The 105,762-nt window shown below is 33.4% G+C and overlaps 2 protein-coding genes across 5 annotated transcripts; one reads left to right on the top strand and one right to left on the bottom strand.

The window, feature by feature from the left end:
• Nucleotides 1-13,001: 13,001 nt before the first annotated feature.
• LOC124367974 (ribosome biogenesis protein BRX1 homolog) lies at nucleotides 13,002-39,379 on the bottom strand. Its single transcript, XM_046825217.1, has 7 exons — nucleotides 39,092-39,379; nucleotides 31,089-31,244; nucleotides 26,088-26,208; nucleotides 24,461-24,585; nucleotides 21,405-21,540; nucleotides 18,461-18,555; nucleotides 13,002-13,356 (listed from the first exon to the last, which is right to left on the bottom strand). Exons 1-7 carry the CDS (start codon nucleotides 39,203-39,205, stop codon nucleotides 13,003-13,005), a joined length of 1,101 nt encoding a protein of 366 aa, XP_046681173.1. The 5' UTR covers nucleotides 39,206-39,379; the 3' UTR covers nucleotide 13,002.
• Nucleotides 39,380-41,513: 2,134 nt separating this feature from the next.
• LOC124367950 (cell cycle control protein 50A) lies at nucleotides 41,514-96,623 on the top strand. Of its 4 annotated transcripts, none has more exons than XM_046825198.1 (9): nucleotides 41,514-41,532; nucleotides 53,857-53,990; nucleotides 56,922-57,062; nucleotides 61,382-61,571; nucleotides 70,306-70,437; nucleotides 70,821-71,042; nucleotides 73,965-74,130; nucleotides 76,411-76,458; nucleotides 94,748-96,623. In XM_046825198.1, exons 1-9 carry the CDS (start codon nucleotides 41,529-41,531, stop codon nucleotides 94,791-94,793), a joined length of 1,083 nt encoding a protein of 360 aa, XP_046681154.1. In that variant the 5' UTR covers nucleotides 41,514-41,528; the 3' UTR covers nucleotides 94,794-96,623. The 4 variants fall into 4 exon arrangements, with proteins under 4 accessions (XP_046681154.1, XP_046681139.1, XP_046681147.1 ...); XM_046825183.1 differs by lacking the exon at nucleotides 41,514-41,532 and adding an exon at nucleotides 48,477-48,856; XM_046825191.1 differs by lacking the exons at nucleotides 41,514-41,532; nucleotides 76,411-76,458 and adding exons at nucleotides 48,477-48,856; nucleotides 83,375-83,438 and having other exon boundaries at nucleotides 94,748-94,887.
• Nucleotides 96,624-105,762: the final 9,139 nt, after the last annotated feature.

Below are 105,762 nucleotides of genomic sequence, written 5' to 3'. Positions count from 1 at the left end.
TTTGCATCACCCTGACCTACTTTATGATAAAAGTGAATGTTCCAAAATAGGTTTAAAAATTCATTTTTAGAAAAACATCGCTGAAAAATGGGATTCTACTATCCCATTTTGTAGAAAAGTATGCCACAATTGAAGTCAGTGGCATCAAACCCATGTTTATAATAATGCCAATAAAAGCTTTGAAATCACAAGGATTTATATCTACCCATTTGTTTACTCGTGCATGAGGAGAGTGAGTGTTATCTTTTCGTTTGTTGGCATGAATATTGGTTTCATCACAAATAAATTGTACTATGTCATCATTCATAAATAATTCAAAATATTCTATGGGTTTGGTGTTGCTGTCAAAATGAGATGGTAAAACTGGACCATGATTCACATTATAAATTGGTATACTTTTAGATGACCCAGGATCATCATTTGTAACATTGATCCATACAGATGTAGGCGTAGGTTGAGCATTATTGTGCAAGGTAGGACTTCTTACCTGTTGCTGACATAGGTCTAGGCCTAATACTTGTGGTTGTTGAACATTCACATCATCATTATCGTCACTGTCAGTATAATTGTTTAAAAGAGTATCACTAATATCATCTTCATCCACATCATTGTAAGCACTAGAAAACGTAGCATTCAAAACGTTAGCAACAAAATCGTTATAATCAGAATCGTCAGGGTGATGAGCCATAATTACACAACAGACAAAACAATAAAAACTTGATTTTAACACAGAAAACACGGTAACAATAACTTTTTACAACTGTTTGTATAAGGAATGACAAAGAAAGAACACTTCCCAAAGGCACGATGCGTGCTCCACTGACCGTCGGTAATGGCGGATAGTATCGTCATCGGCGTACAGACGGGAGAGGGAGAACAGCTGCCAGCAACAAAAAAATGTATTGTTTAGCTACTGCGGCCAGCTGACAGCTGCAACTGGATTATTTGGTCAAGCCAGTACATTACTTAGTATTGTGGCTTATATACTGAGCTTATAAACTTCATAAACAGTAATAAAATATATTTATATCGATCGGCGGATTATTTCGTCTTCGGCGTTATAAGACCTAAAAACATCGCGGATTATTTCGTCTACGGCGTGCTAAGGGTTAAATGCAGGTGTTTCATTAGTTTCTTTTCTTTAACAATAGGAAACATACATGTACAAGATATCAAAAATTACTATTAATTTAAACTTTTTGTATAGAAATTTTCTGAAACTGTATATATATATATATATATATATATATATATATATATATATATATACAGTTCCAGCAAATGTCTATACAAAGAGTTTAAATTAATAGTAATTGTTGATATCTTGTACATGTATGTTTCCTATTGTTAAAGAAAAGAAACTAATGAAACACCTGCATTTAAGATCCTAAATAATATATCATGCATGATTAACTAAACAGGTAAATAATATTATAAAGCAGATTTTTTATCAACCTGTATTCACAGTATATACAAAATCACCACATCTCTACTATAAATCACTGCTGGACTTTAATGACTGCAATTTGCAATGAACATAGATAAAAAAATAAAAGTTAAGCCAATTTAAATGCTATCAGTTTGTAGATTTGTTCTTCCTTATGTGGAATTAAAATATGATTGGTGAATAGTTAACGTGTTTCCGAGTTCACACAAACAATTATGTCCATACAGACCAAATACCCGGCAATTGCCACTTTTAGAGTTAAAAACTTGTTTTAGTCTTTACTTTGCACAACAATTTCTCTTCCTAACTGATAGATAAGGGGGTAATGGATAATTATGTTTAAATGTTAAGTTAGGTTTAAAGGCAAAATATAGTCAATGAACGAAATTTTCACTCACAACCAAACACGGATATGTTTGTTTATACAAAACATGTTTTGGGCATTTCTATTGGCCACTGGCCATTATCAAAAATATAATACCCACAATGTGTTATGGAAAACTTCACTTGCTCAAAGGAAAATGTAAACTTTGTTTTGCTTTCTTTATGTTTTCATTGTTTACATTATTTAATTGCAGGGAAGTTTAACAATAAAAAAACTATAATCCAATGCACACTTGTACGAGAATAGAGGACAAATATAGTTTATTTTACTTATAAACATTAGTCTTACTATTTTGGGGTGTAACATGTTTTGAATGAAAAATAAACATTGTAACAACTAACCTAACCTAACCTAACAAAATTTGTTTTAATAAAACATGTTTTAAAAGTAAAAGTAAACTTCTTAATAATGGTTTAACTAATCTAAGGTAACCTAAACTATCAAATACTGTAGTTAGGTCTTTTTCAGTCTGAGCAAAACAAAAATACCTATGATGCACATTGTGGTTATTTTGTATTTGATCAAAGACCAAATTTGAGTTTTCCCACAATGCATTGTAGGCTTTACATTTCAGGGAATGTCCAAATATAAATGCTCTCGTGTTGTGAATAAATGAACATACTCATGTTTTTTTTTTTCAGTAAATAATTTGTTAATTGACCAGATTCAGTGTTCAAGCATGACAAATATACAGCAGAGTCTTTCTTAATTCAATTTGAAGGAACCGAGGTAATTCAGTAAAACAAAACTTTTGTTAATATGTAATAATATACAAAGTCAACTTTCTAATATCAAAAACTTGAGTTAACCATGTAGGGCATCTACAGATCTGTACTGCATTGTAAATACATTGATCTTTGTTTTATGCTGCATTTATCATACATTATTTATTTAAATAAGTGAAATATAAAACAAGTTTTTTGCCAGGAATCGATTCAGTTATACACTAAACTCCAATTTTGGCAGTCGTTTCATAACTTTATGGACAGTCTCACATTGTACTAATGTTTTCCTCAGAGTTAAAAACTAATTGGAAATTTTTACTTTACCCTAAGGTTTTTTTGACAGGTTGTTTGTTCCATTTCTATTTATTTTATATGAATCACTTATTAAAGTTCTTATTACTTTTAATTCTCAATAAAAACTTTTATTTATTTGACAGTTTTTATATAAAATTCCTTAAGCTATATAGAGTTAAAAATAACATAAAAGTTGTGCACAGTCAACCCAGAAATTTAAGTAATCAGCTTTGGTTAATTGAAACTCTAGTGTAATAAGAGTGGAATTAGTCTGTGGTTTTCACAGAGATAATATATTATATTTTATATTCATTGACAAAACCTAACATTTATATGGATTTATAAAAATTCTTCAAAATAGATACAGTTTACTGTATGTTATTGTAAGCCTAGAACTATTTTCCTTAATTATGTTTGGCAGCTTTTGTTGTAGTTATCAACTGGTGGTAGATTATTAAAGATTGAAGTCAAAATATTTCATGTTTGAAAAACAGTCAAACTTCGGACATAATTTCCAGAATAAAAGTTAAACAGATCTGAGAATTTTGGTCACACAGTTGGTTTAAAATTAAAAAATACAACATAATTTTGATTCTTGATTTATTACTTTACTACTTGATCAATATATATATATAATCATATAATATTATATGTATATGATTATATATGTATATAATCATATACATATAATCTTCAACCTTACATTAGTGATTATTTTGACAATAAATGAGTTTTTTATGTGTATTAAATGATCAATCAACAATATATAGTAAATTAGTCTTTTTAGACCAACAAAGTCATATTAAAAGGAAAGCTTTTTAAATAATTGTTTAATTAATACATTTACTACATTAAAACATACACTTATTTGAGAAAAAACACTAAAATAAGTTAATTTTTCAAGAAAAAGAACTAAAAATATATAAGTATATTATATACTTATATATGCTTATATATTTTTTTAGTTCTTTTTCTTGAAAAATTAACTTATTTTAGTGTTTTTTCTCAAATAAGTGTATGTTTTAATGTAGTAAAGGTATTAATTAAACAATTATTTAAAAAGCTTTCCTTTCAATATGACGTTGTTGGTCTAAAATGACTAATTGACTATATATTGTTGATTGATCATTTAATACACACACAAAAACTCATTTATTGTCAAAATAATCACTAATGTAAGGTTGAAGATTATATGTGTTTTTAAATAATAAATAAATACCACTTTTGATGTTTTACACAATGATATTGGAGGACCTGAAAATTTGCTAGCACAAAATTGCATGCACATTTGTTATTATGATGATGATACTTACATTATAACTGTAACAATATTTTTATATTTTTAGTAAAAAAATAGTAAATTGTATTGTCTTAAAATATTTTCTAATAATAAACTTTAAAATGAAAAAAAAATTAAATAAAGCATTAAGGTTATTTGTTGTAGAAATTGTATATAATTTTTTAAAGGCAATTAAAATTTCCATTTTACCTTAAAGCTTTGGTAATGTTTACCAAAGCAGTACCAATTACACAAAAAAACCATCAATACACATTATATTTAATAAATCATTAAAATTATTAATTTGGTAATATTTCTTGGAAATATTTGATTTTTCGTACTATTAAGAATACGCATTTATTAACCTACTATTTTTCAATATGAATATAATTAAACTATGTTTATTTCTGTACAAAAAAACTGTTCTTAATATTTTAGGTGAATTATTATTTATTAACTTTGTTATAAAAATAGACTAATGGCTCATCAAAATTTTTTTTGTGGTGATCCTGTTGGATAACGTATAAAACTGAAACACTACTACAACAAAACATACAGAAATGGTACTAGAGTGGTTAAAATTAGTATAAGTATGTTTTGCTTTGCTTCTTCTGCAAATGGTGATTTTTAATTCGTAAGACAAGTGCATATCCTTTTTATAGCCTCAAGCATTCCTACAATATTAATTGTTTTATTAAGTTTTAAGTGTTAATATTGCTTGTTTGAAAACCTGCAATTTCCAAGAATTAACATTAGCAATGTTTTAAAATGTTTTTATTGCAACTAGATATGAATGAATTTTATTCATAGTGTTTTGTGAACTGCTAACTTACTTTAGTAATTATGCCTTAAGTGCTTGGCAGTGAAAAGTGAAACTGCTTGCTATTTCAGTATCAAAAAATACAGTGCCTTAACTAAAGAAAGTATATTAATACATATTTAATGTTAACGTAGTGCACAAAATATTACATTGTAATGTGCAAGGTAACTAATTGTAAAGTACATTTTATTCCATCTCATTTAGTTTAAGACTAGAGAAAGGTTATTATGTAACTTTTAGATTTTACTTATAAAGACAGCTTAATTAGTTTGTATGAACTAAGTATTGTATTTCAGTTTATAGTATAAAAGTCAAAGAAGATAAAGAAAAAGTTAGAAGACTGTTAATGCCTTAATATTGTTGTATTTAAGTTTAATTTTAAGGCCAGTGTATTTGTAAGTTTCAATATAAATTTAGACTAATAAAATGTTTATAGCTTATAATATAAACTAGATTCTACATATTTGCTTTAAATTTAGCACATAAAATGATACTTTTTAGCATCTCATGTCCTTTCAGTTTTCTATTATTTAATAGTTAAATTCATGTTTTCAAATTGATGTTATTTTATTGATTAAAGAACTTTTACACTTTTTTAAAGAGCTTGATTTTGTATAAACCATTCATTTGTTACAGGCTTGGTAAACATAATTAATAGTTGTTGGATAATAAAACCCCTATTAATGCTCAAGATGTCTATACAAAAGCTGCATATTTTGGTGGAGTGGTACCTTAAAAAATTGTCCAGAAAAGATGTGTTCAATCCTCTTAAAATTATACCAATTTTGCCTTTGATTTGAAAGAAGAATAGGCCTTGTATGCAAAAATTTTGTTCAGTAAAGCTAGTTTTGTTGTTTGGTGACATGCAGATAGTGCTACCATACTAAATCTTTTGCTTTGAGTTCTAATCCACTGTAATTTTCTAGATTTTGAAGGATTAACTTTAAAATATTCGTTGTAGTTATTATTGTCCGAGTTTACTTATATAACATGTTTAATACTTGTCTATAATATATTTATAATCATAGTTTAATTTGTTCATCACAAGATAATATGCAACCACATTCTTTCAAGTGGCAATAGAGTTTAGCATTGAATGCAAGATCTCTTAGACTGTTACTTAATCAAAACTTTTACTAATAACGTCAGTTCTTACTTACTGTAATAAATCTGTATATCATGGAAGTTGTTACATTTCTATATCTGAAGTCATTAAGTACCATAAGAACTGCAGATTCATGACTAAAGTACGACATGCTGCTACTGCCTTCCCAATAGACCACCGCACAATGACTGAGCAGGAATTCAGCAATGCAGGTGCCAGAATGTGAAATGTCCTTCCTCTGGATCAGAACACAATGACAAGCACACAAAGGTTTTGTCACATTCTGAAGAACTGGCTTCTTGAACACCCATTTTACTCCTTAACTGAGTTTTACAGATGGAGTCAATTACAAGAATTTTAAACCTCTAGAAGAGACATTTTTCACAAATTTATTATAATTTTTGTTAATAGTGTAAGTTGTTTTTATTAATTAATGCTGCAAATTCTGTACTTTGCAAGTTCATGAATAAAGTACTCTGACTTCTGAGTATGTTGATATATTTTCACTTTTTAAAACTCAGAATTAAAAATATGGACATAGTAGTAATAGATCTGCATTTGTTACTTCTACATGATGTGAAATTGGAATGAAAACTCAGAATAGTTGTATTTAACAATCAGCATATTAATGATCAAGCATTATTGTTAAAATTTAGCCCAATTTATACACTTCCTATACTGTCTGAGATTGTCAAGACTGTTAAGAAAAATCAGTTGATTATCTATCTGGAAAACAACTTGGTAGTCAAAGCTCAACATGGCTTCCGAAAACACTTTACTGCATCACTAAGTCTGAATGTCTGACAGAATGAGCTGAGGGCTGAGCTGCATAAGAAAAATGTAATGTCTGGGATTGGCGCAGATCAGCGACACTGTGTGGTACCACCCTGCCACTTGTGTGTAGTGATCTGTGTCGAGCGTTCTCTCTATATACAGTTGCTCACCGCCCACCACTTACTGCTCGTATTGCACACAAGGCCTCGGTTTGGTCTATGAACGATTGCTTCTCACACATGTTCCGATTGGTCATCAGATTATGTAGGTTAAGACAAAGAAAGTGATATTGTGTTTTTTATATCTCGGTCACATTCAAACCTTGACTAAACTAGCTGCCTTTAAACTGGCAAAAAGTTGTACAAGTTTTGTATCTGATAGTAAAAATCGTTGATCTAACAGGCCCGAGTTCTCGCAAATGCTGTCGCAACAGTGTCAGAAAGTTGTTTACTACAACTGCAGAGCAGTGTCGGCTATTCAAATTTCAGTTGCCAAGACATCACTACCATGTGTGAATAGACTTTGTATTAACTCCCGCAACAACTAGTGATACAGCTGTAGCAAGTAATAGTGACAGTTTCACGAGTGCTTATGAAGATCACATTATGTGACAGTAGTTGCACAAATTTTCTCACAATTTTAATTGCTAATGTAAACTCAAGCATAATATTGTCGCCGGTCTGCAGACAGCCAGCCACAGCGACAATGGTTGGACAATGTCTCATGGAAATCCCATCAATTTTCCGATTAACTATTCATCTGAACGACTTCCCCACACAAGTGACGATCGGTCAGCCAATTCGAACTGTTCAAACCAAATAGGCCAACGTGTATGAGGAGCCTTATGTCATGTTGTCTTTTAGTCCATGACTATAATCTAAAGAACACGTGACTACAAGCAATGAAATGAACCACAGCATTTTGTGTGTTTATTTAGTTGTGTTGTTGTGATGGGATGATTCTATTCTCTAAAGGCAAAAACAAAATAATTAAGAGCCAATAATTAATAACTTTAATTTTGCTTGTATTCTGGGGACAACCATGGAAGACACCAACACTTGTTCTGTACTGGTGTCTACTTGTTCTGCAGATTGCGAACTAATCACACTTCAGTAACTTCCATAGTAAATAACTTTCTGATGCATTTTTCATATATTGGCTGGAAGTGGGGGAGTCATGCTAACTTTGCGATACTGTAACCAGAGCTGCCATCAGTAATGAGATAGAAAAGTATTGATTATGTATGAATTTTGGGGTCCAGGAAAACATACGTACATTATTCATGAATTTGTATAATGTCCTGGAAATTTGTTACTAGGGATGAATCGAGTCCGATACTCGATACCATGGCTCTTTTCACTCAATTCAGATACCAACAGAAGTGCTTAAAACACGTTTGGAAAATCACGGTTTCACAATATTACAACTAGTGATGTGGGGAAGCTGAATCTCTAGTGTAACGACAGTATGCAAATTATAAATTTCTAAAACGTGTATAAAAACTATTTAGAAATATACAGTAAGAAAATAAGATGATTTATAAATAATATTTTTATTGATGTTCGTATTTTCTATATTTGTCAACACCAGTTTTTCTGCTGGTTCTATGTATATGCGAACGTTAACTGCTCAGCGGTAAACAAATGACTGCTAATTTATACTTTATCTATTAGCTGTACTTTGTGTAGTTGTACATAAATAGATTCTCTATAAATATGTATTCATAGATTTGTACGTAAATGAATATATTCTGAAATCTTATTTTATAACCTACCATTTCTATGATTGAAAAGCAGAAGATATAATTTGTCTTGTAGTTTTAAAAATACTTATTTCCTCGAATCTGCAAATTCCTTGGAAAGGCTTGTTTTTTCAAAAAGTTAAAAGTAGAGTTCAGATGAAAGTATTTGATTTATCTCTTGGTTGCACTAAACCAACTTTGTATACCAACAAAATTATGGTCTCGTACCCAAGTTCGTGCACCGCAGACCTCTGACCCGAAATGCTGGACTGCAGTCTGCCTCCTGGTAGTGCTGTTTTGGCATTTATTTGTTCTCTTTATTTTTTGATTTTTCTGTATACATGGTGTCATGTCGGCACATTGAAATACACAGACATAAAAACTAAGGATCAAAATAGGTGATAGCAATGAATCATTATCGAATATCTCGCACATCGCTAGCGACAAAATTTGCTAGACCACCGCAGCTTCGTGGCATTTCCTGCAAAGACAGCTGGTGGTGATAGACCGTCATCATTGCATGCAGTGTAAGAGTTAAAAACAACATTGTTGTTTATTTGATTTAAATTAGGACTAGACAATCGGAGATATATTCGGCCGGGAAAAACCCAGAAATTCGTAAAGAGGTTTTGAGTGGCCACACTGGAACTCCTTTATTTAAAGTTTGTTATTGACAATGGAAGGTTTGAAAGGATAATATGATTTTGTATGCCATCTTTAAATTTGCAAAGGGTATAACATTAGGTTTTGATATATATCCTCTTCAGAAATGTAATGCATAAAAATGTACTTAAAACGTAAAACATGCAGCTATGAACTGTGACTAACAAATTATCATATCCAACAATAGCTTGACTTTGAGACAAGAGAAAATGAACCAGGCATTGTCACTGCACATAAGTCAAGAGCAAAAACATGTCACAACCGATAGTGGAACACTAACAAGAAAATCAATTTTTTTCATTTCGTGAGGTATTACTGCATGTCATTTGAAACAATGAGACAGGAAGGCAATGGTTTGGAGAGGGAAGGGTGGCTGCCTCCGGCCCTATGTTTTTGTCCTAGACTTCAATGTCATGGTGTATGTACAAAATGTGTTGGTTTGTTTGATTATTAAAATCTTTTTATTATATTTTTAGTTAATTATTTTTTTATTATATCCAAAGTGGCCTAACCTCAACTGATTTACTGTTTGCTCTGCTGATTTTATGTATGAAGCCTTAATAAGTTTGTGTTTGAAGAAATTCTCCTTGCAATGTATTATGTTTGGCTTCATCCCATTTTATGTAATTATTTTCATATGAGCAATATTGGGCAATTTTTAACTTTTTCACTAGCCTTTTTTTCATTTCTTTAATTCTCAAATGACTGTTCTTTTTGTCTTGCCTCTGTACTCTCTATTACAAGAATATCTTATGATGTAAACACAGTTTTTAACCCTTCCAGGGTCAACTTACTGTAGCCTTAGATTGCCTATTATTCATGTGTTAGGGTAAAAAAATGTTTTTTTGACCAAAACTGCTCAATTTGATTTTAAATTGCTTACCTGTCATGGAAAAATGAAAATCTATCCATAAATAATTTTTCCCAACTTTTTTTGTGTTATAGACCAGTATGCGTATATAAGAGTCATTGACCCTTCCACGAATTGATATGATTGATGTTTAGGTTTAGCGTAATAAAAACATTTTATGATTAAAAATAAGTATGTATTACATGATTAGGGTTAACATACAAAACAAATAAAGTAAAAACTAATCATATAACAAAGGAGATTGATCACTGTCCATTCACATAGTCCTCCATGTTATGATAAGCTTCGAAACAGCTATCTGGGTGAAGGAACGGTTTGTTGACACATGTTTTACAAAAATAGATCGTTTCTTTTCGCAGATATTTTTTGTAGCAGACATGGCATTGATGACCCTTTGCGTCTCTTTCCATGAGATGAAGTTTTCCGTCTAGCCGTGGTACGCGGGGTGCAGAGCAACTGAGAAAGAAAGGCAGGCAGCTGATAATGACCTTGACTTGCCGCTTAAACCCCTCCCCCCACCAAGCACCCCGAGCCATTCCGGTACACCCTTCCCTCACCTTACTGCCACCAAACTACTTCACTCAATAACTACAGAACTGATTGCAAATTTAGTTTTTAAAGTACAACTGGGTGGGATGTAGGAATAAAATATTCATGACTTATTCTAAGGCAACATACATTATAAATTTCATCTACATCAATTCAATAGGTATGATCGAGTATGAAACAACCTATCAACTTCAGTTCAGTACGCCGAGTGGAGAGTGACTCAGTAAACAAAGAGGCAACCGACAATGACCTTCATACAGCTGCCGCTAAAACCCCTCCCCCCCAAGCAGCTCAAGCCACTCCGGCACCCCCCCCCCCCACCATACTGCCGCCAAACTACTTATATTATGTTCCCGATTAGCTGGAATAGCTGACATCTGCAAACAATATGGATACTCATAAACATGATTATGCATATATACACGCATTTGATGCTTGGCCAAAATGAAGTGTATGCGTAAATATACGCATATGACCCCCGGGAAATGTTAAGTTAGGCGTATATAACCGTCATTGACCCGGGAAGGGTTAAGTCTGCATGCCCTTATTGGTTTGATTGTTATGTGGCTTTGTCTAAGAGTGTTTTGTGTTCTAAAAGTGCTCCTGATAATTTTCTGGCTACTCTATTAATTTTCTTGATAATCCCAACACATAAGGAATTGACATGTATATAAATTTTTCTTTGTTTCCTTTTTCTGACTCTAAAGGTGTTTTTTATTGTTTTTTTTTACACTTAAGACAGAATGTTGCTAGAAGATTGTATGACCTTACTAAAGCATTCGGCACTGTGTCTCATAGTATTTTACAAACCAAATCGTCCTTTTATGGAATTCTGAACCAAAGTTCTAAGCTTTTTGCATTTTATTTGAGTGATAAATACCAGGCTGTACTATTGGATGGTAACATGTCTAGGATTTAGTTAGTTGAGCACAGTGTTCCACAGGATTCTGTGCTAGGACCAATTTTTTTCCATCATTTATATAAATGATCTCCCCACTGTAGTGATGGATGGAGTGAGTCATAGAGTGATAACTTGGCCCTATCCATCACTGGTAAAAGTGATCACATCTTGAAACTGAAACTTACTGTTCTAATTCTATACAGGATTGGTGTAATGCTAATAGGCTTAGTCTGAATGATAAGAAAACCATTGAATTATGTTTACTTATAATACAAGAAAATATGTACATTATGAATCAATAAAATTCTTAGGTATTACGCTTCAACCTCACAGGCTGGGGAAGTCACATTGAGTCTATTGTGAGGAGTGTGTAAAAAGGGATCTTCATGTTAAGAGTACTTAGCATTTGTATCTCAAAATGCCCTTACTGTATACTACGGTCACATATTTAGCCACATATCTTATGGCATAATGCTATGGGGTAACCATCACCCTGTTAATAAAATATTAGTACTTCAGAAAAAGACAGTTTGATTGATATGTGGGGCCAAGCCTAGAGACCATTGTAAGCCTTTATTTATTAATTTAAGTATGTTCACTGTAACTTCTCTCTACATATTAAATTGTTTAATATAAGTTAAAAATCACATGAACAGTTTTATGCTTGAGGTCATGGCACTAAAATTTTACAATGTTCTTCCAGCAGGCAACTACCTGAGACCTGAGTTTAAACAGTCAGTGAAAGTCTTTCTGGTTTACAAACCTATTTATTCTGCTGCTGAGTACTTTTTATTAAATCTTAATAACTTATGTTTATTAAGCATGTATAAATTAGATCTTGATAATTCTTTGTGTGATTTTATTATTGTTTATTTATTACTCATTTAACTTGTTGTGTGACTTGCTATTTATTTACTTTACTTGTTTATTCTATGTAATTTTAACTATACTTATAATTTAACACTTTGAATGCAAATTTACTTAATCTAGTCTAATTATCTTAGCACCTTACAATAGTTTTTATTATTGTATCCTACATTTGACGAGACTCATTGCATGTATCTTGTATGGTCAATAAGTAATCTTGAATCTTAATAAGATGATTCTGTCAGCCATTACAGAATGTAAAGGATGAGAAACTTGACTCAGACTTAAGCCGTCAAACTTAAAAATTTACCCTTCAGTCCAGTACATAATTCACACTAAACTTATATGTTAGATGTTACCTGTAGTCTACTTTATTATTAATAGACAGTCTGAAGACTTAGAGGTTAATTGTCCTGTCTTATTTACCAAAAATAATAGACTGTACATAAACCAACATAGTATTAATACCTAAAAACTAGAATAATATTAGTATAAAAGTAAGTATTTTATACATCTTTAACAATAAATTAAGATACTATTGTTATACATAGAATGAAGAAGAGGGGTTTAAAAAACATTGTTTACGAGACAGAAAATTTATTTTGTATTTTTGACATTTTCAATTTTTTGTTTTTCTGTTTCTTTGTAAGGATATTCTTCGTGGGTTCAATGCCTGACTTCACCTTCACTCCAATACTTTTCTTAGTGTTCTTTTTGAAAGGCTTGGTCTTCGGAAGTGTCTGTTGGTTTAGCTCTTTTAATATCTTTACTTTTTCACTGATCTCTTTTGCCTTTTCCAGAGGGTTACCTTCGAATATGTCGTCATTTGGTTTGGACACATATGACTCCTTGGGCCTTGATGCAATAAAAGCAGCTTTCTGTTGTTTCCTGTCCACGTACTTATTACTTGCAGCTAGTTTCAGCTGCTGACGGTACTAGAAAACAATGCACATTTTAATTTTATTTTAAAATGTAACAGTTTATTGTTATTAGTTCAATAATTTAACCCTTTTAACCCTGACGTCCGTACTATACGGACGTCGTAAAAATGGCGTCAACTCCCGACGTCCGTATAGTACGGACGTGCACTTTTTATTACTTTACTGGCCACCTATTTCACCAAATGCTTTCAAATTTCACAGACTTGTGCACAAAGATATTTTGCATCGAAATATATTAGTTTGTAATGGTTTGACTTCGTATTTTGTCAGTCTGTGACTGAGCAATTGCAGTTCGTCCCGACTGACTGCTCACGCTTGTTGCAGACAGCTGTATATCACGTGGTTGTGAATATTCCGTTTTCTTCACACTTTTAGGTTAAAGCAGTGTAAATTACGGCAGTTAAAGTTGAGTTTATTATTTGTTTGATTTCAAAATGAGTAAAAGACATCGTTCAAAGTCTCCCGTAAGTGAAAATACACTAATTAGTAACCTAGTTGCAAATGGTGTGGATGTGATTAGTGACGACGATTTGAGTGATGGATATCTTGAAAACATTTCTTCTGAATCAGAAGGGGAATTAGCAGAGGAAAGTGATAGTGAATTATCTGTAACTTATTTAGATGATATAGTTGAAGACCCAACTTTTGAACCCTTTGAAAATTCATCAGATGAGGACGTTGCTCAACCAGGAACATCATCTGGTAGGCCTACTGTTGCAATGAGATCTACTCCTACAGGAAGACCTAGAGGTAGGCCTAGAACAAATATTTGTAACAATAATGTGCCTCAAAGTAGGCCTAGTACACCACCTGATCAAGACCCAAATTTGTTATGGAAAAAGGTTGATGAATCAAATGATCCTGGAAGCAGTACTCAGTTTCCCTATTTTGAAAACCCTGGGCCTAAGCATTGCCCTCCAGGTGATGCAAAGCCAGTTGAGTACTTCAATATTTTCTTTACTGTACATTTGTTGACGATTTTTGTTAACATGACAAATGAATATGCCAAAAAATATATTCAGTCTCACGCTGGCCTAAATAATACGCCTCAATCTAAAGTCCGTAAATGGACCAACATTACACATGGAGAAATGAAAGGCTTTATCGCTGTTTTACTAAACATGGGCCTAACTAAAAAGCCCACTATAAAAAGCTACTGGAATAGAAGTGACTCACAATTCATTCCATGGTTTGGAAAAATGCTTAGTCGCAATCGTTTCGAGGCTATTTTGCAATTTTTCCATATTGCGGACAACAACTCTTTGAGTAAACCAGGAGAACCAAACTACGATCCATGTGGTAAATTTGTACCAATAGTTGAACATGCTAACAGACTGTTTAGGTTACACTACACACCACACCGTGAACTCTCTATAGATGAAAGTTTATTAGCCACTCGATGTCGCTCTCAAATTTTACAATACCTTCCCAATAAACATCATAGTCGCTGGGGTATCAAATTATGGATGATTTGTGACAGTGTCACAAAATACTGCCTAGGTTTCTTTTGTTACAAAGGTAAAAATGAGTCTGCTAGGCCTACTAACAAAAGTGAGGACCAGGGATTGGCTTTTACTGTTATAAAAAAATTGCTGACACTTGGAAACTATCTTGGGAAAGGCTATCATCTTTTTGTTGATAATTTTTTCACGTCAATACCTATTGCTAGGTATTTATATAGTAAGGCCACTTACATCACAGGAACCCTGCGTAAAAATAGGAAAGGTATCCCTATGGAGATGAAGGAGAAATTCCAAGTGGGGCAAAAGTTATATATGCGCCAAAATGAATTGCTTTTGCTTGGGATGAAAGAAAAGAAGACACAAAAAAATCCAGTACTATTATTGTCAACAAAAAGCCATGCCCAATCTGTTGATAAAATAAAAAAGAGACATACTGGTAATTTGACAAGCAAAATACCTGAAGTAGTTGATAGCTACAATAAATATATGGGTGGCATAGATGTGAATGACCAGATGCTTTACAATTATTTAGACGAAAGGCGAACAGTGAAGTACTGGAAGAAAGCTACATTCAACATAATGGCTAGAATGGTTTTGAATACATATATTTTGTACAGAGAAAACTGCTCTGGACCACCAATGTCACGCTTCCAATATATGGTGTGTATAATAGAAGATTTGGGTAAAGAGTGGATGGACAGTAAGCAGCGACATGACGACCCATTAGCTGGTGGTGACAACATACAAAACTATGGACTGCAACACCTACCAGGAAGAATGGAAAGGAATTGTTGTGTGTGTAGCATTCAAAGTACTCAGTGTGGGGGTAAAAGAAAAAAAAGCAAGGTATTTTTGTGTACGTTGCCAGAAAGGAATTCACCCGAATTGTTTTGGTGACCACAAGTGCTAAAACACTTTGCAGTGATGTAAATATTGTTTTAAAAATTTTTTTTAATTTAGATTATGAACAATTTTAGTTATTTTGTCAGAAATAACTTTTGTTTTATGTTTATTTTAAATAATGTGAATTTCGAAAGTCTTGTTACATTGCCTTGCCCAGAAATGGCAAAAAAAACTTTACACGGCTTTACAAAAATTGATGTTACTCCACTTGTAAATAAGGTAGGCCTATAATTTTTGTTTCCTTTTATTAAGGATTAAATATATCATAAAGTAAATGGGTATTTTTGTGTCAAATATTTTTTTATCTATATGGTTTCCATGATCAAACTTTAATTTTTTTCATTTTTATTTATTTTTTATATATGTATATGTATGTAAAAAAAGTACTTGCAAAATAATAATTTTATTTGTATATTTCTGTAAGCTACATATATTAAGAAGTAAAACAAAAAAATAATTACCTAAATATATTAAAAAATAACCGAGTTATGAATTTTTTACAAATCCCTTACATTTTGTCTGAAAATGGCTTGGGATTTCTGGCACATCACTTGATTTAATGGCCGGGGTTAAAAGGGTTAAAAACATTTTTTTAAATATATATAATTTATTGTTTTTAGCCTTAATAATTTATAAAAGATGTTTTCAGTTTTATTTCCTTACCAAATTAGGTAAATTTACATTTTTATTATGCTATTTTTTACTTATATTATAGCTCTGCCCAGTGACTAAGTTCATAACACCAGTGGAGGTTATGAAATGAAAAACATCTGATTACTTATACTTTAACATTTACATACTTTAACATACTTCAATCCTGGGGGTTGATCCCACGAATTATGAATTTTGTTTTCTTTTGTTTTTGTATGTGTATGAATGTGTGCCTGCGTGCAACTGTATGGAAAGTCGAGTGAATGGATTTAGTTTTTAAGATAAATACTGTAAAAAATTGGTATTATTGACAATTGCAATACAATGTAATATATATATTGTCAACGCAATAAAATATATTCTATTCTATTATAAAACAAAAATTAATAAATATTGGAAAGAATTACAATAACATTTGTTGAAAAATAATTGTTTAAAACTTTATTATTTGGCCTATGTATTTTGATTCTGCACGTAGTTAATAATTAGGTATAGATCATATATAAAATATGGTTCCCCAGGTAATTTTTTTTTACCCCTAAAGTTTGAATAAACTCAAAATTAAAAACTAGTTGAAACACTTTTTCAGGTTTGTTGTAAATTTAGAAGCTGACCAATTATTTAATATGTTTTTATTACAAAATAGTATAGCACAGTTAATGTACTACAAGACAAAACAAATTATAAATTCTCAAGAAACAAATATACAATAAGCTTGTCACACAAAACAGGCTAATTGCACTGTGGCACTTCTCGGTAGACCATGGAATTAAGCAGGGGGCACTCAAAGGGTTAATTTGGTTCTTGACGAAAGATTTCATCATTTGCATCTTTAGAGAGGATGTTTTTTTGTCTGCTCAATGGGCAAAAAAAAGTAGGCGAAGCGTCAATTCAACACGTTTGACGAACAAAATATAGCTTCATATTATACCCTTGCCATAGTTCTAGAGTTGAGTTCTACAAATAAGTTTAGTGAAATAAAGATTTATTACAAACTACAGGGTCCACAAATAAATACACTTAGTACTGTCTATTATATCATAGCTCTAATCCTGGCTATATCGCCACAAATGAGTGATGCGTGTTTTCAGATGAAAGTAATAAATATAATTAAGTTAAGTATCCTTACATTCACTGAACATTTAATATTGAGCAAAGGAGTACTGTAATGTTGGTAGATAATACAATTTATTACTATAATTTTACATTGTAGTCTAATCTTAGTACAAATAGAATATTAAAAATTTGCTGCCGGCTGCTAAAAAATGGCTACTTAACAATTATTTTTTAATTTTAAATTGTATTTCTGCTCTTACTATTTACAACTATACTAAGTTAACAAATTGTTGAGTTGAACAATGTGGTTATTTATAATTCAGCACAATATATTTGTAAAAAGGTTTATTTATTTTATCCAGTAGTCTTAACAGTGTATTACATTCAAATTTTAAAAACTATATAACTTTATAAATTTGAGTGTTATATTTTCCATAGTATTTTGTGATTTACAATTTAAATGTATGAATATAACATTTCTTAAAAAATCTTTCTGGAATTATAGACATATTTAATTAAATTCTATAATTGATTTTTTTTGCATTAAAAAAACGTTTTTAAATATTTCCAGGGAGTCATTCTTGGACACCCCCCTTTCCCAAGTTAATAGCGCATGATCTAAAATCTCCTCTTTTTTCCCACTTTAGTAAGTTCAAATAAGTAAGTCCCCTCTTGTAGCCTCTGAGTTATTGCAACAGAGATCTCAGCTTCAATGTCATGCAATTTCAGCACGCACAGATTCTTACATCCATAACAAAATCAACATAATAATGTAATAATTTTCATTTTTTATCAGTAGCAAATTAAGGAATCCTAAAAGAATAATGTTACAGGATATATTAGTTATGAAAGAATAAGTTTTGTGAACATTTCTCATTGTTTAGTAATACAAGAAATCAGTGACACCAAAGTACAAAATATCTTGTACTATTAAACAATTGCAAATGTCAGAAAAGTCACATTCCCTTCATAATCCTTTTATTGCCAAAAACAAACTTTAAACAAAGAATATTAGTTATACTTACTTTTGCAGGTGTTACATATCTTGGATTTTCCCAGACAGTTCTTCCTCCAAAACTGTTCTCAAATATTTTTATTGGATTCAACACAAATCTTGGTCCTGAAATGCAAAATTGAAGATATAAAATGTAATAAATAACATTTATACGGGACAGCAGAGAGGTCAGACACAGAGGACACATTGTATGGGTATAGGCATTAACTTACAATTTGATTATAGGATAACTTTAACTTGTTATGTCGCCCAGAAGTAATTATCCAACAAATAGTTAGAAAAAGATATCTGTAAGCAGCATTCCTATGTTACAATGTATGAGATGTACGATATATGAGAGTAAATTGTAATAGTGCTTTTCAACATTTTTTAATTTCAATTATGATTGCTGGAAAAGGGCATGGATTCTTATAAAATAGAAATTTCTGTAAGATTGGATGACACAATTCCTTGCCGGTTAATCAATAATTCCAAAGATATCTTTTTAATTAAAGATCTTTTTAATCATATCCATTTAAATTTGTATTGAAAACATCATTAAAGAAGCAAACCATAACAAACTACAAAAATTACACTGGTATTGATATTTTTTAATCATATCCATTTAAATTTGTATTGAAAACATCATTAAAGAAGCAAACCATAACAAACTACAAAAATTACACTGGTATTGATATTTTTTATATATTTGTAATTACACCTTTTTATAACTTAATCGCAACAATTTTTCCGTAATCCTTAATAGCTTGTTATAACCTAAACTCCTATCAGTTGTATGGTTAGTAACAAACATTTAATAAATAAAGTTTGTTAAAATGCATGTGGCCAACAGCTAATTCAGCATGAGCACTCAGGTCAGAAGGCTGTAAATCTGTGACAAATGACTCCTTGACTTTCTCCTTGTATGAAGGCTTCTAGCCCCTCCAACTGTGACCCTATACCAACTATCATGACTTATCACTCAACATACAAAAATTATACTTAGCTTTCAAGCTACTATTTAATTTAAAATTTCATGTAATAATGTAACACAATTTTCCAGGTAACTGGAATCAAAACAAGAAAAAATGAATTTGGTAATAATTTAGTCTAATTGAGCAATAGGTAATGCTTAAATCATCAGCAATAATGTTAATTAAAAAATAATAATAATTTACTCTAATATATATAATAACAATCCAAATAGCTTGTGTTTTTATGGAAAATATAAATAAGAAACATTATCACTTGGACATAAAAACATATTGCAGTACTTAACCCATCAACGTGTATATTGTAAATTTGGTGTTATTATGCTGTAGTTTTATTTATTTTTTTATATTATTTTATTAGAAGCTATTATTACGGTCATGATTCAACAATAAATGCCTTATAGAACATAAAATAACAAAAATCAAGTGTTTTTTTTTAGTAGTAAAGACAAAAATGCAAAACGGTGTTTATGGTCTGGTAGACTTATATAAGAAAATAACTGATCCCGTCAACTTCCACCCAAGCCAACCATTGTTAATTTAAGGTGGGCCATCCCACCAGCTTTACCACAGACCAGTGACTCTCATAAGTGTACACCAGACCGCAAAATCGCTAACATCAGGTGCGGATCAGACCGAGACTCCAGTGATAACTTGGTAGTGCCTTAAAACAGTCATGACTTGATGATGTGAATGTGTAGATAGCTTCTTTAGGATAACCACTGTTTGCACTAAAGTGTTAACCACATTGAGTCACTGCAGTGGGCCTCATTTGTCGGACATGACCGTCTTGTGAAACCACGTTGAAGGGTTATCCCATTGGAGTACTAGTTTATACATCCTCTGAACTCCACAGTAAATTAAATTACTTTAGTGAAAATGGAGACTTATATTGTGCTTTTCAAATTTGAATGGAACTTGGGAGTTGTAGTATAAGTTACATTTTTGTATAAGAAAATCATGTAAAAATTAAAATGTTAATGTTAATTTTTTGTTAGTCACAAAATAAACATTTATTTTTTACTTATAGTTTTTTTTTGTAATATAATCATAAACACAATAGTAGTGTAATTTAATATTAATCTTGCTAATTTATGTTAACTTTGTTAATTGCAAAATATAATTTATTTATAATTTATAAAATATTTTTTAGTACATTATTTTTTACATAATGTTTGTAAGTATATAAATTTCAATTCAAAAATGGCAAGTTAAATAATGTTAATTCAAAAAATACAATTTTAAAAATTATAATGTTATTGAATATAAACATAACAAGGTGAAGATAAATATGCCAACCAAATTCAAAAAATAATATTGTTGTTTTGTAAATAATACTTTGATTTCAAATTATATTTTCTACATTCGTGCATGTTTGTGCATCACCAATGTCTGCTCCATTTATTTACATATAGAATCTGATTGGTTGTACACAAATTACGGATCACTAAAAAGTGTTTTTATTGAACTACGTTTATGCAAGTAGATCAGCAAATTAAGAAACTATTGTAGTTATGTAAATAATATTTAGTTTTACATTCCCTATATCTACATTCATACATCACTGAATGTCTCCTGCATCTTTTTTTATCTTACTTTTATGTTGTGTTAATTATGTCTTCTATAAGAATATATGTAGGTACAGTATGTTCATATCTTGAAATTTTTTTTCATGACAATAAATATATGATTTTCTTTGTTTAGTTTTGCTGATCACTCCACATTTGCTTTAGTGGTAACAGAAAGGAACCATTTAGCATGTTACATTCGTAGTTACAAATAACAAAAGAATCAGTATCAAATTCAGAATCAAGACCACAATTTTTGTTTTAATATCAGAATCAGAATTGAATTTTTGCGTATCGGCCCCTTCCTAAAGAAAATCTTAACACACTTAAAATTTTGTCAATCCTTTTTCCATAGCTATCAATAATTGTGGAGTACTTTTCTGAAACGTATAATCAATACATTTTATAAACTTACCAATTTCAGCCAATGCTCCATCCTCAGTAAGTATCTGGTAGTTTCTGAACCATATCCTGTTGTCTAGAACAGAGAATGTCACCACTCGATCAAAAAACGGTTGGCTCTTTGGGTGGTGAGCAGGAGTCCCAAATATCTGAAAATTTCAGAACTTCAAATAATTGCAGTGACCTTCCACAAATAAAAAATAAATATTTAAATTCATCACAGTGAATTTTTGTTTCTTTACGGTATCTAAATTAATGAAAACATATATTATTTGAAAATATTTATATATGCACATGTTTTTAAAGTAAGTACCATTTTGATATAAAAAAACCAACAAGTAAATTTTTCAAACAAAACTTTATTTACCTGAAAGAGCATTCTTTCCTCTACTTCTCTAAATAATTTCCATTATTATTAAGGCACTAGTCGTATCTTGGGACCAGCTTTTGTATACCGTTGTCAAAGAAGCTTGCCGCCAGACTGGACAACCACTGTTGCACAGACGTTTTTACTTCTTCATCATTGGAATGACGCTTCCCCGCCAAATGCGTCTTCAAGTGCAGAAACAAATGGTCGTCGCTAGGCGCTAGATCGGGACTGTATGGAGGATGGCCCAATTATTCCCAGCCAAATGAAGTGATGAGCTCTTGCGTTTGATTTGCTGAATGTGGATTAGCATTATCGTGGAGCAAAACGACGCCTGCACTCAGTATGCCACACCTTTTGTTTTGAATTGCGCGGCGCAGTTTTTTAAAGTTTCACAGTACGCGGCTGCATTAATCGTTTCACCGCGAGGCAGAAAATTGACCAACAACACACCCTGTCTGTCCCAAAAGACAGTGCACATGATTTTCTGGGCAGAAATTGTTTGCTTGAATTTGACTTTTCTAGGGGATGTTGAATGCCGCCATTCCATTGACTGTTGTTTTCATTCTGGTGTAACGTAGGCTACCCACGTTTCATCGCCTGTAACAATATGGCTTAAAAAACCATCGCCCTCGTTACTGTAATGCTCGAGAAAGCTCAATGCACTGTCCAATCCTTTGGTTTTGTGCTCATCATTCAACATTTTCGGTACCCACCGTGAACACAGTTTCCGATAATTTAAACATTCGGACACAATTTCGTAGAGAACACTTCTTGATACAGCAAGAAATTTTTCAGCTAAGGACGAAATTGTGAACCGTCTGTTCTCTTTCACTTTACAGTACACTTTTTGAATGAGATCATCGGTAATGACTGAAGGTTGCCCACTTCGTTCCTCATCATGAACGTTTGTGCGCCCATTTTGAAGGCCCCAACCCATTTCCGCACCATTCCTTAACTCACAATTTCACCATAAACTTCACTGATTTGATGATAAATGTCAATTGCTTTTAAGCCTTTAGCACAGAGAAAACGAATCAGCACGCACTTCACAGTCGGCGTGATTCTCGATAGTCAGCGGCATTTTAAAATCACGTAAACAAACGAAGACTCGATCAAACGGCGTCATAATGGCGTCTGTGGCTTCCCAACTGGTGTAGCTACACTACGCCCATGCGCTAAATGGCAACTGCAGTGCTGCGGCGGCGTAATTTAAAAACGGTTCTTACTTTTAAAACATGCCTCGTACTATATTTGTAATAAAATCACTTAATTTTGAGAAATTGTTAATTTTTTTAAACAAACATTTCGTATATTATTTGTTAGTTTCTTTTTAACTAACTTTAACATACTTTACCTAAGATATGACAATGTTTAATACATAAGTAACAATTTTCATGCATATATCTTAAATATTAAGCTCAAAAATAAAAAAAGCAAAATATTACAAGTACATTTGTTATGATTTGGCTGGATTTACTTATACTTCTTGTTTCCTACCAAATGCTGAATTTTAAAATTCAGTATATACATAATTACTTTACAATTAACTAAACATACTACTGTACAATTGGAAAATTATCCAAATAACATTGATCTTGATGTTCTAATTCTACATCCTCCCACAAACCATGAACCGGCAGGTTTTTGAGCACAGGAAATAATTCCACACTTCCATCACTATCACTGATATCAGAATTGTACTCGTAATTACTGTCTAGTTACAAAGCAATAACAGAATCCCACTTGTTGTACACTCCATTGCAATAAACCTCTCATTTAAATAATAATAAAACAACACACCTAACTTTGCATTTACCAGCTGACAAATAAAAACAATAATGAAATTATATGTTTTATCTTCTTAGTAAAAGAACCAGTAAAGACCATGACAATGATATTTGTTGGATATTTTAAGAACTAGAACAGCCTATACCAATAGAGAATGGTTAAGCATAGATCATGTGACCAGCACATGTCTTCCCCAATGGGTTAACTTATTTAATGCTAATTTTGTAATTTTTAAAGTAAATAGTGAAATATTGCCCCTTAATACGTTTTATATATTTAGACCTATTTTCCTTACGTTGTACCAATAATTTTCCTAAATGAGAATTTTTATTACACGTTCATTATTCATACCTTAATGTATATAACATTTGATTTTCATGCTAAAACTAATGTATGAAAAAACTTGATTTATTTCATATAAAAGACTTGCAAGTACTAAAAACAAGTGATTGTATTGAAATTTCAACATAGCATCAGTCACTGAATATTATTTCTTAAATAATTTTATAGTTGTTTTTACATAGTTCTAGTCTTTACAAAATAATGAAATTAAAAACACAATTTAAAATTGTAAAATAAAAAATCATTTGGTTTATAGCAAAATTGACACTTTCAACAGTACTAAATATTTTGACATTCTGAACCGTGGCTGAACTATTTAAACATCAATTAGAAATAAAATTTCAAATAAAATTAACAAACAAAATGAATTTGATCAAAATAAGAGAACAATAATAAAAAAACTGCATAACAATAAAATGTGTCTTAACATATTTTACTTACATTCTAAAAAATAATGGTAGGCATACGTTGTTTGGTAGAGAAGTGTAATTGGCATCTGGCCAAAAACAAAATATGATCTTGTACAGTATAATTCACATATATGGCAGTAAAAGTCAGGAAAATTTTACCTGGGTGAAGAGTTCCTTGAGTAGTGCATAGTGAGGGTTGGAATCAAAATTTTCATCAAATGACAGAAGAGGTCTTGATCCCTTGAGACAGTTGCCTGTAAGTTTCAGCTCTCCCATTGTGTAAACTGCAAATATTCATTTCCTAGTTTACAGACTTCTTACGAAATTTATTGTAACAATAAGGAAGAAAGGAAAGCCAAATACCATAGATTTTCTCATAATCAACCAGTGCCTTAAGTATGATTACAAAAATCTACATTTTCAAAATGCTTAAAAAATTACCTGATACAAGTGTAAAGTGAGTAGATAGTAAATAGTGAGAGAGACTGAAATGTTAATGATTAGTGATAAACATTGTTATATGTATTCATGTCAATACAATACATGTGTTATTATCATGATTATTTTTATTATTATTGTAACAAATTTTAAGTACTCTGATAATAAAAACCTCTTAAGAACCAAGTTTTGGCTTTCTAACAAATTGTAATTTGAATTCACAATTTTTTTTCTTACATGCCATAAATCTTTTAGCTCAACTTGTGTTGTATTCAGAAAGGGCATTTACTACATTCAATAGTCAACAGTTAAATTCATTTGCCAAACAAAGATCCTTTCTCATTCTATTTTATTTTCTCAAGTTATAAAAATAAGACAGATAAAATTTAATAATGAGAATGCTGTTTCACTACAGTAAAAGTAATATTAAGATGGTGCAATCGATTTTGGGTTGAGTTCAATTTTTTAAATACGAGTCACAATCCTTCAAGATACCCTTCCTGAAGACAGGAAAAGAACAAAAAATATTCACGAGAAATTATAAGCATTTGAAGTAGGCATTTTGGGTCTTTTTTTTATAACCAGGTCCAATAGAAAACATCTGATGACAAGGATTTCAAATTTTGCAATAAGTATGTGAAATATGATCGGAAGGATTGACATATCTTTTATTTTGTAAAACACAAGTTAATTTTTCCACTATGTTTAAAATGTTATGGAAAAATATTAACTTTATATATTATGGAATTAAAAATATGATACTCTCTCTGAGAGAATGATATCTAAAGTTTGGAGTTTTTAGATATCCAGCCCCTTAATTAGTTCCTCTCTTCCTTCACTTGATGTCTCAATTCTCGGCTCTATCATAACCAAAGATATATTTATACATTTTCATTCAGAATGTAATGTAATAAGTCTGCTCAGTTGAGCACAAGCAAGACTCGGCGAGATTGGATTTGTTGTAAAACTATATTACCTACTGGTTTGGTAACTCCCGAACAATTACAGGTAAAGCAATAAAACTAGATCATTACTGCACCTATAAATCTACTTTTTGAATTAAGTACCATATATATATATATATATATATATATATATATATATATATATACTGTTTATACTGTATATACCATATACTATTTATACTGTTATATGGTATATTTATACTACCATATATATATATATATATATATATATATATAAAATAAATATTTAAAAGTATTAGGCTAACTTTATTTTCAGTATATACAATAAATTAAAAAGAAAGACTTGACCACTGTAGATACCTTACGAAATTTAACAAAATCTAATGGAATGAAAATTGGTTCTCATAACTGGTTCTACTTACTACTTTCCACCAAGAATCTCGCCGAAGGTCCTGAAGGTATGTTAGATATCCACATGTACAGATCTGACCTGTGGCGACTTTCTAGTAGGATACACTTGTCACAATTTTTCATTGAACATATCTGTTAGACAAAAATGGTTTACATAGTATAGTATTTTGACATTTCATATAGTGTTAAAAGTAGAAGTTAAATCATCAAAATATAAAAAGGACTGTGTATTTACGATTTGATTAGGCGCTCTGCTAGAATAAAAAAGCCTAACTATTCTTAGTTTTATTAATACAACAAATTATTTGTCCTACCTTGTGGTATAAATATACAGGATCCCCACTTAATCTTAACCATCAAATTCACAGCTCTTTCCAATCTTTTACTGTATAAAAATATTAATTTCACATTCGATAGTTTTTACAAAGATTATGAATAAAATAGAAAATACAGTGTTTTTCATACGGAGTGGTCGATTTCAGTATCTAGCGCCAAAACGTACCTCAAGTCCGTGAAGTGGCCTAGGCCCAGCACTTTGGCAACTGTTGCTGGTTCTCGTGTCTTAATTCAACTTGAATAAAGTGTGTTTACTTCTCAGACACAGCGAAATGGTGAAAATATTTAAAACTTTTCCTTATCTCACTAACAATGTCCACAATTTGTGCACAAATGAACGGATGCATCTAAAAAATAGGAATTCATTTTAGCTCCTGGCTAAGAGTCAGGCAGCAAGGGGCGGGACATGTTTGAGGTTATGGCTAAATAATGAGCATATAAAGGGTTAAAATTTGCCGCTTGTATCATATCAGAGCTCTTACTATTAATCAGCCTGTAGGAACGGTTCACAAGTGAAAATTGCACAAGTCTAATCACTGCAACTTGCGGCGATTGTTCCTGGTGCGATTTAGAGCGGTTTCACAAAGCTGTTAGTTGTGGTAGCATTATTGGGGGACCCTTTTAAATCTCCAACGCAACTTTCAGTGTTCTACTGCGACTTCAAAATTCCCCTTCTCCATCTCATTCAGCAGTAGTATCTTGATGAAAGAGCATCAATGCAGAACATTTTTTATAATGCTTCGCTGTCTTGTGATTTAAAGCGACACAAAGTATGGAACATTAACTTGTTTCTTGATTACACAACAAAGGTTTACATTCTACTTCTATTATACGCTGTTCGAAGTTCAAGTCGCACATTTTTAACAGTAAAACAATGTTAATATCAATCAATATCATCTGAACTGAAATGAAACACACCTAAATTCAAGCTGAATTGAGACGCACGAACCGGCAACACCATACGTGCTAGTTCTGCGTTTTAGCACTAATTTTTTCCCGGGAATAAATAAATTTTTGGAATATTCCTGGCATATCTTGCCAGCTGCGATCTAGTATTAGTGGTGGTTGTTTACAATCGCTGACTCAGTAACCACTCCATTTAATCTGGTACACTAGTAAATAGCACCAAGCACCATTATATATGTACCTTTATACCTCGAGGTGATAATACTACTAGCCACAACGATTTTGTTATCTGCAGGGTGATATCCTTGAGAGCGTGACTATTATGTAAGCGCTTATTGCAACACTAATTACTTCTACAATTCTTGTCGAAATCTAATGTTTCATATAGTGCCATAATCACAATATTCTAAAGTTTCTTTTTTATCCTCTATGGAATCTATTCGATTGTTTTGGTGGTCGATATATCAATGTTTTTCAACCAGTTGTTTTCTGTTGTTGTCACGTCCATTGTAATGGTCACGAGTAATGGTGTCTGCCATGTTATTGTTTTGAATTGTGCTCTATTTAGTTTAAATGGATAACAATTTAGGTTCAAATCAAATCAGAGACATTTTAGATTATAAAATAATTGATTTAGAAGATGCTAGTGATATAGATGTGCTGGAACTTTTAGCCAGTTTTAGTTTTAACATCTGTCTACCATGCAGATTACCAGCTGATCCCTAAAAAAGGATTGAGATGTATGAAGCCTTTAGTAATACATAAACATAATCAGTCTATGGAGCTATTGATGTCAGTGACAAGTCAATATATCATTATTATGTACTAGAACTACTCCTAATTACTCAAAGAAACTCTTCATCAACTTCATTTACATCGCTCTGTTCAATGCATTTGTTATGTAATAATACTGATATACCAGTTTCAAAGCATGATTTTTTAGTACAAATAGTCGCATTATCTGGTAAACAGTCATGACAATATTCCCCATAGAATCCAGCCAGGACCAGATAGTGATACAGGCCACAAAATTGCTCATCTTGAGGAAAGTTGCCTACACCATTGTGGTCAAAGAACCTCCAAGAGAAGCTGATACAGATGTCCTCATTATAATCAATTGTGAAATTCACAAGGAGTGTTTTTCATACTTAGATCACTACTCAAGGCCTCTGAAGCCTGGGAAGAAGAGTATGAGGCCCAACAGTGATTCAGAGTTGTTTATTTAGAAAATCGGTGTTCAAAGATTCATTATTGTATATATATACAAGGGCTATCCAGAACATAACAGACAGACAGTTTTTGAATGATACGGTAGTGGACGGGGCTACAGAAGCCAACTTGGTGTCAAAACTCTCTGGTGATCAGTAATCATCGAGCTGCAGTCACGCTTGGACTGCATCTTTTTTACTTTTCTCACTGTGATTAATTAAAGTGTGTGCTGCAATTGAAAATCCCGCCACTTGTGAAGTGCATTCAGTGATAAGGTTTTGGTTGGTAAAAAACCATAAACCAATTGAAATCTTTCGCCAACTATGTGAAGTTTATGAAAATGGAATAATGAGTGAAAGCAGAGTAAGGTTATATATAGGTCTGATCACGGGACATGGTCACCTGACGAAGCATCTTCAGGGTCGGCATCCTTCAGGAAGATCTGATCTGTAGAATGTGTGATGAGCAGGATGAAACTGTAGAAGAACCTAAGGGTAAAACTAGAATCTGACGGTAGTAACCGGAAACGGATTCAAAATACATTCCAGCTGGATAAATCTGCTGACAATCTGATGAAATTGTGGGTTCATTTGATCTCAGTTGTCCTGTTATTAACAGGAAAAGATCCAAAGTAACCTGGTGGAACTCTGGACTGCCCTATTTGAGGAAGAGAGTCAGGGCTCGTACAACTGCAAGGTCCGTATGGCTAAGAGATTAGCCTGGAAGAAACTCTGCACTTTCATTGATCGTGTGCAGGGTTGTGCAAGGCTTCAGAAGCTATTACAAAAAATCCCATCTCACCCCTTGGTGGTCTCAAGGGACGATCAAGGTATACATATTAATGAACCTACATATTACAGAGGGAGTTCTAAAAATCATGATGAAAACACACCTTCCGGACTGTATTCTGACAAGGATTAACCACTCAGATGTGGAGGGAGACCTGTGGGGCGTGCTTACTCCGCTCACTCACAATGCGGTGTCCATTTTATTGCTTTACTATTGTGGGGGTAAAATGTAGAAGCGAGCGACTAAGACATCGTGCAGGGTTAGACACGTTACCTGTGCACGATAAGGCCGTGGAGCGACCATAATCCTTAATTAAACATATTCTCATGCCAGCTTTGATAAATTAAATAATATTGTTTTAAACAAAAGAACTAAAAGATTTTAAAGCGTTAATTAGGTTAAAACTTGGGCTCAGCGTCCAGCATGATGGGACCTCAGCAATTTTGTGGCATGTCTAGGTGTGAATCCTTTGGGGCTGTCTTGGAATGGGTTCACACTGAACATGAGAGAAGGTGGAGGCTGCATCCGGGTCTGACAATGAGCAGAATGGTTCTACAGTCACCTTCCCTTAGGGTGGCAACTGACCTTCTCTAACTAAGTAGACGGTGTCTTGGACATGGTCAACTGAGGAAGCATCTTTTGGGAGGATCTGCTCTGTAAAATGTGTGATGAGCAGGAGGAAACTGCTGAATACCTATTCTTTGACTGCCCTGCAATAGTAAGGAAGCGGTTCGCCATATTTGGTACTTTGGACAAGGGTGGGGAATTTTCCAAGAAGGACCTGATCGGTTGTTTTCAGCGGTTTGTAGAACTGCTGAAACTGTAGACTGTTTGGTCTCATGGTATGCTTCCGGGGTGCGCAAAAGACACTTGAGGCTTAATTGCATGGCAATAGGCCGCCCCACATAGAAGAAGAAGAAGAGTGATACAAAACATGGGTAGGGGAAAATGGAGCTCAAAAATTTTGCTTTTCAAAACAATGCACATCCCCATACAGCCAATTGTACATGCCAAGTGTTGGATGGTTTTTAATTGGAAAATGTTTGATCATCCGCCTTATAGCCCAGATCTGGCACCAAGAGACTAACACCTCTTTCCAGCAATTAAGACCAGGTGGCAACAAAGCACTTCGATAGACACGCTAAACTTCACACTGGTGTTTATCAGCATGAAAATTATGTTGAAAAATAGCCTAAGAGTGTAGCTTTTAAATGTATATAATAAAATGTTCCTACTTCAGTTGGTTAATTTTTTATTTCAAAACGTCTGTTACTTTCTGGATAGCCCTCGTAGATTGAGTATTTTTATGAATTGAACTAAATGTTTAGTTTTCTGAATGCACATAAAAAGGTAAACAAAATGGCTATTTCGCATTTTTAATTATTATTTGTATAATAAGGCACTGGTTGTGAGAGTTTGAAAAAAATTATTGCAAAAGTAAATTTTAACGTTCAACAGAGTACAATGGGTCATCAAATTAGGTTAATAATATAAGTTTACTTATACTATTATTTTCTGATTCCTTAGAATATACAGAATAAAATTATATTTAACACAATATATTATAATACAATATTTGCTGTTTAAAAAATGTTTTTTAACATGAACCCATTTAATCAAAATATGCTCATCACCATGGGTAAAAACGCATACCACCAGAGGGTTATAAAATTTCAAGAAAGACAATTACATTTTAGGTATAGATATGTATGTGACATGTACAAAGTAAGAGTAAAATAATAGTTTACGGATTTTAGTTTAAAATTCCTCACTTCATTGACTGCCAAGAAATTTTCTCCACGCTCCATTTTATTTTCATCCCTTGAATGTGGCAACATAGTTCTCAGGTCTCGCATAAGATGACGATCTCGATGTGTAATACCCCTGGTGGCAAACACCAATACTCTTGTTCTGTTTGTCCACTTTGTCTGAAAATCAAGCAATTTAAGTTATATTACAGTTTTATTTTGGATAGTTAATAGTTCATATTATTTTATGTTTGTTTATAAAAGACCATGCAAATCTAAATCTATGATAACAAACTCATTGGTAGCCCTATAATAAAAATATTAAGAGCATAAAATCAGAATTACTATATGTTAATATAATATATACTCTCATGGAGTATATATATATATACATTAAACTGTATAAATGGCAAGAGCCTTATTTAATTTCAATAAACATTGAATCACAAAAAGTAGTTGCTCCGCCGGGAGTCGAACCCGGATCTCTCACTTGCCGGGTGAATGTGCTACCATTACACCACAGAGCGCTTACTTTTCCGATTCAATTATTTTGTATTTGTCAATTATATATATATATATTTACTCTCATGGAGTATATATGAGCAGTTTTGTATTTTCACTTAATGAAGAAAGTTACGTACTTATGCACTATATGGAGCTGCCTTCTACAAAAGAAGAAGAAGCCGTGGTTTTTTTCCAACGCGAGGTCTGCTGCCTGTGACGAAATTATGCGAAGGAAGACATGCTATGAAGTATTTCGGCAAACAATACCCTTTTTGGAAGTGTAGTCAAATCATGCAAGAAGGGTTTTGTGTCTGTACATGGTTTGAACACAGTAGGTTACCTTTTGTAACAGCATTGAGTTTTATGTATTGTTGGTGCGAGGAACTAAATTCAGTTAATTGGTGTGGCCGACAGTTGGACTGGAACAATTACATGAGAGAGGTATGTGTTGAATCTGTTATAAAAATGTGGCATAGTGCGAAGTGGCGCAATAAGGTCCAAAGGGGAACTCGAAGCATCATCTGGATACCTACCTGGCAGAGTACATGTGGCAGTCGGCAGTAGCGGAGACTGGAGTCGATAAATTTGATGCGTTGCTAGCGGACACCATGGCCTTCTGGGATGACGCCAATACACAATAACCATTTTTCTCTTTGTTCATTGTTGTTAATATATTCATATTCATACTACACATTTTTCCCCTCCTAACTGTGCCCAATTTGTAAAAAAATAGGTGGGGTCCGTATAGTGCATGAGTACAGAAAGTTATTACCAACTACATGGAAATCTATAACAAATTCATTGGTAGCTTTATGTCTCAGCGTAAAGAACCGAAAGAATTATATATAGTCATTCAAGTCAGTCAATCAATCAAAATTCTTTATTTACATGAACATAGAGTACAGTAATGGTGTCGTTATTAAAGATTTGTACATTTCATACCTTAAAATTGTAGCTTAGTTGAAATCAGTCAAGAAGATATAAATAGAAACAGTTAGAGTCGAAAAGAGATGATGAAGCTAAGTTTATATATGGTACAGAAATGTTACCATAAATAGTCAGGCATTGAAAAATTCTTCTAGAGTGAGTGTAAAAAGATTTCTATAGCAGCCAGGTCTTGAACGATGTCTTGAAGTTCTTGTCTTTTCTACGTCTCATCAGATCTTCTGGGAGTTGGTTGAAGTTTTCTTCCCATGTAGGTAGGCTTCTTTTCAAACAGGGTGAGGTGGTGCGTTGGCAGGGCATAGTCATATGCGTTTCTAGTATTATAGTTATGATTGTTACCTAGGTGGTCAGGTTTTTCAGCTATTGTGTAGCAGGTGGCCTCGCAAATATAGAGTGAGACCATTGTCAGGATTCCAAGTTCTCCAAAGGCCTTGACGGCATGACTCGTCAGGAGACAGTTCTGCTAATATTCTAATAGCCTTTTTTTGCAGAACTAGAACACAGACCCTGTTTCTTGCTGAAGAGTTCCCCCATGCTAATAATCCATACCTCAGGTGGGACTCAACTGCAGAGAAATATGCTGTTCTGTTAGTATCTTGGTTACAAGAACTTTTTACTCTTTTAAGAGCATAAATACTGGAGTTAAGCTTACTACAGAGATCGTCAATGTGTGGATTCCAAAATAGCTTGTCATCTATTATAATGTCGAGGTACTTTGCTTCGTTATCTTGAGCTATTTCTGGTAAGCCATAGTAGTCACTGGTTCTTCGGCCTTTCCATGTAAGTTGCTGTGTTTTGCTGTCATTAAGAACAAGATTATTATGTTGGCAGTATTGTTTGGTCATAATCAAGGCTATAAAAGAGTTAGGGATATTGAGTCTTTTTGTGCAATAAGATGGGCTGTGTCTTCTGCATATAGCATTGCTTGGGCCCAGTCAAGAAGATAGCTTGGAAGGTCATTCGTTACCTAAATAAAAAGCACTGGTCCCAAAATCGATCCCTGAGGGACACCTTTAGTGATAGGGAGTAAGGTAGATCTTGAGTAAGGGTATGGCTGGTCGGATGCATGGCTGGCATGTGTCTGACGAGCCTTCCCTCTCTGATCATGCTCACATCTGTTTCAAGATCGGTGAACAGATGCTGGAAAAAGTTCAGTATAGGAATCCGAGGAACACAAACTGGGTATCATACAAGGAAAACCTCAGGGCACGGCTGGATTCTGATTCCACTAATGGGAAACGGATTCACAGCGCGGCGCAGCTTGACGAATCTGCTGACGGTCTAACTTCTGCGATTGTCGGCTCCTTCGATCTCAGCTGCCCGGTTATCAACAAAAACAGATCAAAGGTAGCCTGGTGGAGCTCTGAACTGGCCTCTTTGAGGAAGAGGGTCAGGGCTCTATTCAGGAGAGCCAAAACTTGGGGCACTTGGGACACCTACCATGAGGCTCTTGCACTGTACAACCGCAAGGTTCGTACGGATAAGAGGTTAGCCTGGAAGGAGCTCTGCACCGATATTGACAGTGTGCAGGGCAGTGCAAGGCTGCAAAAGCTATTGGCAAAGAATCCCATCTCGCCGCTTGGTAGTCTCAAGGACGATCAAGGTGTTTACATTACTGAGCCGGAAGGAGTTCTGAAAGTTATGATGGGAACACACTTCCCGGACTGTATTGTTCATGAGGGTGAACAACCACCCGAAAGTGAGAGGAGACATGCGGGTCGCGCCACCCATTCGCAGTGGAGTCTGGCGCACCGTATTGTTACCTTCAGTAGGATTGAGTGGGCTATTAACTCATTCAGTCCTTACAAGGCTCCTGGGGGCGACGGGGTGAGACCGATTTGCTTGCAGCGGGGATTGGACATTCTCCTTCCACAGCTGTGCAGACTGTTCAGAGCCTCCGTGGCTCTCAGGTACATCCCACTATCCTGGAGAGTGTCCAGAGTGGTGTTCATACCGAAGCAGGGGAGGGCGGGCATGGATCGGCCGAAGTCTTTCAGGCCGATATGCCTGTCCTCCTTCCTTCTCAAAATCATGGAGAAAATGGTTGCCAGGTTTGTTTGGGAGGGAGCTCTTCTGGAGCGACCTTTGCATCCTAACCAGCATGCCTACACTCCAGGAAAGTCATGCGACTCGGCCCTGCATCAATTGGTATGCAGGATTGAGAAGACGCTGGCGGCAAAAGAGGTAGCTATAGGAGTCTTTTTAGACATTGAAGGTGCCTTTGACAATACAGCCACTCAGGCGATTATCAATGCGGTCTCGGGACGTGGCGTTGATGGTCAGGTGTGTGACTGGATAGGGGCCTTGCTCACGGACAGGGTTGTTGTTTCAACCCTCATGGGAGCAAGTGTTAGTGCGAAGGCTACGAGGGGCTGTCCGCAGGGCGGCGTCCTCTCTCCTCTTCTGTGGAACCTGGTTATGGATGACCTGCTGAATTCTTTGAATAGCAGCGGTGTCTTTGCACAAGGGTACGCAGATGATATTGTGATTCTTGTGAGTGGCAAGTTCAACACAACAATCACGGAACTGACCAATGCTGCTCTGAACATGGTGGGAAACTGGTGTGATAAGGTTGGCCTCACCGTCAACCCCACCAAGGCTGCCGTGGTTGCCTTTACCAGGAGGCGACAGATGGAGGGCATTGGTCCCTTTCTATTTAAAGGCTCACCCGTTGAGCTGAAGCCTGAGGTCAAGTACCTGGGCGTGATCCTAGATAGGGTTCTAAACTGGGGACCTCATCTAGAAAGGGTCATTGCCAGGGGTAAGTGGTCTCTAATGCAATGCAGACGTGTGATAGGTGAGCCCTGGGGACTGAAGCCGAGGCTCTTGTACTGGCTTTATGTTTCGGTGGTCAGACCTGCACTAATGTACGGAGCTGTCGTATGGTGGCCAAAAACGGAAGCCAAGACGGTGGTAGCACGTCTGGCGGGTATCCAAAGGATGGCCTGCCTCGCTATCACAGGGGCTTTTCCTAGTGCGCCAGGCGCGGCTCTGGACTGTTGTCTTAATCTCGCCCCCCTGGACATTGTCATTCGAGCTATGGCCAGGAAGAGTGCCTACTGTCTTCAGCAGACGGGACTCTGGTCGGGCTGCAGCGGTGGGCACTGCAGAATTGGCACTCTGATACAGGAGGATGTTTTGCACATGATCTCTGATCAGATGCCACAAAAGTTTTCCTTTGACAAACCCTTTAGGATTATTTTACCCTCAAGGGATGATTGGTCAGAGGGGAAGCAACCTCTTCCACCAGCGGAGCTCGAATGGTACACAGACGGCTCTAAAACAAAAAGCGGCACAGGCGCTGGAATTCTGGGAGTGAGACCATGTAGGGAGCTGGTGGTTCCTATGGGTCCGTATCCGACAGTCTTTCAAGCGGAGGTCGCAGCCATTATGGAATGTGATCGTGAGAATCTTCGTCTGCGATATAGGGGCAAGACGATTAACATTTTCACGGACAGTCAGGCAGCGCTGATGGCGCTGGATTCTTGCGCAATCAAATCCAAACTGGTTTGGGATTGCTATCAGACCGTTTCCTCCCTTGCCAGAATCAACAATGTAACCGTTCGTTGGGTTCCTGGTCATGAGGGGATTCCTGGGAACGAAAGAGCTGATGCCCTGGCCAACCAGGGCTCAGCAACAATTATGACGGGCCCTCAACCATTCTGCGGTGTTCCAAGGTGTGAATCCTCTAGGGTTGTCTCGAAATGGATTCGCGCGGAGCATGGGAGAAGGTGGAGGTTGCATCCGGGTTTGAGAGTGAGTAGAATGGTATTACAGTCACCCTCCTCCAAGGTGGCCTCGGACCTTCTCTCATTAAACAGATCAATGTCTTCTAAGGTCATTGGTCTCATTACGGGGCATGGTCACCTGAAGAAGCATCTACACAGAGTTGGCATCCTTCAGGAGGATCCGCTCTGTGGAAGGTGTAATGAGCGGGAGGAGACTGCTGAGCACCTGCTCTTTGATTGCCCTGCAATAGCAAGAGAGCGGTATGCCATCTTTGGTAGCTTGAACAGGGGTGGCGAGTTTTCCCAGGAGGACTTGATAGGTTGTTTTCGGCGGTTTGTTGAACTGCTGAAGTTGTAGACTGGTAGGCCTCATGGTGTTTCCGGGGTGCGCAAAAGGCCCTTGAGGCTTAAGTGCATGGCAGTAGGCCGCCCCAAGGGAAAAAAAAAAAGTAGATCTTGCTTTATGGGATGTTTTACTGTTTGTATAGTTCAGTTCAACTAGTTGCTGTCAGTCTTTCAGGTAGCTAGCAAGCCAGTTTTGTGATGCTCCTCTAATGCCCATGTTCCCTACTTTTTGGAGAAGTAGAGAGTGGTTTAGGCAGTCAAAAGCCATACTGAAGTCCAGCAGCATGGCAGTCACAGTTGTACCATCTTCAAGTTGGTCGATGATGAATTCTGACAGTTGAACTATAGCTATAGTTGTAGATTTACCACGGAGGAAGCCATGTTACTGGGTCGTCAAGATGTTGTAAGTTGAGATGTGCTATCAGTTGGTTTAGTAAAATCTTTTCCACTACTTTAGATATTGTTGGGAGAATTGATATTGGTCTATAGTTTTCCACTGATGTTACGCTATCTCTTTTGTGAACAGGAAATACTTTTGCAAGTTTAAGTTTTGTTGGAAAAATGCCCTGTGAAAATGAAAGGTTGATTATGTGACATAAAGGACTCACTATTTCATCCTTGCAGTGTTTCAGTAGTGTGGAGGTGAGTTCATTGATACCTGCTGATGGTTTTGATTTCAGAGATGAGAGTGAATGGGAAACTTCTTCTGGTGTGGTGGGATGAAGGATGAAGTCAGGTATTTCGCCATAGTCTTTGCATGTTGGTAACTGATTATTTACGCTTGGCCAGCATTGCAACATTGCAGAGTGATGTCAACTATTTTTGTAAAATACTGGTTGAAGTACTCAGCTAATTCATTAGGATTCTTGATTTGTACTTCATTAATTACAAGTTTTAGTGATTCGTCCTTTCTACTATTTTTGCATCTTTCGTAGTTAATAGCCTGCCAGATAGCCCTTTGTTTGTTGTTTGAGTTGTCAATGAAGTCTTAAGTTGACTGTTTTCTTAAGTAGAGTTATTCTTTAAGTTTTTTTAAGTAGAGGTCATATTCTTTTTTTCTGTCAGCAGTTTCTATCTTATGGTCATCGTAGCCAGTTGTCCTTTCCATTTCCAGAGCTCTAAAGAGGGACTTTCTTAATCTTTCCGACTCTTCTTGGTTGCTTTAAATATTGCGTCAGTGGCCATCCCTGTAATTCTAGAAGGTTTGACCAATTGAAATAAAAATTTGGAGATCTTTGTAGATTAATGAGCCGTATCTTTTGGCGTATCAAAAAATGTTGGGAACTGACACATCATTAGGAAAGGAATAAAAAAAGAGAAACACTGGGAGTTTTTATCTATCACCGATCCAAGATGGCGACCGCTACGTGGCAGAATATGGGCTTTTCAGGTTAAGAAATACCCACTTATTTTCAAGATGGCGGTATTAAATACATGGGGTAAGCCTTTGTCCCCTGGTTGTTTTTTACCGTTTGAATGAAAATCAGTATCTAGAGGTCTTTTAGGTTGAGAAGTACGAATTTGATATCAAATTGCAAGAATACCACCATATGGTAGCGTCAAAATGATAGTCAATTCTTTCAACAAAAATGTTTTTGTCCAGCTTGTGGAGATTAATTCTGTCTTTTTTTAATCGTTCATGCTACATACAGAAATGTTTTATTATTTTGATATTTCCGATTTTCTTTAATATATATACCCTTGCAATTTACTGCATTTATGGTATAATCACCATTGGAACCAATTCTTTTTGAGATTGTGAAACAAATTACCCTATTCTAAAGTAACTTCATTTCCCGCACACTTATTTATTTTACTGTGTGTACGTAATGCCTAAGTATTGTTTGTTTCAATTTTATAAAATAAATAATTGAAAATTACAAATTATTTAATTTTATGTATGACCTCAACTTATTTACAGTATCGTTTTTATCAAATGGTTCTGTTTATACTAATGAATAATTTGATATTACAGAATATTTAACAAAACATAAATGATTCCTACTTATTAGTTACTGTCATTTGTCATGTGCACAATAAAGAGCAAGAAGTAACCAATCTGTGGAGAATTAGAAAATGACGATAAATATGAGGAAATTATGTGATAAACCTCTTGATATACAGATGGATTTGGCTAATGCCTTCACAAAAGCGGTTGCTCACTGCTATCCGAGCAATCTATAAAAATGTATACGTATTTCTGATATGTATGTCTAGGCCATAGTTGGATTTGTTATTTTTAAATGTCGTTAAATTTATGTTATTAGAAATTGTAATGCATTATTCTTGTTGTAAATGTATTATAATTCTTGTTTCATACAATTAATAATAGACCGAATTTGGATAATATAGGCCTATTGAAAAGGCCTAGATCGATACTAACAATCAAATAAGGAGCATAGGGCGCTTATTAAAGTCTCCCCTTTGCAAATATTAACAAATAAAACAATACAGCGAATTTTAAGACAAATTAATCTAACATGCTTTAACAAATTTGTTGCTAACCTTTTTCGGAATTGGTTCATCTGATGAGCGAGATGGCGGAGGAGGTAAATCTTCCTTTTCTTTTTGTTCAGGTATAGATTCGAATTTTCTTTTCAAAGAGCGTCCTTTCTTCATGATTTTAAATCTATATTATTGACACTGACGATCTTAACCCAACTAAAAATTAGTATAGAGCTAATTCTCTTTTCTAACTTAACCTAAATCACGTGTAGACTAAAGATTGTAGACACTACCGTAAACAGCACGAGTTACTAGTTACTACACTCACACCACATAAAGTAAAACGGATCCGTCAACGTCATCTGAACCAATGTCCCAAACACAACAAAACAGTCTCACCAGTATAAATTTTACTCTATGTACAAGCCTCTAAAGTCAAAGCTTTTTCAGAGTCAGAACACAAGGATCGTGGATATGTATAAATTTTGTATTCTTGTTCATCACATGGCAGAGTAAAATATTTATTTTGTGCAGTCTTGATGTACTTTTGTTATTTTGTCTACAAACACGTTATTAATAATAATTATTTATTCTATAGCCCTTGCTATGGCTGGCTTAAGTACAAAATAAATCAAATGAACCGCTTTACTGCAGTTGATCACGAGGGCTAGGCATTTTCAATAATTTAAATATCTATAAATATATAGTCCAATAAAGCAAAGTTACATTAAGCCTTTAATGCATCAGTTTTTTAACAATTGTAGTCAAAATATTTTATCCACATGTACTATATAAAGTAAAAATAGTATTAAAAATATGTTCAAAAGTAACAGTTTAAAAAAGGTTTTTTTGTTAGTTAAACCTGAATTACATAATGCGTTACTCCAAAATTAATTTTTTATTATGTTACATATGAGATATAATACGCATTACCTAAAAAGAGAAAACGAAGAAAACCACATTGCATCATAAAGTACACCAATTAATGCTATCCGTAAACATGATTTTGTTTAATCAATTGTTATATGACAAACTTTATTTACAAGTTATAAAGTACGTAGCCAACCTATCTTTAAGCGCGTGGTATGATTTTAAAGTTTTTTGTTAGAAGAACAGGTTTAGGTTACACTCACTAAACTTTACTTTGTGTTTGCTTTACAGTTAACCATTTTGCAACCATTCCTTTTTTCGTCACACATTTGACAATGGTCAGTTTTGACTTTGACTACGGGTACGGGAGGTCTAGGAGATGCGTATGCTTTTATTTTCTTCTTTCCTTTCTCATTGTTTTGGGATGACGGCCTACATCTTTTGGAATTTTCCTTCTCACTTAAACAACATAGGGTGACAGCCAATTCTATCTGAATATCCTTTTAACTTAGTTTGTTTTCTTCTTTCATGGGAGAATAAAGAATCTAAGAGTTTACTACTGCCATGTCAACTAAATGGTATAGCACACGAAAATACCTCTTCATTCTAATATTGTGTCTGTCAATATTGGAGTCTACTTTGTCAACTCCACCCATGTGCTTGTTGTAGGACTTCACAACCTATGGGCAAGGAATTTCACTAAATTCTTATCCTGCGAGACTAACCTCTGTATATTTTCAAGACCGACTATCAGAAGAAAGAAAGTGGTAGGAATGCAGTGGAGGGTCTGTGAGGGTACGTTAATATCACATGTTGGATTGTCCGTGGGGTGAACCTATTTGGTTAATGCTGTTCCACTGCCCTCTGCTAAACGTAAAAACATCAACTTGCGCCGTCTATGATAAATAATTGTAGAGAAAAACATTAAGAATCTAACCATTCGATACGTTGAGGTATGTTTACTTTGATTCATATTACTGAATTCGCTCATTTTTATGTATTGAGTATTTATGAAAATCCATCCTTACAATAATTTGTGGTAAAGTAAAAGCTCCAATTTTTTATTCAATGTAATAATAATAACTCCTCTATGGAAATGTCTATTTTTTATTGATGCTACTCGTAATATCCATAGATTATAAAATGAAATCGACAGTAAAATGACGTAAGCATAATTATTTCAACTGATAAACTTCTTACGAAATGGACACCACTTCAAAATTGACGACTAATGTTTTTCCTAAGAAAGTGCGATGAGCGTGTGATTGTGAAGGAGGAGGAATACGGCCGGACCTAATTCTTTGAAATGCCTCCTTGCAACTCTCGCACGTCGCTATGATTCTGCTGGTGGTCTGACTTTACGAGAGCTCCGCAGAACGTAGAACCAAGTATCACAACCTGGCTGTTGTGCCAATAAACTATACACTTACAGGAGCGTCATCGACAACTATTATCCAATCATCATAAGTTCCCCTTGGAGACTTACTGGAGTAGTAGTTGTCTCAGTAGTTGGTGTCATTTACGTTTCTTGGGACTTCTCTTACTAACCTTACTACAAGATTTCCAGTAGTACCAAGATCAGGTTCGCAACTTAAATGAGACTTTGATTGACCTGTGTTGATTTCAAATGTGTAAGTGCACCCTTTGACTTCACAAATAAAGTAGATTTTGTAGCCACATTTATGGGGTATGTTTGGGTTATAAAATCTGAAGTAATGTTTTGTCTTTGTAACACAAGTTTGCTGATCAATTGATAATCTGACTCTTATCTGGGGTAGATAATGATTTCGAATTGAGATGATCGACAACTGGTCTCAATTTATAGAGATGATTACGATTTGCATTGGTTGGTGCTTCTTGTTGGGGGGTTATCATTGAAATGCAAATTTGAACGCAAAGTTTAAAAACTGTTCAAATCCATGGTTTAAGATCTTTTCATGTCCTCGTTTGTTGATACATAGTCTACGACTACAACGTTTTAAGTGGAACAGATTTTAGTATTGGATGCAATATCTTTCTATAGGCTGATACAAAATCAGTGAAGTAAATTAATATTTCCCCCTAATAGCCGTATACTACCTTTTGTTCATTGTGAAGTACGTTATAAATTTAAATGCCTTATGTGTAAGTCCATAGTAATCAAACTTTTACAACAAAGTTTCATAAATAAAACCGTCTAAAGCTTTGCATAATAATAATCGCATAGTACTAGAGTAATTATGTTTTATTTTTGGAGATATTAAAAGTTGAATTAACTATCTCCATGACAGCAACAGTAATTTATTCACTTTTTATAAAACCAAATTGGTTGTAATAAAAAAACATTATTCAAATTAAACAAAAAGTATTAAATTACGTATAAATGAGCGATCCAAAATGTTTGATACAATCCCTTTTAGGACCAGACCAAATTTTAACTTGTGCAAAGAAAATTTTTGCGTTTTTCTGGCCATGCTCCAAGAACTGTGCATATTAAAAATGTGTGATTTTTCAAGCGTTTGATAGAAAAATCATATCTTCAGAACTAATTACTGTACAGATTTGTTTTTAGGCTTAAAATGTTTATTATTAAATTGTTCATTGTGAAAAAATAAATTTAAGTCATTATATAGCAAAAAACAATTTGATTTATCTGTTTATCAAATAAAAAAAATAAAAAATTTAAAAAGATTGAGTGTGTTCTTCAATATCTACAAAAAATAAGAATAAATTATTCGTGGGAAATGGTATTTATTAGTTCTACATATAATTCTCTATAACTGTACAAAATTTGAAAGCCCTGGAATGAAAAATAAAAAGTTTGTAAATTAATTAAATTTTTCTGTAACACTGGTTAAAACACACTTTTCAGCATTAGCCTAACATACAAAACCTTATAGGCTACTAAGGATATTATTCGGTACTTTGGGATTATATCGACTACACCAGTATGAATAACACAAAAATATACATTTATAGAAACAAACATGATAGAACGAAAAAACAACTCTTTAATTACAAAATTACGAACTTACAACGATTATCAATTGTTAATGGGGTCAGATTCCGTTATATGCCCCCAACGCTTAAACTTTTTTCAATGAACTTAGAACGTTATAAAACGATGTAGTTGAGTAACAGAACTAACATTCCATCAATCAACAAGCGTTTCGAGGTATTGTGATCGGTATTGTTGTCGCTGTTATCTTATCTTTCTCGAGAATCCCGATTACGGCAGGCCGCGCGGCATCACATGATTATAAGTTTTTTGCACGGTACATAAAAACAAGTTTTGTGTGTTTTTTTCAATAAAGAGTTTAGTTTTTGTTGAATTTTTGTGTTTGTATAAATGTAGGGGTTAAACACGGAAGTACAACAAAGCGACGCACCAGCTGAACGGGCGGTGAGACTGCAATCACGTTATCTACTAGACCGTTCGACTTTGACCTCTGTCTGAGGATGGGGAGGGGTTTGCGATAAGACAATTATTCCTGTTTTATATTGACGAAATTTATTCTACGCTAATCTATTAATCAGTAGAAGCAAAATGTCAAATAACGATTCATGTCTGGGTGTGGTCGGTATAATCCCAAAGTACCCTGACAACATTACGATGCAACATGGCCGTAAAATATTTTTTTCACCAAGCTGATGATTCCAAAGACGTTTAAAATTTGATATAATAGTAAGAAACATACAGGGAATAGAAAAATAGTATATTTATTCCATATAGAAGATTAAAATATCTCTTAAAAAATATGAAAAGTCCGCCGGCGATAAATCAGACGGTTGGTCCTTAAAGGGTTAAAATAGGCTGAGACTTATTTTAAATATTTTGTCAATTTTGTATGGATTGCAATTGTTTTTGAATTTTTCAGTGTCAGGAAAGATCTCTTATCTTACTTATTTGCTTAATAGAGTTGCTTGATGAATTAAATAGTTTTACAAATATGTATATTTGGTCTCTAAACCAATTAAACATCAAAAGTTGTAGAATTAGAAAGACTGTGCACAACAGTAGTTACCTCATCTGGTGTAATGTCTTGCCAATGAAACGTCCTTGTTGTGATAGTCTCAATCCCAAGAGCTGTTATGTGACTGGGTTTGATTTCGGTTGTGAGTTCTTTAGTAAAATCAATAAAATGTACAATAATCTCATCCGGATTGAGGGAACATCTTGTGTTCTCTTGGTAATGTCATTAGTAATTTTATCTCAAGCAGCTTTAAATTGTTTACGTTGAGGATTGATTTAATATTCAAATGAAGTTTTTATAATAATCTGTAAAATATAATAACTGGTTGTCATTTTAATCGATGGTGGTTAGTATTATTTATCCTTTTAACATGTATTTAATAATTTAACTTTATTTATATCTACAATCTATTCAATAAAAGTGAACAATAAGTAAATTTAGGAGTTATTTACAAATGTATGGGTTAGCAGTGATCCAATGACGCACCTATCATAGAGACTGCTTAGCAAACATACAAATGTATTTTAGTAGATGACTTACACTGTGTCTCTTTAGCCTGTAAACACTGTCAAAATTGTCAAGTTTGTTTAGAGCAAGGCGATTAAGACGCATGTTCAGTTTTTGTATATATCTGGGGCTGAATTTAATAATTTAATTCTTGGCAAACGGGATATTTCAGAATTGGTGGATTTTTATTTAAGTGTCTTCCATAGGACTAGAATGAGAATTTTGGCCGAAATCAATATTGCTATTTGAGTCACGTATTCAGAGTGAGAGTCCATAAGAACAAATAATTTTCAAAACAATTTGAAAGGCTAATTTTATTGTCCAATAAAAAGTGTGACTTACTATGCAATAACGATGCCAATTTTCGATCTTTTATGTTTAACTGTAAGCTTTTTTGCTATACCTATAAACGCCATTTTATCAATGTGTATTTTTAGGTATTTAACTTCTGTAACTTGCGAGACATTGTCCATTGAGACTGGAGTGGAGGGCATGATCGTTCTTGCTCTTAAGTTATAGCTTAATAATGCGAAAAAGAAACTACTAACAGAGAAGTAGTTGAGTAATATAATATAAAATGGACTTAAATACATTGAAAGTTTGGCATTTTGATATTATTCATTATTTATTAAAAACCAATATTTTAGAAGTATTGTAATCTTTTGAAAGACTATGAAATGCACGTATAGCATAAAATGTAACAAAGCGTGTGAATTTGTATAGTGCTCATTATTACAGAACTACTTAACAATAAAGATAATGTATCCTACATAAACATCCCAACAAAATAATAATTTTATATATTTGTACAAACATACTTTATATGGTGCATTTCAAATCACAATTGCATTTAGAGATTATACTCGATTGTTATATTATATATATCACTCGACGGTGCATTTTTAGTATTGGCTCACCAAAACACATCAATTATTATAAAATATTGAAAAATTATGTAGTTACTTACAGTGGTGTCTAAAACTGAAAAAACTTCAGAAAAGTGATTGGCGTACCTATTGTTATTAACATTATTGCAAACATTTCAGCATTGTTTCAGCTGTAATGTTATGTTGTATGATTATTTTTATTGAGAATTAACAATGCAAGAAATAACAATTCTACAAGATTAAGAATAACAGTATAATAAAGATTATTGTCAAATTTCATGAGAAGTATAGTAAATGCAAACAAGTTTTGTAAAATTGCCCTTATATTTTACAAAATATTTTATACTATTTTCATTAAAATTACAAAAACTATTTAATATTTGATTTCTTCTTACAGAATTTATATAACATTAAAAATACTGTATCACGTATGTGACAGAGTAAAACATATATTTGATTTTTTTTAAATATACATTAAACGATTTGAAAAATGGTTTCTTATAAAATTGATCATTTTTATTTTCTTTTATCCATCATTTGCAAGTTTTGGTAAAAAATTACTTATGTGGAGTATTACTGAATCAAAAAAAAGAAGCTATCTTTCAGCGAGCATTGCTTTAATAGTAGGACAGTGATGTAAGTACCTCTTTATCAGACTATATTAACAACAACAAATTTGAAAAACGATTAAATTGCAGGGAATTCAATTGAAGCAAAGTTATTACTATGAAACCTGAAATAATTCACTACTGGCATTTTCGAATTGCTCTGTTTTTCTAGACTATGAAATCGTCTAAGAAAAATAGAACAACTGTAGTCTGTAACATTTAGAAGATCTGTTTATCGAGTTACAATGTGTTTACACAGATTTAAATAACTTTTTTTTGTAAACTGTCAAATATTTCATAATAGACTATACAGACCAGAAGAGAATTCAACTTGGAACGAAATGTTTGGATTCCTTTGTTGAAAATGTTAAATCCTTCTACTCTCCATCTGAACATTGTACCATTGATGAGCATCTTCTTAGGTTTAGGAGTAGCTCCTTTTAAACTTTACATGCAAACCAAACCGTATAATTGTGATTTATACATTTTAACGTTGAATAATAATAACATATTATCAAAACATATTACATGTTAAATAAATAACACATTTTTAAACTCATTATGCAGGTCGATTAAAATTAATTGTTACAGAATAAGTTCTTCGCAATAGCGTCAATGTACAAATAGATTTCATTTTAAACAATCACTTTACAACATGATTATAACGCATTATCTACAGTGTTAAAATTTTAAAATATATTGTCATATACCTAAGCTCTTATTAGTTATTTTGCTTAACTTAAATCAAATTAAAGCTACATTTAACGCTAGCATTAATCATTGTTGGTTTGATAAAAGCTTCTATAACGCTGTATAGTAACTGCAGGAGAGAGGGAGATCCTTGATCTCTCTAACGATAACAAGATTAATAAGTCCAATATTTAATCGCATTCTGACGCGGTATTTAGAGCCTAACATCATTCAAGTATGTTAACATATGAAAAATAAAATATTATTCTGCTTATAGCTTTCTTTATAAAGAAATCTGGGCCGTTTTCCAAAAACAGCCCTAGCTGCTATTTGTTGGAGTTATAAAACGAAGTTGGAAGTTGTGCTTTCATGTTCCCATATTTCGACAGCGTACGACATGAGGGGATAGATAATATCTTAGTAAACCTTCCCGGAGAGTAAAATTTGACAACCTATTTAAAAGTAAAAGATGCGTACTCAGTGTCTTGGAAACCACATATATGTGGTAATAATGCTATAAGTTCTCGTCGATGTGCATTCCAAGATACTTTCGAACGTTACGGAAGGATTCCAGAGCCATCATGTGCCTTGTTCTTTTTTATATATGAAGCTTTTCTTTAAAGACGAGTAATTGGGAACAGCGTTTATTTCATCATTGACCATTTTAGCTTGGGCCTCTCAGCCGCCGTACTTTTGATTATGTTGCCAGCAAATCGTTTATAAAGATTAAGAAGGGGATTGGCACAAGAATTGAACCTGGGGAAACTGATTTTCTTCGAATTTCCTTGGAATGACTCAATTACTCACATTTCAAACTATTCGTATAAAGTATGTAAACAGTTTGCGGCCGTTTCTTCAAATAAGACGCAATCCACGATTGGGAGACGCCCCTAATCTCTGTTGATGCTCGACCTTCCGAAATAGGATCTCGTGTTCAACCCTGACAACCGGGACAAAAAAATAAAAAAGTCTGCACTTTATGTAACATGAGTATGTGCGATTAACATAGTGCTACAACTTTATAAAATGGTAAATCCCAAAGAAACCCAGTTAACTAAGTAAGGTTAACTGTACCTTTATATACAATTACTCTATGTTCTTGTAAATATATTTCATTTTAAATCAAATTACTTAGTTGAATCTTATATAATCAAACATTTTAAAGACAAGTTAAATGTGCCGATAAAACATTAAAAAATGTTGGATAGTTAAATTACCATAAATGTTTCTCAATTTTATAAAATATTAATTGAATCGACCACAAATAATACAAATTAAAGTCAAAGTTGTAAAATTTAAATAAAATACTATCCAATAATAACATAATAATCGTGCGTCTAGTGTTCCAATTTTACAAGTGTCTCTTAGCAGAGTTAAACTTTAGTAATTATAATGATACAGATTAATTTAAAATAATACAGCTCTACTGTATAATAATATACATTACCTTTGATTGTCCATATACGTACACTCAATGTCATTATGGCAAAACACTTATAAACTGAGTGTGCCGTATAAATGAAGATAACAATGTATTAATGAATCGTGTTAATACTGTTCATTAATACAAGATACGGTTAATTAACTTAATGTGTGCACCGTTTAATTTGCGTTTTCGGGAAAGTGAACAGTGCACTATATTGTAAAATTTGCTCATGTACAGCAAAACCATCTTATCGTGTAGCTTTATATATGTTTATATTCGTGTAAATGCTTCTTGTTCTAAAATATACTGATACATAGTTACCGCTGAATGTATAAAAATAAATAGAATATTAATGCTATTCAAAATTAAGGAATGAACATAGTTGAATCCTGTACGCGTAGACATCGAATGTACATATATTCTTTATTTCTACTCTATGTCTTACTGAGACGTTTTCTAAGTCGCAAGTGCACATTCAGCTGAGCAGCTGGTATTGGTGAATGGTGACTTACTGATTCTTTGATGCATATAGGCTACTAGATAGATATTATGTTTACGTGAGTGAGTTGGTTCGTTTCTCGTTTCTGATTGGTAACGTGTGCAATCTGTTTTCTTATATTAGGTAACCAAAGAGAGCACTCTAAGACTATTAATAGTTATTGTAATTATTGTTGGTTTGTTATTTAATATTTTATAATTTGGTTAAATAGTAATTTAATAGGGTTATGAGTTCATTTTTCTGGTTTGAACTGTTAGACCTAAAATATAACCCATTGGTTCATTAATTTAATTGTATTATAAACTTTCCTATTATTGGTGGAAATAAATTGACTTCGAAATGTCTACATCGGAATCATCCAACATAAGGAGCAAGAGACCTGCTGGTAAGTGTTATGTCATGCTATGTTTAGAATCAATAAAAATATACCTGGTTACAGTGTATAAGCTTCCAGCACTCCAGTGATCAAACTATGGATTAGAACGATTTAACTTAAATGCTGTTAGACATGTTTACCTTGTAAAGTAATAATAAAGTACCAACTTACACTGCTCAAACTTAGTATAAATAAAGTTGTGTTATATATTACCTGCTTATATTTATTTTACTTAAAAAAACATAGCTTTACTATAATACAATCTTTAAAGTCTATAACATAATTCATTTCGATGGCGATAAGCGGACCCCGGTTTTTTATATAGAAGAATGTAATCATCGATACCTAATATTCGCATCTCATATCCTAGACTATCAATCAATATAAAAGTATCTATAGTCCTCAATAACAATCATATGTTTTAAATTAAAATGGGTACCAGTAAGATTAAACGCCGGGGCGGCAAATCACGAATTTGACGTTACCAACGTATTCTGCTCACCCTCCTGAACAAAAAATATATATAGTACTAGGGGGTGCAAATGACAAATAACATGATTTTAGGGGGTATATTGATAAGTGGTAAAGTTTCTAATGTTTTAATGTTCAGTTTGTGTGCTGTGTCTGGATAATCTGTTTACTTGAATATTATCTGCGGCCGGGACTGATAGCAGCCTGATAGCATACCTGTTATCTGAGTTGTCCGGGGCATAGGTCAGTTCTACACAAGATATCGTGTTCAGTAGGTCGGATTGAGTGAGTGAGTTTACAATGATGAATCAACCATCCACTAGTTCAACCAACCCTAGTGAATTGTGTGTGTCGGAGTGTTTCGTAGGGCACGTAAAGAGCTTACGTTTTAACCGAAACGAAATTATCTCTTTTTTAATAGAACAGGGCATTTTTTAAAATGAGTGTATTTGTTCGTCGTGCGGTCGAGCGGTGTTTTTAAACCGGGAGACTTTGTCGTTTCGTTGTGATAGACCACTTTTTTGTTGCTGCTGTTTAGCTATATCCGCCAACACACTAATGGTAAGTGTTCTCTGTTAATATCCATCTATATATTTGAGTTTTTCATGATTTATTTAGTTTTTTAACTTTACATAATTGCCTTTGCATTACATTTCAATTTATATTTTTGATCAGCCCCTCTAGAATTTTATATTTTACTGATAGGTACTATCTCGAGGGATGTTTTTCTTTTATTGACATCAGCGCGGGCTTCGGCAGCACCAAAGGTGCTGCCGAAGCCCGCGCTGATGGCCGGAGGCACTCGTAATTAATTTTTTTCTCGAAATTAAGAAAAACATTATTAATTTTGATCAAAATTCTGCTCATTTCTGTAATTTCTCATTTACGTTTGCAAAGATGGCGGCGCAACCGATGACGTCATCACGAGGTTCAATCATTGGCCACAAAAGGTCACGTGACGCTAGACGTGGATGTAAAACATGGAGATATTACTGGAAAGTTATTTAATTTTTTATTTTCTAGAACTTCGTTATTTCTCATTTCCACCCCATCAAACCTTATACTTTTTTTATATAGGACGATTCCAATAAGTTAAGAACGCAAAACTCGTATTTTTCCGCCCCGGCCGTTAATATGATAATTACCTTAAAATGTGAATTTAATATAAACAGTGATCAAAAAAATTATTATAACCAAAATTAGGAAAACTGAAGACGACCATATTTGCTCCTCTCACAGTTACAGTTGTTTCTTTCCCACAAATTTCACATAATGGGTTTTTCGGTACGAGTCTCAACATGTTGAAGTCACGAAAAACATGTCTTATCATCTTTCAAAGAAATGTTATGTAATTTTCTAATATTGACTGCCATTTTTAATAATCAAATGTTACTTATGTAAAATTGAAATATTACATTACGTGTGTTATTTGAAAGTGTTTACAGCTGTTGTAGGATTATTTAAGTTAATTGTTAAAAATAATTAATCAGTATCGATTGATTATATCAATGGTTATGATTAAGTAATATAGTTTGCTACTTTCGATATAAAAAAACCGGGTCCGCTTATTGTACCCTACCCATGTTTACAGCTGTGGTAAATCTTAAGATCAGCGACTACCGTTCCAATCACCGTAATTTTTTGCATACTAACATAGGTAAACATAATTTCACCGAAAAAATAGTCCCGATTATCTAACATATAAAAACCAGTTTTTCGGCAGTACAATGTTGGCAATACAAAACACATAAATAACAAGATTTTCTACTATCAAGCTAAAAACAATGGCCGACCATGGTCGTTTTGATGAGTTGACAGTAGTCACGTGACAAACAGGAAAGTTTACGATTGGCCGGGTGAATCACGTGACCTATAGGACGGCTTCGATTGACCGCCAGACATAAACAAACAAATCCACATGGACAAGAAATAATTAGTGAAGTTATTGACACGGCGTGCGACGATTCTTGTCACACGCTAAAAAGACCCTGGCTTGCCTATTCAAAACTCAGATCACACGTTGCTTGCCTGCTGCACAGCGCTTTGCGCTGCTTGCTCTTTTAGAAAAAAAATTAACTCGAGCTTGCAAAGTCCAAGCCTAGATCACGCCATGACTGCTTACATACACAAAACTCAGACAGAAATAACGCAGGTTTCATTACAGGCAAAAGATAAGCGGCACGCGTTTATCACTGATAAGATAAGACGAGTTTATACTAGAAGTAGTACCTGGACTACTGCCCTATAATAACACCAAAGAAACTAATAAATGCACTGTCAGTCAGGTTTTTTTTTTAATTTTATTTTTTTCAAATTTTTTTGGGGGGGAGTAAACGGCTACGGCGACAACCAGGACTATTTTTTTCGGTGAAATTACGTTAACCTGTGTTAGTATGAAAAAAATTACGGCGATCGGAGCGGTAGTCGCTGATCTTAAGATTTACCACAGCTGTTAATATAGATTATTTAAGTTAATTATTCAAAATAATTAATCAGTATCGATTGATTATATCAATGATTATGATTAAGTAAATATCGTTTGCTATTTTCGATATAAAAAGCCGGGTCCGCTTATCGTACCCTACCCCAGTTCGACATTATTGTTCCAAATTAATTCAAACAAACTTAAATCGTGTATGGTACAAATAGAAGGTATCAGTGGGGTTAACTGTAAAAATAATCAATAAAAATTTTAACGTTTTTAACGTATTCTGCTCATTCTCCTGAACAATAATGTATATGGTTTTATAGGGTGGAAATCACAAATAACTTTGTTCTGTAATAATTGAAATGTAAATGTATATTTGTGTACTGTGCTCCTTGTTATCTATGGTTTTCAGGGTTATCAGGCCCCTGGGCTTATCTGAGTGTCGTGTGGTCAGAACAGTTTAGTTACTGGTCCATACAGTTTCTTAAAATTTATTTTTATCAACTCTAGAAAGGAGATTTGCGTAATTAACCTATTGCTATTGTCCTGAAAAAAAAAAAAAAAAACAGTAAAAGGTTTTATGGTATTTAAATGATAAATAATGAATTTTAGAACATTCAAAGTGGAACTATTTTTCTTACAAGATTATAGGAAGTTCTGGTTAGGTAAATTTACAATATTTGTGTTTTTTCAAGTTTGGTTTTCTATATAGCTGTATTGGCCAGAGGTATTCGTGTTATGGCCGATTCGTGCACTTTCTACAGAACTAAATATCAACTAAGAAAAAGCCTTCTCCCAATCTTTTATACTAAATTTGGTACTTTGGTATTATCTGGAGGTCACTATTTTTGGTAAGGTTTTTCTTACTTGACACTCATAAAACTACATTATTAGAAAGAAAACAGACTTTATTTGACTTTCTATTAAAATTACGAGTTATTATAATGATCGGTTCTTGTTATCTGCCTCCCAGAAGGAAGCGATGTTGGCGAGGAGGCAACTCTGTCCCTATCTACTACTTGTTATTATGTGATATAAACTGGTTTAGATTAGGTTATCATAAATATGTCATTAGTAGTACCAAAGTGAAAAAAACCTTTATGAGCACTCATGTGAGCTGAGCTTGAATTTGGGTGCTTTCTAGGGGGATGGAGATAATTAAATTTATATATTTATAATACGTACTTGTGTATTTTCTTACTTATATACTCTAATAACAAGTAGTAGATAAGGACAAAGTGGCCTACTTCTCTCAGATATCACTTCCTTTTGGGAGGCAGAAAACAAGAACCCCCGTCATTATAACGATCTGTAATTTTCACGGTAAGTCAAATAAAGTCTATTCATTTAAAGTCCCCAGTCTCCCAAATATAGTGCGCTCCGAATAATACCAAAGTACCCTAAATTTAGATATTGCAGCAGAAATTTCGGAATTGGTGGCACTTACGTGAATTGGGACTTACAGCTTTGTAATATAGCTCTGGCTAAAAATACTTCCTGGTCTGTTATACAATAGGAATATATACTCCTTTTTGTGAAGTCCTGAGTGTAATTTTAAAGTCATTTGCAGCCGTCTAGTATTCACATTTATATCGCCATCAAAGAAAATGTGTTTTCCGTTTGTTAATTTCAATACAAAAGGTTTGGAGAATGGTCCAGCCTTGAAACATTAGTGTTGGGCACTAATTATGATCATATGTATCCTGCAAATTTTACTACAAGTTTATAGCTGAGATTTAAAACTGAGTTACTTTAATGATGAAGAGAAATTAGCTAAGTTTATCATAGGTTTAATTAAAAAAGAGCACCAATGAATTATTTTGTCAAAAATATATGTTTTGAAGTATTGGCTGATTTAGGATTTGTTACCATATAAAAACATTGTTAGATATAATCTTTTAAATTTCTAATATTTTTTGCCTTTCATTTTGTACTTTTATCAGTCAAATGATTATTGTATGCTTTTGTTGTGGTTAAGTGATAAAAAAAGATATTTTGTACTCTAAGTAACAAAGTCAAACTCAAATATTCTTTATTTACATAATCTTAGAAATGGAGTAATAACAATGTAATAAAATGAGGATTTTATAAATATGATTTTAATTTACAGATAGTGCTTTTAAACAGCAGCGCCTTCCAGCCTGGCAACCAATCTTGACAGCAGGAACTGTTCTGCCTACTTTCTTCATCGTGGGAATTACTTTCATCCCGATTGGCATTGGACTGCTATATTTCTCTGATGGGGTTAGTACATTTGAGTATGTTTTTCCTAGAATGATTTTTAACAACAAATAGCATGTGGTTTTAATTTATTTCTCTGTTAATGTTTTGTTACAGTTTTGTTTTGAAAAATTAATAGTTCATATTATTTTATGTTTGTTTATAAAAGATTAATAAATAACTTAGGAGTTTATACCACATAAGCACACACACACACACACACACACACACACACACACACACACACACACACACACACACACACACACACACATGCAATTTTTATAACTTACAATAAACATATACGAGGGCTGTTTTTTTTTTCAAGTTCCGTTTGTTTCTCCAAATAACCAGCGTAGTGGCGGGAGGCGGGGCTGCGTGTTGTGCAATTGCGCCGCTCCCCCACTACAACCAACGCCGTTGCCGGCTCCAATCCATCAGTCGTAGCCGAGCTACGGGCGAGTAAAGATGGCCGCTACGATCAATTCTCCCGCCAGTTGTGAGTTGCGAAGTGTGATTCGTTTCCTTCAAGCTGAAGGATGTAGTGCTGCTGAAATCCATCGCAGAATGAGTGTTGTGTATGGTGAACACTGTATGAGTGATAGCGCGATAAGAAAATGGTGTAGGCTATTTGCTGAAGGTCGAACAGAAGTCCATGACGAAGGCGGTCAAGGACGCAAGTCGGTCGCTACTGCAAGTTTGGTTGAACGAGTTGACCAAGCGATCCGGGAGAAACGGAGGTTTACAATTGGTGAACTTTCTACCGAATTTCCAGCCATTTCAAGGTCTTCCTTGTACAAGATTGTGACCACCGAGCTAGGGTACCGAAAATTGTGTGCCCGTTGGGTACCCAAAATGTTGAGTGAGGATCACAAAACGAAGCGAATGGCGTCAGCCCTAACTTTTCTGACGCGATATGACAACGAGAAAGACAGTTTTTTAAAGTCTATTGTTACTGGGGATGAAACTTGGGTCCTGTATGAAAATCCAGAAACCAAGGAACAATCAAAGCAATGGATGCACACTCACTCCCCTAGCAAGCCCAAAAAATTCAAGCAGACTTTGACCAAAAGGAAAACAATGGCTACAGTGTTTTGGGACCAAAAAGGTGTGCTTCTGGTTGAGTTCATGCAACAGGGAACAACGATAACAAAGGAATCATACTGTGAGACTCTACATCGCCTCCGGAGAGCAATACAAAACAAACGGAGAGGAATGCTGTCATCCGGCGTGGTCCTGATCCACGATAATGCACGACCGCATAGTGCCAATGTCACAAAACAACTTCTGCAAAAGTTCAAATGGGAAGTTTTCGACCATCCGCCGTATAGTCCTGACTTGGCGCCCAGTGACTATCACCTCTTTCGAGAAATGAAGGCGTGGTTAGGTGGACGACGCTTCGCTGACAACGAAGAGCTTCAAGCAACTGTAAGGGTCTACCTGAGCTCACTGGCGGCAGACTTCTTCGAGGAGGGTATAGGAAAGCTTGTCTCTCGCTACGACAAGTGCCTCAACATTTTTGGTGACTACGTAGAAAAATAAGTAAGAAATTACGAATCTTTTGGTAATAAAATCATCTTTTTATCTCAATGTGTTTATTATTTATGGCCTATCGGAACTTGAAAAAAAAACAGCCCTCGTATAAATCAATAGATTTTAAAATTAAGAAAAACTAGCAACCTATTTTAGAGTTAAAATTAACATAAAACAAATTATCATACATATAAGATACAAATACATAAACTATTGTAAAATTGAATCATCAGATAAAGAAATTAATTTCTTTAGACCAAATACCACAGAATAAATTAAATCTTAATATCAAGGAGATTGTTATGCAAAGTAAGTTTACAACACCTGGAGTTATAAAGTGAATTTAGATCAGCTGGTGACTTTACAATAATGGAATTTTATTCTTTTGAATGATGGCTTAATAGGAGAAGAAGCATTTCCCATCAAAGTTAATAAACATTTGAGTAATTAAATACATTAATACTTTTATTATTTGTATTAAATTGGTGAATCTTGATTTTTGAATCCAAGAACAGAAAAGACATTTACTAGATGATGAACACTTGAATATTGGATGACAACCAGAACTCTCAGATCTGCAAAGATTACTACTACCAGTATTAAATCTACACTAAGCCGACAAGGATGATTGGAAGATGAATAAGTGTCAATGGAACATACAAAGTAAAACTTGATTTGAACTCAAGTAAGATCTACCCAATTTTTTATTCAAAATTTTTCAAAATTTAGACCTATTTTTGTATAAATTCAAATTTAACAAGTACCACAATTTTATCTATGTTGTATATAATTTTTTTTATGTGCCCATGGCAGTATAATCCACGAAACCCTTGTATGTGACAAATAAACTCAATAGCAATTATTGTAAATCAAACATTTATTTAGTTTATATCAACAGCTAGTTAAGCAAGGGCAAAGTACGGGTTAAATAAATAAATAAAGCAAAAGGATAAAATTTAATAGTTTACTTCTTACCTTTAAAATTAATGCCTGCTTAGAATCATTGACAAGACATTGAAAACACAAAATGGTAGAAGAAAAAGGTTCCTCTTTGGCTGTTTTTTTTTTTTTGAACAGTAAGGTTTTTTGTATTTGTGGGTAAATTTCATTGTTGCAGAGTAGCAAAATTATTAAATGGAGTGCGATTAACACCGTTTAAGGATAGTATTTTTTAGAATTCAATTAAAAATGTATTAATTGTAATTCAGTTCTGAGTGTAAGGGGTCAGGCCGAAGAGATTTCGATTAACTTTATTTACTGACCAGACACCTTTTAGATTCGTTTAAGTAAGTAAAATTGTGGAACCTTTAGAGAACTGAGTGTCAGAAAGTAATTATTTGTGAGTTTTTTTTTTGTTTGCTTACTCACCAATTTGGTATAATGCTTGTAAGACAGTTATATAAACAATATTTTTAATTAAAGGTGGGAGAGAAGAGTATAGACTACACGTACTGCAAGAGTGTGGAGGTGCCTACACAGAACTGTGCAGATATAGTTACCAGCAACAACAGCAATGCCGGCTGCACCTGCAGAGTCCCTTTCACTCTAAATACACCTTTAGAGGTTAGTGGAATAGAAAATACTAAAGACTAAATTTGTTATAGTTAAAAGTGCAGATATCCAGTAAGAGATTTATGTATTAACCCTTTGAGCTCTCATTAAAATTCCCTTCAACTATCCTCAGGTTTTATTTATTTTGTGTTATTTTTTAGCACTTTGGCAGTGTACAAATACAATTTTTAAATCCCTTTTTTTGCTATTGTTTTTCTTTTTACATATTGAAGTAAATAATCTCAAAAGACTATATGTTATATATACATATTTATAAATATATATTATTATTTTATAGTAGCCTATTTTGTTTATGATTTTAAGTATAAAAATAAAGTGTCAAAATAAAAATACAACTTTTATTTATCACGAGTATGTAATTGACTAAAATTATATGTGTACATTTTACCTAATAGGGTCCTAAAGTAGGGATGGTTACTATCTGCTGAGGGAGGTCTCTTTGCTGACATGGGTTCCAATGTACATTATAATTTTGTTTATTTTGCCTGGTCCAGCCCAAGGCGTACTTTAGGTAACATGTCTAGCTTTTCCTCTAAGCCTACTAGTTTTTAGCGTACGCCTACCTCTATTACTTACATCCCCTTGTCCTAATTCTAGCACATTCTCCACAAATTGTTCAGATTCTTTTTCATTATTATCCGCTCAGTTCTGTCATGCTGAATGTCGAGCATTGTCCTTATGTACAATACAAACATTGAACTTTGACTAGCCGCTCTAACGCACACTGCCCACTGCCCACTGCTTGTATTGTGGCTGAGGCCTAAATCTGGTTTTTAACAATTACTTCTTAGTGTATGATTTATTCTGTCTCCATTTATTTTCAAATCTGTTGTTAACTAGTAGAGCATATAGTATTGGAAACAAATCAACACTGCCCTCTTCAAACATCCACATTTTGAAGTCTGTTCTTCAAGAAAGCCTTAATTAACTCTTTGAAGACTGAGTGGCGATCCGTCACCACAACCATTTTTCCCTTCAGGACTGATCTAGCGGCCTTGATTATTTGTGCACAAAAGACCAATTGTCAGTCTCAGCAGGATCCAATTGGTGGTCAATCATAGTGTTTGTAATCAAAATCTTAAGTTCTTTTATTTGAATTAATTCAACTTAAATCATTTAAAACGCTACTTAAAAATCTCTATAACAAAATTTAACCATTAGGCTAATATTCATTTAATAATACGAGGGCTACCCAGAAAGTAGATTACATTTTGATATAAACAAAGTACGTGAAAATAAGTGTATTATATACATTTCAAAGTGACAATACACATTTAAGCATTTATCATAGCGGTGAACTAGTTTTGAAATTCTAGCATTATAAAATTCTGTCTTCTGAGATTTCAACCAGGTAGTCACACCCTCCGGCAATTCCATGTCATCATCAAAGCACTGCATGGCAAGCAAGGTCTTCATTGACAGATGGTAGTCGTTGGGTGCAGACGTGGAAACACCTCATTTAAAAGCATCTAGGTCTTCTCGAGTCCGATTTGCCATGTGTGGTCAGTACACATCTTGCACATAATTTATGGTAACCTAACTTTTGCGTAACAATTTTGTGTAACAAACTCCTTGAAATTTGAAGACAACTGAGTGGTAATTCTGTTATTGTGAATCAGCGGTCTTCTTTAATCTTCTCATTGACTTTAGAAACAATTTTATTGGTTACATTTGCTGTCCACTTTGTTCATACACATTAGTTTGGCCATTTTTAAACCTAATGCACCACTGATGCACTCCACCTTCAATAATCACACCGTTCCCATAAAATTCACAAAGTTGACAATAAATCTCGTTTGGTTTATTGTGCTATGCCAAAAAATACTGTATTACAGACCACACTTCACAACTCACGGGATTTTCAATTGTGTATAAAATTTTAAACTGCTATTGTAAAACAAGGAGTGATAGTAACCTCTCATTAGCACAGCTGGATAGCCACTGAACGGAGAAATGTCCTGACATCAAAATGGCCATGACGGTCATGCCCCTAGTGGCTACAGAGCGAAATGTAATCTACTTTCTGGATAGCCCTCATATTATAATTTGTTTATTAACCAACATGAATAAAAATATCATAGTCTATATAAAACTCTTTTCAATAGTATAAATATATCATAAACAGTTGTTACCTAACTCAGTGCAAAAAAGTAACTATATTACCTATCCTATTATGAGATAAATCATGGTGTTTTTACAATGTGTGTGTGACAAAACATAAATAACTTTTATTATCACTCTTTAACCCTTTGAGTGCCACGGGTACTTTCCGAAGGCATATGCATAAAGTGCCACGCTGTTTTTCGCATATTTGTAAGCTTTTGGGAAAAAAGCTGTTGTAAAATAACTACCAAACAGATTTCCATCATTTTGTTGTTGTTTTTTTTCTTATTAAATGCAGAATATGATACATATCGTTACAAATAAAATTTGATTTAAAAAAATATAAAAATTTCAAGTATTTATAAAAAAAGTTTTTTTACTTTTGTATAAAAAGTTAAGTTTCGACCTAATTTGTGTGTATACGATATTTTTAAGATTTTTTTTCTTTATACCATGATAAAGGCCATATGATTATAAATAAAACCCATGTGTAATATCTTATTCTAGAATTTTTAAAAACATGGCATTATATGTATTAACAAAATGCTGCCCGGTACCGACATTTTATAAACTGTACTTCATTTGTCAGAGTTTAGAAATTACTTAGTAATGATGTAGTTTTCCCAATAAATCTAATAAAACATTAATACAACACAAATAATTATGATTAGTAAGTTTAGAAACTAATACTTGCTAACATATTTACATAAAAGTTTACATTTACTAAATAATAACCCTAATAATATTTACACTGAAAATTCACGTTTTTCTCTCTTGAACACAACTCAAATCATACATTACTTTTGTAAAGAAATACAGTAAAATACTATATAAGTTACTATTTTATTTTGTATTTACTCAAATGCTTGGTTATCGGCACATAAACAACAAGAAAGGCCGTTACGCAACACGGTACTCGTCCGCTACGTCGCGTGACTGTAAGACAGAATCATTGTACAGGTACTTATCACAGCCCACTATTTTTGGACGAGTTTTCCTTATCAGAGATCAAAATAAACTTCATTATACGTTCCTTCTTCCATAATGAATCGAAAAATACTCGATGAGTCATACTTCTTATCTCCAAATCGTCTCCAAATAGACACACGAATGACCTAACATTTCCGAATAATAAAACGTTGTTCTTATAGTTTTTGATTTAATTGATTGTCGTAATAACTTGTACATTCCAAAATAGGTTAAATAAAGTCAGTTGTTTTTAACAATGTAATTTATTTTGTCCCCGATAAGGAAAACTCGTCCAAAAATAGTGACTTCTTGATAAGTACCCAAACAACATAAGTTTCACAGATAAAATAGTAGAGAAACAACATAAAACTCGTATTTATTGATAGTTTGGAACCTATTGATAGTTTGGAACCTATTGAATACAGCCGTCTGATTATTTGGCCAAAATAATCTTGTACTATATAAAATACTATCGAAATACGAAACGTCAAAATTGGCGACGCTGGCACTTTATGCACTTTTCGTAGCGTCAAAATTAGCGACGCTGTGGCACTCAAAGGGTTAAGCAGATTTCACACTTATTTTATTTTTAAATCTAACTTGAGAAATCTTTGTATTTTTTAATATAGGATTGTAAATAAATATAGTTAAGTTCCCACAGGTTGATTATATTTTATTTTTTACCTTAAAAATATTCAAAGATTTAAAAATAGGAAATACAAAACACAAATTAATTATTTGAAACCTACTAACTATTTGTTTTTAAAAACCATCTTTATTCCAAAATATAAAAATGGTAACAAATTTATGACAAATAGTATTGAAATTATGAATTTTTTAATACCCAGTTATTTTAATGGCATTATTTATTGCATTTTATATGAAACAGCATTTTTTTATTTTATTTCATTTTACTTTATGGTACAACATTTGTAATGATACAATAATTAGAATTTGTAAGGTAACACGAATATTTTTTAACAATATTTTAATACTACATAACAAATACAATAAAGAACATAAATAATAGATTGAAAGAAAATGGTTATACACACAGTTATAAAATGTATATAGATAATATTTATCATATAAGCCTATACTAAAAATATATTATAAACATACATTAAATATATCTATAATATTAAAAAAACCTTAAAAATGTTACTCTCAAGGGTTAAACAATTTTATACTTTAAATAATATAAGTATTTGATAAGACATGATGTCTTGTCTGTTCAGGGAACGGTGTACATGTATTATGGCCTGTCCAATTTCTACCAGAACCACCGCCGCTACGTCAAATCCCGTGATGACTTTCAGCTGCTAGGCCAACTGAGTGACAACCCATCTACTGACTGTGACCCATTCCGCATCCTCAACAATAAACCCATTGCACCCTGTGGAGCCATTGCTAACTCCCTCTTCAGTGGTCAGTTACCAGTATCTACCAGGTTTTTTATTAGTACCAAGTGAATTTTCCCCAATTACTTAATGTTTGATTTTGAACAAAATATATCCCTGGTGCATTACAAAAACAATATTGTTATATAGTCTCCAATAGATGTGGTGTTGCACCTCTAGGTACTTGCAAGCATTTGAGTGGATCTGAAAATACATGCAGTGTCGTCCCTCAACCTGCCTGTGTTTGGACGTGTACATGGGAGGTGTAGACTGTCTATATCAAAATATATCTGCCTAACAGAGTTGTATAAAGATGAAAAAGTAGCATGAGTAATGCATTTCAGTAAAAAACTGTAAAAGATAGATAGATATAGGCCTACAATGATTTTAGTGCACATACATCTGGATTCAATAAAAATTTACACCATCCAGTGTTATAAGATTTTAATTTTAGAAATCTTGTACTTAAAAGTACCTGCCTTAATTCTAGAAATGCTATGAGACATGATCGCAACACATTAGACAGCTGCAAAAACACTAGTCGCAATCGCAATGCATGTGCGAGAATCATTATGGTGCTGATATTAAAGCATCAATTGATACGTACCTAATTAAAGAAAAAAAGTTGTTTAATATATATATATATATATATATATATATATCTTCAGGTTTTTCAAGACTGCATATGATAAGTGTTAAGAATATCTTTGTATGATACTTTATCCCTGCTAATGGTTTATGAGAAGTTTTCGAGAAGAAGGTGTAGTCATTCTTTGACATATTTAACTTTCTCCCAATGAAATCTCTCTTTGTATTTATTTCTCAAGTAACCTTTCTAACTTCACAGTTTTATTTTGGTGTTCCTCTATCTTCCTGTGAGCTTTTGCTCTGTGCTTATAAATGTGCTTCTACCTTACCACATTTATTCAAGAAATTTACTTCTCTTCTGTTCCTTTTTCTACATATGCTGTTTTCTCTTCTCACTCTTAACATACTTAACTATCTTTTTTGCATGTCTTTCCCTGTCATATTTTCTTTTACGTTCCTCTTTTTCATCAGTCTTTTTGCTAATTTCCTGCTCTTTTTGCTAAATCATCGAAATCACTCTTTCCCTTTTTCCTAGGGTGGGTAAGAGGAGTGGGACAGCAGGTGCAGCTGGTAGGCTACGAGTACTACTGCAGACATTGCTCTAATGCCCGCCTAACCTTTTATTGTACTCCGTTAACATTACATGACTCCGAGACATTGTCCGTTAAGAAAATTAAATATTACTAAGAATAAATTATTTCTGAGTTTCTGAGAAACCTACTTTAATCATCCACTAAAGGAGTAATCCCTTTCATGCAGTCGTCGTCATCGATGATTCGTTGTTCGAAACTGCCTGGGCAATCGGCATCACTTCCTTTGCTGTCACTCACATAGAGCTGACTTTCATTGTCTTCCCCCAAGCTAAATAAATCTCTTTGTGACATCATTGATGATCCTTTCACGCCTTAAACATTCTTCCTCCACCTTTGTCACATGTTCGCAGCGGGTCTTTCATTCATCTTGAGTAATGGAGTCAAACTTTTCCTTGGCTATTTCCATAACACTTTTTGTTTAAAATGTAATATTTTTCTTTTTTATGTACTCTTTTACTGTGGCCCATATAATTTCTATTGGGCCGAGGCCGTGATGGTATGGGGCCTGTTTCTTGTAGTATATGATCTATTTTATAACTTTCAAACTGATGGCTTGTTAATTTTTATTAGGTTATAGAGTTCAGGTGTTAACACGAATATCAGTCACATTTTCTCAGCTAACCATTTGATCATATCATTATTCTGTTATGTGAAAGTCGTTTATTACTCTTCTCAGTAAACATTTATTAAAATCATCGAAATCACTCTTTCCCTTTTTCCTAGGTCTTTTTTTATGAGGATTAGTGAATTTCTTTGTTTCTTCCGGCGGATTTTTACTTTTTTTTTTTACTGTACACGGTGCTTGATGATTTCCTACAAGCATCTGCCACTTTACATCTCAGCTGCTTTCCTGACATTCCGGGATACTGTTTCTCCATTTAATTATAGACGTATATTATTTCACATGCTTGGTATGAATAACTGGTTTTTCGAAACTGAAGTACTTGCTGTGTCCATAGTAACCCCTGAGATTGATGTTTTTAGTCACGCTAATATGCACTACTCTCCTGGAGAAGATAGAACTGACTAACTACACTGTTGGATAAGCGGGCCGAGCCGCGCATGCATGCAGTAACATTTGTCCTCTGTGCAACGTGGGCCCGTTTCAATAATCCATCAGTAGGTGTTCAAAGTGACATTGAAACTGAGGATTTTCCCGATGATCACCTTGCATTGGAAGACTTCTCCTTTGGAAGCGGTGAGGAATATATTTCTAATTTTATGACCTAGACCCTTCTGATCAGGAAATAAAATAAAATGTTCCTGGATCAAGTAATAGACATAGAACCCAACATGCCAAGACAAGGTTATGTTGATAATTGGGTGAAAGTAAATCCATCTGAGCTCGTAAAAGATATAGGCCCAGAATTTACTGTCAGGAATCGTGACACAACAAATTTGCCTCCCAGAGATAGTTCTCCCATTGAGTATGTTTCTGTATTTTTTACTACAGTTTTCTGGGCAAAATTAGTCAGAGAAACTAACTCTCATGCTAAGAGAGTAATTGAGCAAAAAGAAAGCATCAGGTACAGGAAAAAGGTATTCCAGATTCAAGAAATGGGTAGATTAAGTGTGACAGAAATGAAAAGGTATTTTTCTTTTATAATAAATATGGGCATACATGACAGAAAAAATATGACAACCTTTTGGGACTCAAGAGAGTCACAGGGAACCCCCTGGTGTACCAAATACATGCTATGCAATCGCTTCCAAATCATAAACTTCTTCTTGCACCTGACCTCTGTTCCAAGCATCCGCAAAGGTGAACCAGGCTACGATCCTTGGATCAAAATTAGATTTTTTTATCAATCATCTGAACACCATATTTAAACAGTATCATATTGTGCTCTACAGTGGAGCAGACTATTTGGCGGGAAGAAATGAACCTTTTACTAAAAAAAGTATTGGAAGTACTAGAAAAAATAGGCTATTAAATAAAGGGTATAGTTTGTTCACAGTCAATTTTTATACAAAAATCCCGGTGAGTGTAGTAGATATAAGTGACAAAGTTTCTTATCACAACTCTTGCAACAGACAAACTTCTAAGTACTGGAAGAAGATTTTTTTCAACTTGGTAGATATATCTTGAGCCTATGAGCAGTTACAACTTTCTTCTTGAATTTAGCAACAGGAGGTCACATGATTGAGCGTCTTCAGTTGAAGCAGGAAAGGCTTTGTGCTGTATGTGGGCCAACTAAGAAGAGAGGCAGATAAAGGTTCTGGTGCCCAGGATGCAACTGTGTCATACACAGGGAATGTTTCCATCTTCTTCAACATTATTGGAGGCCAAAATATAAAGGAAGAAAAAGGAAAGCTTCTACCAGCAGCTCATCAGAATAGACACCAGTTTTGACTGTCGTGTACATAGTTTTTTTCTAGCATTTTCTGATAATTTTTTTTAGTATAAGTAGTGGGAAGTATATATTTTCTAGTTTAGTGTAAAATTTCTATTTATTGGCTATTTTGAAAACTGTATATAGTAGTGTTTTCTAAGAAATCTAAGTGTGCAAAAATGTAATGAATTTATTTTTCAAAATTTTTTATTTATCAAAGCAGCTACACTTTTCATACTTAAGGTAAGAATTTTTATTGCTTTATAATAATTTTGTAAATTTTATTCTGAAAATTTCGATATACAATAAACATCACTCCCTAAAATACTGTATGAGTAAGCTATTAAAAGTTGTTTAATTCTGAGTTGGTAAAATTGGTAATATCATTATTTGCCATTCCTGTTGCTAATGAAAAGAAACTGATTAAAACAAAACAATACATTATACTAAAGTAATTGGAATGTAGACAAAACAACTTTTACATTACAGAAGAAATAAACAGCTGTTCACATTAATCAGCTCATTGACTTTAAATCTGCTGTTCAGAGTAAAACAGTTAAGAAAACTATACTTCCTGTTGTGTAGTGTGTAAAATATGGTATTATATTTAATAGTACTAATCAGTTGTTTTTTATCCGATTTTAATGAAACAACCACTGTTAGATTTAGAATAAAGTTTACAACATTTTAATATTCTTGTAAAATTTTCATACAGGGTATCGATTTTGCGGAATTTAACATCAAAATTTATGATTGGCTGCCATTTTGAAACAGGTAAAGATAATTTGTTCACATTTTTTTTCTCAAATGGGCATAAAAAAGGCCAACACAACTGCAAAGTTTCATAACTTTATCTTTACTGGTATAAAAGATATACCTTTTTTGGTAAAAATCACATACAGACAGATAGACGGAAAACTAAACGTTTTAGGACATACCTCCATATGAAGGTTTTTGCTCATTTTCACGTCTAGAACAAAATACCAAAATATTGGAACACCTTTAGGAAACACCCTGTATATACTAGCTGTTACTCGCGGCTTCGCACGCAATCTTTAGAACTGAAGTCCTAATATAACTTAGTAAAAGCAATTATGATGTAATATGATGGGAGTCTTTACAAATTTCAAAACTTAAGTAGGCATACATCAGGTAGATATTATTTAAGTTCATGGTAAATAGTATCAGAGTTTAACTTAATTATTATAACATGTTTGGCACGTGAAGGAGTATTTCTTGTTCTAATTAATTATATACATAACGTCACAGCTGAATCTGCCTTGTCATCCCGATCAAGAAAACACAAATCTCGGATCACACAGGTCTCGGAAACTTACTTCAGTCAAAAAGCGTATATTTCCAGTCCTTGTCATATATTTCAGGTCTAAGATATTTCCAGTACCATAGTAGAGTTTGCCTTGTTGTTCTGATGAAGAAAAAATATATATACTTATGTAGGACTGAGATGCCTACTTTGGTTAAAAAGTGCCTACTTAAGACCATTTAAATTCACTTACCTACTATGTCACAGTTTAGCTTGCCATATTACCTCGATCAAAATACTATATATGTTTGATTATGTAGTCCGGGAAATCTATTTTGGTCAAAATCGTGTTGACATAGTTGAGTTTGCCTTGTCCTGATGAAGAAAATACACACATAAGTAGAACTGAAAAGCTTATTACAACCTAGGGGGAAGTTGTACTTACTTCTTATATACTTTCGGTTTAAGAAGAAAATGTTGCTTGATGGTTATGCAACATTCCAAAATAATCGTTATTAAAGTTTTGCGTTACACTTGTTTATTTGGTCTGTAGCCAGGGAAAGAATGAATCGTTGAGGCATGTTAGTATTCATTTCTCTGTTTTTCCATTAGCCATTGTTAAAATGTAATATCATAATTAATGTCAAGGAAGCCCACCAGTTTAAAGTAACTTATGTGAAAACATTCATAACTTTGTTCATTAAAGTTAGTTTTATAACAGTATTCAATGCATTAGAGGATTTTAATTCATCACTGGCGCAATCTGGAGTAACATGTATATATTAATGTTTTATTTACTATCTGCATTACACTACCGATCAAGCACTGTTTACTTATTATAATTGATAAAATTTTAATGTATACAGATATTTCAGAAAGTTGTTGAACTATAGCTGTTAACAGCTATTTAGTGCCAGTTTAATTTGAATTATGAAACGTAAAAACTACAACTTTTTCTGAATTCCAAAATATTCCAGGTAACATTTCTTAACTTTTTCTTCATAAAAACCTTCCTCGGGTTTCAATGGACATTTTACAAAAAGAATTAACTGAATTTGTCCAGCCGTTATCGAGATTAGCGCTTACCAATACATTTCGCCATTCATTTTTATTTATAAGATGTGTATGTATCTACTGTAGACCTCTGACTTGATTGCGCGCGAGAGGAATGCGGCAGCCATTGCTGGGGCGCTTCTCCGTCACCGTCTACGACCCCAACCGAAAACATCGGTTCTGTCAACATTGACAGCCCAACCCTCTGAATATACCTCTTCATATCATAATATCAATATCATAATGTCACTATTACAATATTTGTAGCCTATTCAACACTTTTATTTTTTTAATAAATAGTTTTATTTCTGGAGTAAACTTCATGATGAACACTTGATACTTGGTAATTGGCAATAGAAAACACAATTTCAAATTGATCTTTTATTATTATGTAAACATAAACCAGAATAAGTTGTGAAATATATGAAATATATTGATAATACATTATAATAAATATGTTGATAATATATTATAATAGATGGTGTATAATTAAAAAAATATAATAAACAGAGTATTTTTGTTAAATATTTTATAAACACTGAAGTGAGAAGTGGTAATTTACAGTACGGTATTTGCCGAATACATAATAAATTGTTTAAGTTAAAATTTACAAGTTGATATTTGAGGAAGTTGATTCTATTTGATTTCTAACATAAAAAAGGGAAAACAGCAGGAGATTTTGCTATTACATATATATATATATATATATATATATATATATATATATATATATATATATAAATAATGTGCTATTTTGCGACTTACAATTTAATCATCACTTGTACTTGGAAGAGGTTGAGCCAGTTCACTGTCAGATATTTCTTCCTCAATGTCATCTGACACTTCACTGTCACTGCTGTCCATTCCGCCCAACTCAATCACGAATTTGTCGATGGCATCTTTCATCAAGCCGTCCTGTTCCCAGTAGTGTTGTTCTAGCTTCAAGGTGTGGTTTGTGAAGCCTTCCCAGTCGATCTTGCTAACAGAACTTTGCGCTTCTCGTGTTGCCTCTTCCAGTTTCGTTAGTGACAGGTCTCCTCTTATGTTGTTTCCTTTCACCACTCTCTTGATTTTAGCCCAGGCCAGCTCAATTGGGTTTAATTCACACATGTAGGGTGGTAATCTGAGAACCGCATGGCCTCGCCTCTTCAACGCCACGTCGATGCGATACACCTTTTCTTTAGGTTTGTGCTTTTCTATCAGCTCGTACAACTGAAACTTTTTCATATCTGCTGAGCATTGTATGTTGTTACTCTGCAGCCAGTCTATCATTTCCTTTTTCACAGCGTACTTTGTTGGCGCCTTATTTTCTTGATGGCAATGATAGGGTGCATTGTCCATTACAATAACACTTATTTCTGGAAGGTTAGTCAGGAGTTTTTCTTCAGCCCATTTCTCAAAATTATTACCATTCATTTGTCCGTGGTAATCCCCCGTCGCTTTACCCGCCCTAAAAATTAAAGCAGCCCCTTTAAGAAATCCGTCTGTAGAACCCGCGTTTACAACAATCAGTCTGTTGGATGAACTTGTGTTCGTCAACACACCAGGCACTTCATCACTACTCCAGCACTTCCCGAATGTCAAATTGTTGTCCACCCATGTCTCATCAATGTAAAATATTTGTCTTTTTTCATGTCGAAACCGTTGGATATCTCTCAAATAACGAGCACGCCAATTAACTATGTCTGGCCGCTCGATAAGAATTTTTCTTAGTTTGTTACACCGTTTCCACTTAAATGCCATTTGGTGCAGGAGTCTTCGTAGGGTTTCTTCTTTCCAAGGGAAGTCAAGTTTTTCTTTTAAAGCAATTAACAGTTTAGGAACATTGGGCACTTTCTTCCTCACTAAATAAAAGTCACTCACCACATCTCGAACGACTCTTCTATCAAAATCATCCATATGAAATTTCTTCTCCTCCGGTACGGCCTTTTCTTACCAGGCGTAGTTAAAGGTGTCTCTCCAGCTGCATCTCCATCCTTTCTAATGCTAGAAATTGTCCTCACCGAAACACCAGTATAATTCTTGACTCGCAAATTGCTCTGTTTCATTAAGTGCTGCAAATTACCAGTTCTCGCCTCTTCGTCACACTTACTTATCACTCTCCTTATCACTTCTCTTGCTTCACTATGCACAGTCTGTCCTCTTTTACGCACCGACGCCATTCTCACAACTAACTAGTAGCTACTGAGCGTGTAACAGCGCTAGCGCAGTGACTTTCCGTGGCGCCGTACACAAACACCATGAATAGTACGTGCGGTTGCTAGGCAACGACCTATTTGGCCGAATCGCGGAGCGGAACTTCCCCCTCACCACTGTGTCCCCTCGCACGCAAACAAGTCAGAGGTCTACAGTATATATCATGATCTCAGCCTTTGAAGCCTCATGTCCTGTGAAGCAACGATGATCTGTGGTCAGTAAAGTTCCTTAGTGGAATAGGAAGATAGAGATATTTTTTTTAAATGTGAGAAGCCTCTTTAATAAAGCCAAGCACACTGGTAGGCGTAAAGGCTATCACAAAACGCCTAACAGTATAACCTTGAATTAAGGAGGTCAAAAATGAAGAACTGGCAGAGCTTTTATAAAAGTGTCAAAGCTCCTCTCCAAAAAGTTCTCTGAAAATATCTCTTAAATGGGTTAGGTACACTGTTAAAACAGGATGGAACTTACACTAGGAGCAGCCAGAGGACTTTCAGCTTGATTTCCACCTGTAACACACCTACTAAACAGATTGAACTGGGCATTATAACTGGTGGTTTAAAAAGTCTGGTAAATAGAATAGAATAAAATACTGTTTTAAAGGCAAAAACTCACTTTATTTCTCAACAGTCTCCGTGCTGTGTTAGTAATTCAATGTGGATCAGATTGTATTGAAGTAAATGCTGCTTGTAAATCAGTGGGTAGATTGACAATTAATTTTGGATACTGTTACAGATGTGCTGACGATATTTTCACAGGAGATTAACAATAATGTACCACTATTGAGGACTGACATTGCCTGGCCATCAGACAAGGAGGTCAAGTTTCGTAATCCTCCCATACCTGCTGGGCAGACCCTCAAGGATGGTAATGGTTTTGCATAGATCAAAATACATAATTTAAGAGGACAATAGAATAGCTAAATAGAAAAGGTTTATTCACTTATTGTATTAAATATATACCATTTGATATTTGTTATTACAGACAGGATAGATGGTAAGTGGGAAAAGAAAGGTGTTATAGTTTACCTTTCGTTGAAGTTGGTACAATTAGTTTTGTTTTGAATTCTGAATAGAATTTTCAATTCTAATTAATTAATTGATTAACCAAGTTTAACAATAACAAGTTAAGTTGTATCAATTAACAAGTTTAACCAATACTCTTAATATTAATGTTTTTTTATAATATTCTAGACAAATTAGGCCCAAACAAATTAATAAAAAAAACTCATTTGTTTTCTCCCACTTTAGTATTCAAAAACTATGAGAGGCCGCCAATGTGGAAAAAGTATGTATGGGAGCTGGACACAGAGATATCGGGCAACAACGGGTTTCAGAATGAGGACCTGATTGTGTGGATGAGAACGGCGGCACTGCCCAGCTTCCGTAAATTGTATCGTCGAGTGGACCACAGCATTCAGGGCTTCACCAAAGGGCTACCCAAAGGGAACTACACTCTCATTATTAACTACAGTGAGTACAATAATGTCTGATCATGTTATGGAGTTCACATATTTTCAATCCTTGGATCAAATTCTTTGGGTTTTTATGTTTACTACAAGGATCATTTCCATAGGTTGAATGGAGGCTCTTGTAATATTGGTTTTGTTCAGATTAAACTGAAGAGGAAGACACTGTTGTTGAGGAAGACTCATGGTAAGGTTCTATTGTCAGTTTTGAGGTTATAAAATCATTTCTATCCTCCAATATGTGTCGAATTGGCATTTTATTACAGTGTAATCAAGGTAAATAGTGCCACTGAATGTATGTCATTGAAATAATTTAATTAATTTACTTTCTTCCCAAACTTGCACCTTGTTCTTACAACACAGCTTTGTTCGACACAAATATAAATCACTTAGGTTATTCTATGAAAAACATATTTAATATTCCATTACTCAGAAACTGTAATAATCATATCTGTTTTTCTGTCTATACAGGGTCATTGAAAAATAATGCCTAGATTTAATAAAATTATAACATCAAAACCTTTCATGTTAAATGAGTAATTCTTTCACTGGACGATAACTGGTGAATGCAAGTTTTGTTTTTAGTTCGTCTGATTGTGTTTCCCTGTCTGTGATGCGCAGACAAGCTGCGCAATCGTCAAGGTCAGCCGGCCACAGACGCGCCGCCGCTCAGTACGATGTTGACCGTGCAACAAAAAGTTTCACATAAATGGATGTGTAAATCGTCACAATTGCCGTGTATGGGGATCGCAACAACCAAACGAAATCCACGAGTATGTGCGTGATTCTCCCAAACTCAATGTGTGGTGCGCGTTATTTCATGACAAAGTTATTGGACCTTTCTTTTTTGTAGAAAAAACCATTACAGGCCTAGTTTACCTGGACATGCTTGAACTGTTTGTGTTCCCCCAATTAGACGATATCGAACAACAGACTGGACAGCGAATCATTTTTATGCAAGATGGGGCTCCACCTCACTACCATCGCGAGGTACGCGCTGCACTAAATGCACGCTTCCCAAACGGTTGGATTGGTAGAGCAGCCCCCATTTCATGGCCTCCTAGAAGTCCTGATCTTACCCCTTTGGATTTCTTTTTCTGGGGGTACATAAAAAATATAGTTTACGCAGAAAAGATTCGGGATTTGGACCATCTTCAGGAGCGAATTTCTTCCGCAATCTTAACTGTTACGCCAGATATGATTGGACGCACGTGGCAGGAAGTTGACTACAGACTTGATATCTGCAGGGCAACGAACGGTGCTCACATTGAAACATACTAAGGTATGAAAAAAAAATTTATTTCTTCCCGCACATTTTAAGACTACAACCTTTAAATTACCTTTAATAGTTTTTTTATGACAGTTATTTAAAATCTAGGCATTATTTTTCGATGACCCTGTATATCATTATAACTACTCAGATCAAAAGTTATAACATTTTATATTTATATATTTATTTTTTCAATATAAAATTTGCTGAAAATAGACTATTCAGAATTGTTTAATCAGAACCATTCCAGCAATATGTATTTGTCATTTTTTTTTCAAGTTGTATCGTTTAGAAGTTTTAATAAAAATATTAAATGTTAAGTATTAATATAAAGTGTGTTCAAAAGTCCCAAGAATATCCTTTTTTGAACTTTTGAAAATTTTAAAATCCCCTATGGGGATGTGTAATAACCATTAGTTAAGGACCTTTTATGGATTTCTAAATTACCCACTCTCCTCCCGCAAAAAGGATGGTTTAACATTCAAACACTTTAAATGGCATGACCAATTGAGTAATACAGATACTGAAGAGACAAATTTAACAAGATAACCAAAAACCAATTTCTGACCACTGTTTCCATGATTGGTACAGTTTGAACAAAGATAAAATTATTATTTCATCAAAATGGATGGAGTATCGTAGGGACCTCTAATTTTCATAATTCATCATAGTGTTTTATCAAAACGTTTAATATAATGTGTCAATTCATTGTAATACTGCTAAAAAAATTTGCTCTATGTTAGAAACATCCTTTATATGTATTACAAGTATTCTACAAGCTTTATTTCATATGTTATTATTAACAAATGATTGTAAAGTTTACAAAGAATATATCATGCAAAACTAAAAATACCTTTGTACGTTTAAGAAAGTCTGATGGATGCTTGGTGTTTTAACACACTAATTATTGAAGAATTATTTTAAGTATGTTGTATTACTACACAAACAGACGTACAGAATGTAAAATAATCATGGTAGCACATGGTTTTTAAAGGTTTGTTGGTTTAAATTTACCTTTAATTATCTCTGCCAATTATACAGATACTGTATAACTAAGGAAAAAGCTCTTTACGATATAGAATTTTCACAAATATAACATTTCTGAACTTGATAAACACAGATCACGTAATAAATTGGTTTGAAGCAATTGGACTAAGTTAGATTATTTAATGTGTTCCATTCATGTAACATACTTTAGAAAAGAATTACCAAAATTAAACATCTTTTTCGTGCTGTACATAATACATTACAAAAATAGTGTCAAGATAAAATATAAATTTTAAAAATACCCTCAATTATACAATTCCAATGTAATTGGAACTTAACAATAACAATCGTCTCTTATATAGTGAAAACTCACTAAAACATTTTCCCTTTTATGGCAATCCAATGAGTTTTTGTGATTGTTCTATTATGATCTAGAAATAGAATTTTTATGAAATTGTTTACATTAATCAATCATATTACATTCATAATAATGTTGTATCTAATTTGAACAGGAGAACTGAGAATGGGATGTCACCACTAAAAGATAAACCTAATCCATTTTTTATGAATATTGTTTATTTTAATTCTAAAATTGCTTGTTATATAGGTTATAACGATTCTATTCTTTACTTCAACTTGAGTAGCAATATGTCTTGATTGATCATGCAGATTACCCGGTGACAGAGTTTGAAGGCAAGAAACAGATGATTCTGTCAACAACATCAATTTTGGGTGGCAAAAATCCATTTATGGGATATGCGTACATTGTGGTAGGCTGCATCTGTCTGGTGTTGGGCATCGCATTTCTAATTATCCACATCAAATTCGGCAAGAGGTAAGTGTATAACTGGCTGTCCTAAGAGTTTTCATTACTTTACTTTTAAAATCTATCTAACTAAAATTAAACATTATCTCCCTAAATTTATATATATACATATTCTAATCATAGTTCTTGTGTATTTTGAGATACTAGTTTTAACCTGTTGGCAAGCATACCACAAGAATGAACATAGCATTTACAATTTGGTCATATAAGAGGAGCACAACACTTGGAGGCTAGTACTAAAAATCTAATTTGTGCCAATATAATGTGATATCTACTTGAGTTTTGGAACTTTTTCGGCTATTACAATAATGCTGCATTATCAATCCTAGATCTGTATGGTGACTATTGAGCAGCAACTTTTAAATGTATTACATTGAAGAGCATGCTGTTACTTCCTTAGTGTCTGTTGCTATCATAGTGTACCACGAATGCCACAGGCACTCATCAACAGATTAAATTGGTATACTCGTAATTAACTTTAGGCAGCGTATTCCCATTTTGAATTATTTGTGACATTTGAAAAATAATAAAAAAATAATCATGTAGGTTTTCTGATTCACATCTTGTCACATTTTGTTAATACAGATTCGTCAGATATTTTGACCCCACAGTAGAGAGCTATTTTCAGACAACAGATTTTAAACTGAAACTGTTGATATCTCAGTATTAGTTTGATCCCATAGCGAGACCAAAAATAATTCATGGAATTAATTCTGTTAACAATGTTTTGAACGGAAAACTTACAATACAAGCCTAAGAACAATGTAAATAAACTTAATTTAAAACTTTGAAATTGTTATGTTGGGGAGTTTTTACTGGTAAGCTAAAGCTCTCTTATTCAGTCAAGAGTGCTCAGCCAACAAGACGATGTAATGTATGTCCAAGTAGTGTGTGGAAACAAAAAGCGGTTAGTCTGTTGGGTTCACAGTAGAGTGGAATCAAAATGAACTATTTATGGTAGCAGTGAACCTGTAAGCTTAACCACAAAAGCACATGAGTTTTAATGTAATTTTTTCGTGACAAAGCCATATTACTCAGTTTTTCTAGATATTACCTTTTAACTATACCAACATTGATCTTACAAGGGTAAATCAACTATAAACAGTAATTTTGCTATTGTTCTTAGAATCCAGGTCCTAACTAGATAATGCTGTGTAGAGTAGATGTTTGGTTTATGAGGAGTGGGGGAACCGTTCTGATTACTGTTCAGTTCGACATTGCCGTCAATACAGCCATGACAGAGCAAGAAGCTCCTTTACATGTTGTAACGGATTGATGAAGTTTTTAACCAATGAAGGGGTAAAACTGTCTGAAATTTTAATTTGTATGTGGGCCCGGTTTGGGGACAGTACACTGTCTCAGAATCATGTGTTTATGTGGACAAGAGAATTTAAGGATGGAAGAGAACGGGTTGAAAACGAAAATCATGATCGACACCCAAGGACAAGCATGACAATATTCATGCCATTCAAATTCTGCTGTAAAAGTCCTTGCAACAATTTTTTTTGTACTATAGGCGAATTTTATTTGTCGATTTTCTCTATTATTAATCTGCAGTGAAAGCAGCTCATTACTGTCAGTTGTTATGGTTGGCCATAACACCCATCAGAGATGTCATTCTCCTCTATGACAACACCAGGCCTTACACCGTGGTTTTGACATGGGAAACACTGGAAGAAATGGGCTGGAAAACCCGAGTACCCTCCTTATAGCCCTCACTTGTCCCCTGTGACAATTGACTTGTTTGCACCTAAGAAGGAATTAGTGGGAGGAAAGCAATTTGAGAAGCACATGCACAATTGGCTTACAACTCACCCTCAAACTTTCTATGACCAGGGAATACTGAAACTTACAAAAGTGGCAAAAGTGTGTAGATCACACATGAGAGTATATTGAAAAATGTTAAATGAATAATAAGTTTATATGGTCCTGAAATAAAGGTAAAAAATAAATTACTGTTTATATTTGATTTACCCTCGTATTAACTTATTAACTTTAGTTGCCTGTGTAAACCTCATTAACAAATCAAAGAATGGGTTCTTGGCAGGCATCCTTAGAGGTAAATGAGAAAGTAGCATTCAACTCCTTTACAAAAGTTTAATACTCATGAGTTTACTCTCACTCTATTTTTATCTTGTGCTACTTTTTCTTATAGTGCCATAAAAATGTATTTTTTTTACTGTTTTTAACAAATTGAGAAAATAATTCAAATAATCAAAATTATTTATTGGGTTAATTGGTACCAAGTCACCATTTGGATCAGTCAAGATACTCTGTTCCACTGTACAGGACAGTTTTTGCTGAGAGACAGCGCAAAGCTGAAGTTAACGAGGCATTGTAAGTTCACCCACTGTAATATTTATTGGCCGGCTTTTAGCAACCTGTCTTTGGCAATAAAATTTCCATCTCTGCTAACTTTGTAAGCAGGCGTATTTTGCTTTTTGCTTGTATAAGGCAATTAAACTGAGATGTGATAGTAAAAGTTTATATACGAGTATTGAATTTGTGTTAAGTCCTTGACTGGAGTTTTATTTTGTCAAATTATTAACTGAATTAGAAAATGTCTTTCATCAAAATAGTTTTACCTCTCGACTACTAAACTAGTTCATGTATTTTAATCTACTGTTGCTATGAAGAACTTTATTTATATTCATTTTTTAAAACGTAAGTAAATCCATTGCTGTAGCGGAAAAGGCAATTTAACTGTGATAAAACATATTTTTCTTTTCTAATTGGGTATGGTATTTATACCATGAAGCCACATGTATTTTGTCTTCTAAATTTAATTAATATGAGTGAATAGCCACAATTTTACACTTTTATTTAATAAATAATTATTAACCCTTTAACTGCTAGTCCTGAGATATATCCTGCAACTCTAGTTTTGTGAACAAACACCACGGTCAAGTACTCGTCATATTATTAGCTGTTTTATTTTCGTTCTATAAGCTGTTATTATTTGTTACTTGGTATTCTATTATGTTATAAATGTCTAGAAAATTGCTGTCCAGTTAGTGGTGCAATCTTGTGGACATTACTCAAACTACTTGGACGCCACATGCTTTGTATCTTACACAGATCCGGGAATGGTTAAGTTGATATTTTACAACGTGTTTTCCGATGTTTATTCATACATAGTTGTGTGATAGTGGTAATATGGTGTAATTATTTGACAATTTAAAATTATTTAAGAAGTTAGTAAACATTGTTAATTGTTTACTCAGTTTATTAAACTTTAAATAACGTGTTATGTCAAAAAATCCTAAAAATGGGAAAAATACTCAATGATGGGGGGTATTAATATGTAAACTAAACCCGGAGCTCGGGTGTCACCACGAATCCAGGAACGCGGCATTAAAGTGTTAAAGAAGATATATATATATATATATATATATATATATACAATGTATGTATACTATATGTATATTATAATTTCAAATCTTTATTTTGCATCTATGAGAAATTCCAATGTGTTCCCAGAGATGGTACTGATTCATTTTTCAAACATATTTTTATATTCTGTAAATTACTTGATACATTGATTGAATATGATCAATGGATTCCTCAACACTTCTATATTTTTTTACGGTTAGGACGATTTATTAGCTTCGTCTGATGTAATCATGGTGCGTTGTAAAATTATCAACATAGTATCAAGTGATTCAAACAGGAAATTACTTGAAAATGCACTTTCAATGAGAGTCATGGGACATAGTCAGTATGTCAAAACGTACACAAAGAACATTAACATCAAAACTCGTCAAAGGGTTAAACAAAATGTTCAAACAAGTAATAGTCCAGTCAGTTTAGACATTGACCCTTGCAAAAATTCCCAGAAAGCTGAAAATTTGCATAGATATTAGGGCCACCATTGTTATGAAATTGTGAAAAGTCCCCTTCAATCCCATGTCTGCAAAAATGTTTATTCGAGGTCAAAGGTTGAAAATGGGTTTTTTTAATTTTTCAGTGAAACGGTTAGTTTTTAATAAAATATGTCAGATATGTAATAAATTGTTGATCATGCAATTATCTACAAAAATTGTCCTTACACTTTGTTTCATAACACTAACCATTTTTGAGAAAAAACAATAACTAAATTTTCTTACACCGTATTGTCTATACATGTTTCCACACCACCTATGAGGTAGTGTACCTAGCGTGTTTTTTTTAATGTTTTTAACACCTGAACCTGGTAATATACACGATAAAAATATTGGTAAGCAGAAGTCGTGGTTGGAGGAAGGCAAGGGGTTTTTATTACGTGTTTGTTTTGCAAAAGATAAGTAACGTAATTTTTCTATGGAAGAATTTTTTTGGAACTCTATATACAGACAGAAGAAAGCGAATTCCATTGGTGATTAGAGTTTCTGGTGAAGAGTTGATATCTTCGGAAGCTTGTTCAAGTAATAACATTTTCTTTTTCAAACAATTTAAAAATTGTTGTTTTACCCCTTCGAAACATTGCTGATTTTGAATCACAGCCAGTCATAGCATGTAAAAACAGCACATGATTTTTACATTTAGGATAATCCGATAAACTCGTATTTGAAAATATTTTTGATGGTTGCTGACCTTTGCTGGGTTTCAATAAATAAATAGTTTTTTCAATTGGAGTTCAAGCGGTAAGTAATATCAGTAGATCAACATCTTCACCAACAACATTCATATCAGTTTGATTGAATTTATTTATTGCAGTTTCTATAATGAGTACATCATTATCACTGTCAGCTTGCTTGACTGGAATATGTTCAGCGGTTAATTTTTCTTTTAGCATTGTAATTAAGCGAGACTTATTATGAATGTTTGACAAAAATGTTTGTTGGCTAGTTGAAACTTTAAATTGATCAAAGATAATATCAGAAGATGCCGATGTTTTTGACATATGGCGACGTTGTTCGGCAGCTTTAATATTTTTCATACAATCTGTATAACCATTATATACAACAGTTACTCTTTGACCAAAATGTCTCCATTCTTTTTAAGATCATATTCTCAGAATTAACGGTTAATATGAATGTATTTGTCACGAAGACTTATAGTTTTACTTATATTACAAGCCCAGTGATATCATAGGCAGCTTAGTCATGCTTATTATAGACAATACAACATAAGAAAATTCTGTAATTGTTTTTTTTTCTCAAAAATGGTTAGTGTTATGTAAAGAAGGGTAAGGACATTTTTTTTAGATAATCGCATGATCTACATATATATTTTATCATAAAACTAACCGTTTCACTGAAAAATAAAAAAAAACCCATTTTTACAACCTATGACCTTAAATAAAAATGTTTGCAGACATGGGATAATCTATGGGGGACTTTTCACAATTTCATAATAATGGTGTCCCTATTTACATCTATGTAAATTTTCAGTTTTCTGGGAATTAATGCAAGGTTACTCCATCATTTTTACAACCTATGATCTTAAATAAAAATGTTTGCAGACATGGGATCGATGGGGACTTTTCACAATTTCATAATAATGGTGTCCCTATTTACATCTATGTAAATTTTCAGTTTTCTGGGAATTAATGCAAGGTTACCCCCATTTTTGGGCTAAATTGACCGGACTATAAATAAACTCTAGAATGAGTGCAGGAATGATGATAACTAAGACTAAACCTTTTTTAGGACTAAGCACGGGGACAAACTGTCTTTTTCCCTCAGGAAGGAAAAAAAAAGACTAAACTGAGCAAGGTCTGCATAGGTAGACTTTGTTGTCTTTGTAACAATCAACATATAGCTAACCACCTCTCACCACCTTTATCTTTACATTTGATGTGAAAGTCAAGTATGCCTAATCTTTTGTCACCTTTTTATTAATCCTAATTTATGTTTTTGTAAAAATTGATAACGTGTATAAGGTCTAAAATATTATAATGTTTTTTTTTTAATTTTGTGACTTTAAACGTCGTTACCTCAATACAATGCATCTTTGGAAACATCACCCACATCTTTGGCTTGCTAAAAGTTATTCTAATAAATATCAATATGGAGAAAGTATTTACTTCCATATTTTTCATATGATTAAACTGAATTATTTAAATTGTCTGATTATTTAATTTTAAAGAACTGGTTAAACTCAAGTGCCTTATTAAATAGTGTTTATAACAAAATAAATAATTTTTGAATCTGAAATACCACAAATAATATGAATAGATGATAAAAATAAACCAGAAAACTACACTAAAGGTTAGCATCTTATTTTCATAGAAATGAAAACTAACAAATAGCTTACATGTTTATGGGTCAGTTTATAATTCTCAACTAACACAACACGTTCACTATGACAGCTTTTCAGACTTTTTTATTTGCCATCAAATTTTTCAGCAACAATCGCAAAAACCGTAATAGTTTTTTATTGTTGTTACATACAGAAATGTATGTAGGCTTCGCAATAAAGCAAAAAAGTTTTTTAGTATACAAAAAATTAATTTACCATAAAAATTAAGCAGTCGTCCACCCAATGGGGTACACAATATTCTAAGGTACATATGAAATGAAAATATATATTTAAGCACAGCATCTCATTTAACAAACCACAAAGACAGGCAAACAATAAAAATGCAATAATGAAATTCATATCAACGTGTACCTGATCAAGCACACTGTGCACCCACCCGATGGGGTACACGTATTCGTGAACGTGTTAAGTAACCAGTAATGTAAATTTAAGTGAGATGGTGGTTAATTAATATTTGCCTCAATTACCTGGATTTGTTGGTATTTATAACTTTTGTAAACATTTGAAAATGACGAAATATCATGCACATCTCCCATTATCTTAATTATGAACAAAAGATCAAAACCATGGGTTAGATATTTTCAACTAGATATTTTCAAGTGCTGACAGCACACCACATGATTTCAGCAAGCCGCTTAGTAGTGCTAACATCGTGTTACGTGAGGTTAAGTTGACATTTACTGCAAATGTTACATCTATAATTCATGATATTCTGCAATGCATTTTATATAGTAATAAACTAGAAAAACTGCATGATTGATGTATCCACACGTTAGTTTTACTTTTTCCTAAATGCTGTCTCTAGACTACAGATGATTTTAGCTATACATATTGTCAGCTGAAATCGTTGCTTACAGGAGTCAATCTTTGTGAGTTTTTTGTTGTTTTTGATAACTAAATATTTTAGCTTATTAACCCTTTGAGTGCCACAGCGTCGCTCATTTTGACGGTACAAAAAGTGCATAAAGTGCCAGCGTCGCCAATTTTGACGTTTCGTATTTTGATAATATTTTATATAGTACAAGATTATTTTGGCCAAATAAACAGACGGCTGTATTCAATAGGTTCCAAACTATCAATAAATACGAGTTTTATGTTGTTTCTCTACTATTTTATCTGTGAAACTGATGTTGTTTGGGTACTTATCAAGAAGGCACTATTTTTGGACGAGTTTTCCTTATCGGGGACAAAATAAATTACAGTATTAAAAACAACTGACTTTATTTAACCTATTTTGGAATTTACAAGTTATTACGACAATCAATTAAATAAGAAAACTATAAGAACAACGTTTCATTATTCGAAATGTCAGGTCATTCGTGTGTCTATTTGGGGATAGGAAGAATGACTCATCAAGTATTTTTCGATTCATTATGGAAGAAGGAATGTATAATGAAGTTTATTTTGATCTCTGATAAAGAAAACTTGTCCAAAAATAGTGGGCTGTGATAAGTACCTGTAAGATGATTCTGTCTTCCAGTCACGCGACGTAGCGGACGAGTACCGTGTTGCGTAACGGCTTTTCTTGTTGTTTATGTGCCGATAACCAAGCATTTGAGTAAATACAAAATAAAATGGTAACTTATACTATTGTACTGTATTTCTTTACAAAAGTAATGTATGATTTGAGTTGTGTTCAAGCGAAAAACGTGAATTTTCAGTGTAAATATTATTAGGGTTATTATTTAGTAAATGTAAACTTTTATGTAAATATGTTAGCAAGTATTAGTTTCTAAACTTACTAATCATAATTATTTGTGTTGTATTAATGTTTTATTAGATTTATTGGGAAAACTACATCATTACTAAGTAATTTCTAAACTCTGACAAATGAAGTACAGTTTATAAAATGTCGGTACTGGGCAGCATTTTGTTACTACATATAATTCCATGTTTTTAAAATTCTAGAATAAGATATTACACATGAGTTTTATTTAGAATCATATGACCTTTATCATGGTATAAAGAAAAAATCTTAAAAATACCGTATACACACAAATTAGGTCGAAACTTAACTTTTTATACAAAAGTAAAAAACATTTTTTATAAATACTGAAATTTTTATATTTTTATAAATCAAATTTTATTTGTAACGATATGTATCATATTCTGCATTTAATAAGAAAAAAAAGAACAACAAAATGATGGAAATCTGTTTGGTAGTTATTTTACAACAGCCTTTTTCCCAAAAGCTTACAAATATGCGAAAAACAGCGTGGCACTTTATGCATATGCCTTCGGAAAATACCCGTGGCACTCAAAGGGTTAAATTACGATTCAGGTCAGAAATATGTAAAATACCAACAGGAACTTTTATTGGTGATATAAAACTTGTTTGTTGAAGTAAATGTTTGACTTTGCCAGATTTTTAGGGTGTTTCACCGGGCACAAACAACACATTTTTTGTTCCTGTGTTGTTTTCTAAAATGTAAATGTTTAAGTTGTGTATTTTTTATTTGTAATAAATTTGACTTTATTTTGGATTTTTATTTCAGTATGTTAGTAATTTTATGTTCTTATTATTTACTTTTAACAGATGCTTGCAAAACTCCTTAAAACATGTACAGTAATACATTCAGTACTTAATGGACTAAGTTATAGTAATTGGAATATTTTGCGTTTTGACCTTAATGAAAATTGTTTGAAAGTTATAATGAAATTTCAGACATAGACATGTTCATTATGTTACTGGTGAAGTATTCGTTTTGGATTATTCTGTATTTACGTGCTCTTATAAACATATCCAGTTTTATAGATCAAAATTACATTGATGCTAATTGATTGCTAACTAATATTCTTGATGCTAACATTGATGCTAACTAATATTCTTGACCTCGGTGAAATTTGACATCAATGCAGTTTACAATTAGCAAATTAATTTTGTTTCATTTTTGTGTGTGGGTATTTCCATGGGTTACCTTGATAAGCCTGCAGCAAGGGACTCAGATTAGTTAAGTAATTTGATAATTGTGATGTTCTACCGCACTAATTCTGTTCACCACTGGTAAAGTGAGCAAGTTTCTTGGTATTGGAGAGGGCAACGCTGTACAAGCACTCACAACATCCAGCTCTGAGTGAGTCCATCTGAGAGTGATGTAGTTCTTGTAGAACATGTTGTTATTTGTAGGTGAGCTGCCGTTAACATGTAGAAGTAGCAAAGCTATTTTGATGTAGTCTGAGTCAAATTTTATGAATCTATGTTCTAAGTAGTTGATTTATCACTCAATTTAACAGTTACAGCTAATGTTAAACACCATTCTGTAGTGTTATCAGAGTTAGTTTTTTTTTACTAAAACTAGTCTATGTTCTTGAAAGTAAATTTGTATTCATTTGGTTTGTCATCCAGGAATTAGTTTTACACTTCTATTTTGTACAATGAAGTGATGATGAATTTGGTTCAGTTAAATTAATACCAATATTCATGAAAAACAAATTATCTTAACAAAAACATTGGAAGTGTTTCATTGTTTGTGTAAAACTTGCAAAAATGTGAAATTTGCACATTAAGCTTCATAACATTATTTATAATATAATTTAAAATTCTTTATCCGCAGGAGAGCTGGAGGCTGGATTTATTGAAAATTTTTAAACATGTATAGTAGATCCACTACGTTAAAAATCGGTGAGATAAGAATAAGCCTAATAAAATTTAAAACATTGTACTTATATTTAGGTGGCTTTAAGTAAAACATAGTTAGCTAATAGTAAAATTTGAAAAAAGATTTAAACTCTATTTTAGAAAGTAATATTTATGTGTGAAATTTGGAACTTTCTAATCAAATAGGTCACATGAATAATCCTTAAGAGAATCCAGAAAGTATACAAAGGATTCAAAGTTGGATTTTCTAAACACATATCTTATGAATATCCAGGGTGGCCACCTGACTGGGAAAATCGGGAATAAGCTGGGAATGTAATGGGCCAGGAAAAAACCAGGACTAAGCCGGAAATTTAATGGGTTGGGGATAAAACCGGGAATCTTCCTGAGAACCGGGAAAAATTTAAAAAACAGTTTTTTTTCATCTCCCAAGAATTTATAAAACCAAGACATAATTTGACAGCTCCTTGAATCAAGAACTGATTAATCTTGAAACATCGTATTTTATGCGACGTGGAATTGTGAATGAAGGTCTTCATCTGAGGGTTGCCTTCACTAGTGTAGTGGAGTATATTTTGTTTTTGTTTTTTTTGTCCTGAGGGAAAAGGACGGTTTTTCCCCGCGCTTAGTCCTAAAAGCTCTTTTCCCAATATTTTACAAGAGCTTTGCTGTTGGAGATAGCTATCCCGCAGCCTGAGAAAGCTCAGGCCCCACCATTATGGACTCCGCTCCCTTTTTGGCAAGGATGTCTGCTTTTTCATTTCCACGAATGCCCTCATGGCCTGGCACCCAACCGAGTGTTACTCTGTTATTCGTAGCCAGCTCAAGTAGAGCAATCTTACATTCCCAGACTGCTTTCGAGTCAAACGAACAGGTATCAAGTGCCTTTAGTGCAGCCTGACTATCAGATACCTTTTTGTATTTTACTCCTTTTGTTCTCATTTGTATGAATCTTCTGGAGCATGAGTCTATTGCCATGACTTCCGCTTGGAAGACCGTGGCATGTTTTCCCAGGGGCACTGCTGTGTTAACTCCTGGTCCGTATATTCAGTATCCTGCCCTAGAGTCAAGGCGTGAACCATCTGTGTAAAACTTCAGAACTCCTTTTGTATGTTAGACCTCCTGTTTAATCCATTTCTCCCTTCCATCGATAGAGACAGTATATGGTTTTTCAAAGGAGTATTTCTTAACCATTGCTTCTGACACATTGGTTAGCATTTCAGCCTCAGGAAATTCCTGCATTATATTCATATGACCTTCTAAGGAGGTAGTATTTATTACCTTTTTTCCTAGAAGCTTCATTACAGTTAGAGCGGCTGTGCTCATCACCTCCTGCCCCAGAGGAGTCTATCCCAGGACCACTTCAATTGCTAGTATTGGGCAGGAGCTTATCGCTCCTGTAATGCTTAAACAAGCTAGCCTTTGATGACTGTAGCCTCTTATCAGCTGTTGTTTGTTCTACTTAGGGCCACCACACTAAGGCAGCATATGTGACCATCGGTTTTATTATAGTTTCATAGATCTAGTACATCATTTTGGGTTTATATCCCCATTTAAATCCAAAAAATCTCGTACAGGCCCAGGGGCCATTGTCACTTTGGATAAGTAAGCCTCTCATCCAGGATTATACCCAGATATTTCACTTCCTTTGTTTGTTTTATTCTGATTCCTTCCAGGACAGGTTGTGTTGGCTGGAACTTTCTTTTCCTGGTAAAGGTTATCATATTTGTTTTATATGGGTTGATCTGTAGATCTTCCCCATGACACCAGTAATGAGGTTTAATTCTTCTTGAATTAGGCTTTCCAGCGTGCCTTTGTTTTTCCTTTGACCATAAGCACTAGGTCATCCTTGTGCATAGCCTTGTTCCCTTCTTCTCTGCTTTGCTAAGAAGATCATCTACCACCATCGCCCACAGGAGAGGAGACAAAACTCCCCCTGGGGGCAGTCTTTCCGGGCCGTGATTATGGCAGATTTGTCTCCGTACTTTGCCTTCACTTGTCTGCTTTTTAGGAGGGCTACTGTCCATTTGACTACATCTGAGGAAACTCAAAAACATTCCATAGCAGTCTCCATGGATTAATATGCAACTCAGTCAACAGCTCCTTCAATGTCCATGAAGACACTGACTAGAGCTTCCTTTTTTTTTTTAAAGTGTTCTCCATCGCTTCCACTAAGCTGTATAGAGCGGTGGTAGTTGATTTACCTTCTATATAAGAAAGTTGTGTGAAACTAAGTGGGTGAACTGCCAAGGTTTCATCCCTAATGTGTCTATTTATAAAGTTTTCACCATGAAGGAGGTTAAGCTTATGGGTCTGTACAAGTTGGATTGATTCGGATCTCTTTTTTCTGCACTAACACCACCAGTGCTATCCTCCAGTTTCTTGGAATATATCCCAAGGCGTAACTGCTTCTGAACAGAATGATTAGAGTATTTAATAGGTTGTCCAGCCCCTCTTGAAGAAGGGCTGGAAAAACTCCATCCGCCCCAGGAGATTTAAATGGCTTGAATGATCTTATTGCCCATTTAATTCTTTCGTGTGTGAACAGTCTTTTAGACCGCTGTCTGGCTTTTGCAACTTCCCGACTGGATCTTCCCTCAACTAGAGAATAAATATCCTCATTTCGAGTCAAGTGACCCCCTGAAAAGTGCGTCTCCAGAAGCAGTTCTAAGGTCTCCGTTGGCCTTTACTAACGACCCCGTAAGGTCAGTGTGGAGAGTTTTTTTAAGCCTGGCAGCCTGTTTATATTTTTGCAGAAATTTCTCCAAATTCTTCTTTTGTTCTTTCTTAATTCTTTTTTATATTCGTTTTGGGTGTGTAAATAAGGGATTCAGTCATCTGTCCTTATTGCCAATTTTAGTAATTTCCTAGTTTTATTTCTTAGTGTCTCTAGCCTCCCAGTCCGCCAAGGCACATCTTTCTTCAGCCTGTTTTGTCTGAGAGGGCAGTTTTTCTCGTATGTTTGACGGTTTGTGCAACCTGTTTTTATTAACACCAGAATTTCAGTCAGATTTTTACCAGGCCTGATAAGATACCTTTTGGAGAAGAAATTAGTGGGTAAGCTACAACAAGTAACGCCAAGAAGGGCGTGTTTGCGTTCGACGTGTTGCGCAGCAAGAGCAGAATGCATCTGAGAGCTGAGCGGCAGGAGAAACATTTATTGTCCAGAATTGGTGGCGGATAAGTGGTACCGCCCTGCCACTCACGTCTGTCATGGCTAGTGTTGAGTGTTCTCCATATGTACAACAGAAACATTAAACTTTAAAACGAGTGCTCCTCACAAACGTTCCAACAGGTCTTCAGATTACGTAGGTTAAAACAATATAGTGATGTTATGATATCACGGTTACATCCAAACCACAACTAAACTGTGTTTACACTGGCAAAAAATTGTGCAATTCTTGTGTTGTTTATTTTTGTATTTTGTAAAAATCGCGTCTAAACAGGTGCAAGAGCTCTCTCAGTTGTTTGCAAGAACTGGAGATCAATGAACAGAGTGTGCTGCACAGACTTCGTATTGATTCTCGGAACAACCAGCAATACAACTGTAGCAAGTACTTGTGAAGTTCTCATGAGTAAAATTGCTTACCTTGTTCACATTACGCGACAGTAGTTGTACCAATTTTCTCGCAACTTTACTTGCCAGTGTAAATGCAGCGTATGTTGTCGCCAGTCTATATACAGCAAAGCGCCAGCCGACCGAATCAATCACGCACATCAGTTTTCGTCGTCAGAGTGGGATTCGTTGAACGACAGCTAGAAATCCTGTCAGTTCTCCCATCAACTATTTACCTGAAAGACTTACCCGCACACGAGATTATAGGTCGGACGATTAGAAATATTGAAACCAAATAGTTCAATGTGTATAAAGAAGTCTTATGTCATGTTTCGTAGTCCATGACTATAATCTAATGAACACGATGTGACGAACCACAGCCTTTTGTGCGTTACTTCATAGTTGTGTTGCAGTGACTCTGTTTCACTACCGTAAAGTCCAACACAAAATATTTAGAAGCCAGTAATTGATAACATTAATTGTGCTTGTATTCTGGGTGCAACTGTAAAAAGTACCATTCTTTACTGGTGTCTATGTACTTATTCTACAGATCGCGAACTAATCACACTTCTGTAACTTCCATAGGCAGATAATTTTCTGATGCATTCTTCATGTATTGGCTGTCAGTGGAATATTGAGAGCCATGATACTTTCGCAGGACTCTAACCAGGGCAAGTGACAACGATGAGAATCTGGAAAAGCGTGCATTGTGTATGAATTTCGAACTCCGGGAAACATGCGTGAGTTTTTATAATGTCCCTGGAATTTTTACTAGGGATGGATTGTTTCCGATACTCGATACCGCGGCTCTTTTCACTCGATTTCGATGCCAACAGAAGTGCTTAAATAAGGTTGAAAAAAATCTTGATTTCACAATATACTACCTGAAATGGGTTAACCTAAACTCGAATCCAAAAAATAATTTATTCACGGACAACTACTGATCGGCAGTATCCAAATGATCTATTGCTAAAACGTGTTTGTGCTTCCCGTATGAAAAATGTAGATTGTATAACCAAATTAAAACTCTACTGTTATTTAATAAATATTTTAGCAATAATTAGTATTTCTTATATTTATTTTGACACATTGTCGAGAGTCTGCTCTGTCTATTCGTGGAAAAAAACAATCAGCAGTATGAAAATTACCGATTGGTAAAACAAAGTTTTGTAGTTCTTTGTGTATAAAATCTATTTAGAACCATATAGTAACAAAATACCGTAATTCATAAATAATATTTCAATTGATGTTCGTATTTCTATGTTTATATTTGCCAAGGCCATTGTGTCTGCTGGTTCTATATGCAGACTTAGCTGCTTAGCGGAAACCGGTGATCGCTAAATTTTATGTTATCTATATGTCGTACTATGTGTTGTACATAAATAGATTCTCTCTAAATGTAAATATATCCATACATTTTTACATACATGAATATATTCTGGAAGCTCATTTTATAATCTACCACTTCTATTATTTTAAAAGAGAAGGTAGAGGTTCTGACTTGTAATTTAAATATATTCATTTCCCTGAATCTCTAATTGTTACTTTGAAGTAGTGTGGTATTCTTAGGTTTGCTACCACTCCCCCAAAGGATGAATTGATTAAGTAGAGTTCAGATGAAAGTAGATGGAGAGACCTTATGTATCGGGGAAATCATTGTTACGTACCGAAAGTTCGTCCACCGCAAACCTCTGAACTGCAATGCTGGTGATAGCGATAAATTGTTTCCAAATTTCTTGCATTTCGCTAGCGATGAAATTTGGTGGAGCACCGCATTTCTTGTAAATAGAACTGGTTACGATATACTGTCACCGTTGCACTCGGCGTAAGGGTTAAATACAGTACTACAGTCTATTTGGCTTGAAATGAGTTTTTTAGTGGCCACCCTGATATCTTCTAGAGGATCCAAAAACTATATAAAAAAATTATGTATCTTATTGGTGAAAAATTTTTAGCCCTACAATACCACATTTAAATTTTGTATGCTTCTATTGACATACTGTAAATACAAAGTTATAAGGCTCATTTATTAATAATTTTAGTATACTTCGATCATTCATTAGGTCCTCATAAACTAGATGAATTTTTCTAAATTTCTCCACTGGAATAAAACAATGAAATTACATCTACATCCAAAAGATGTTCTCAGTTTAGAACTGTGTAAAAATGATTATATAATTTAAAGATTTTTTTTATTACAAATTGTATTCACTATAGTCGTATTTATTTGTCCAGAGGATCAACATTTAAATAATTTTCTTTGGTAACATTGTTTATGTGCCTTATCCTGATCTTTTAGGGGAATGTGTGCTTCCACTCCATAGCCTGGTCTCACAGATCCAATGTTTTATCCAATTCACCTGTACAGTTATGATTCAACAAAAAATATGGGAAAATCATTGTGTAAATACTCCAGAAATGTCAATAATGCACACATTCACGGATTATTGTAATTCTTTGTTAAAATGTCCGATACCCACCTGACAATAGGTAATATTATAGCGTATGTGTAATGATTTAATGCAGTAAACTTTTCTTATTGTGAATCTAGAATCTTCTTGTTGACTTTTATAACCGCTTTATTATTAGTCAAAATGGTAGGTTGTTTACTGTGCACATTTATTTTGTAATTTTTAAACCTAATGCACCACTGGCACTCTCCATTTTCAGCGATTATATTTTTAATGGCAACTTCACACGTTAGTGAATAAACTTCAATCACTTTGGTTTTTGCCAAATCTTATTACTGATCACCCCTCACAACCCAATGAATTTTCATTAGAGGCACTCATTTTAAACATATAAAGTAAAATAATATCAAACAATACAAATCCTTCACTAAGTATAGCTGGATGCTGGCTGAACAGTGTAAAGTTGAAACAAATGGCTGAGCTAGCTACGCTCCTGGTCCCTCTATTCATACCTTTCACTAGTATACCTGGATGTTGACTGAACGGAGGAAAGTCAAGAAAAATGGCTCAAATAGCTAAGACCCTGACCCCTCTATTCACATCTTACAGTAATATACCTGGATGCTGGCTGAATAGTGTAAAGTCAAAACAAATGGCTGAGCTAGCTACGCCCCTGGTCCCTCTATTCATACCTTTGACTAGTATACCTGGATGATGCTAGCTGAACAGAGGAAAGCAGAGACAAATGGCTGAGTTAGCTCTAAGGGCGGTTTGATTAGTCAGTGGCTTTTTGAATAAAACAAATTTTTCAAATTTAAATTAAGATTTTATTTTTTTATATTATAATCTCATTTTAGCTCAATACATTTAGTCCAGCGTTTTTATAACTTTTTTATTCCCTCCAAATAATAGGTCTTCTCAAGGCTCTCAAAATGAAATTTGTTTCGGTAATGACTTATTCATTGGAACCAAATCTCCTACCGCCCAGCCATTTCTTTAGGTTTTGAAACAGCAAATAGTCGCAGGGAGCTGGATCTGGAGAATATGCTGGATGAAGTAGCAGTTCGTAGCCCAATTCATGGATTCTTGCCATTGTGACTAGACAAATGTGCACTCGTTCATTGTCTTGATGGAACGGCACTTTCTTCTTAGCCAAATGCGGCTGTTTTAGCTTCAAATCAATGTTGAATCTTTTCCAAAAGCTCTGAATAATATTCACTGGTGATCGTTTTACCCTTCTCAAGGTAATCAGTGTGAATGATACCCTGTGCATCTAAAACACTGTGGCCATAACCTTATTGGCTGACACACACCTTGACCTTCTTTGGTCTAGGTTCACCCCGAGCAACCCACTGTTTCGGTTGTTCCTTGGTTTCTTGTGCATTATGATGGATCCACGTTTGTCCACAGTTGCAAAACGGCACCAAACTTGTCCGGATTACGGCTGAACATCGCTAAACACTCAAGTGGTCATACGGTTGTGCTTATGGTTGAGTGTGAGTAATTGCAACACCCATCTCGGGGATGTTTATTTCATGTCCAAATATTTGTGTAAAATGTCATGAACCCGTTCAGTTGAGCAACAGCATGAACCAACTCACTCACTTAAATTCTCCTGTTGTCCAATATCATTCCATGGATTTTATCGACGATTTGTGACATGATCACTTCTCTTGGGCGACCTAAACGTTCTGCATCACTAGTGCTGGTACAACCACAACGGAACTCTGTAAACCACTTCTTAACCATTGAAATTGAAAGTGCGGAGTCCTCATAGTATTTATCAAGTCTTTCCTTAGTCTCAGTGATGGGTTTTTTACATAAAAAGTAATGCTTAATCGACACACAAAATTCACTTTAGACCTTTTATGTGAAAATTCACGACATTGTCTGCTTTTGAACGGCTATCAAACACCAACTGCATGACATAGCTTGTTCTAAATAGAAAGTTGTCCACTGTTAGATTACAGCTGATTACAACATTGTTGCATTTAAATTTACTGCACAGGAAATTCAAAAAGTCACTAACTTATCAAATATATGTCCCTGGCCCTCTATTCACATCTTACACTAGTATACCTGGATGCTGGCTGAACAGAGGAAAGTCGAGACAAATGGCTGAGATAGCTACAGCCCTGGCCCCTCTATTCACATCTTACACTAATATACCTGGATGCTGGCTGAACAAAGGTGACACATATGGCTGAGGTAGCCACGCCCCTATCTTCTCCATACAAATGAGACAATTGTACAGTATGTATATTTTATATAACGTATTGAAATATATTTTAAAATATATATACTACTAAATTTGTATGTTTTTGTCAATCTTAAAATGTTTTCCCATAGATTTGATTCAAAGTTTACTCATGTTAATTCATTTCTGTTTTGTTGAAAACATGTGTTGGTACACTCAAGCACAATAAATCCGTAAATTATGCTACTGTAGTAAAATATAATACTCATGAAATAATATTATCTTGAAATAAAAAAATACATTTGAAATATAAGTAAAATATACAAAAGGATTTGACAATTATATATTATACGTTTTCAATTCAATTTTATATAAGCAAGCCTATTGAAAATTACAATATGTAATGATTGATAGAAGACAATCTGTAACTTTTCCTTTCACTGTTGTTTGCAAAATACCTTAATATGAATATAGTTTATTATAAATACAAAATGAATATCTTTGTCATTATTTATCAGATGTTTGTTTAAAACAAATTATTAACTTTAATTTAATTGAAACAGTACACACATATATATATATATATATATATATATATATATATCTAAAACATTAATTTCAATTCTATTTTAAAGTGAAAGTATTATATTTCCGATAACTGAGACACAACAATAGTAACTTTTAATATTAACCATTTTATAAAAACCTCTTAGTGGCGTAGACTAAATTGTGTGTCCATTAACACTGTATAAAAGTTAATCACACATTATATATTTAAGAAATTAATTTAAATTTTCATATTTGATAGTTTGAGATTTAAAACTTGAACTGTTTAGTTGTAAATATATATGAAAAACCCTAACTAAAAACAAATAAATAATCATTTTCAGTAAATAGAGCGTGTCCCAAAAAGAATGACCTGAATTTCAATATATTTATTTATTAGAAAGGAAATTTTAAGAAAGGCTTAACACCAACAAATTGCATACTAAATTACTCACACAAAAGACTGAAGTTTACAAAAATGCATCATAAATGTTCAATGTGTCCTTGGATGCACATATGACATCTAGCCGATAGCTGAATTCATCGTAAACTTTTCTTAGGGTGTCTTCTGTCACTAAGGCTACAGCAGCCTGATCTCATGGTCCTGTACACCCTGCCCAATGTCGTGGAAAGTTGTCATTGAGTAATCTGCACAAGTTGTTGTGCGGTGGTGCTTCTTCTTGCTTATAGATAAATTGTCAGAGTCAACAGTAAGTTATAGAAATAACCAGTTACGTAGCATTGCAAGATATGATTGTCCTGTTACTCGTTCCTCAAAGAAGTAGGGTTCATAAACCTTGGTTTGTGAAACAGCACAAAAAACATTCACTTTTGGTGAATTATGTTCGAGTTCTATGGTTTCATGAGGATTTTTTAGTCCCCTTATACGCACATTATGACGGTTAACCTTACCGCTAATATGGAAAGTTGCCTCGTCGCTGAATATTAACCGTGACATAAAAGTGTCATCTTCCATGTCCTCTAGCATAGCATTTCTAAAATCCACTCGCTTCACTTTATCAGTAACTCGAAGAGCTTGTACCAGTTGTAATCGATATGGTTTGAGGGCTAAATAACGCTGTAACACACACCACACTGTCATGCACGGTAATGCAAGTTCTCAGCTAGCACGACGCATAGATTTCCGCTCAAATGCTCGTCGGATTTGTTCCACTGTTTTATTCAGGAACGCTTAGCCGGCCAGGACTTTTCTCTTTACTTTACAGAGGCACCCGGTTTCTTCAAACTATTTATATCACCGTCAGATGTTCTTTGGTGATGGTGGTTCAGTACAAAATTGAATACGAAACGCCCGCTGAACTGTGATCAATGATTGTGTATGACTAAATTCAATAATACAATACATCTTTCGTTACACGAATGCCATCTTGTGAGAGACGGTCAGCGCTTTTAGCAACATATAACGTATTTTTCTGTAACTAGACCATGTCTATTAAATCTAGCGCTGTTTCAGTTACCTAGTGACATTTGTTTCAATATCATTACTAGTTAATATTGGGTCATTCTCTTAGGGACACGCTGTAATTGTGGTGGCAAATTTAACTTTAACAAAAGTAAAATATTAAAACATTTTTAAACTTTAAATTTCAGTTTAATGCAAGTTAAAATTTACCTTGAATATTAAGAAGTAAAGAAAGTTTATTTGGCATATATTGGGAATAACAATGGTTTTCTTAATTTATTTTTATATTTTAAATTAATTAAATGATCCATAGAACCATCAATTGATAAATTGTATGTTTAGTGAACTGGTAGCAGATGCCATTTGTAAATAGATGTTATTTTCTCAAAAAATATAATATAACATTTTGATAATAAGCTGGAAATGCATATTCTTAGTTCATATAAATCCACATGAGTAACATTATGGTGTACAAGTTGCATACATTCTTGGATATTGTATCTATAGAATACAATAGTTCTTATTTACAAGGTCAATAGATAAAAGGCAATTAATTGAACATTTATTTTAACTTTTTATTAAATAAACCTAAATGAAAAATGATACCCTGAGAGCTTGATACTATAATTAAACTATGTAACTTGTGTTGCAGTACAGCTGAGGTGATCAACGTGAACCCTCATGCCTCATACCAGTAACCTGGCCTGCCTTGTGCCTTTCCTTCACTTCTAGTCACTTGTCAGCACACCACCATATATTGGCTGATCTTCTCTTCACATGTTGTTATTGGTGTAGACATGCCATGTCATTGTTTATGCTTGAATTCATACAACGTTATTTCTTCACTTTGTTTTAAGAATTTATTATTGTTTTAAAGTTACTTTATTTTGATCAATTTGTTTTTTAATTCGCAAAATTTAGCAAACTAAGCTTTAAAAATTGACATTTGTAATAATACATTTTAGTACATTTAATTTAATGTCACATCATATTCTTTGAGTAACCTTGTAAAGGTTGAATCCAGAATCTTTGATTAAATTGGATGCCAAATGTATAAAAATCTAATAAAAAATAAATAAAATCATTACCAAACCGAATTTTAACTAACTCTTTAGAGTCCACCCAATAACATAAAAAGCCATACAAGAATACCACTGTAATTTAAAGATAGTTACAGATGTTGATGCTATACTTTAAGAACCAAGACAAATCCTCTACCTTCTACTTTAATTTGGTAGATTATAATAGGGATTGTACGCCTTTAAGAACTTTTGTCTCTTATCAGCAACAGTATGGATAATTGTATTATTAATAACACATATTTAAATAAAACTTTAAAAATTATATACAAAGAGAGAATGTATATATTTATAGAGAAAATCATTCTAACTACGCAAATTGCAAAGTAAACAAAAATTAGTTATTTGCCATTAATTAAAAGCACCATACTCACTGTAGTTTATGTACGCAAACAGAAAATACAAACCAGAAGTCAAAAAAGGCTATAATAATTCATTAACTTGGCTAGTTTAGTTATCTATGCTTTTTTAAATACAACATACGACAGAAATTTTCGTAAGCGATCAGTAATTTTTACTGTAGAACAATTACCACGAATCCACGAATTAACACATCATACTCATGGTTTTCAAACATAAGGTAGGCCAAATTTCATGTTTTAGCAATTAATCATCAATTTATGTACTGCAAATCAGTTGGTGTCCGTGAATAAACGAAGCTGACACGTGGCAATGCATGAACATACATATGAACTGGAAAAAAATATTATTTAAAATAATCTTCTCTGAAGATTGGAGATCTAATTTGACACATAATTAGGATAAAAACAATAGTTTTTAAGCTTCTTAGAAATTAAAAGATGGACATGGTAAATTTTGTTGTCAAGCTCAATGTTCAAAAATTGATAAAAAATAAGGCAATATGTTGATTATGAAATAAGCATCATAACCCGAGTTAAGAACGGTTGATTCTAACTTAATGAAATCAACTTTCACTATTAATTACTTTTAAATTCAATTTCTACTTTGTGAGAATTAATCCTAAGTAACACCCAGAAGGTGTGAGTTAGAGTTTATTTTAGTTAGTTTAATTGATCCTATTAAGTTCACTCTCTTTATAAATAGAGAGTTCATTTCTAAACTAAAATGTGTTGCTGATTTCTTTGTAAATGCTTACATTCAGTATTTTGAATGAAATCTAAAATAAAGACCAATTTATTAACTGTTCCTATGTTAATTTGTGATATAATTAGTTGGAAGAAACATTTAAGCATTATAGATAAACAGTTAAATTTTAAGTTTATAATATAAGTTTGAATAGATTAATATTTTATGTATTTATTTAGTTAATATTTCAAGGTATGTGACTTAATTATTATTATTTTTTTTTTCGTTGTATAACTTTAGTCCAGTAAGTATTTTACATGTATTGAAAGCTTTTAATGTTATAATAGTTTATGTATCTACATGTTTAATAAACGGATAATAAATCTTTAGTTTTCTGTATAACACCATTATTATTATTTTTAATCCGTATCATTAATGAAGGTTACTATAGATCCAGACCATGTCTGCAATTCCAATGACTAGAAAACCCAATTTTATGCTTAACTTGTCCATATATGTTGAAAATTATAATTTATATATACATTTCTTTAAAATAAGATTGTTATCTAATGAATAATGAAATGATTTTCTCAGAATGAGGATGTGGGCTTGGGCTTTAAGGATTGAAAAAAATATTGGGTTTGATTAGATAAAACAAAAATATTATTGAAAACTGAATTTGGAATAGGTAAGTTGAACTAAATAATTTTAATAAGGGAACAAGCACACAATTCATACAATGAAGCGATGATCTTGATGTGTGTGTCTCTTTCCAATGCCTCGGATTACTAGAAGTGGAATTAATGATGTAATGTGTCCGTTTCTCACTGTGGGATAATGGTCATGGAGTTGATAAAGAGGTTTGGTCTTGGCAAGTATAATATGGGATAAGCTTCTTCATTGTTGTGTAGATCCAATCTGATGTGAAAGATTTGATCCATGAGAATTAAGTTCTGTGTTTGAAGATATTCGAGCTTTTAAATAATTAATTCAAAAGATTTGAAAGGAAAAATATATTGTTGGTGGAGGCGCACATGTTATCAAAAGGCCACAAATAAATTTAATAAGAAAATATTTAAAAAAGTATTAATTTTTATATAAACACTAATAAAAAATTATTATTTCATATATCAGGCAATGTAATGTAAATTAAAGGCAAACACAATTAAAAGCAAAACATCAATAAAATAAGCGAATAGAAATGGGTATGTCTTGCTCCAATCTTTTACAAAATGTTGAATATTTTTACCCGGTGGTTCATTGTTAGTTAGTAATTTCGTAGTCACAATTTGAAAGGATTACGAGATGAGGTGGACAAGTTGGCAGTTGGCAGTGATACAATTAAATTATGAAGGTAATTTATGTTCAATAGTAATTGTGAATAGTTGGAACTAATTTTCTCTTTCAGTTATTAATATTTTAAAAATGTAAAATAAAGTTAATAAAAAGAAAGACATTTTTCACAATAATTTTAATGTATCTTAGGTGGTGGATATCAAATTTTTTCAACTAAACCGGTAATGTATTTGAAAGCAATATTATATGTTGGGCTACTTATATAATTGAAGATAAGGTTGAATTTGGTCACCTTAGTCTATGATGAAAAGTATTGAGTGAATTTGATCTGGTCCATTTGTAAATCTTCCGTGAGTGGGAATATGTTGAGTTTTTTATTTTGGAATATCGAAATGTAATATATTATTAAGAGCTGTAGTGAATTATATGTAATTTTGTTTCCTTTTCAAATTGAATAATTTAAAAGATATTTGTTGAAGTTCAGCAATCGTAAACTAGTAGTAAAATATGATATGAAAACTTGTGCGAAGTTAAATGTAGAGATGATCAACAGGTTTCTTTGTGGAAATAAAATAATATAAATCTTCACATGCATTATTATGAAAATAATATTATTAAAGGAATTATAACATATTAATTTTAGTTCAGTTACAATGTGATAGCTTGATGCCTTATACAGTTTCATCAGGTTTTCATTTGCAAGCGCAAATCTCGAGAATGGCTGGATCAATACAATTCAGTTAATTCTTTTTGTAAAAAGGTTTTTATGAAGAAAAAGTTAAGAAAAGTAACCTGGAATACTTTAATATTCAGAAATAATAGTAGTTTTTATGTTTCATAATTCAAATTAAACTGGCACTAAACAGCTGTTGACAGCAATAGTTGGATAAACTTTCTGAATCATCTGTTTACATTGAAATTTTATCAATAATAAGTAAACAGTGCTTGATCGGTAGTGTAATGCAGATGGTAAATGAAACATTAACATATAAATTTTACTCCAGATTGCGCCAGTGACGAATTAAAATCATGTAATGCTTTACTGTTATAAAACTAACCTTAATGAACAAAGTTATGAATGTTTTCACATAAGTTACTTTAAACTGGTGGGCTTCCTCGACATAATGATATTACATTTTAACAATGGCTTATGGAAAAACAGAGAAATAAATACTAACATGCGTCAACGATTCATTCTTTCCCTGGCTACAGCGTAAGTGTAACGCAAAACTTTAATAACGATTATTTTGGAATGTTGCATAACCTTAATAAGGATTTCCCCCTTTACCAAAAGTACATAAGAAGTAGGTAGGACTTTCCCCTAGGTCATAATAGGCTTTTCAGTCCTATGTGTATTTTCTTCAATCAGGACAAGGCAAACTCAACTATGTCAACACGATTTTGACCAAAATAGATTTCGAGAACTATATAATCGAATTTATATAGTATTTTGATCGAGGCAATATGGCAAGCTAAACTGTGACATAGTAGGTAAGTGAATTTAAACGGTCTTAAGTAGGCACTTTTTAACCAAAGTAGGCATCTCGGTCCTACTTAAGTAAATTTTTTTTTCTTCGTCAGAAAAACAAGGCAAACTCTACTATGGTACTGGAAATATCTTAGACCTGAAATATATGACAAGGACTGGAAATATACGCTTTTTGACCGAAGTAAGTTTCCGAGATTTGTGTTTTCTTGATCAGGATGACAAGGCAGATTCAGCTGTGACGTTATGTATATAATTAATTAGAACCAGAAATGCTCCTACAGGTGCCAAATACGATATAATAATTAAGTTACTCTGGTACTTTTTACCATGAACTTAAATAATATCTACCTTACCCTATAACTTTAATTCTAGATTTCAGTAGTGACAAATTTAAAACATCTGATCTATTGGAAACACTTTTAGGAAATACTATTAAAACACTGTTGTAAAACCGTCGGAACAACAAGGCAAACTCTACTATGGTACTGGAAATATCTTAGACCTGAAATATATGACAAGAATTGGAAATATACGCTTTTTGACCGAAGTAAGTTTCAAAGACCTGTGTGATCCGAGATTTGCGGGATGATAAGGCAGATTCAGCTATGACGTTATGTATATCATTAATTAGAACCGGAAATGCTCCTACATGTGCAAAAAATGATATAATAATTAGGTTTCTCTGGTACTATTTACCACAAACTTAAATAATATCTACCTGATCTATGCCTACTTACGTTTAAAATCTGTATAGGACTCCCATCATATTACATCATAATTGCTTTTATTAAGTAATACAGGACTTTGGTTCTAAAGATTGTGTGAAGCCACGGGTAACAGCTAGTTTGTAATAAAAATTTCAATAATATTCTGTTTTGTAAAAGTTATTGACATACTTGAGTTCATACATTATTACTTATTTAAAAGTTTTATGTTACATGTTTTATCACTTGTGTTTCTTCTACATGATGCTTGGTTAAGCATGTATGTCTATACTTTGAGCATGCAAGTTTTTGGAGAAATCTTGGAGCAATTGGAAAATTAAAAATTCAATACAACTAATAATAAGCACATGTTATTTAATATAAATTTCACTGTCATGTACCGACTAATTTAGTGCAGCCGGATTAGTAATAGCAGCAGACTGTCCACTGCAGTCAGTGTTTTAATACTACAGTCTTTTAGGTTGTTAATTTTGAGTTAGGAGTCTTCATTACCATGTATTGAATTATTAATTTTTTCACATACTTAAACTTGTTTTTGATTCAAGTCTTCAAAACATATTTCTGTTGTTATAACACTTAACCCTACATCTGGCAAAGATTCATTGAATTGGCCTATCTATACTTATATAGGCTTTATCTTGTCTATGGCTGGTTAAACAAAAGTATTTTTTGTTCATCTCTTTCAATAATTTTTTATTCAAAACAGCACAATGATTTTTACGTGGAAAACCAGTTTTTATTGGATTACTTAATTATAAAGCATTATAACAAAAGAATAAAAATTCACTTCACTTTTTGATGATTTTTTGACAAGCTCCTGAATTAGTTGTCTGGGAGATGAGATAAATCTGTTTCATTCAATTTTTATTATTATAATGATAATTAAAATAAACTATTTACATTACATACAATGACCATTCATTTACATTTTATAATTCACTTTTGTGTTAAACTTCAAATATCTTTGATATCTCAATATCGCTGTCCAAGTATATGTCTACTTCTGAAGTACGCAAATTGTCTTGTTTCATGAGGTAGCAGAAGAATTAAAATCTTATTCAACAACTATAAACAGTTAAACATTAAACATTTAGAGCACGATACATAGAATGAAGGCAGAACACTGAAGTGACACAATTGAGCATATCGCAAAATGCAAACAATGACAAAATAAGCTATTAGTTGTGGTTCCAGTGTGCAAACATAACAAATCTAAACGGAATAATTGCTTATAAGTATACTCGAGGGCACAAAACTGCAATCTAGCAGAAAAATAAACAAATACGTGATCGTTAGCATCTAAAAAGAGCATGAATCCCTCTCGGCCGTAACGAGTGACGCTAGGGCAAATTCCCCAATGGGTTAACATATGATATTTGTTCTGGTCATCAAATTTGTTTGTATGTATTCACTTTTTCTGTCTTGAAAATGTCTAATTCAGATGAAATAGAGAATTTTCATAATCTCTTCTTATTTTTTGAAGATATTTAATATAATAAATAAATAAATATATATATTATATATATATATATATACATTTGGTTTTTCTTTATTTGTATGCACTTTTTACATATAGATCTACATTTTTTACTGCAGTAAGTTATACTACATACAAATAATTAAGAATAAGAATATGTTTTATTGTCGTTCAGGCGTACAAAAGCATTGACAAAGTTATTTATATTGAGCAGTATTGCCACGTCACTAACCTACTTAAATAAATAATATAAGGATATTTAAAGTTACAACAAATAAGTCAATAAATAAAAAACAGTTAAAAAATGTATTGCTTAATAAAATCTTAACAAACTTAATCTCTATGAAAACTAGAGATCAAAATAACAGTAGAAACAATATGTTACAAAATGGTGCCTGTTGAAAACTTTAAAAGTCAAATAACAAAAAACCAATTAGATATTTTAAAAATGCATAAAAAACCAATTATTTAGTCATTTTTATCAAAACTTCAACGGTACCTTTTGTAACGAAATCCGTCAACGCATAAGCGAGCATCGTCCCTTTAAATAGGGTTGCTTGCACAAGCTGGGGCCAACAAAGATTTTTTCTTTTGATAGGCATGAGCTGTTCTAAATAGGTTATACAAATTTTAAAAGTTAACTATTTTTAAAATGTTATGACAATTCCAACAGTACTTTTTCCAAGGAAATCTGATACAATGCATGATAACACCCTACAAACATTCCTCACACTAAATCTCACATTGTTATAAAATAACAGATAAAAAATTAATAATTTAATAACTAAATAACTTAGTTAACCTCAAAAGTCCTTTTCTTGTACAGATGCAGCAAGATAATAAATTTACTATAACCAAGGGTATACAGATGGGTAACATCAAAATATCAATTAGTCTCAAAAACTAATTTAAAGAAACTATTCAAACAATTTAATGATCAAAAACAATGATTTTAAAATGGGATATATAAAATATATTTTATAATACTTGATTAAAGCTCATTATTGACAATATACAATTAGAAATTATCACAGGATTTTGAACATATACCATAATTTAATAAGTTACAAAATCTGGAATGTTTTATGAGAACTGGTTTACCGTCTTTATTATTAAATGTCTTCATTCATTAACCTAGGTCTTAAAATCTGCAATTGTGAGATAAATGCACCGTTACAACACAGCAAATAAGTGAAGATTCCATCTCAGCATGTTCCGTGTCTTGACAAACCCAGCTTAGTGGGAAAGCACCTTGACAGACAAAAACCAGAAGAGAGGAGAGTTAGGACAGGGAATGGGCAGATATATTCAACTTAATTTTTATTTCTATCCCTTTTTCTGAATCTCAAAAATCAATGTCTGTGTTTGAATTACATTGGGATGAGGTTATTTTAATTTTGGTAATTTGGTTATTAGGTTTACCAATTGATTCTTTTTAAACATTAGTAGCTGTAGTGGGCTTCATTTCAACAGAAGGTTGAAGCAATTGATCTATTAAGTAATTTTGTATCAAGTATCAAATAGTTTTCACTTGTAAAATTCTCTTCATGATGTTTATAATGTCTGGCTTCATCCCACAGATGTGATGATTTTTAGATCATCAATGTTGAATAATTTAGACTGTCCTAAACAACATTTATGTTCTATAAATGTCACATTTAGTTTTCACCTATTCAAATTCAAATTTGTGTTGTCATATTTCATTCAGAGGGGGCAACCCCTCCTTGTCTGAGGATGTGAGTTGTGCATACTCGTGTGTGTATGTAGTGATAATCCGAAGCAGACTTAAGGGCAGAGACAGTTGAACTGAAAAAAGTCCATGTGGTCTGTTAGGAAGCTTCCCTGACACTGGAGTCGAACCACGGTACTATTGGCAACATAGAACATTGATGCAGATGGTGTCGCAAACAGGGCTCTAGATCGTGTCCCAACAGATACTCTGAAGTAGATTCTCTTGAGAAGTTGAGAACTGTCCAGATTGCTGTTGACCAGTTTGTAGAGGAAAACTGTATCTTGACAGGAGTCATTCCATGTCAGTTCAACCACACAATGACACCCTCCGTCTCAGATTTCGATGAAACTTGGCATGGTTGTTCTTATCATTTATTTAAATAATCTTACCAAATTTTTTCCTTGTATCTCTTACGGTTTAGATTTTACAGGATCTTAAATCTTACCAAATTTTTTCCTTGTATCTCTTACGGTTTAGATTTTACAGGATCTTAACATTAATTTAAGGAATATTACGATTTTTATTGTTTGGGCACAAAAAAATTAACTTGTTCCGATGGGAAATAATACATATTTTCTTATTTACTAACCAATTGAGATGATTTTTTTTTAATTTGTACATGAAAATGTTAAGAATAATGTAAAAAATAAATTAATAACACTACCAATTGTTCATTTGGGGCCAAGGAAAAGTTATAAAGTGTTATTTCAAAGATTTTTAAAACAAAATGCAGTTTTATATAAAATGAATATCTGCAAAATTGAAAAGGATAATCATGAAATTCTTTTTTGTACTATAATATATGCTCTACCACACAAAACATAAAAATTTGTGTTTTTCTTACACCTTTGTTATTTTTTTTTAATTTTTAAACCCAAAAATGAATATTTCAAAAAACTTGATTAGTTTGTAAAAAAACTCATATAAATAAATAATAGTTGGTAGGTAGGATTTATTACCAAAAGAATATTTGAAAATGATAGTTTTATTTAAGCTAAATTAACAACTTTAGATTTACAATTGTTTCCTTATACACATTTTTTAAAATCAACCATGTCAACTCACTATAAACACAAATTAAATCTTGACAAAAACTATAATTAAGCTAATGTTATATCTAAACCTAATAAACAGAATTGTAATAAAATATATGTTATTTTGTGATGTTACATGGTGTCATACTAGCTAATTAATCAACTAAAATTAAAAATTTTTTACCTAGTTCAAAACAGTTACTGAAGTTTATTACTGTTTTTAGTGTCAAATTTTGCTTGGATACATGTCATACATTCTTGAAAAAAGTTATTGATTCTTCCAGTCATCGTTTTGGGGATGTCACCATTACAAGAATATAAGGAATGGGTACAACACTTGTGTCTTCTTTCTTAAGTAAAAAAAATTATGGTGATGGTCCGCAGGGATGTAGAAACTATACCATGATATCTTTTTCTCCACTGTTCACCTCACTCACCATGCCAAAGTACCAGAAGCTATTGTATACACAAGCAATAAAACATCTAGGTTATAAATCTTCCCACTTAATATTTAAGTTTCCTGAAGTTTACATTTACTTAAATTAAAGACTGCATTTTTCAGACATTCTCAACTTAATAACACACTTATAGCTTCTTATAAAGTTGCCCAATGTAAGAAGCCTCATACAATAGCAGAAGAGTTGATTTCACCTGCTGCTGTTGATCTGGCTAAAATTATGCTCAGGGATAATGTCGGTAACCAGCTTTTGAAAATACCACTGTCTAATATAACTATAAACAAGAGAATAGATGACATAGCTGTAGATACTACCAAACAACTTTTAAATGCCTTCAAAGGCATACTTTACAATCCAGCTAGATGAGCCAATAGATGGTCACAGAGATGCATATTTAATCTGTTGCGTTAGATTTGGTAAGGAAAAACAGTTAATTCAATATTTATTATTTTGTCAAGAGATAGAAGGAGGAACAACTGGCTGAGATTTGTTTCAGATTGTTGACACAGAAAAATATTTAATGGGAAAAGTGTGTTGGTGTATATATCAAAGGTGCATGGTCTACGTTAGGAAGTTATCAGAGACTAAAATAACGCATTCAGTCCAATTCACATCGACATGCACAACCTTCCCTCTGTTGCCGATGACGAGGTGCTACCATTTAATGCTTTTTGATGGGTCTGATGTTGATGTTCACTTTGTGTGTTGTTAATTTTAAACTGTTATGTCATAAACATGGTTGTAAATATCAATGTACATGCTCCATCATAGAGGTTTAGAACAGGTGAAATATTTGGGACTTTTCATTGATCACAAACTTAAATGGGACCATCATATTTAATATTTTAGAAAAGAAGCTGTTCACGATTTTTGACTCATTTTATTTATACACAAAGAGGCATTAGCAGCTGAAAATTTTTAGAAAATACAATTGGGCGACACCTTAAAATCAGTGATCAGTGAGTTTGTTGGGTATGAACTTCGTTAAAAGCAAACCCAACAAAGCTAATTTTTTGTCAAAGTGTGTATGACTGGATGCTGATCATTGGTTTTTTTTTGGTTTTTATAGGAGTCGAAAAAAATTACGAAAGCTGATTAGCTGGAAGGTAATCAGCTGGAGCAAACAAGACCAAAAAGACAACAATGAAATTGCCAGCTGACAGATACAGTTATTTTATCAACTCAGTCACTTAGAAGCCTTCAAGCCCTAATTTTGCAAGTAGTTTCAGTAGTGCTAGTTTATTTTGCTATGGCGCTTTCCGAGAGAGAAAGAATAACTTTATTAATGATGCGCGGGTTTGGTGACCGTATTAGATCATGTGATGAGGTA

The sequence above is a fragment of the Homalodisca vitripennis genome, chromosome 1 (genome assembly GCF_021130785.1).
Source record: "Homalodisca vitripennis isolate AUS2020 chromosome 1, UT_GWSS_2.1, whole genome shotgun sequence".
NCBI classification, from domain to species: domain Eukaryota; kingdom Metazoa; phylum Arthropoda; class Insecta; order Hemiptera; family Cicadellidae; genus Homalodisca; species Homalodisca vitripennis.
Note: the sequence above shows the minus strand (reverse complement) of the source record. Positions and strands in the feature narration are given on the sequence as shown.

Bases quoted from the DNA above. Each gene is read 5' to 3' on its own strand.
- LOC124367974 (XM_046825217.1), bottom strand. From the start codon at position 39,205: ATGAAGAAAGGACGCTCTTTGAAAAGAAAATTCGAATCTATACCTGAA. The intron at 18,556-21,404 runs GTAAGTTTATAA...TTTGCATTTCAG, and splicing joins TGGAGCATTGGCTGAAATTG to GACCAAGATTTGTGTTGAAT. The intron at 13,357-18,460 runs GTAAGTATAACT...ATTGTTTTCTAG, and splicing joins GATATGTAACACCTGCAAAA to TACCGTCAGCAGCTGAAACT.
- LOC124367950 (XM_046825183.1), top strand. From the start codon at position 48,811: ATGTCTACATCGGAATCATCCAACATAAGGAGCAAGAGACCTGCTG. The intron at 61,572-70,305 runs GTCAGTTACCAG...ATACTGTTACAG, and splicing joins TGCTAACTCCCTCTTCAGTG to ATGTGCTGACGATATTTTCA. The intron at 74,131-76,410 runs GTAAGTGTATAA...TCCACTGTACAG, and splicing joins CACATCAAATTCGGCAAGAG to GACAGTTTTTGCTGAGAGAC.